This window comes from Dendropsophus ebraccatus, chromosome 10 (assembly GCF_027789765.1).
Source record: "Dendropsophus ebraccatus isolate aDenEbr1 chromosome 10, aDenEbr1.pat, whole genome shotgun sequence".
In the NCBI taxonomy this organism is placed as follows: Eukaryota; Metazoa; Chordata; class Amphibia; order Anura; family Hylidae; genus Dendropsophus; species Dendropsophus ebraccatus.
The window spans coordinates 93,806,185-93,932,299 of NC_091463.1; the positions used below are offsets into that span (position 1 = coordinate 93,806,185).

The 126,115-nt window shown below is 44.0% G+C and overlaps 2 protein-coding genes across 5 annotated transcripts in view; both read right to left on the reverse strand.

Moving 5' to 3' along the window:
- Positions 1-5,564: 5,564 nt before the first annotated feature.
- Positions 5,565-95,359, reverse strand: COL11A2 (collagen type XI alpha 2 chain). 3 transcript variants are annotated; one of them, XM_069944310.1, is made up of 67 exons: positions 95,161-95,340; positions 69,047-69,214; positions 68,758-68,968; positions 68,476-68,638; positions 59,189-59,320; positions 58,193-58,306; positions 55,678-55,920; positions 54,773-54,919; positions 54,357-54,545; positions 53,511-53,570; positions 52,825-52,866; positions 51,591-51,653; positions 51,430-51,504; positions 51,113-51,199; positions 50,973-51,029; positions 50,030-50,083; positions 46,251-46,304; positions 46,059-46,112; positions 45,917-45,970; positions 44,668-44,721; positions 44,535-44,579; positions 44,086-44,139; positions 43,959-44,003; positions 43,763-43,861; positions 43,623-43,676; positions 41,152-41,196; positions 40,586-40,639; positions 38,678-38,722; positions 38,519-38,572; positions 35,702-35,809; positions 35,553-35,606; positions 35,408-35,461; positions 33,481-33,525; positions 33,107-33,160; positions 32,437-32,481; positions 32,141-32,194; positions 30,531-30,584; positions 30,365-30,418; positions 30,152-30,259; positions 29,956-30,045; positions 29,384-29,437; positions 28,957-29,064; positions 28,392-28,499; positions 27,865-27,918; positions 25,849-25,902; positions 23,872-23,979; positions 21,458-21,511; positions 21,311-21,364; positions 20,947-21,000; positions 20,784-20,837; positions 20,557-20,664; positions 18,436-18,489; positions 17,093-17,146; positions 15,529-15,582; positions 15,260-15,313; positions 15,059-15,166; positions 9,228-9,281; positions 9,097-9,150; positions 8,823-8,930; positions 8,687-8,740; positions 8,062-8,097; positions 7,891-7,944; positions 7,552-7,801; positions 7,240-7,352; positions 7,095-7,163; positions 6,698-6,931; positions 5,565-6,494 (listed from the first exon to the last, which is right to left on the reverse strand). In XM_069944310.1, the coding sequence occupies exons 1-67, from the start codon at positions 95,261-95,263 to the stop codon at positions 6,348-6,350; spliced, it is 5,646 nt and encodes a 1,881-aa protein (XP_069800411.1). In that variant the 5' UTR covers positions 95,264-95,340; the 3' UTR covers positions 5,565-6,347. The 3 variants fall into 3 exon arrangements, with proteins under 3 accessions (XP_069800411.1, XP_069800409.1, XP_069800410.1); XM_069944308.1 differs by lacking the exon at positions 55,678-55,920 and having other exon boundaries at positions 95,161-95,359; XM_069944309.1 differs by lacking the exons at positions 54,773-54,919; positions 55,678-55,920; positions 58,193-58,306 and having other exon boundaries at positions 95,161-95,359.
- A 21,325-nt stretch (positions 95,360-116,684) lies between these two features.
- The window catches only part of RXRB (retinoid X receptor beta), a 14,636-nt gene continuing 5,205 nt past the window's right edge, over positions 116,685-126,115 (reverse strand). For both annotated transcript variants that reach the window (XM_069944311.1, XM_069944312.1), the window contains exons 3-10: positions 123,826-123,967; positions 122,158-122,337; positions 121,716-121,867; positions 120,815-120,944; positions 119,690-119,822; positions 119,508-119,599; positions 119,255-119,360; positions 116,685-118,470 (exon numbers count right to left, since the gene is read on the reverse strand). In XM_069944311.1, coding sequence (XP_069800412.1) covers positions 118,323-118,470; positions 119,255-119,360; positions 119,508-119,599; positions 119,690-119,822; positions 120,815-120,944; positions 121,716-121,867; positions 122,158-122,337; positions 123,826-123,967 — 1,083 coding nt within the window. In that variant the 3' untranslated portion in view covers positions 116,685-118,322. The remainder of the gene's footprint in view (positions 118,471-119,254; positions 119,361-119,507; positions 119,600-119,689; positions 119,823-120,814; positions 120,945-121,715; positions 121,868-122,157; positions 122,338-123,825; positions 123,968-126,115) is intronic.

Consider the following 126,115-nt stretch of genomic DNA (forward strand, 5'->3'; position numbering starts at 1 on the left):
TTTGTAAACACATTGTACTGTGGCTTTAAGAGACGGGTAAATAAAACTCACTGTTCTACAGTTATCCCAGATTCTGTGGTCATACCTTGCACCTTCATATTTCAGAAGGTACATTAGGAACATCTATGTTGAATGTGTGTTGGGTCCCAGGGAGAGCTACTACTACTCCGAGCCCTGTGTAAAGTGTGCTATCAGGTGTGTGTAATAGAGCCCTTAGCCTGGGTACAGTTTTAGAGCAGTTGTTGTAGATATTACTGTAGACCTTTTTTTTATTGGATCCAGTGTCCAAATCCAAGTGAATCTGTGCTGGACGCAAAGGAATATAGGGGATTGTCCGCAGAAAGAGACGTCCTGGTCCATCTTGTCCGTTGGAGATAGCCGAATACAGCAGCTGCCATAAAGATTGAATAGAACGGAAAAGCACATTTGCACCCCACCATTCTATTCTTCCAGCAGTCGGACCCCCCACAATCAGATTGTTATCCGCAATCCAGAGGATAACTTGTGTTTTTTAAAGGGCCGCATCAAACACTACTAGGCTCCCATATTACAATAAAGATGCAGAATTTTAGAGGACTCATAGTTATAACACTGGTCGGACACTGGTCATTGAGGCGGTGCCAGCAGCCTAAATCCGCCCCACTGTCCTTGATTGATAGATCCCCTCCTATACACAGTTAGGGAGAGATCTATCAGCTGTGGCCTGTGGGGTGGAGAAGAGCCATTGAGTGACTTATTCCCAGACAGTGTTATAACTATGATTCCTATATCATTGTAATAAGGGAACCTGATGTTCATATGGTTCGGGGCAGCATGATGATGGGCTCACTTTATTACAACACCTCGGATCGGGATCCTCCTTATATATGGCGCTTTATGAATATCTAAACTATGAGGGTTAATTTGTAAGGGCCCATTCAAGCTCAGAAGAGGCTATATACAATCCTGATAGATTTCTTTGTTCAAGTTACCTGTAAACTTTTTGTTTATATGAAATTGTATCTTACTCATAAATCACCCTGACAGGACGCCTGCGCGGTTCTCGGCTTGTAAACATGCTTCCATATTATCCTAGTGCTTTCCAAGCTTGTTCTTAACCCCTTAAGAACCACACCAATTTTCATTTTTGCATTTTGGTTTTTTTCCCTCCTTATTTCTCCATCAACAGGGCCAGGTGAGGGCTTGTTTTTTTCAGGAGCAACTGTACTTTGTAATGACAATCTACTATGAAATGAATGACAGAACCCCCAAAATACCATTTATGGGGTAAAATTTGGATGCAAAAAATGCAATGCCGTGAAATTGGGGGGGGTTGTTCTGTGTTTACGTAATGCACTTTACGGTAAAACTGACATGTTATCTTTGTTCTATAGGTCGATCTGAATACAGCGATATGCAGTTTACATAGCTTTTCTAATGTTTTACTATTTTTATTAACAGTAAAAAAATTTTGCAAATAGGTATGATTACAATGGCCGTATTGTGTCGTCTTATAGCGCTTTTATTTTTTCACCTACGGAGCTGTATGGGATGTAATTTTTTGCGCCATGATCCGTAGATTTTATTAGTATCACATTTGTGTAGATTGGACATATTGATCACTTTTTTATAAATTTTTTATACATAAATTGTACTAAAAATTTTTTGTTTATGCCGTTCACCGTGCGGGAATAATTTTGTTTTATTTTAATAGACTGGACAATTATGCACGCTACAGTATATAATATGTTAATTAACATTATTATTTTTAGTTTTATTTATAAAATCAGAAGGGGCGATTTAGACTTTTATTGGAGGAGGGGCTTTGGGTCATTTTTAAAGGAGAAGTCCAGCGAAAATTTTTGTTAAAATATTGTATTGCCCCCAACAGTTATACAAATCACCAATATACACTTATTATGGGAAATACTTATAAAGTGCTTTTTTCCCTGCACTTACTACTGCATCAAGGCTTCACTTCCTGGATAACATGGTGATGTCACTTCCTGGATAACATGGTGCTGTCACTTTCTGGATAACATGATGCTCTCACTTCTGGATAACATGTTGATGTCACTTCCTGGATAACATTGTGATGTCACTTCCTGGATAACATGGGGATGTCACTTCCTGGATAAAATGGTGATGTCACGACCCGACTCCCAGAGCTGTGCGGGCTGTGGCTGCTGGAGAGGATGATGGCAGAGGGATGCTCAGTGTCCCTCCAATGCCCTGTGTCCATCAGTGTCCCCCTGCCATCATCCTCTCCAGCAGCCACAGCCCGCACAGCTCTGGGAGTCGGGTCGTGACATCACCATTTTATCCAGGAAGTGACATCACCATGTTATCCAGGAAGTGAAGCCTTGATGCAGTATTAAGTGCAGAGAAAAAAGCACTTTATATGCATTTCCTGTAATGAGTGTATATTGGTAATTTGTATAACTTTTGGTGGGCAATATAATACGTTAATAAATATTTTCTCCTTTAAAAGCATTTATTTATTTACTTTTACATTTTGCAATCAATATATTGCATTAACTGATCAATGCTATGCCATAGCATCCCAGTGATCAGTGTTATCTGTGATCTTCTGATACAGTCTGCCTGTGGCCTGTGGCAGACTCTACGAGAAGACTGATGACCTGACTGCACGGAGGAAGGTAAGAGTCTTCTGTCAGTCAGGCAATGCGATACGCCTGCAGACACGCTGTGTGTGTCCCGATCCGTAAGTGACAGGAGCTGTTCCTGTCACACTTGAAGGATCAACGGGGGAACGGGTTGTAAGGTGAGTTTTTTTTTTTAAATCTGCCTGCACGGAGGGGGGGGGGGGGAAGAGGGGGGACCCTCTATAAGGGGGGGGGGGGAAGAGGGGGACCATCTATAAGGGGGGAAAGAGGGGGACCATCTATAAGGGGGGGAAAGAGGGGGACCATCTATAAGAGGGGGGGGGAAGAGGGGGACCATCTATAAGAGAGGGGGGGGGAGAGGGGGACCATCTATAAGAGGGGGGGAGAGGGGGCCATCTATAAGAGGGGGGGAGAGGGGATCCATCTATAAGAGGGGGGGAGAGGGGGACCATCTATAAGGGTATAAGGGGGGGGAGAGGGGGACCATCTATAAGGGGGGGGAGAGGGGGACCATCAATAAGGGTATAAGGGGGGGGAAGAGGGGTACCATCTATAAGGGGGGTAAGAGGGGTACCATCTATAAGGGGGGAAGAGGGGGACCATCTATAAGCACCCTCCTCTCCTGACATCCTCTGCTGCTGTGACCTCCCCTATAAGATCAGCGCCCTCCTTTCCTGACATCCTCTGTGCTGCTGGGACACTGCAACCTCCCCTATAAGATCAGCCCCCTCCTCTCCTGACATCCTCTGTGCTGCTGTGACCCTCCCCTATTAGATCAGCGCCCTCCTCTCCTGACATCCTTTGTGCTGCTCGGACCTCTCCTATAGATTAGCACCCTCCTCTCCTGACATCCTCTGTGCTGCTGGGACCTCTCCTATAGGATTAGCACCCTCCTCTCCTGACACCCTCTGTGCTGCTGTGACCTCCCCTATAAGATCAGCACCCTCCACTCCTGACATCCTCTGTGCTGCTGTGACCCTGCGACCTCCCCTATAAGATCAGCTTCCTCTTCTCCTGAAACCAGGTGGCAGTATGTTTATTGGGGACAGTGGAGGTGGGGTGGACAATGCTTACTGGGAGCAGCAAGGGACCAAACATTGTTCATTGAGGCCAGCAGGGAGGGGAGGCAGGCAGTGTTTATTGGGGACAGCGTGGGGGGGGGGCAGTAGCGGAGTATAATGTGGGCGGATTGACCGGGGGGGGGCCCAGGTTGGGTGGACAGCCCGGGGCCCAGGGTACATTTAATCCGCCACTGGATCATTGTCTTTATTACACGAAGCGATTATCTGCCGAATTTGCCTCATTGGGCAGATTATCACTCCGTATAATAGGGCCTCACCATTTCCTTCTTAAAGAAGAAGGGGGAGATTATTTAAGACTGACGTATTAAGTACAGGGTCTTATTTAAAGCCCCCATTTTTACGGATGGATTTAGTATGAGGTGCACCCTCTTGATAAATATCCTGGGACCTCCGGAGTGGGTGTACATTTATGCCATGATTTATGCCTAAATAATAACTCGTGGGAGGTGGAAGGAGGTCGCGTCCCCACCCACTCATCAGGCAAGCGAACGTATGGCTGATGTACACCACAGAAAAGGGTAAACTCTGCCATTTTCTATGGCGTTCCCCAGGGACACACCTTGATAAATCTGCCCTAATCTTTGTATTGGTTGGCTGCAGGATCTCCCATAGTGCTTTCCTGCACAGCAGTACCCCGAGGCTCCTAGCTCTGCTACAACCTGGAAATGGTGCTGCACTATGCAAAGAAAAAACAGTGAAGGGAATGCACCACTACCAAACATAGCCATTTATCGTGAAGTCATAGCCAGATGGATCAAGCTTGGTAATGCCATTGTGTCTAATGAAAGTAGTATCATCCCTCAGGAATCCCGGGGCACAGAATTTCTATGGTAGCCATATATAAGGTTTTGAACATATTAAAGGGATTTTCTAGGCTAAAATTATTGATGACCTATTCTTGGCACCTCTCTGATTAGATCTGAGCTGCAGTTACCCAGCATGGCCACTACACAATGTGTGGAGCTGTCTGCTTCTGGCTGTGTTCTCTGTGTATGTGGATAATATGGCGATCAGTTGATCAATGTGGAGATCAGGTTTCTGCACCAGAAAACTAAATAGATACTAAAACAAAAAAGAATGTAGGAGAGGGCACTCACCATAAATTGTGATTTTCTTTATTTCGGTGTGTAGTAAAAAACACAGGACATACTGGGCTAGATTAGAAGGACACCAGCACTAAAACGTGATCAGGTAACAGCTGGTTCACGCGCATGCATGTTTCTTCAGGGTCTGAAGAAGCGCGCATGTGCGCGAACCAGCTGTTACCTGATCACGTTCTAGTGCTGGCGTCCTTCTAATTTAGCCCAGTATGTCCTGTGTTTTTTACTACACACCGAAATAAAGAAGATCACGATTTATGGTGAGTGCCCTCTCCTACATTCTTTTTTGTTTCAGTACTTTACACACACTTGCCTTTCTTGGGAAAGTGAGCACCAACCAGTGATTTTTACTAAATACCGTGCACCCATACCTGCAGCAAAAGGACTTTAACCCTACAGTGTCCACGCCTCTCGAAGGTAGTGCTGTCTTTGCTATGGTGATGTGATGCATATGGAAGTTTTCCTATAAGATACCTAAGTTTGCCCCATGACGTATAATCGCGATCTTTAGAGATATATTATCTTTCCAGAACCCGACTCAAGAAAAAGAACCCAACCTGCCACTTTATTCCTCTGTGGATTTCACCTTTTGCACATTATTTATTTAAATAAAAGAGGAAACTATAGACACAGAGCAGATCGGAGAACAGGAACTGGATGGAACAGCTCTCGGGGGGACACAGTGGAGAGAGGTGGCAGGAAGTGGATAGTGGCCGGCAGGAAGTCATGTATGGACATGCGCAAGAACAAAAAAACAAATAAAAATAAAAAGCAGCAAAATTATAGATTATATATTACAATACAAAAAATACTTACAAACATTACACAGTAATACTCTGAGCACCTGTGAGATTTTTTTTTCTTTTATAATCTTGTTGGACAAAACATAAGCTTTACTCCGAGCACCATAGTAAGAACCGGTTCACAGATTATCGATCGTCTTCTCATCTGTTTCTATTACTATTTTCCCATGTTGTGTGCAAGGTAGAAGGGAAATTTATATCAAATTTTATTATTTTTTTAAATAATATTTAAAACTTTCATTTATCCACAGAAGAAAAAATAAGAGTCCTAGTTTTTTTTATGTGTTCGTTTTAAGACTGGAGACGTAAGAGCTCGAAATAAAACATTTAAGAAAGAGAAAAGGCTCTTTATGGGCAGACAAGTGGCTCTTTATGTCCACCATGGGAATTTCACAGGACATGGGAAGCCCACGCCCGTTCCTTTACTTTCTGTGTGGGACTGTTGTCATCTTTACCTCTTATTAAAAAAAAAAAAAAAAGCCACAAATAATTCTAGCTAAAAGTCTATGATAAAAAAAAAATCTTTCTTTGGTCATCAGAATATCCACCCAGCTTTAGGTCTTCTTTGTCACGGGTTGACCGGGGCCTTTTGGTCTCTTGTACCACCTCATTGGAAGGGCTTGCTTTCCGCTCCTCATCAGCTGAGCTTCTTGAATACTGGTGTACAGGAATGAAGGGCAGGGGGGGTAGGGCATCTCCTTTTTTTTAAGAAGGGGGTAAGACAGGTGGGGGATTGTCTCTATTTTGTGAATTGCCTCAGCCCATAAAACATACAGGTCCTACTTCAAATCCAAATTTCTGGTTGGGTTCTCCAAAGTCCATAAACATAGCGTCCGTCAAAGGAAGCTGCTCTACGCGTGGGGTGTGGATCTCTAGCACGGTCTTGTCGGTGCCCTTCCTCATCTGTAGATGGAAATGTAGAATGCAGTTAGAAAACATTTTCAATCATAGTTGGGCAGATAAATTATTACTATACCAAGTAACTAGCGTACATGGCGTCCAAATCGGCAAGTCTTGGCTTAACCGCAGGTCTAATGACCCACAGTCATGTCCCATGACCAAAATGAGGACAATTGACAATCCTATAAAGAATGACCTCTACTTACCGAACAGCCATCTCGGAGAGCCTTGATGTAAGGACTTGTGTGGAAGGAAAGGTCCTCATCATTGGCGGCCATGAAGTGTAGTGCTTTTTGGTAGCTGTCATCAGAGGCCATGTGCCAGGCGGCGGAGCGGTGGCAGTGATATGTGAAGTTCTGGCGGGCAGTGATACTCAGCAGGCGGAGGAAGGTCAACTGGACCACTCCAATAGGGTTCTTGTCCGAGTCAACATAAGAGAACTGAAAGGAAATAAATCCATGAATGAGAGATCATACTGAAATGTAAATATGTAGATGCGATAATACGATAAATACAATAATAATAGGTTGCTAATAGGGTGGCACCCAACACTATATTTCCATCTTTATTCATATTTTTCAGTCATCTATTACATGCACTAACCTTACGACCACTCCTGAACTTGCTGTACCAGGTCTCTCTCTTCTCGGTGTTCCAGGAAGACATCTTAACCTAAAAAACAAAAAACTTTTGAGCAACAATGTCGAATCTTATCCAACCTAACATAACCATGGAGCCCACTGCTCACCTTCTCAATGTCCTTGCTGGGGTAGATGCAGGACTCTCCACCTGCTGTGAAGTTACAGAAGACCTTGAAGGAGTCTCGGGTACAGCCCTGGTTTGGATCGATCCAATATTCACCTAAAGGAGACGGACAATTTTAGTGACAAAATTTAAGAGAATGACCATCTCTGCTGAGAATTCTTTCTATATGTGAAGGTCTTAAAGATGTGATATGTTTATGTTCTATAATTATCTACAATTAGGAAATCCTTTAAGCTTCGATAGTTATCTATTAATCCCACTTCTAGTGATCTGTACTATAGTTTCTCTTATTTACCATCTGGCAGCTCTGGATGGCAGAGTCGCAGGTCCAGGCATGTGCGGGCTGGATGTTCCTTTGTGCCCAATGGTGTCTTCATCAGCTCAATATCTTTCTTTATAGCATTGAGAGAGCCATAGATTTCTTGCATGCCATCTCCGTAATCTGAAATGGGTTCATCGGCCATGATCTGACTGGCATCGATGGAGCGCTTATTTTTCTTGGGCATCTGGAAGGGCAGTGGCTGGATGACTTCTCCTGGAGGTCCCTGGACAATACATGGACAATGGGAAATTAGCCATATACAATACAGTATACACTTAGAAGTTCTAGTCATGTAGCTAAAGTACCACATACCGGGGCTCCAGGTGGGCCTTGTACACCCTTCTGTCCTTTGGGTCCAGCTTGTCCCTGTTTATTACAAGCGATGGGTAAGAATCAAATGGGCATGACATAGAGCACATAATATAAGAGAGGCAATATGTTAATCATATATATAGGAACAATGAACTAGTACAGATTACTCACCGAGGCTCCCTTAGCTCCCTTAGGACCTGGAGAACCCTAAATAATAAGGAAGAGAAAAGTTAGAACGCAGATATAATTTATTAAATGTTTTACTTTTATAGTTCTGACATATTCTAGGGATGTTTAATTGTGCCCCGGTGGGCTGATAATCTAAGATTTCAACTGTACTAGTGTAGTTTAGAGTTAAAGGGGTACTCCACTTTTGGCAATTGCTAATAGCTAGAAGGGTCTCATGGCTATAACTTATCACAAAGTGACCCCGTACTGGGACCCTCAGCATTACGCTTTATATTGTCAAGAAACCCAACAGGAAGTGTTCAATGTCCCTTCAGCGCCACCACAGGTGAAACGAGGCATTACACAACGTCCATTCAAAGGAAGGGTTTGTCTGTGTAGTGCAGGACGAGGACGTGTCCTCCAGAGAGAAATAGAGAGATGCTCTTTCTAACCACTCTCCACTCTAGATAAGTGATAACAATCCCGATCAGGAGACCGCCATTATGAGCACAGATATTCATGAATTGTATGTAATAATTTTCCTAAACTTTAAATAAATGGACATAATGTGATATTGGGGGGATATATATATATATAATATATGCTAAAAAGATATGATAGAACTTACAGGTTGACCGGCAGAACCTCCTGGACCAATAGGACCTGTGACACCAGGAATACCCTATAGTAGGTAGAAAAGCAGAGTAAGACTCAGGATAATGCACAGACATACATACAATGTATATAACAATGACTATACTCACAGGTTCGCCCTTCTGTCCGGCTGTGCCCTGTGGACCTGGCAGACCTCTGTCACCTTTCTCGCCCTGCTCTCCTGTTGGTCCAATGAGGCCAATAAGACCAGGATGACCCTAAACAATGAGGAAAGTCAGTTACTCTATTGTTACTGGTGCAGAAGTGGCAATTACATTAGTATACCATTGTGGTATATATATATATTTATCAGTTGTGTAACAATAGAATACTCTGTGGTATATTTGTATCAGGTGTGTAACAATAGTAATTCATGTTTCTCACCTTCTCTCCTTTAGCGCCAGTGTCTCCCTTGAGCCCAGGTAATCCGGGAGGACCCTATAGGACAGACAGCTTAGTACACACTCTCTTATTATAGACTTTATATAGAGTAGAGGCGCTGTGGTCTCACTTACTACAGGTCCAGGGGGTCCGGCTTGACCTGTTGCTCCTGGACGACCTTGTTCACCCTAAAGACAATAAAAACAAATCAGATCCCAGCACATTTTATAACCACATGAATAATGTAACCATACATCCATCAGACAGACGTGACAGAGTCAGGATTGTTCATAGTAACCAACCCGTAAGGATCTGACAGCAGTGATCTCATCGATTGCTTGTGGCTACACTAGAGGTTTTGCTGGAAGGTTATAAGCCTATTTTCTCACCTATCACTATTCAAAATACTGTGCCCTATAAAAAAAATATTTGGCATGGGTGACCCCAATTCACCATAGAGTCAGGACAACCTCTACTATGAGTGACCCAATAATACTGCCACAGAGTGACCCAATAATACTGTCAGAGTGACCCAATAATACCGCAACAAAGTGACCAAGTAAAACTGCCGCAGAGTGACCAAATAATACGGCCACAGAGTGACCAAATAATACGGACACAGAGTGACTAAATAATACCGTAACAAAGTGACTAAATAATACTGCTGCAGAGTGACCAAATAATACTGCCACAGAGTGACCCAATAATACTGCCAGAGTGACCAAATAATACCGCCACAGAGTGACCAAATAATACTGCTACAGAGTGACCAAATAATACTGCCACAGAGTGACCCAATAATACTGCAATTAAGTGACCCAATAATACTGACACAGCGTGACCCAATAATACTGCCACAGAGTGACCAAATAATACTGCCACAGAGTGACCCAATAATACTGCCACAGAGTGACCAAATAATGCTGCCACAGAGTGACCCAATAATACTGCAATTAAGTGACCCAATAATACTGCCACAGAGTGACCCAATAATACTGCCACAGAGTGACCCAATAATACTGCCACAGAGTGACCCAATAGTACTGCCACAGAGTAACTAAATAATACTGCCAGAGAGTGACCCAATAATACTGCCACAGAGTGACCAAATAATACTGCCACAGAGTGACCAAATAATACTGCTACAGAGTGACCAAATAATACTGCCACAGAGTGACTAAATAATACTGCCACAGAGTGACCAAATAATACTGCCACAGAGTGACCAAATAATACTGCCACAGAGTGACCCAGTAATACTGCCACAGAGTGACCCAGTAATACTGCCACAGAGTGACCAAATAATACTGCCACAGTGTGACCCAATAATACTGCCACAGAGTAACTAAATAATACTGCCAGAGAGTGACCCAATAATACTGCCACAGAGTAACTAAATAATACTGCCAGAGAGTGACCCAATAATACTGCCACAGAGTGACCAAATAATACTGCCACAGAGTGACCAAATAATACTGCCACAGAGTGACCAAATAATACTGCCACAGAGTGACTAAATAATACTGCCACAGAGTGACCCAATAGTACTGCCAGAGTGACCAAATAATACTGCCACAGAGTGACCCAATAATACTGCCACAGAGTGACCAAATAATACTGCCACAGAGTGACCAAATAATACTGCCACAGAGTGACCAAATAATACTGCCACAGAGTGACCCAGTAATACTGCCACAGAGTGACCAAATAATACTGCCACAGAGTGACTAAATAATACTGCCACAGAGTGACCACATAATACTGCCACAGAGTGACCACATAATACTGCCACAGAGTGACCCAATAATACTGCCACAGAGTGACCAAATAATACTGCCACAGAGTTACCCAATAATACTGCCACAGAGTGACCAAATAATACTGCCATAGAGTGACCCAATAATACTGCCACAGAGTGACCCAATAGTACTGCCACAGAGTAACTAAATAATACTGCCACAGAGTGACCCAATAGTACTGCCACAGAGTAACTAAATAATACTGCCAGAGAGTGACCCAATAATACTGCCACAGAGTGACCAATTAATACTGCCACAGAGTGACCCAATAATACTGCCACAGAGTGACCAAATAATACTGCCACAGAGTGACCAAATAATACTGCCACAGAGTGACCCAATAATACTGCCACAGAGTGACCCAATAATACTGACACAGAGTGACCAAATAATACTGCCACAGGGACGAAATAATACTGCCACAGAGTGACTAAATAATACTGCCACAGAGTGACTAAATAATACTGCCACAGAGTGACTTAATAATACTGCCACAGAGTGACCCAATAGTACTGCCACAGAGTGACCCAATAATACTGCCACAGAGTGACCAAATAATACTGCCACAGAGTGACCCAATAATACTGCCACAGGGTAACCAAATAATACTGCCACAGAGTGACACAATAATACTGCCACAGAGTGACACAATAATCCTACCACAGAGTGACTACATAATACTGCCACAGAGTGACCAAATAATACTACCACAGAGTGACTACATAATACTGCCACAGAGTGACTAAATAATACTGCCACAGAGTGACCCAATAGTACTGCCAGAGTGACTAAATAATACTGCCACAGAGTGACCCAATGATACTGCCACAGAGTGACCAAATAATACTGCCACAGAGTGACCAAATAATACTGCCACAGTGTGACCCAATAATACTCCCACAGAGTGACCAAATAATACTGCTACAGAGTGACTAAATAATACTGACACAGAGTGACCAAATAATACTGCCACAGAGTGACCCAATAATACTGCCACAGAGTGACCCAATAGTACTGCCACAGAGTGACCCAATAATACTGCCAGAGAGTGACCCAATAATACTGCCACAGAGTAACTAAATAATACTGCCAGAGAGTGACCCAATAATACTGCCACAGAGTGACCAAATAATACTGCCACAGAGTGACCAAATAATACTGCCACAGAGTGACCAAATAATACTGCCACAGAGTGACTAAATAATACTGCCACAGAGTGACCCAATAGTACTGCCAGAGTGACCAAATAATACTGCCACAGAGTGACCCAATAATACTGCCACAGAGTGACCAAATAATACTGCCACAGAGTGACTAAATAATACTGCCACAGAGTGACCAAATAATACTGCCACAGAAAGACCCAGTAATACTGCCACAGAGTGACCAAATAATACTGCCACAGAGTGACTAAATAATACTGCCACAGAGTGACTAAATAATACTGCCACAGAGTGACAACATAATACTGCCACAGAGTGACCACATAATACTGCCACAGAGTGACCCAATAATACTGCCACAGAGTGACCAAATAATACTGCCACAGAGTGACCCAATAATACTGCCACAGAGTGACCAAATAATACTGCCATAGAGTGACCCAATAATACTGCCACAGAGTGACCCAATAGTACTGCCACAGAGTAACTAAATAATACTGCCACAGAGTGACCCAATAGTACTGCCACAGAGTAACTAAATAATACTGCCAGAGAGTGACCCAATAATACTGCCACAGAGTGACCAATTAATACTGCCACAGAGTGACCCAATAATACTGCCACAGAGTGACCACATAATACTGCCACAGAGTGACCACATAATACTGCCACAGAGTGACCCAATAATACTGCCACAGAGTGACCCAATAGTACTGCCACAGAGTAACTAAATAATACTGCCACAGAGTGACCCAATAGTACTGCCACAGAGTAACTAAATAATACTGCCAGAGAGTGACCCAATAATACTGCCACAGAGTGACCAATTAATACTGCCACAGAGTGACCCAATAATACTGCCACAGAGTGACCACATAATACTGCCACAGAGTGACCACATAATACTGCCACAGAGTGACCAAATAATACTGCCACAGAGTGACCAAATAATACTGCCACAGAGTGACCAAATAATACTGCCACAGAGTGACCCAATAATACTGCCACAGAGTGACCCAATAGTACTGCCACAGAGTGACCCAATAATACTGCCACAGAGTGACCAAATAATACTGCCACAGGGACCAAATAATACTGCCACAGAGTGACTAAATAATACTGCCACAGAGTGACTAAATAATACTGCCACAGAGTGACTAAATAATACTGCCACAGAGTGACCCAATAATACTGACACAGAGTGACCAAATAATACTGCCACAGAGTGACCCAATAATACTGACACAGAGTGACCAAATAATACTGCCACAGAGTGACCCAATAATACTGCCACAGAGTAACCAAATAATACTGCCACAGAGTGACACAATAATACTGCCACAGAGTGACACAATAATCCTACCACAGAGTGACTACATAATACTGCCACAGAGTGACCAAATAATACTGCCACAGAGTGACTACATAATACTGCCACAGAGTGACTAAATAATACTGCCACAGAGTGACCCAATAGTACTGCCAGAGTGACTAAATAATACTGCCACAGAGTGACCCAATGATACTGCCACAGAGTGACCAAATAATACTGCCACAGAGTGACCAAATAATACTGCCACAGTGTGACCCAATAATACTGCCACAGAGTGACCAAATAATACTGCTACAGAGTGACTAAATAATACTGACACAGAGTGACCAAATAATACTGCCACAGAGTGACCCAATAATACTGCCACAGAGTGACCCAACAGTACTGCCACAGAGTGACCCAATAATACTGACACAGAGTGACCAAATAATACTGACACAGGGACCAAATAATACTTACATACAGCACGCACACATATCTAATTATTAAATGCATACTCAGTACATGTATGCACACACAGGCACATGCTCACTGTACACAGATGTGGTGTGCAACAGTTAAGTGCTTTAGGCACTGGTCAGAAAGTTATCCCTTCGGTGGTAATGAAGGTGCATTCTCTAGTTTTACCACAAGGTGCCAGTATTGTTTTTCTGCATTGTTTTATGTTGCACAGCTGAAGTCATTCAAGGGTTACTGTATTGCAAAGCAGCCAAGGGCCTACGTACTCTATCTCACAGCGCAGGTAACAACGGATAATTTCGGACACTTAGTTCAACTCAGGTAACCAAAACTGGGGCTTGTGTCACCTTTGTAGGACGGGTAACTCGACACTACGGGGAAGAAGGTGGTTTATAGTGACAAAGGTCTTCTTCTTCTTCTTTCAAGTATTCACTTCTCAAGTATTCTTCTTCTACTAAAGTTCCAGCAGAGCACAGTCCTACATTGGGTTGGGACCTCACAACCTACTCCTCTCCACTCCTCTGAACTCTCTACTCTTCTCAGCACGTAAGTCAGCACTGCTATCTTACTTTCTACCTCAGCATCTGTCAGTACAGATCCAGTGAGAGTAAGTCTGTATCAGTCACATACAGTTGTATTCACCTGTATCACCAGAGACTTGCTAATAAAGAAAGTTTATTTATTCTACTGGGACTCAGTGATCATTGTACCAGCACCTACACACAAGCTACACCGTCATTTCCCCTTTCTGTGGGTGGCGGTACCGACAGTCCGGGTGGGTCATAACTCCACCGACCATCCACCATAGAAGTGGCGTTAAATGTTGGTAAGAATGAATTTTCACTATCCACCTTGTATCGAGTAAGTGACTATAGAACGGCCATGACGTCCTGTCCACTACACAGCCAGGTGTACTGAGATCAGCCCCATGTGTGGGGTTAAAGCGGATTAGAAAATGCATAGCTACTTTCTTGCAAAACAGCGCCACCCCTGTCCTCAGGATGTATGTGGTGTTACAATGCAGCTCCATTTACTTCAATAGAACTGAGCTGCAATACCACACCCAAACAGAGGATAGGAGAGGCGCTGTTTCTGGTAGAAAGTAACTGTGTTTTTAATAGCTATGTGTTGTGTTATCCCTGTGTATATGACCAGATGGCCTTAGCTATCACATACATTGTTTTATTACAGATGTACCGTATATCACTCACCACAGCTCCAGGGATGCCTCTAAGTCCATCCGGTCCTTGTTTTCCTTGAGTTCCCTGAGGTCCAACAGCGCCTGTCTTACCAGGAGGACCCAAAGCACCAGGCTCTCCCTGATGGCAGAAGAGAAGTGTTATAAGAGACACTAGTGCCATGTCATACATCACAGCTACATACGGTATATATATATATTCCAGAATATTTACCTTAGCTCCCTTTTCTCCCTGACGACCCTCCGGACCAGCTGGACCAGCAGGACCCTATGTGAGAGAGAGAAGAAATAGGTTGTCTCTACACCGTCATATAATGCCGTATTCCCAGACCTGAGGTTCTTCATCAGCCACAGTATGGTGACCACTGATATACTAGATACACGTCACATAGTCACAAAGATGGTGCCAAGAGTGAAGGAAATCCGAGAAGTTTTTAAGACAAACTAAACTTAAAGTTATCTTACAACTAAACTTTTACTTACTCTTTTCCCTAATGGTCCCGGGGGTCCATTCTCTCCAGTAGGACCAGGAGATCCCTGAGGAAGAACAGCAGGATATTTGAAATTAGAAACATGTTGATGTAAATGCTGGATAGCACTATGTATGATGCATATTACTCCCCAGAGCAGGCAGCGAAGTGACTGGGCAGAACTCAGCTCCTATCTTAAAACAAAGGATTGATCATGTTTAACCTAACATGCCTGATCCTTCTTTCCACTAACATCTGGCATCAGTGGAGAGTCAGGACACTGACATGGGGGGGTCAGCCAACGTTTATCTAATCAATATGGGCACTATTTATTACCAGGCATCTCTTGACCATCAGGGATATCTATTTAGCTACCCTATAACACCAGGGTTATAACGTATCTATTCAACTACCCTATACCACCAGGGTTATACCATATTTATTCAACTACCCTATACCACCAGGATTATACCAAATCTATTCAACTACCCAATACCACTAGGATTATACCATATCTATTTAACTACTCTATACCACCAGGGTTATACCGTATTTATTCAACTACTCTATACCACCAGGGTTATACCGTATTTATTCAACTACCCTATACTACCAGGGTTTTATCTTATTTATTCAACTACCCTATACCACCAGGGTTATACCCTATCCATTTAACTACCCTATACCACCAGGGTTATACCGTATACATTTAACTACCCTATACCACCTGGGTTATACCGTATACATTTAACTACCATATACCACCAGGGTTATACCGTATACATTTAACTACCCTATACCACCAGGGTTTTACCGTATACATTTAACTACCCTATACCACCAGGGTTATACCGTATACATTTAACTACCCTATACCACCAGGGTTATACCGAATCTATTTAACTACCTTAGATTAATGGGGTTATACCAATATCCCTTTACCTATTTAAGACCACCTGGATTATACCGCTATCCCTTTAACAACCCTAGACCACCAGGGATATTTCTATTAAGTTTTTGGATACCTTCAACCTACCAAGGATAAAAAAGCATTCATCCACAAACCACCTAGACAACAAGGGACGTTATTATACCCCATAAACAGCCCTCAGGACAAAAGCATTAGATATTACATCGCCCTCAGCTGCCGGAAACATATTGGGGGAGATTTATCAGACATGGTGTAAAGTGAAACTGGCCCAGTCGCCCCTAGCAACCAATCAGATTCCACCTTTCATTTTCCAAAGAGTCTGTGAGGAATGGAAGGTGGAATCTGATTGGTTGCTAGGGGCAACTGGGCCAGTTTCACTTTACACCATGTCTGATAAATCTCCCCCAAAGTGTTCAATCTAACAGAGTTTTTCAAAGTTGTTGTCGAGCGGGTTGTGAACAATGTTGTTTTCCTACTTGGCCACAGGTTATAGTCCTGGGAGCTTCATGAGGCCGGGTCCCTTCTAGTATATGAGGTCAGGCCTTCAGACCCGCGGTCAGGCCGAGACTTGTGGCCATGATACGGATGTAATAATGAATCTATATAGTGTGAACCCAGCCCAGGGAAGTCTCTACTATTCACTTACCGCCTCTCCTTGTTCGCCATCTTCTCCTCGTTCACCCTTTGCTCCATCTTGCCCCTATGAAATAATCATTGATAGAAATGAATGGGTAAGACTGGCACAGATCACATAATGTAGATAATGGTATGCGGTAAAGAAAACCCCAGAGGACCTAAAAACTGCATACTTTCCACATGGAATGGTGTGAATTGGCGTTTAGGAGGGCGGCTAGAAATAGCACACATTTTCTGCTGCAGGTTCAGAAATGTTTATACTGTGAGGAATAATGTGGAACCCGACACTTTTGGGTCCCAATGCAAAAGCTGTAATTAATTTAGCCATTTATAATACTTTTTTATGGTAATAGGTCTCTGGGCCCTTGGGTGGGACCACCACTTCCGTAACTCCTATAGCTACATCCCTGAATATAGACATCTGGGCCCTTGGGTGTGATCGTCACCTCCATAACATTTATAGCTACACCCCTGAATATAGACATTTTGGCCCCTCGTGTGTGACTGCCACCTCCATAACTCCTATAGCTACACCCCTGAATATAGACGTCTGGGCCCTTGGGTGTGACCGTCACCTCCATACCATTTATAGCTACACCTCTGAATATAGACGCCTGGGCCCTTGGGTGTGACTGTCACCTCCATACCATTTATAGCTACACCTCTGAATATAGACGCCTGGGCCCTTGGGTGTGACTGTCACCTCCATACCATTTATAGCTACACCTCTGAATATAGATGTCTGGGCCTGGGTGTGACTGCCACCTTCATAACTCCTATAGCTACACCCCTGAATATAGACGTCTGGGCCCCTCAGGTGTCACCACCACTCAGTAACTCCTATAGCTACACCCCTGAATATAGACGTCTGGGCCCCTCGTGTGTGACCACCACCTCTGTAAATTTGTAGCTACCCCCCTGATTATAGATGTCTGGGCCCTTGGGTGGAACTGCCACCTCCATAACTCCTATAGCTTCACCCCAGAATATAGACGTATGGGCCCCTTGGGTGTGACCGCCACCTCCATAACTCCTATAGCTACACCTCTGAATATAGACGTCCAGGCCCTTGGGTGTGACCGCCACATCCACAACTTCTATAGCTACACCCCTGAATATAGATGTCTGGGCCTGGGTGTGACTGCCACCTCCGTAACTCCTATAGCTACACCCCAATATATAGACATCTGGATTGCTTCCATGTTATGTCCCAGGACTACAGAGGTATTGACTAGTAATTTTCCCTCCTTATCAGTTCCTCAAGGACATGAATACCCTTAAAGTAACACACACTGATTAATACTTCTTGAAAGTGACTCATTTGTCATCCTGTCCGTCATAGTGAGTACTTACTCTTGGTCCCATCTCTCCAGGGGGTCCAGGATCTCCAGGGAATCCAACAGGACCCTAAAACAGACAAGGGATCAATGATTATTCCATAGACCACAATGCAAAGCATTACTACTAATACATACGACTGAACTTCATTACAAATATTTCCCACACACCCTATTATATATTATATAGTCCTGGGGGCAGGACAAGTGTCACGACTTTGTTAATATTAGTATTTAGGGTCAAAAATACAACCCGGAGAACAAAAAATATTTGACAGATAGTTGCAACCAATTCATGGCTGATGGTCAGAGTCCTTGCTGTAATAGAAATGCATTGACTTCCTGGTGAACCTATAAGAGACTTGTGTTTATACTCAGCAGCCAATCTGAAGAGGTTTAACTGCAGTGGGTGGGAGAGAGAAGCAGCCTGGACCAATGAGGAAACAGAGGTGTGACTACCACACACTCCCCATAGGCAGTGTAGCTAGGCTGTACTCACAGGTCACTGCTCTGCCATCATGGAGCTCAGCTAACAGCAAGTCAAGCAGCAAGAACCTACTACTAGGTACTACTAACCCTTTAATCCAAGGATGAGGAACCTTCGGCCCTCCAGCTGTTGCAAAACTGCAATTCCCATCATGCCTGTCCAGGCATGATGGGAATTGTAGTTTTACAACAGCTGGAGGGCCAGAGGTTCCCCATGCCTGTTTTAAATCAACAAGGTGATCCGCACTAATTTACAAAGTCTTTACGTCGGTTGATTAATCATTTATGTCTGGGCTGCACAAACAATAACTGGATTGTTCATATGTCCCTTTAAATTCATCATTGTCAGCTGCACATGAAGTTTGTGCGGCCAATATTGATGATTCTTTGGGTCATACAAAATATCCATTCAGCCAATGAACAAGCATTTTCTGATCACTGAACCTTTACCCAGGCTGAGAATTAGCTGATAACACTGGTCAACAAATTTTCAAAAGCTGTTTGGTTCAGAAATAAAATTATCCATTTCTTAACGATTTTTATGTGCTGAATTCAAATATCACAAGGAAAAAATGTGAATTGTCTCTAGTTTCTATGATATGGAAGAGTTCTCATGTTACTGTTTTGTGAATTGTATAGAATACAGTATAATAGCATAGGGAAGCAAGGTTACTGTTCATAAACTTTTGAAATATATAAATAGGAAACTTAGTTCTATCTGAAATTAACTACAATTTACAGGCATATCCAAGAATTTTTACAAATTAATTATGTTTATTGAACCTCTTATTCAATGGCTTCTCGGTGCATTTACACGTCTTTTGTATTCATACATGGGATTGTCTCTGATAACTGTCCAACAGTAATCTGCAAGCATTCACACTGCGTTTTTGCAATCAGTTTTTTTCATCCGTTTTTTTGCAAAAAACGGATGGACGGATGCATTTGTGTGCATCCGTTTTTCCATTGACTTCCATAATAAATTTAAAAAAAAAAAACACGTATCGAAATATACGATTTTTCTTAGCGGACACAAAAGTAAAGTTGACACTACTTTTGTGTCCGTTAAAAAAAAAAGGATCAGCTTTTTTTTTATAATGGAAGTCAATGGAAAAGCAGATCAAAACGGATGCACACAAATGCATGCTTTTTTAATCCGTTTTTCGCAAAAAAACAGATGAAAAACACTGTGTGAAAAACGCAGTGTGAACCTAGCCTTATACTATAACTATTGGTCATTCTAAGATGATGCAATATACCAGTTGATGATGCAACTTTTCTTAGTATTGTATCACAGGCTGTGAGTATAGAAAGTATGTCTATATCTTGAAAATTAAAGCTAATTTTAAAATTTGAACATCATTTTCGATCTCAGCACCCCAAAATTAGTTAGGATCAACTGTTTTCATGCCGGAACCTTTTTGGCTGTTGACCAGTGTAATCAGCTTCCCCATAAACTTGCATGCTTGGAATATACTGTACATGTTTTCAATAGAGTAAGGGAGTAAGCCACTGCCAATACTCTGTCAAGCCGCTTTATTTCTTGGGAACAAGAGGATCAGGCATATGCAATCTAACAGCCCGATCCTTCTCTTCCATCAGGCAAGTAAGCCGCCATATACAATAATTATCTACAAGGCTATATTCTCACCGGGTTTCCTTTGGGTCCATCATCACCGGTAGGTCCCTTTCCTCCTGGGGGTCCAGGGTCACCTGGTTGCCCAGATTCTCCCTTTTCACCTCTGTCTCCACGTGGTCCCTGACAAGTAAGGACACAAGTTATAATGATGAATATTCCATTACATAATCTAACCACAGCTAATATCTGAGGACTCAACATCAAAGACTGACAGAAGACTGAAGTCCTGACCCTCTCACCTTAGGTCCGGGTTCTCCTTGGACGCCAGGAACGCCGGACTCACCGGGTTCTCCCTATAAGATAAGAAATTTCTTTCATCAATCGGCTCATAACATCTACTTGGCTGATTTCCAATTTTACTTCGAAGAAGAAGGATAAAACTAAAGAATAAAGGACGCGTACCTTCTCTCCCGGGGGTCCCAAGTTTCCTATTCCACCAGGAGGACCTTGAGGTCCCTGCAAAGAACAACATGAGGATTAGGATATGTCAGATAGGTGAAGACAGAGGCACTGAATGGTGACGGGTAAAGCTGGTATACATAGAGGGTTGGCAGCCGCCATATACATAGGGGAAGTCAATGGGAGGCTAATGAGTGTGGCCAACCTACATGCCCTACTGTGAGGTTTACGACTATCTAGGCTCCAGTTTCTTAGGTGGGTTCTTCTGAATGGAAGTCTTAAGCCTTGTAATGTGATGGATATATATATAATATCTCACACTAAACCATAACATTATGTAGTATCATAGTAGCTAGAAATAACTCACATCAGCTCCATTAGGTCCAGCAGGTCCGCGAGGCCCGGGTGGTCCTGGTGGGCCCTGGGTAATAATAAAGGAGAATATAAATGTGAATACAATAAGCATCAGTAAGACATTAGTATATATAACATTGTACATCATGATGATACTTACCAAAGGACCAACGTCGCCCGTTTCTCCCTTCTCACCAGATGGACCGGGAAGCCCCTGTAATACAGAAGGGTAATGGGTGAATTTATGTAATACAAGCTAATGTGGAGATAATACTCTGAGAGGGAACAGCACCAAACCGCTAGGCCCATGACATCAGATCAATGTAATATACCCCTTAAAGTAGCGGGCCAATTTCGATTTTTGCGTTTTCGTTTTTTCCTCCTTGTGCTTAAAAGGCCATAGAACTTGCATTTTTCCACCTAGAAACCCACATGAGCCCTTATTTTTTGCGTCACTAATTGTACTTTGCAATGACAGGCTGATTTTTTGCATAAAGTACACTGCAAAACCAGAAAAAAATTCAAAGTGTGGTGAAATTGAAAAAAAAAAACGCATTTTGTTTATTTGGGGGAAATGTGTTTTTACGCCATTCGCCCTGGGGTAAAACTGACTTATTATGCATGTTCCTCAAGTCGTTACGATTAAAACGATATGTAACATGTATAACTTTCATTGTATCTGATGGCCTGTAAAAAATTTAAACCATTGTCAACAAATATATGTCACTTAAAACCGCTCCATTCCCAGGCTTATAACGCTTTTATCCTTTGGTCTATGGGGTTGTATGAGGTGCCATTTTTTGCGCCATGATGTGTTCTTTCTATCGGTACCTTGATTGCGCATATACGACTTTTTGATCGCTTTTTATTACAATTTTTCTGGATTTGATGCGACCAAAAATGCGCAATTTAGCACTTTGGGATTTTTTGGCGCTGACGCCGTTTACCGTACGAGATCAGGAATGTGATTAATAGTTCGGGCGATTACGTGCGCGGCGATAGCAAACATGTTCATTTATTTATTTATTTATTTACTTTTATTTATAACCTGGGAAAAAGGGGGTGATTCTGACTTTTATTAGGGGAGGGGGCTTTTTACTAATGACAACACTTTTTTTTTTTTTTACACATATACTAGAAGCCCCCCTGGGGTTAGGGTTATTCCCCCCTGGGATTAGGGTTATTCCCCCCTGGGGTTAGGGTTATTCCCCCTGGGGTTAGGGTTATTCCCCCTAGGGGACTTCTAGTATATACACTTTGATCTCTCATTGAGATCTTTGCTGTAAAGATATACTGCAAAGATCAATGAGATCGGCACTCGTTTGCTTTCGGCTGCTGCAGCCGATAACAAACGAGTGCCGAGCCTGGACGGCGCCATCTTGGAGTGGTCCCCGGCTGGCTTCAGTTACGGAGATCGCTCCTCCGGGATCTCCTCCACTAGACACCAGGGAACAGCTGAATCCGGTAATTGGATGCAGCTGTCATGTTTGACAGCTGCATCTGATTACTGTATTAGCGGGCACGGCGATCGGACCATGCCCGCTAATACCTGTGGTCCCGGGCTACACGCGGCATCCGGGACCGCCGCGGTTCAGAGCGGGGTCGCCGCGCGGCCCCGCTCTGAACGTCCTTAACGGCAACAGGGCGTAAATATACGCCCTTTGTCGTTAAGGGGTTAAAAGGACACATGGGAAAAACTTTTCACTTTCAATTTAAAGAGACTCAGTAGGTTCAGAGATATCCACCTGAATAATAGGGACAAAAAGTAGTCCTATCCATTATGTGTGTGAGCTCAGTAGTCCTTGATATTTATGAACAAAAGAAAACTACCCACCAGCTGCTGATTGGCAGTATTTAATCCATGCTGTGTATAGGCAGTCAACTGTCAATCAGCAGCTGGAGGGTGGGGCGAGGGGTGTGGCAAGAATCTCACTCTCCTCCATATTAGGTGAACAGCTGAACAGAATAATGTAAGTAATATACCAGTCTGTTCAGCATTTCTATCAGTAGTTTATTCTGCCCTTGTTTAAGGCAGCATAAACCTAGTGACAGATTCCCTTTATCTCCCAGAATCTGATGGTCACTTTGCTATTTATTGGACAGGCTGACAAAGATTTGCCATTAGTGTCCAAGAACACAGGAATTAAAATGGCTGAACTTCCTGTTTTTAGGTTTTCAAAAATGCCAACCTTTAATTTTTTTATACATTTAACTGGAAATCCTCTTTGAATATTTTTTTCCATAATTTTAGGATAATTATTTACTTGGTAGAAAAAGCAAAAAGATTCACTAAAAACATACTTACCCATTGCCATCACCCCTACAGTGCCCCCTACTGGGCCAGCTGTGATGATATCAATCACATTGTGCCCATGATTCTGCAGCCAATCACTGGCCTCAGTGTCTCCTCCATGTATAACATGCGACCATTAAAGCCAGTAATTGTATGCAGCATCACTGCAGCAGCACCACCAGGGGACGCTGAATCGGGGGTAAATTTTACAAATGAATTTTAAAAAATAATTTTTTATGCCAGTTTCACAGTTTTCTGAAAATTGTGCCCATACATCTCACCTGAAGTCCGATGGGTCCTGGAGAACCTGGGAAACCTCGGGTGCCTTCATCTCCTTTTGCTCCAAATATTCCCTGCTGTCCACGGGGGCCGGGTTCTCCATCAGCACCCTGAAAAAAAGCAAAAAGTTAGTCAGAGCAAGATGGGAATGAGGTCTGTGGAGGCCAATAGGGCCATGTGCTTTTGGAAGCAACGTATCTGAGCGAACCAGGTTGGGGTTCGAGTCCATCCGAACCCGAACGTTCGGCATTTGATTAGCTGGGGCTGCTGAACTTGAATAAAGCTCTAAGGTTGTCTGGAAAACATGGATACAGCCAATGACTATATCCATGATTTCCACATAGCCTTAGGGCTTTATCCAACTTCAGCAGCCACCGCTAATCAAATGCCGAATGCTCGGGTTCGGATGGACTCGAACATGCTCGAGGTCTGTTCATCTCTAGTATCTAACAATAGCAAAAACCATAAGTTTATTGTGACTTTTGAGAATGTTTATGAATTTCAAAAATTCGAATGAGTTGATGTAGGGTATCAGTGGGGTCATGTCCTGAATGCCATTTTACACACAATGAGGCTTAAAGGGATACTCCACTTAAGATAGACTTAACCCTGTTCAATCCCCACCCATAATCTGAGCTTGTGGGTAATAGGTTTCTATTACATGAATTGGGCCATTTGTCTGCAGCATATGCTGACTCACAACCTGAAGTTGCAAAAACCTCACTTCCTGGTCCACTCTGCCTCCACTCTGCTGTGCTCCCCCTCCCTTCTGAGAAAGTCACATAATTTTTGTCTCTTCTGTTGCCAGGCAAACTGTAACACCTCATCTGTAACCCCACCCAATGCTGACATCACACCAATCAGTGAGCAACTGGCCAAGGGGCAGGAAAACAACAGAACAGTGACAGCCTCCAGAGCAGTATAGGGGAAGGGAAACACAATTGTTTCATCTCTCTCTCTCTCTCTCTCTCTCTCTCTCTCTTTCTAATCTATCTATGTAGATGGATGGATGGATAGATAAATATTTTGTTTACAGTGTAAAGCAGATTGAGCCAGCGTTGGGCAGATACTACAAGATGAGGCGGATACTTGGCAGTTGGTTCTGACATGCAATGGATGCTGGGAAATACAGCTTCCAGTCCGGCGACATCTTGGATATAGACTACCTTTTAGAAAAAACTTGTAACTCAGGAAAGTCAGCAGCTAGAAACAAGGGAGATGGCTCAAAATACTCAGGGGGGGGGGGGGGGGGGGGGGGATGGTGAGTAACACAAGCTTGGTTTAAGAGCATTTAACTGTTCAGCTCTTGGGTGGAATACCCCTTTAAGTTATTTTAAACTGAGGAGACAAGGATTACTCTTTAATTTTAAAGCAAGTGTTAATTTTATTCTTCCTTAATGTATATTAATTAGTTTAGTTGATTCCTGCTATGTCCTTCTTGAAACACAGGAAATGCCCACTCACCCACAGTTGTGACCCGCAGTGATTGACTGGCAGTAATTCCCTGTGTCAAACCCAAGACCAGGAACTGCTGAGCAGACACCATCAGAGTGGCAGCAGTGAGGGATCTGGGCAGGTGAGTACACATTTCTTTTTTTTTTACCATGTCTGAGCACATTTACATATAGAAAAGAGTCCCCAGAGAATCACATTACGCATAATGTAGGGCACAAAGAAGGATTTTATGGCTAAATTCTTCCAGATGTTTAATTCATAGTACAAGATGTATTGACAGACTCCCCAGGTGGATACTGACCTCTTGGTCATATTTCCGCGCCCACTGTCTACAACCATTATAAAGCCTGTGTTCAGACTTCTGCTTTTAATCAAATTACTATAACATCTGGGTCAAAATTGTCATTCAAGAAATATTAATGACAATGAAATGACCTTCTGAAAAATTTTGGGGAACAAAACACAGCATTTTCTCTACTTTTAGACAGTGTGTAATAACTGTTTGTAATTTATCCGATACTTACCGGAGTACCTGGCTGCCCAACAGGACCGATAGGACCAGGGGGACCGGGAGGACCCTAAAAAAAAAAAAAACATTGTTAATAGAGCAAAGGAAATACAAGACACATCTTCATTATCATTTATAATGTAGATGTAGATAACTAAATAATAGATATAAAACAGCTCAGTTTCTTGCTATGACAATATACCTCTATAAGGCAATGTGTTATTACATGGAGGATAGAAAAATATGTGATAAGTCAGATCTCAGCGCCTACCAAATGCAATATAAAGTCACACAATACAGTCTTTTATTGACGATTTATTTAGCAAAACTTACACATACAATCCAGCGTTTCTTACTGAACCTAAGAAGACGCACGCACACAAAGTAGCTGCCACCTGTGCTTGTGCCGGCGTATTTTCGTGTTTAGTAAGGCACGCATGATTGAATGTCTAACTTTTTGCTAAATAAATTGTCACTTAGTAAAGGTGGTGAGTGCCCTTCATTTTTCTACATTCTGAAGTGTGAATATATAATCTCCTATTTATATACAGTATAAGTGGCTTTAGCTTTATAATTGCGGCTAACAACAAATGTAAAATCTCAGGAAATAAATACGTGGGTGTTTATTTATATTGCAGCCCAGTGAGGGATAATGTACACATCGGATTTACTGTAAAAAGCATCAATACAGGGACAGGAAAAATGTTTGCCTTGATTCTGGGCAACACAAAGGGCACAAAATATAATTAGAAAGCAAACTTTTTATAGTGAATTAGCTAAGGGTGTGTTCACACTGCATTTTTGCAATCTGTTTTTTTCTTTTGATAAACGGATGAAAAATTAGCATTTGTGTGCATCTGTTTCTATTGTTTTCCATTATAAAAAAAAGGATCAAAAAATGGATCAAAATGTAGTCAACCACATTTTTGTGTAAGCCAAAAAAAAAACAGATGTGCTTTGATCCATTTTTTTTATAATGGAAGTCAATAGAAAAACAGATCAGAACACAAATGCATCCGTTTTTTCATCTTTTATTTATTTTTATTTTTTTGCAAAACTCAGCGTGAACCCAGTCTAACAACAAGGTATAAATCTCAGGATGATGAGCAGGTTGATGTATTGTTTTATCGAAAATCCAGTACAGCTTGGATTTCAATCATGTAAATCTCTGCATATTTTTGTTTAGGAGTCCAGTGGGTGGTCCTAATCGGTAAGTGACAGCCTACTGGACTCCTCAGCCTGAAATAAGCACAGATTAGACAACCCAAGTTTAAGGTATTGGTTCCTCATGGATGTGGTTTGGCTGTCTATGGCCTTGGTCAGTGATGGCCAAACTACAGACCTATGTGGCCCGTATGACTTGATTTAGCGCTCTGGGGGAAGACACATTTATATCATGCACCTTCATGGATATTGTATATACTTTACATTTACATGGTGCAGTTGCCTTCCTCTATATATGATAGACATAAGTGTTCCTATACCCTTGGTCCTTGTGGTATATTCCCTATCTGTAAAGCTTTTGTTATGTGTATGTTTACCTACATATACTACTTATATACCTGTAGTCTGTGTATCCCCCACATGTATTTTGCCAAAAATACCAAAAAAGTAGCGTTTAAAGCGTAAAGGTGGACATATATGTTCAATAACTGTCAACTAAACAATCGCTTGGCCGGCAGTTCTCTCTCCTGTCCTCCCCGTACACAGGAGCTGTGCTGAACGGGAGGGGTAAGCTGCAGCCAAACTACCTTCTCCGAGAACAACAGGATCGAGTAGTGATATTCCATCAGTCCTGACCCATATCTCTACTGACAGTGGAGTGTTGGGAGAGCCCCGTACAATTTAGAGTGTACACCAATCCTTTGACTAGTCTGTTTCTCACAATATCCTGGATTACCAACTACCAATGTAGATTCTCAACCTTTAGGTGTCTATACATCATCTTGGAATCTTGGTGATAAATTCTGGTAACTCTGGTGAAGGAAAAGTCAGGTTATCTACTTTGTGAGCCCGATATATAGACACTTACATGTTCTCCCTTGTTGCCCTTGCCTCCTTTCTGCCCATGTTCACCAACTTCACCCTGCGGAATGATAAAGTGTAAATAATGTGATACACGGGAATACACAAAAATCTCAACATCAACAACAACAATGTAATGGACGGAACAGATTTAGGCTGCAGTGTAACAACAAGCAGGGACGTATAATAAGTCACTGCATATCCTGAGGGACCTTATAATGGGTAAGAGTTCTCTTACATGGCCATATAGCTGCCTGATACAAGCCCAGGTCTACTATGTACAGGTCGATGGACGTTCATTGTAAAGACCCCAGTAGGCCCAATTATTGGCAGTCCACGACCACCAGAACAATGGCTGGATCACTTTGATCATTGTCGCTTAGAAGGCCAATAAACAATGAATTGTAAGACCACGCGATCCCAGCGATCACCTGATGGACAAGTGTTTTCTACAAAGGGCAATAATCGGCCCATTCGGCTAACAATAGATGTCTTTGAACACCAGGAAAAGAATCAGCACAAAGTCCCCATTACCTTATCTCCATCTTCTCCAGAGATTCCAGGAGGTCCAGCTGGTCCAGGGAGACCCACAGGCCCCTGCACCCCATCTCTACCTGCAGGGCCAATGGGACCTTTTTCCCCCTAGAATAAGATATAGACATTAATAAATGGAACATAACATAATACAAGCAGCCAAAATATTGTGTACTATATAATAGTCAGTATTCCTTTTAGTAGAGACAATGTGAACTATATTACGGGACCAGATGTCCAACGCTGTAAAGATAAAGGCCAATATTTAGCTCTATATTCTTGGAATTAAATCCATCATACGTCTAGATTTTTCAGATCTGCAATATATACCAGGCTTACAGAATAGGGATCTCACTTGTACACTAGATACAAAAGTGCAACTTAAGTCCAGATGGGGTCAATTGACCTAAAGTTTTGTTCTTAACAGGTGACTTGGGAGAATAAAGCTATATGGCTTCTCTTGTATGATTCTTATTACTCAAAATACAAATAATAAAAGAATATTCTATGTACTAAGTGTGTAAACAGGTATATGGACGTCATGCCCACCCAGGTTTATACATACGGGAACACCCTTTTCTCCGGCAGCACCGGCGGGTCCTTGAGGGCCTGGTCTTCCAGGAGGCCCGATTGGTCCACCTTGGCCTGGTCCGCCTCTTTCTCCAGGAGATCCCTAAGGATAATATCAGGACACAGTGACTTACAAGAACTGGACAAAACCGTGACAAAACAACAATAACCTAAAAACCTAAAGAGTATGGTGCAAACAATATAATAATATATGCCTATCTCATTATATAATATGTTTATCTATTAGAAACTAAAATATTTGTAGCTCCAGGATACATGTATATAAACCAAGTTCAGATAATCAGTAACAAGCTTCTCTCTATCAAGTAAAAATATAAGAACTTATAGGATATAAAGATGAGCTACAACATCTGGAGGAATGTATTTATCAGTAGGTAAGTATAAGGAAGAGAAGAACTTACTGCGGGGCCAGGGGGGCCAGCGGGACCTTCATTACCCTTCAGACCTGGACCACCCTAAGAGGTAAAGAAAAAGAAAGATTTACTGAACTGACATAACAAATCAGCATATCCAAATATAAAAGACAATAACAAAGTATACAACGTCTTCTTCTGGGGATTCTCCATAGTGATGGGCGGTTTGCCAGTCCACCACCATCATCTGTGTTCAACACTTTTTGTCTATTGTATATTCTGCTTTTTTTTTGTTATATTTCTGTTTGTTATATATATATATATATATATATATATATATCTATGAAATTCTCTAGACATGGACAGGGCTGAGAGTTCTCTAGTGAATTTATAATGTACTGAAAATGGCGGCCAAATATACTTGGATTATAGATCACATCATGGGGTCTTCTCATGTATATGTGTGCTGGCCATCTGTCATTTACTAATCATATGTGTATCTAACCTCATTTAGGTCCTCAAGTAGGAAATCTATTAGGGATACACTACCACTATGACTTATACTACCACTATGACTATTGGTGCCGTCATCTAACTGGTTAGTGCAGTGGGTTACTCACAGGTGTACCGGGCAGGCCTCTCTCTCCTGGAAATCCTCTCAAACCAGCTGGGCCGTCCTTTCCAGGTACACCGACTGTTCCGGGATCTCCCTGTGAAAGAAAGAATGATTGGGAAGTATCAGGATGGTACGTAACTTAGACTCAGTTTTTCTATATAAGAACCGGTAATATACCATCATAGTCCTAGCTTACTCACCTTAGTACCATCTTTACCAGATGGACCAGCCAAGCCCTGCTCTCCTGGAGGTCCTGGGGGGCCGGGGTGTCCTCTCTCTCCCATTGGACCTGATTCACCTGATGCACCCTACGTAGAAACAGGCACAATAGACAGAAGGTTTTACTGACAAGGCAATGGCAGATGTTAAGAACTGTCAAGAGAGAGACCTGAATAGTGGCATATGTATCATACCTGAGGTCCTACAACGCCAGGAGGTCCTGTAGTTCCCACTTTACCTTGGAAACCCTACAAGGAAACATAACACAAGCTATTATATGATATGAGAGTCTTGTAATAGCGTTATATGGTAATGTTGGTAGTTCATACACAGCACTCCACCCAAGAACCTCATACTCACCACTTCTCCTCTCTGTCCGGGATGTCCTGGGATCCCATCTTTTCCTGGTGGGCCCTATAGAAGAAGGAGAAATAATGATATTGTCCTTTATAGAGACCATGCCAAGCAGTGATCACTATTTCCAAAGTGTCAGAGGTCTATGAGTATTAGTGTCACGATGATCAATTAAACTCAGTCATCGTCGTTTCCAGTTTTTGTTGAATTTATGATATTTTAAGACATTTTGGATCCTTTGAATCTTATTGACGTGATAACTAGATGTTTTCTACAATTCTGTCCAGTCAAAAATCTTGAAAGGCAACAAAAATCTATAGAAGACAAAGGACAAAGAAGCCTTTCCTGTTTGGGTATGCTTTATAATATTGCATTGTTTATTTTTGCCTCTGTAAGGAACATTATAGAACGTTTTTTACTTTACGGAGGAGAATTTTGCACCAGATTTTTTATTCACTTTTCACCTGCACAATTTTTAAATAGATTAAAAAAGAAAATGCAATTTGTACTATCCTGAATAGAAGGGGTGGACAGAAAATTTGTATGGCTTAGGTCAAGGGGTGTGGCTTACTGGCACAAAAAATGTGCCTTTTTGGGGGTGTACATTTTTGGCTTCAGGGCGGTCTAAAACGAAAGACTAGACAGTTTTAAAGATCTGCCAGATTTTAGAAAAGGCTAAAAGAAAAAAAAACAAAAAAAAAAACAACCTGGTGCACTTTAAGCCTTTCTAGTTTAAATTAGACAGGTGGGAGAAGATATAGACAGCAAAGCCAGACTACTGTAATTCTGGCAGAAACTCTCCTAGTTTGATTGCTGCCCAGTAGTCTGGTTATGTAGTCTGGACCGCCCCCTCACAGAAGAAAGCAAGCAAGTGGGGGGGTCAGACTATTGTGTTGCATTAACAGCTCAGTTTACTCAGTTTTGATAAACCTATTAGAGTGTAGACTGTCTATTGGTCTTACTGTTATCTGTCAATCACAAAATTTTTTATATGTTACTCTTGTTTAGGGAAATGGCTGCTTGCTAAAATGAGGAAAGAAAGGATTCATTTCTTTAGAATTCAGTTCTAATCTAACAAAATGTATGTAAACAGCTGCTCTTGACATCTAATCAGATGATAGTATAACTTTGAAAACTTTGTTTAGAAACCTCCTAGATAACACCTGCCTACTCGACTGACAACTAAACATATTGACAGAGGTCATCAAACTTTGTCTCTTGCGCAGTGGCAAGACGTTGCAGACGTTTGCGCAAACCTCATGTGGGTGGGACTAAGGGCAGAGTGGTGTGTTTATTTGCAAGGAGGTGTGGCCTCTTAGCATGCTGGATGTAATACAATTTACACCTGCTTGATGACATATGCTGCAAACAAAAGCAGAGAGTTTAATTTGTTTCCTACACATATGTGACTTATAAGGTGTCTGTTTTTGGTGTTGACTATGCTTTTGTTTTTTCACCAGACAATCACTAGTATAGGTCATAACTGGTAGTTTCAGGCGCGTTTTATCCAAAATGTATGTTTACGTATAGTACATGCTAGCATTAACAACATAGAATAATTACAAGTCATTGAACATGGTGGAAATCTGGTGGCAAGAACTTCAAAATATACTCACAGGAGGTCCTTTAGGCCCAGGGAACCCATTGGAGCCTTGTGGTCCAGGGAGACCCTGTAAGAAAAGAAGGCGACTTAGAAGAAACCCTGAAAAAACTAGTAAAAGTGGAGGAGGAATAAATTATAATTTTTGGTAAAATCTCGATGTGTCCAGAAAGAAAGGTCAGGATAATAAATGCAAAAGTGTGCACGAACATAAATGGTGTCATGAAGAGTTACGTGGTGTATGAAACGAGATGGTTAGAAAGCTTAGAACATGGGTTATGAAGGGTACAGTGTTTAAAGATCTGTACTTACTCTTTCTCCTGGTGGACCAGAAGGACCATCTCCTCCAGATGTACCCTAGATGAGGGAACAGAATAAGTGAGCATGTATCCAATACATATACTATCTTATGGATGAAGAGGTTACAGGCAAAGAGATGACTACATAGACATCTATCATTACAGAGCATTGCTAAGATCACCAATATATGGTAACTCAAGGTTGGGAAGAACTGTAAGGAGTTACTATCGTCATAAAGACATGTCAAAAATTTTGATTAGTTGAAATCTAAGGGTTCAGACTCCCACCGACTTGCTGCTCTCCTTAGACTTACTATAGAACTCAACTTGATATGGAAAGAACTGCATGCTAGGTGAGAAACGCTCAACAGCGTGCTTCCCATGGCTCTTTCTATTGATCAGAAGAAGGAAGGACATCGGCTAATCTTCCCAATTACAAAAGGGTTGGTCAGTTGAAATGCAGCATGTCTGATTCTATTCTTCTCAGGGAGGATCGGGAGGACCCATAGACATTAGATAATCCCACCAAAGACGTTGGGATTGGCCAACTCCCTACTTATAGTATGAGGGCCTGTAGCCTTATAGGTTACTGTATCTGAACTACTAATCCAATCATCTCACAGCCATAAATATTCACTAAAGGAAACAGACAAGAAAGAAGGAAGATTATTTTATTCTACAACCTTTGGCCCTGATTTGCCGGTGGCTCCGCGGGGTCCTCTTTGTCCTCTTGGACCCTGAATAAGAAAAAAAAAAAATAAATAAATAAATATATATGTATAGAACATATACAATGCCCTGTATTCCTAGATTACAATATATCCATCAAGTCCACAGATTATAGTAACATAGCTGCAGGGGTCCATAAAATGTCTGTGAATGGTTATCGAGACATAACAGTATAATCAGGATCAGACATTGTTTATAATCTCCCAGGAATGGAATGGGATGGGGAGAGATCAGGAAGATAATAGTACGGTGTCTGATACAGCCGGCGGACTGAACTAATCTGCAGACATCATACGTGTTTGAAAGAATAATTGAGTGAAGCACTTACCGAGGGTCCTCTCTCTCCCCTTGGGCCAGATTTTCCAGAAAGACCCTAAGAAAGAAAAGAAGAATGTACACAATGATTAATAACAAAGACTTTATCATACATCAACATTACCAATGCAATAAATCATATGACCATACTGTACTATACTAACTCTCCACTTTTGAAAAGAAAAAATTACGTCCGTGATTTTTAGCTTACAATTTCATCCACCATTTTTTAAATCCACGCAGATAACGTCCCTCATTTTATACACTGTGTGCATTGAACGTCCGTCATCCCATTGACTTCAATGCAATGCACTGAGGTTAATTAAATCACTGCAATAGCCAACATATTTTTAACTAGAAAAAACTGATTCCTTTTCTCTTTTTTTTTTTTACCTTGTGTGAACACAGCTAGACGGCCATCTACAGAAGCAAACAAGTGCCAATCAGCGAGATCGGGGCTCGTTTGCAACACACGGAACCCATCAAACGGCCGGTCTCTAAACTGTTTGTGCGGTCGATAGCAATGAATTTAAATGGACAAATAAACGTTCATTCAATCGATTGCTTGTGGGGGAACGGCTGCTCAGCTGGTTGTCCATGTAAAGGCACTGCTAACAAGCTCCAATATCATTTGCTTCCTTAGATGGCCCCTGGCAGCTTTACGGGGGATGAATTTTTAGGGATGCTCATTGCCAATAATCGTCCCATGTAAAAGAGCTCTAATCCAGAGGCCTGTCTACACTGGCCAGTTCTTATGTTATAATCAATCAAACAATATAATAACAACATAATTAAAAATATTCTAAATAATTCAGTCATTTCCAATAAATTTTTATTTGTCTTTTGTTTGAAAACACTGCACCGTATCAACTAAAGTGCGGATTCCCATCAAACATTATAGGATGTTGTCTGGGGGGGGGAATTAATGCAAATCTTGTACTGGAATACACACAGAGTCCGTGCTGAAGATCAAGTATGGACAATTCTCATAAATGGCTGCCTAATCGGCAGGGAAGGCAAACGAAGCTCACACATTTATCATGTGACCTTTCATCATTAACCTCTAGGGGGCGCTGTTCCAGAGGATTTTATTGGGTCATACAGATCTGCCTTATGTGTTTTCATGACTAGGGTGCTACCTCCAAGAGGTGACACTAGATAGCAAGCTCTTAAAGGGGAACTATCAGCAGGTTGAACAAATTTAACCGCTGGGAGCCTCCTAATGTGCACAGGGTGCCAGGAAGGAAGGTATGTCTCTTACCTTCCTCCTCAGTGCCGTTCCTGTGCAGTTAATATTTAGAGGCACTGCCCTGCCCCCGAGCCGGCCCGCTCCTTCTAATAATCAAAGGAGCAGACGGATCCGCGCGATGGGGGCGGGGTAGTGCTCCTAACGGTGCTTCAGGCCATGAATTCAAATACTAACTGCACGGGAATGTCACCGAGGATGAAGGTAAGAGACATATCTTCCTCCTCAGCACCCCATGCGCATTAGAGGGCTATAGATTAGTCTTACCTGCTGATAGTTTCCCTTTAACTTTCTAGGATTGTGCTATTTTACATATTCCCTTTTCCCAGAATTCAGAGTGGAGTATGCATGGTCTATAAGTCTCTGCATGCTTTTAGTATTCTCCTCATATTATAACAATACACCTTCAGGCCTAAGATTGATATTCATTCACACATGGTAACAACTGTAAATTTTCTTTTCTTTTTTTTTTTTTAACAGTAAGATTTTTTTTCTAAAAGGGTCCCATGCATTAAAATGACTAAAGCATGATCAGGACAACGATGGATAGAAGTTCAAACATGTCTAAAGTGAAAACGTTCCCTAAACATAAAAGACATTTAATGAGAACCCTGATACATAAACAGCTTAGACGTCAGCCCTTCAGAATGAATAGAGGGGGTGTAATTGTATTAGTAGATAACATGTCCCATACCCGTGCTCCCTTCTCTCCGTTGGCCCCTGGGAATCCTGGGAAGCCGAGAGATCCCTGTAACGATAGAAGGTAAAACAGATCATGAGTGATTGCAGTGCTTCGGGGGTCTGCATACCCGTTATGTTCCGCTGTCGCCCTCCTTCACCTTCGTCCCCTGTCGTCCGGGATAGCCCGGCAGGCCTGGAACTCCGAGTTTACCCTAAAAGAAATAAAAATAAAAAAATCCATGTTTAATGGCCGTCTTGTGTATTAATATTTGATTGTGAACACACACCAGACACAACCACATCTCACCTTCTCACCAATCAATCCAAGGGGTCCTGGGTCACCAGGAGGGCCCGATCTTCCCTTTGGACCCTCAGGCCCATCTTCTCCTCTTGACCCTGGAACTCCACCTTCACCCTAAACAGATATATACAGATACTTCATTAGTGATCAGAATGTACAAAGCCTAAATTGAAAAGAAATAAACTGAATCAGTTGTAAAACAATTCCGCGAACGCCCCCCTGGTCTAAGCGACAAAGCGATTTCTAACTATTAAGGATAAACAATTGCAGATGAGAATGTTTATTGTTAACTTGAAATCGTTCACCATATTACACAGAATGATAATCATTAGTTATGATTGTTACTATGATCATTTACTCCATCTGATCCCAGCAAATGAAGTAATGATATGGAATAACACAGAATGATCAGTGAACGAATGCGGAATTAGGCTATGTTCATACAATGTAAGAGACTGGCCGTTCTGTGACCCCGGCCGGCTCGCGGGAACGGCCGCTCTCAGAGAAGATCATCACAACAATTATCGTTTAAATTCAAACATTATAACGATAATTCGCACAATATTCGTCCCGTGTAATAAGGCCCTAAGCCAGGACACCAACCCTATTGCCTTTCATTATCCATTTGGTGGATGAACTGTATGTCTCCCCTTGCAGGACTGTATCCTTTTTTTATATATTGTCACATTTAATGGACTTTAATAAACTTTTGTATCTTCTGAGATTTTTACATTTGGATGTTGCTCTATTGCTCTGTATATGTGTTTGTTTCTGTTTTACATGTACCCAGTGGCGTAGCTACAATGAAGGCAGGGAAGGCGACTGCTATGGGGCCCCTGCAGGAAGGGGGCCCGAGGAAGCCTGGCCTGCCTTCATGGTAGGTACCCCGCTCCCCCAGGGGTCCAGAGAGGAAGAGGGACCCCCACTGCACTGTTCAGCCCCCTCACTGTAGTGCTGGGTGAGCGGGCTGAACAGAGGAGCAGGACCTGCCAGACGGCACAGGAGAGGGATGAAGGACCTTTGGGTCACATGACCCAAAGGTCCTCAATACTTCTATGTGAAGATCAGCCCGGACTACAGGAGGAGGACGGCGAAGCCTGGGAGCTGTAAGTGCTGTGTATGTGTGTCAGTGAGTGTATATATGTATCTGTGGGTATATGTATATGTCAGTGTGTGTATATATGTATCTGTGGGTATATGTATATGTCAGTGTGTGTATATATGTATCTGTGTATATATTTATATGTCAGTATGTGTATGTATCTGTGGCTATATGTGTGTGTGTATGTCAGCAATGTCTGTAGCACTGGTGTATATGTGTGTTTATGTATGTCAGTTGTGTCTCAAGTGATTGACAGGTTTGCTCCCAAAGATGTTCTGCAGCAGCTTCTATTAATGCTGGGCTCTATTCATGGTGTATACATCAGCACTAGTGTAATCACATTACAGCGTATATATGTGTATGTCAGTGGCGTATGTGTATATACGTTAATGGTGCCTCTGTGTGTCTATATGTGCGTCATTGTCTGTGTTTGGCGGGGGGTGTACAGGATTCATGGGGCCCCATACAGTTTTTTGCTATGGGGCCCCTTGAATCCTAGCTACGCCCCTGCATGTACCGCACATTGCTGGGCCTTGAAGCCTAGCAGCTCCACCATACTGAATTGCAGCAATTGGCAACAGTATTGTAGGTCTTGTGGGCTTATGACTATAAGGGAGGTGCGGGTATTGGCATAGACCCTGCAGAGGCCTAGTACTGGCGGATGGATACACAATGCCATACTGAGATACTGATGCCCTAGGAAAGAGCCTATGAGAAGTGTTGAAAGACAGGTACCTATGGGAGATGACGCAGATAGCCTTGTAAGGTGCAGTTGGCCTAAGTATCTAGAGACATAAGCCCAAGCTTGGACATCAGAGCACTGGTTTGCCCTTCTTCAGGAAAAGCAGGGTGATTTAAGGCTAAAAATATTCTGGTGGAGGCCACAATACATGTCACACACTTATGTGAACTTGATATGATGGGGCACCTCTGCCGTAAAGGGGCAGGAAAATCCTGGAGAACACAGAGCAGATTGGGAACTAGAGAAGTAACAGGCCGTTTAGGCCGTTGCTAATGAAGTGTAGGCCGAGGCCACTGTCAGCCTGTAAAAAAATCAGAACAGTGATCTGTGAAGGGGTGAGTGGTGGAAGGTCTAACCCAGGGGAGACTATAGTAAGGTCCAAGTTAGGGGCTGAAGGGGAATCTCTAGTCCTGATCAGCCAGGATATATTTATTACTTCGCAGGCCAATAGAGTGGACTGTAGTGTGCTCTGTATTGTAGTAGGTAGTAGGCCCAAGGTAGTAGGCCCAAGAAACAAGGCTGTGTGGGGAGGAGAATTAGAGGGAAGCAGTCAACTGGACAAAAATTTGTTTAGAATGTACGTCTAGGTCAAAGCCCTTGGGAGTGGGGTCTGACAAAGGAATGGTTGCCAAATAGAACACAGGAAATGGCAAGTCTCTGTGGTCCTGTGTGAAGTAATGGTACTATTACACAGCCCGATATGAGGGAGCAAGTGAGCACCGACCTGTCAGGTCAGCACTCGCTTGCTTCTCATTCCCCGCTGTCTGTGCTATTACACAGAAGCCTGGCGGGAGTCCCGAAGCAGTAATGCGGCGCTGCGGAGGCATGAAGATAGGTAAGTAGCAGTTCCTTTTTATGTTCCTCCCTGCCTGCTGAGAAATGCACTAGAGTTCTCCTTTAATAACCCAGCTATTAATGTAGAAAGCATCATCACAAACACTAAGTTAATGGGGCACAGATCTAATAATTTGGGTCTTACCTTGTCACCCTTCACACCAAAATCACCCTTGAATCCAGGGAAACCATCTTCACCCTGTAAAAATAAATAATAAACATTGCTCCTAGCTGTAGAATGGCATCAAGAGAGTTATATACTGGCGAGAGAGGGGACAGCAGGTAACTCAGTATCATTCTTTACCTTTTCACCCTTGTGTCCTTTAAGACCTCTGATTCCATCAATTCCCTGTAAATAAAGAGAGATAAAGAGAGATAAGCAAGGACAAGAATAAGAAGAACATAAGTGCTGATACTAAGGTTCATAAAACACTTGATTTGTAACCACAACTGAAATTGTCAGGGAGTCAGAGGGAAGACTCTTAATAGAAGGAAATAGTGGTCAGGGAGAAGACTGGAAATGACCGGTGTGGACCTGTGTGATGGAACAGAGTGGTCCTTCAAGTTACAATGCTCTCTGCCTGTACTACATGTACTGTTCTGCCTTCCACTTGAGCTTCATGTACTGTACTGGCTTCCACTTGGGCTTCATGTACTGTGCTGCCCTCCACTTGAGCTTCATGTACTGTACTGTCCTACACTTGAGCTACAGGTACTGTACTGTCCTTCACTTGAGCTACATGTATTGTACTGTCCTCCACTTGAGCTTCATGTACTGTGCTGTCCTTCACTTGACCTTCATGTACTGTACTGTCCTTCACTTGAGCTCCATGTACTGTACTGCCCTCCACTTGAGCTCCATGTACTGTACTGCCCTCCACTTGAGTTTCATGTACTGTACTGTCCTACACTTGAGCTTCATGTACTGTACTCCCTTCCACTTGAGATTCATGTACTGTACTGCCTTCCACTTGAGCTTCATGTACTGTGCTGTCCTTCACTTGACCTTCATGTACTGTACTGCCTTCCACTTGAGATTCATGTACTGTACTGCCTTCCACTTGAGATTCATGTACTGTACTGCCTTCCACTTCAGCTACATGTACTGTACTGTCCTACACTTGAGCTTTATATAGTGTACTGCCTTCCACTTGAGCCACATGTACTGTACTGTCCTTCACTTGAGCTTCATGTACTGTGCTGTTCTCCGCCTGCAGAAGGAGCTGTCTTCTTTTATACATCAGTTGAGGATGGTTTTATTGTAGTTTTTTGTACAAGGCCCAAATAAGCTCCTGTTCACAATGTAAAAAGTAATACCAAGCTCCAGCTCCTCCTTCCAGCTATCTATGTATATAGCCTCCTGCTTTATCGCTATTAGTTATCTGCTGCTTTTTTCTTTTCTGGTGTTGACATTTTGGAATAAGTTTTCTATTATGGGTGTTATTGGAGTTATGGTCTCAGGTTACTATATTTCAGTTAGAATGGTTGTGGAATAAACTGATATTGTAACCTGATGGAACAGATTATTAAATGGGTTGTTCACCCCAAATTATTTAATTTTCAAGTCAACAGGTGCCAGAAAGTGGTGGCGTCCCAGAGACTGGTAACCAAATCAGTGTGGGGTTTAAGATGTTTAATTTTTCCTGCTTTGTTTCTGGGATCATGCATTACTTTGTCATCTTCTCCGGGATCGCCACTATTCTATTTTAATGTTTGGTTTTCCCCTTCCTTATTTAATGATGTTTTTATGGAATTAGTAAAGATTTTTTGCTACGTAAATTCAGTTTCTTTTCGTTAGTGGTAAATGATTGATGCTGTAGTAGCGTAACAACCTCATGCACATAAAAAGACATTGATCATCATATAGGCATATTTTGGTGCATATAGACAAATTTCAGTTAAATCATTGAGGTTTAGTAGATCTATATACCATAAAAATATATATATACAAATAATTTTCAGTCTGTTGACATGTCGAATTAGAAAAATAAATCAGCTTACTCCTAAAAAACAGCGCCCCTTTTGTACTCAGTCTATGTGCAGTATTGCAGCTCAGATCCAGTGACGTGAATAGAGATGATCTGTAGTACCAAACATAAGCTGAGGACAGATGTGACACCTACATTTATCTAATCCTGTATAAACCCTGCTAAATGGAGGGACAAAGATATCATTTAAAAAAATAATAATAAAGAGCTTTTATATTCATTACCTTCACACCTCGAGGCCCAGGATAACCGATGGGACCTTGTGGACCAGATGGACCCTAAAGAGATAAGAGGAACAGAGCTATTATGTTATGGCAATAAGGCTGTATACAGAGTATATACAGCAGTATATACATGGAGGCTGCTCAGTGACACAAACTAGATTAAAAACAACCCCATAGAGGTAATATACCTATACAGAGACATCACAGATAAAGAGCGGTCAGTAATAATTATTGTTATGTTCACATGTGGGATGTTAAGTATATCTATACTACATACCGGTATTACCAATTTTACAACAGCGATGGGGAACCACCGTCCCTCCAGCTGCTACCAAACTACAATTCCCATCAATCCTGGACAGATAAAGCTTTAGCTTTGGCTGTCCAGACCTGATGGTAATTGTAGATTGGTAACAGCTGGAGGGCCGCAGATTCCCAATCCCTGATCTATAATCATGGTAATCGGTAAGCAACTTATACACTACTGAGTTTGCAAGTAGGCTGATCACAATATGGTCGACAAGTCCACAATAGAACAAGAGATATAATACAATAGGTAGACTCACATGGTTGCCTTTGAAGCCTCCAGGACCTTCTTTACCAGGATGACCCTAGAGGAAAAGTCAGAAGTATTAATATACAGTACTGTAGGTCCTTTCTGATGCTTTAACAAAAATGAAAATGTAAAATATATGACGTGGCGCTGTAACAGGCAAAAAGGAACAAATGATTGACCAAAAGATCAGGGTGTAAAATGTAACATGCCTGATCCTTCTCTCCCCTGATATCTGCCACAATACACGAGTAGATCGGCCGGTCCTAACGAAATCTGTGGGTTCAGCTAACGCTTAACAAATGTGCATGGCCAACTTAAAGGGGTATTCCAGTTAAAATAAACTCTTCCCCTATCCACAGGATAGAGGAAAAGTAGGAGACTGTGGGGCTCCGACCTCCGTACCCCCTGCTGATTTCTGTATTGGGCCCCAATTTCTGTATTGTGGATAGAGCCATGGGTACAGCATGTGACCCGCGCCTCTATTCATTCCTATGGAGCTCTGGAACGAGCCGAGTACAGTGCTCTACCAGTGTACTTGGCTCTTTCTGTCGCTCCATAGGGATGAATAGAGCCGTGTCGTACCCAGGGCTCTATCCATAATACGGAAATCGGTGGAGGGTACAGAGGTCGAACCCCCGCAATCTCCTACTTTTCCCGTTTCTTTTGGGTATTCACCCAATTTATCATTTGGGACTTTTTAAAAAGTGTGGTCAGGATCAGGTGAGTTTGTTTGTGACAATGGTTTCCACAAGTTTATGGCTATTTTGTTAAATTGGTCCTATTCAAATGGGAAAAAAACAATGAATACTCTATAGAAAAGTCACACATTTTAGACTCAGTAGTAAATGTCCCCCTAAGTCATTGTGGCTCTGTTCCCAGCAAATTGACAAGGTACTTAGGCTATGTTCACACTACGTAAAACTATGGCCGTAGTTCTCGCCGCAGAACTACGGCCGTAGTTTTGCGGGGTGGAACATAGCCATAGCCTGTCATTAAAAATACTTTTGATATATCAGAAAGACCTATAAAAAGTTTTTATCGATCAGGGTCTGAGTGTTCGGACTGTGACTGATCAGTGGAAAAAGCAGGGAGCTTCTCTTATTCTCTTAAAGCACAGAGCTTCTCTTATTCATTCCGCTCTGTGTCTGTGACCTAGACCAACCCCATAGACCTGCATGGAAAGGCCGTCTAGGTCACGAGACATGGAGCCAGGAGAGAATGTGATGTGTGCAGACTTCTCCCAGCTTGTTGTCTTGAAAACTTAAACCCCGACCAATCAAAACTTTTGATATTGTTTTTTTTAATGACCATTTGAGAGTTTTGGTTAAAGCGAATGTACCATGACACGGTGATCCCAGTGTCATGGTCCCATTTTCAAAACGCAGCCCTGTTCCCATACTCGCCACCATTTTCTTCTTCAGCAGCGGCCCTCTCTATGCACTGGAGGTAGGCCTGGGGTTAACAGTGTAAGGATATCCCCTCCCTTCTGTGACATGTCCCCATTAGAGTCAAGCAGGGCAGCGTCAGAGAGGGAAGGGGATATCTTTACAATTGGGGGGGGTTTGCTGGGCCTGCCTCCACTGCATACAGCAGGCCTGTGCACAAGAAAGAAACATTTGAAAAGAAGCGCTTTGAAAAAGGACCATGCCACCCCACATCAGTGCCATCAGGGTTATGTAAAAGAAAAAATTCACTCCGCCTGATGGTACATTCAAAAGACAAAAAACACTTTTTGAAAAGTTAAAAAAGTCAAGGGCACTCACCGAAGGCGTGCAAAATTCTTTATTCCTGATATAACTTAAAAAACAGCAGAACATCTCATCTCAGGCGGGGACACCAAACATTTGTCTTCGCCCGAGATGAGATGTTCTGCTGCTTTTAAGTTATTCCAGGAATAAAGAATCTAACGTAGTGGGAACATACCCTTGTGTATCATTTACCTACAAACCTATAATACTGTGCAGCTTACCAATGGTAGTAATATCTAGGGATGACTCTGGCCAGTTCAGGGCTGTTATTTTTGCTTTGGCGACTGCGTGTTCTCGGACCATACACCATGTGACTTTGGTCTCAGCATAACCCTGCATTATAAAGCCTATAGCTGCCCATACACCCTATGTAGCTGTTGACCATCTCCCCCGATCCCCCATAAACCCGCACTCTAAGCTGATGATGATGATGCATGTATTCTGAATGCGAGGAGGACATCCAGCCATTACAGGCACATCTAGCAGCAACTTGTCTCTTTGGAGAACAGAAAGATCAGACATGTTTTTATCCTACTGTCTGATCCTTCTCTCGCCCATCATCATCTGTCGGGGCAGAGTTGGGAGCCCACCATACACATTTTATGGTTGGCTGGTCCTGCCTGAAATTGGTGCGGCCAACAATAATTGAAAACATTCAACCAGATTAAGCGTGGCTTTTGGGTTTGGACGGAAACTGGCCATGAAATAAGCCACAGAGCTAACCTATACTTACAGGAGGTCCATCAGAGCCAGGGATGCCGGGAAGGCCAGGTTTCCCATTTGGTCCCTGTAAGTAATACATAAAAGTTAGATACCGTTTTACAACCAGTCTCATATTTTCTCTATAACATTCCTAACAAAGTCATAACTTACAGTCTCTCCTGGAGGTCCCTGAGGTCCTTGCGGCCCTGATAGCCCCTGTGTCCCTGGAGTTCCCTGCTGTCCTGGAGGACCAGGCTCACCTTGTGGGCCCTAAAAATAAGAGAGGAATATGGAAATCTTGTACTGTATATGTCCTGTCAGCCTCCCCTTCCTCTATGATAAATGTTATATGGATAATTTAACTTACCAGGTTTCCTTTTGGTCCCACCTGTCCATCCATACCTCTCACACCCTGCAGAGAGAAGAATGGTGTTACAGTACAAAGCATGGATTATACTGGTATACAAAGCATGAAACAATGGGAAGGGACTCACAGGTGGGCCGGGAATACCAGGTGGGCCTTTGGGTCCGAGCAAACCTCTGACACCCTAAGGAAACATAAAGATGACAACTAATGACGGTATAAACTAATGTTTATTCCATGTATCATGACACAAGATAAAATTAAGTGTTTACTGTGCGCAAAACGAGAGATCGGGCAATGAACCACTTTGACTATTAACCTAATAACTCCTTTGCCAAACAATGAGAATTATATTATGTATGGAATACAGAATTATCCTTATGGTGCAGTATATTGTGTATATCCGTATTCCATTTAGGTTTAACATATCCTGAAATTTAATTTAACAATAGAATACAATGCAACGGAACACGACATTGATTTTATTACTCCCAGATTACGTAAGAGAAGCGATTCTACCATGGTCATTGAATATTTCTGCTTCCGAATATAGATAAATAGTATAATAATTGTTCTTACTGGTTCACCAGGCAGTCCACGGGGTCCGACATCTCCATCACCTCCCTAAAAGATATATATATATTTATATGACAAGATCAGACGCCGATCAAACAGTTAAGTCACACAGTGGACTAACAAAGTGAGTACTCACCCTCTCCCCATCTTCTCCAGGTGGTCCCAAGGGTCCCTGAGTTCCGGTATCACCCTACAAAAACAAGACATCACTTATCAGTGGAGCTGTACACTTTCTGAGCCTCTTCTATAATAGTATCGTACTGGGCTGTGTATTAGTCTATGAGCTTCTTTATTGCAAACTTCCCAGTGATCCATAAAACATGGCGTCCGCCTAATCGCTGGAACCGGCAGAGAAAAGTGCTTACAAGTTATAAACCTCAAAATCTAAAATTATTCCATTACTGATTGAGCTTGACTGAAAATTAAAGAAAAAAATAAATAAAATAAATTCCTTTCCAAAAAAGCTGAAAAATTTTATGAGATGTCTAAAATAGCCAATTAGCCGTAATGAAGGAAAACGTGGCCTATACTTTCCATCCTTTATAAACATTTTTGTGGAAAATCCATCATTTACACAATGAAATCTTTTCGCTATAAGACGATATCTCACAAATCACTCCCATTCTCCTTTTCCAGGCCGAGTTGTTGAGCGGGTCAAAAAAAAAGTTCTATTCTTATCCAGGATATTTATCACTTTTTTTTGTCTTTCAAATCAACTGGTGCCAGAAAGTGCCAGAGATTTCTAATTTACTTTTATTAAAAATCTCAAGTATTCCAGTACTTATCAGCTGCTATATGTCCTGCAGGAAATGTATTCTTTCCAGTCTGGAGAGCAGGAGAGGTTTTCTATGGGGATTTGCTGCTGCTCTGGACAGTTCCTGACACGGACAGAGGTGGCAGCAGAGATCACTGTGTCAGACTGGTGAGAATACACCACTTCCTGCAAAACATACAGCAGCTGATAAGTACTGGAAGTCTGGAGATTTTTTAATAGAAGTCTCTGGAACTTTCTGACACCAGTTGATCTGAAAGAAAACACATTTAGCATCTGCCATTGAGTCTAATAAACAAAATTGTAATTATACAATAAAGTCGTTTTTTCTTAATGCAATTTTATATAAATAAGTGAAGTTTATTGGCACATCTGGATTATTCCAGGTCACCATAGGTGAGGTGTGCGGAGCCTAAACCGTACAAAACTATTCTCCATGTGTGAGTCATTAAAGACTATAAGAGACAGCGAAACTCCAGGAGGAACTCTTAGAGACCATGTGTGGATCCTCCTGGGGTCTGTTATGTGGAGGTGACCTCCCGTTACGAGGGCGTCTGTCTCATAAATGTATTTTACACAATTATCAGTGGAAACCAACGATTTTTGCACTTACCCGATGACCTTTTTCTCCTGGCAGACCGGGCAGCCCATCGAAGCCACGCTCACCCTGTCATAGGAATACGGATGGTTATTAGGCCGAACAGTGGGAGAAGGAGCAGAGATGGCGCAACTAGAGCGAAGAACGAAATACTTACCTTAGTGCCAAATTCACCGGGCAGACCGCGAGCTCCGTCAGCACCAGAGCGACCCTAAGAGAGATACAATGAATCAGAGAATGAGAACAAGGATACTAAGACCTGTCCGAGGCTCCAGAGAGTCAGGCCTCTCCCGGCCCAGGTCCCCGTACAGCGGGCTGGATACAGTATATCAAAGAAATGGGTCCTCACCCTTCTGCCTGCTTTTCCAGGAGGTCCAGACAGTCCCTGTGGTCCTCTTTGGCCCTACAAAAGTTGATAATTTAAAGTAAATGTAAAAGTAGTTACTCAACTCATAGAGACAATATAGAAACGGTTGTTATGTCGGGCGTCACGTGTTCTGCAGACACCAAACTCAAATATCAAAAAACATATTTAAAAAGACAAAGGGGGAGATTTATCAAGCATGGTGTAAAGTGAAACTGGCTCAGTTGCCCCTAGCAACCAATCAGATTCCACCTTTCATTACTCACAGACTCTTTGGAAAATGAAAGGTGAAATCTGATTGGTTGCTAGGGGCAACTGAGCCAGTTTTACTTTACACCATGTTTGATAAATCTCCCGTAAAGTTTTATTGTAAAGGTCTTGACAAATCTGTAAAAAAGTGTCTCTAATCTTTTAGACAATTTCCAAAAGCTGGAATGTAGGGTCAGAAGAGCGTATATGCATCTCTATGAGACTGTCATGGTAGCCATACTCCACACGCTTGGTATTCTGAGGGATTCTCTCTATTCCTTCTAGTGACTGGTGACGGTGAGGGCCTCAGCCGCAGGACCACCATCAATCATCGACATGTCAGAAGTTGTTTAAATGTTTTGGTACACATTGACAGTTCTGAGCCGTTGAATTTGTCCCATCTGTTCTCCATTATTCCTCTCATATAAAAAGTTAGAGGTTAAAGGGGTTATCCAGGGCTACAAAAACATGGCCACTTTCTTCCAGAGACAGCACCGCTTTTGTCTCCAGTTTGGGTGCAGGTTTTGTAATGCTGCGTTTACACTAAACGATTATCGTGCGAATTTGCACGATAGCGATTGAGTTTGAACGATAATCGTACGTGTAAACGCTGCAAACAATCAAACGACGAAAGAGAAATCGTTCATTTTGATCTTACAACATGGTCTAAAATCGTCGTTCGCAAAAAATTTGCAGATTGTTCCGTGTAAACAGTCGTTCGCCGATTTAACCAATGTGTGAGATAGGCTTAAGCGATTGCAAAATTCGCAAAACGAATTTCTGTACGATATATCGAACCGTCTAAATGCTGACCGTTATGAAAAAAAAATTGTTACTCTGACATTGTTAATCGTACGATCGGGCCAGTTATCATTTCGTGTAAACTCAGCATAACTCCCATTGAAGTGAATGGAGCTTAATTACAAGCCAGACCTGAACTGGAGACAAGAGTAGTGCTGTCTCTGAGAGAAAGTGGCCATGTGTTTGTAGCACTGGATAATAAATAAATAAGTTAATAAATGTCCAACCCCAACCTCGATTCATGAATGGAAAGATGTCTACAATAATATTGAGTCTTGAGCCTTCCATGAAAGAAATTCATACACTATTTCCCTTAAAGAAGCAGTTCACAAAAATGTTTTATTTACACCCCCGCCAGGCGCTGGCGCGTATACTTACAGCAGGTGATCGGTGTCCAGCAGCGCCATTCAAATCCAGCATGTGCTCCCGTCATCGGCTGCTGTGACCCCTTTTCTGTCTCCTGTGATTGAACCGGAAGTCACGCTTTCCCATATGGAATGCATTCCGGCGTTCAATCACAGAGGAGGTGTCGCAGCAGCCGGTGACATCTGATTTGAATGGCACCGCAGGACACCAATTACCTGCCTTGAGTATATGCGCCAGCCCCTAGTGGGGGGAGGGGGGGCAAAGACTATTTTGTTGTGAACTGCTACTTTAAGGTGAGACTAGGGGTCCTATTCCACAGGCCGCCCTTGTTTAAACACCATACATTACCTAACCATGTTGCAGGTCTTTTCCTGCGCTCCTTCTTCCTCCCGGTCCATCGCGCAGCAGCAGCTTTGGTGCGGCCTGTCTGAGCTGACAGACCGCTCAGCCAATCACTGGCCTCAGCGGTCCTGGCCAGTGATTGGCTGAGCGGTCTGTCAGCTAAGACAGGCCGCACCGGAGCTGCTTCGTGTGGGACGGGAGGAAGAAGGAGCGCAGGAGAAGACCTGCAACATACTTAAGTAAAGCATGGTGCTTGTGGAATCGTCGGTCGCCCGCCGTGCATCGCTATTCCATGCAGCGATGCGCGGTCGGTGCCCAATGATTTTTGGTTTGAACCTAAATAAACGATCAGCCGATGACACGATCATCGGCTGATCGTTGTCTCTATTCCACGGACCAATTCAGGCGATTATTGCTTCATGGAATAGGCCCCTAAAGGTGCCCAGCTGAAACCTTGTGTGGCCCCCCCACCCATCCCCCATAGACACGTAACCTTGGTTTAGCCAAGTATACTTGAAAGTGTCTCCATGCGTCTCCAGTGCCTCCACCCCCAGCAGCCATCCAGCGGCCATAGATTTATAACCTAACATGTAATAAACTAACAGGCTCCATCCACCAGAGCAGAAGTTCCTACCAAGAAGTTCTCCATTTTGGCTTATAGAGATGGGTTCTAAGTCTTAAATAGGATCAAATAACAAGAACAATCGTAAAACGATTGGACCAGACTCACAGTATAAAGCTGTCCATACACATTGGATATTTGTTGGCAGAAGGTTCGGCTATCTCTCCTCATCCCCCCCATATACATGTATGCTGGATTTGGCCAAGTGTCCATATGTTTTTAATAAAGGGAGGTGGGTGACGCCTTTGGCAGCTTATCTCCCCGAGAACAAAAGTATCGGGTGTTGAAATCCAACATACCCGATAATTCCCATCAGAGCGACATTAGATAGTCTTCCAGGATCACTGGTTTGGGCCAAGAGTTGTGTAATGTGTATGGCCAGCTTAACGCTGTCGCCAAACCAAAAGCAATAGGGGCAACTTCCAAACAATTTGTCAGACACACTACTCTCTTTCCTCTTAAAGGAAATGTGTCAGCAATATATCATACTCAGAGCTGCAGACATGAGCCGGCAGGATGATAAAACAATTGATACCCGTCTTTTAGCTGATGGCCATTTACAAAGTTATAAAATCATGTTTTCATTCCAAGCTCAAAAGACAAAGTGGCCGGGCTAAGCTGCAGTATGCACACCTACCCCCACCCCTCCCTGCCCTGCATTATTGATGTATGAAGCTCAGTGCTAGAAGCAAAGCAGGGGAAGGGTGGGGGAGGGAGGAGGCATGCATGCAGGAGCTCAGCCCAGCCTCTACGTCTTTTAAGCCTGGAAGCAAAACCGATGATCATTTTAAATTTGCAAACAGTCATCAGCAAAACAGGTTGTATTTGTTATATCTGATATAGTTATATATGAGCTTTCTGCCCATGTCTGAGCACGATATACACGATAGACAGATTGCCCTTGGAAGTGTTGTCTAGTTTATGTTAGAATAGTCTCACACAAAAAAAGCTGATCACAGGGTGTCCCTCTACTAGGCCCCTCATTCATTAGCTGAAGACTACAAGGGAAGGAGCCAGAAAGTCTTCAAATTAGCTGAAGCGCCACCACAGGAGTAATAAAGTATTACATGCTTCCTATTAAAAGGAATGGGCTGTGCATATAATGAATGAACATAATGGGGCTGATTCACTAACGTGTTCCTGTCAGAAAATCTGTGGGTTTTTGTCCATTTCCCCGTCAGTTTGGTGTTCCGACATGTTTTCCAAAAATTATACAAACCCATCATTTTCATCCAAAAAACCGCCAAGTGGGTGTGTCATGGGTGTGTCATGGGTGTGTCCTTTAAAACCCGCCACAATCAACAGATTTACTAAGCAAACCATCATCCCCATGTGTCTGATGTAAGGATATTACAAAGCAACGTGCTGGTGCTTACTTAATTACCTGAGGACCTAAATCTCCTTGTTCGCCCTTTGATCCCGGACTTCCAGGGGGTCCCTGAAAAAAAAAAACACAAAAACAAATTAAACTCATAAAACATACACAAAACATTAATATTCTACGTCTAGATTCAGCTACGTTTCTATATGAGCAAAATATATAGACAGTGATATATGGTCATGGTTGGGATCTGAATAAGGTTTGTCCAGACCTAGAAATTCACACTAGTAACAAAGTCTGATTTCCTATGTTTTACTGAGATATCGAATGAGAATAAAAGATTTGGACAGCTTTTAAAGGGGATTTTTTTTTTAATTTAACTGATGTCAGAAAGTGCCAGAGATTTGTAATTTACTTCTATTTAAAAATATAATTTCTTCCAGTAGTTATTAGCTACTGTATGTCCTGCAGGAAGTGGTGTATCCTTTCCAGTCTAGAGAGCAGGAGAGGCTTTCTATGAGGATTTGCTCCTGCTCTGGACAGTTCCTGACATGGACAGAGGTGGCAGCAGAGAGCACTGTGTCAGACTGGAAAGAATACACCACTTCCTGCAGGACATACAGCAGCTGGTAAATAGTGGTAGACTGAAGATTTCTTAATAGAAGTAAATGAATTTCTGATAAGAGTTGATTAGTTGATTTGAAAGAAAAATGATTTCACTGGAGTTCCCCTTTAACTACCTACACATGGGGAGAATAGACTGGAGGTGTCCCTATTGAATTAAACGGGAGATAATTCATGTAGAGGTCAGTGTGTAGGGAGGGGCAGGAGGTGAGCTGTGACCATCACCTATCGTGAATGGTTTATCCTGTGTTATCTATATACTGGCATCACCTTTCGCTGTAATCCTCCCTATGATTATAGGGGTGGAGATTGCTGAAAAATGTTCTGTACAGATGTGTCAGCTTATTATTAGACTTAGCGTAACCTTCATGTCACTACTTACCAAGGGTCCAGAGCGTCCAGTATAACCCATTGGTCCAGGAGGCCCCCGCAGAGCCAACTGCAGAAACATTCAATGAGACAATGACATCAGACAACATGGAGGAAAATCACAAAAAGAGTCTTGAGATGGAGACGTCTTACCCGGGCCTGCTGTAGAATAGCTGCAGCTTGGGCTTCTTGTGCAGAAACTACTGGCCCCTTGTCTCCACCACTGGCCCCAAAGCGGAACTACAGGGATTGAAGGAAAGAACAGGTTAGAACCTGAAAGGATTTTCGAGCTCTGGTAAAAAGTCTTCTTTAAAAAATGGTTCATAAAAAAAACTTAATGGTGTTAATATAAAATTTTACAAGAACCTATAACAAGTTCTTTGGACACCAGTGAAATTGACTCCATGATATCTAGAGTCATAGCGTCAAAATAACAGACATGTCCGACCTTTATATCCATTAAGACTTACAGGAAGCATGACGGAGCTACCGGGCTGCCCTGGCAATCCATTGGCTCCTGGTAGACCGCCTCTGCCTGGAGGACCCTAAAATATATACAAAAAAAACATACAGTAAGGTACCAGAATTGCAATACATTTGCTTAGAACCTCTTGCTAAGTAATCCTCATACCCTCTCTCCAGGTTCACCAACAGGTCCGGGGTGGCCTTGTATTCCAGGAGGACCAGACTCTCCCTAATAGAGGAAGACAAAGAATAATTATGAAGATTTAGGACACTGTAACTATGTTTATGTGTGTCATTTAAGTGGTTTTTACACTCCATGGTTCAGATGCAGAGTGCCCGGCCCACAGAGTGTAAAGAGTTAAGTAGTGATGCAATAGCATGACCACTTACCCCCTCTGCACATACAGTAAACAGCAGTGCATTGCACACTGCTCCTTACTGTAGTAGTGGGGAATCCCAGCTACAAACAGGGTTTCCCAGTGTAGAGCAGAAAACTTCCACCCAGGAGGGGGCCCCATCTGTGGTGCTGAGCCTGCTCAGTTTGCCAGCTAGGCAGGGGTTAAGGTGTGATGCTGTGCACAGAATCAACTCTTAACGCCCTAGGAGAATCATAACATAGAAATGATAGGTGATGTGCTCCTCTTTGGTAATTATACACTTACTCTTCCTGGGTCCTGTCTGTGTATTCATGTGCACAGCAGCCTCTAGTGACGGCGGTGATCATGTCACCATCACTAGAGGCGGCGATCATGTGACCATCACTAGAGGCGGCGATCATGTGACCATCACTAGAGGCAGCGATCATGTGACCATCACTAAAGGCGGCGATCATGTGACCATCCCTAGAGGCTGCTGTGCACATGAATATACAGACAGGAGCCAGAAAGAGCAAGTCAATCTTTTCCAAAGAGGAGTACAACACCTATCATTTTGGTGTTCTGCTCCTCCTAAGGGGTTTGGAGGTGATTCTGAGCACAGCATCACAACTTAACCCCTACCTGGCTGGCAAACTGAGCCTAGCTAAGCAACAGCAGTACAGACAAGACTCCCTCCAGAGCAGAAGTTTTCTGCTTCTGGCTGAGAAACCCTATATAGAGCAGCAGGGAATCTTATCATAATGAAAGGATTCACTGCTGTGAACAGTGGTAGCCGAACACCTCTGATAACAATAGTTCAGCCGACAGTTATCGCCCCCAGGTTTGTTCAGATACCGAGCAAAGTTCAAGTACCAAACAAAACTTTGGGAGAAATTGTGGTTCCGAATTGTTTAAACACTGAGGTGTTCAAGTATTTGTGTTTGTATAACAAATCTTTATATCACTGCATAAACTGCATACATAACGCCATTAAAATCTCCTACTTATGGCATATGGCTTTATTAATAGGAATATTACACATACCGCAGGTCCCTCAGGTCCTGGTGGACCTTCCACCAACATACCCTGGAAAAAAAATAAAGGTATGTCAGGGTCCCATCATTACCAGTAAGTTAACGATATCACTATTACACAAAAACAGCCATATATAAGTAAAGGCGACGTTGGAGCAGCTGTATTGGAGCAGGCATGTGCAGCCATATTGGCAGATTATTATACATTGGATTAACAAACAACAAATCATAGCATTTTGAGAGTCTATACTATCATAATCGTACATGGGGGGCTGACAGGTGCCAAACTGGGTAGAGCAAAAAGACTTGACCATATAATTTAGACACAAGGCTATGGCAAAAATTGTAGTGTTTGTCCAAAGTTAAAGTCTTCTTGTGTTTCTGTATAATACTAATAACTAATAATAATAACAACTAATAATGAATGGAGTGGAAGTGTGCGTGGCTGACCATTGCTGCATTTGTAAGGGAGCCGCTGGATCCCCTATACTGTGGATAGACAGTACTTCCCTCCATTCAATAGCCTATTTGATTTCCAATATGTACACCACTTCATTTACAACAACAACTCACTCCCCCAAAAATGAAAAAAACTGCATGGCAATTACATGTCCCCCTGTCCCACACTCTGCTGTCCACTGTCTGTTGTTAGGGCAAATCTGTCTCTAGTAACAGACACAGCACGACAAAACTTACCGACTCCAAGTGAGCTGCTTCACCTTTTTCTCCTTTAATCCCACGGGGACCACTGATAGCCTGTGGGTAGCACACATATAACCACAAAGACACAGTTATTTAGTATCCTTCAGACTTCACAGACCACTACTACAATGGTTTATATACTTGACGATACCACGGCAAATTAAACAACCTTGTAATATTATTTATATAATAAATATTACACCATGATGTGCAGGTAACAAAGCTCATATGTGAAGGTTTTACATATGATATCATTGACCCCCAGCGATGCAAGGCCACAGGCGTGATAGCTGACTACATAACGGCCAAGCTGCCATGTTCAGATATTGTACACGCGTCTGTCACATCATATAATTCCAGGGCATGTTGGGAATTCTATGATGCCGTAAGCGAGAGTCAGAAAGAATCCTGTAGATGTCTTCAGCCACCATTGGATTACTCCCGTTCTGACTTCACACAATAGAGCATGATGTTTCCGCGACATCATAATCTATCAGAGCAATAAAGAGTAGAGACAAAGCAAATGAGGACAACAGACAGGAGGAGAGACTGGAGGAAACCCTAACGTATATCCAGAGGATGAAGAAAACAAATATGACTCCGTACAGGGAGTCAATGTCGTAGACTGAGGAAAAAAACTTCACAAGAGTAAGGATCAGAAGAGTAAGAATCGTGACCGGACAATGGGGTAACAAAAACGTACAAGACAAAGGAATTGAGGTAGAACACGACAAAAAGACCAGAGGGGGGGGGGGGGGAAGAATTGTGACTTTTCTCGTAAAAACATTGTAGGGGGTTGTTGTTTTCATGCGACATTGACTTGGTTTATATGAGACTTACACCTCCACTCTCAGGAGTCTCTGCAGAGAGGACTGGACCCAGGTGTGTACTCTCCGAACCCTCATGATAGTCCTTGTACACATACTCATAGTCCAGCCCGACTGTCGGATTTTCCTCCTCTCCGGTCACATATTCCTCTATGAAGGAATCACTACCCTTGACATCTGTAGAAGGAGCCTGTTCCTTTTCCTTTTGCAGGGGGGCAAATAAGGTGAGAATACAGATAAGGAAAGGAATGATAGAAGGAATAAAAAAGAACCAAAGCAATGCATGAGGATCGAATATGTCTATGGATCACGTATGGTGGGGATGTGGGGAATCCCATCTCCTGGGTATGACCGGTCGCAGCCTCAATGGCCGTGTCTGTACTATAATGGACCAGGACTATCCTGCCTGATAGAGAATCCAGTGGTTACCTGTGGATTGGCTGGAACTTCTTGAGTGGGTTCTTCCTCCCAAACCTCATAAACATCCTCCTCATTTGGTGGTACAGTATAATCTGGGCTCTGTTCTACAATGGTGGGCTCGGGGGTCAAGACAGGTTCAGTGGGCTGAGCAGGGTCCTTTGTAACCATAGCAAGAAGGGAATTTATAGATGGAAAAGTAGATAGCAAAGCATGGAGAAAAAGAGGAAGTGGAGCATGGAGGAAACAAGTCGAAAAAAGTGAAGGTCGAGGGATTGGAGATCGAGGGATAAAAGGAGAAAAAATAAAATTGCAAGCATTAGTTTGTTATCAACTTACTCCTCAACCTTGAGGAGAACAAAGTCTCTTCCCCATCATACTAGAGATTCACTCAGATGGGATATTATCGGCAGATAGATAATAAATCCCATCGGAAATCACGTCAGATGATGCGGGGAACGGGACTTACTTCATTCATTTATTCAATGTAACGAAACAGTTACACAAACAGCAAAAGGCGAGAGCCCTGACGGAACGGAACAACCCAACAGTAACTAGTAAGGTCAATGTGCCATGGTGGATACCAATTCATTATACCTCTGCTGTGTTTATGCCAATTTGTAGACTACGGTGAGTTCGAGGGAGGGTATACGGTTGTTCGGTTCATCATCAGAGGTCTCTTGTTTTGCACAGACAACAATGAATGAATCGGAAGCTTGGAGCCATAAGCACAGAATGGAATAACACAAGTCAAACACGATGCAAAAACGAGGACAAACAAATATTATCAACATCTCCATGTAGAATGCCCATATCCCCTGAAACAAAGGATCATGGGATAACTGTGGTGGGGGGGAGCTGGTGTCATGTATGTCAGATCACGCCCCTGGGATCTGCATACTTTGTTTTTGCTCTACCTGCTGGTAACTATTCCCCACGTTCCTCCTCTTGGCGGCGGCAAACTTTTTCTTGGGCTGTGCTTTGCCCACAGAATTTTTCACTGGGGTGTTTCGCTTGGTGGGGGCCTTGCCTACAACACCATTTTTCACTTTGCCAGTACTCTTTGCAGGAGGAGGCACCTTTGACTTTGGCTTTGGCTTTGGCTTCGGCTTCGACTTGGCCGGTGGCTTGTGATTTGTTTTTGCTTTGGCTTTGTTTTTCTGCCAATGACCATGGCAGGTAATATGGGGAGGAGGACATGGGGTTTTCAGGGCAGGTAGTGACAATGAAGAACACGTGGGGCACAGACAAAAAATAATGGATCGGAGAAAAAGAGAGAGAAAGATACATGAATAAAAAAAAACATGTGATGATGAACAGACGACGGTCAATGGATGCAGGAACTAGGTGTCGCCCAGCGAGGAAGAGTAATAGGAGTACTCTGTTCCATCACCACTAAGAGTTGTCCTAATGTTCTGCATGGTCTCCACTACTGCCCCTACATACTCAGTCATGAGTTCTGCCTCCTCGAGAGGGAAAAAATCTTTACAAAAAGATCTTACAGGAGGGAACATCCGGGCTCAATTTACTTACAAAACTGGTCCAAAAAGATTGTCCCAAACTTCGAGACAATGGGACACTGTGTGGAATAACAATATATCGAATCCCGAGGGAGACAATTTATGAAAAAATGTTTAATTTTAATAAGTAAATTGAGCTCCAAAAAATTTCAAGGGAAAAAAATAAAGAAAATTGGATGCATGCCACAAAACAACAATACAGAGAAAAGAAAACACAAAAAGAAAACACAAAAACACAAAAAGAATACACAAAAAGAATTGAACTGCCAAATACACAGATAAAACACGAGACGAATGTAAAAGCAAACAAGTACATGATAAACTGCACATACAATGAGAACATAACATGAATAGTGCATATACATCCAAGACAAAAGCAACTAAAAAGATATATAAAGCCTTGTTCACATCTACATTGAAGGTTTCCCTTAGGGCACCTTGATGGAAAATGGACTGAGCCCAATAGGGTGCCACTGATGTCCGGCATGCAAGGGATCTGACACTGCCATTTGAAGGGGCAAAATGGAGGGATAATGGTGGGGTGAAACCAATAGTAATGGGTTAAAAGTAAATACCACTAGGCACACTTGGATAGACAGATAGCCACCGGCACTGCTATATTAAGGCTCTACAATCATGGATCCCACAGATGAGCCAGGGTTCTGACAACGATCACTGGTTGGTGCTCACTACGAAAGTACTAGTATGCAAACTTCACAGTTCATAGAAAAAAGATGAGGGCACTCACCACTTGTGTGATCTTGTGATGTTCTTTATTGTTTTAAGTCTTCACGTGCATTAAACAGTGTGGACGCCAGACACCCACCGGATCGGGTAACAGCTGTTTCATGTGCATGAGCGCTTCTACAGAAGGTCTGTCGAAGTGCGCATACGCATGAAACAGCTGTCACCCGATCCGGTGGGTGTCTGGCGTCCTCGCTGTAGCCCAGAATGTTCAGTTACTTTTAATGCACGTGAAGACTTAAAACAATAAAGAAGATCACATGAAGTGGTGAGTGCCCTCATCTTTTTTCTATGAACTGCAAAGTTTAAATACCACTAGGGAAACTTTCAGAAACAATGGAGTCTTCCGTTATAATAATAAACTTAGTTACTCAGACTCCATAATAAAAAGTTATAGAATAAGACTTATTAGGCCCCGAGGTTCTGGCAGCGGACATGGTAAATAATGGCCACCATTGTTTTTACTTAAAAATTTAAAGGGAATCTGTCACCATGAAAGTGCTATCTAAGCTAATGGCAACACGTATTGAACAGAAGGAACTGAGCGGATTGATATATATCTTTATGGGGAAAAAATCTGTATAACTCATAATTTATTGATTGAAATCCCTGATCTCTGAGTCAAGTGGGTGGGTCTATCATTCAATGACACCGCCCACTGGACTCAACACAGAATGATCGGGGATTTCAATTAAGAAATTACAAGTTATACTGAATCTTTTCCCACAAAGTTATATATCAATCCGCTCAGCTCTTCCTGCTCTATAACATGATGGCGATAGATTAGATAGCATTGTCTTGGTGACAGGTTCCCTTTGAGTTACATTTTTTTCCATGACTTATAAGACAATACAGATGTTAACGACGGAACAATGACGGAAATACAGACAACACAACACAATGGAGATTACACATATAATGTTCCATGCTCGGAAGAATAAGTGACACAGACACATCTGCGGCTACACGAACAGAGAGAGGATAGAAGATACAACTTTCACCCGGTACCCCTATTGTGTTGATCATCTTTTACTATCGGATGGAACACGTCCGTAATCCTGACCCCCGTTCCTGGCTGGGCAGCCTCCAGTTATACAGTTATACATGCCAGATGGAATGACGCGACACACGACATCAGGATGTACAGACTGACACACCCACAGGTTACCTGCTCAACGGCACCCCCTTCAGGGGCACTTGCAGTAGGTGGGGCAGACGTGCCTTCCTCCTTATTGTCATAATAGTAGGGATATTCATAATACTCCACCTCTTCCTCTGCATACTACATGTGGCGGGAGAGGGGGGAGAGGGTAGTAAGCATAGGAAATAAGATGAGAAAGAGTCCATTGTGGAACTGTTAATAGAGATTGAGGAGTGCCGGAATGGTGGGTGGAGACCAAGTCCATTCATGAGTATGACTTTACGCTGTATCTATAGGTGTGAATAACATGATCGCTATATGTTGAAATCCATATGGATGCTTAGAAACATCACAACTAAATTTGATTTGGCTTTACAGCTCCTTCCTGATGTTGTGCTCCATTGTAGAAGACCAGGTCTCCACCTCATTCCACCACTGATGTTAGTAAGATCAGCAAGGATCTCATCTTACTCAATCTCTCAGGACAGATCATTTACCATGAGTAATATTGAAGGGAAAAGACCAGATTGAGGATTGAGATGAAAGGCGGGAGCAGTAGGATAGTAACGTCTATGTGATGTCCAATGTAGGGTCCATATAGCAACCAAAGACTATAAAGGGTGTTAAAGATCTTTCATTGACTGATTCTCACCTTCTCTACAGGTTCTGCTTCCATTTTGTAGGTTGTAAAGAAAATATTCATGAATTTCAATGGTCAGAACATACAGTAAGCTGACGTGAACCATTGGCCGTAGTGGACTGTAATATGGGACACAATCCACAGAAAGTGGACGACTTGCTCTGGGAACTTCCACCAATGTGAACAAATACTGGAACATCACGAATATACAAACTACTATTATTAATTCTGCCCGATGGTCAGTGACCAATGAGGAGGACAAATTATGACCACAAGATACAACCCCCCCGGGAAAGGACTCAAGAGATATGAAGAACATAGAACTTGATCTGGGTCCATCAATGTGGGATGAACCTCGCTGCCTCCCTAAGCTCCGTACTTACATCTTGCCTTGTGTTGGGGTCCTGGGCCTGAGGACTGTTGAGCAGAGCGGAGTCGCAGTCCGGACTGTAGTGTTCACAGTAGTCATAAGCTGCCTGAGGGTTTTTTGCTATGAGTAGTTGTTGGATTTCGCCCTGAGGAGGAACAAGAAAATGGAGATAGTTTTATATGATTTTCTATTTACTGTATACTTTATACTTGGCAAAACCTATAGAGAATGAGTTGAGAAGTTAAAATGGACTGAAGTTCCTTGAGTTGGTTCTGAGGTCGCATCCTCCATCTCTACAGAAGGTCATGGTCATCTTGGCAATGTATTATCTATAGGATATAATAGGTTATCTGTGACTCAAAATGGACTTATTGACTCCATAGTCACCTCCATCCTGTGGACCTTAGGGACCCATTGGAATCGGAGTCAATGAAGGATCCTTTGGTCCAACCCCATTTATCTGGTCCCACTTTCCCTATAAAAAATATTTTTGTAAACCTCTTCTCAAGCCCATTCTTTTTGTCCTTTTCCATGCTCACCGGACCCCATTCACGGCTAAATTTTCCTTTGGAACAAGTTAGGCTGATGCACTCATGGCCAATCCCTTGAGTTTAAAGGGGCACTCTGAAGACTAAAACTATTTTTTTTTTTTGCTAATACATTGCTTTAATAAAGTGATATTAACCTGATAATAATAAACTGATATATAAACTTCATCAAAATAAATGTATTGTTCTTTGTTCAGGTATTGATACTTCAGTTGAGTGGCAGAATACATTGGAATCCTATTTGGCCATTTTCATACATATACCACAAATGGAGTCTACGTCTAGATGTGAACATTCCCTAATATTGTACGTACTGGTATTACAAGGAATCTTTAACTCCTTTAAGACAACCCCCTTAACCCCCTCCCGCCGTCGCACTGTTAAATAACATCGCTGCAGCCTATGCCCGATGCTGCAGTGATGTTAATTAACACTCTAGGATGACACAGGCGCAGGAGCTGCACCTGCATCATCCGTGGTGAGCCAGGGACCCGCCGCAACTCTCAGCAGAAAGTTAACCCTATAGAAACTGCGGTCAGCAAGACCGCAGCATCTATAGGGCTCCAGATAGAGAATTCTCCCTCTACAGAGGGAGAATTCTCTCTCCGGTATCCATCGGCGCTATGCGAAGTGATCGTAAAGCCCCGATGGTAGCCATGGAAACTGGAAGCCTCAGGCTTCTGGCTTCCTGGCTACGGAAGCCGGCGGGGGGTTGGGAGGGAAGGCTGGGCGTGCGGGGCGCGCGCGCGTGAGCTTTGCCACCACCCCTCTCTCCCCTGCAACTGTCACAAGATAGTAACAGCGGCAGGGGACAGAGCAGAGGGGGCAGAGATACAGACATCAGCTTATGAGATCATTATGATCCCATAAGCTGATGTCAAAACACGACCTGGGCACTGAGGCATCAATGACCCCAGGTCGTGAAAGGGTTAAAGGAGTTATCCAGGTAAAATACAAACTGATTCATCCCCCTTCCTGGAGACTAACAATTCCTTCCATACTTGTAATTATCTTTTCAGTCTTCTTCCCCCAGCTCTGAGCTGCTGCTTTCTGCTGAAGACACAAAAAATCTGTGTGTGAGCTTTTCTCTCTGTCTCCCCCTTCCCCCTCCCTTTAGAGACGGCTGATGTAAACAAATGTAAACAGTGTCCTTGGCCAGCTATTTCTGCACTCTGTGATAATGGGACGGTTAATCTGAGATTAATCCTGCATTACAGAGTGCAGAAACAGCCATGCAGGGACACTGTTTACATTTGTTTATATGAGCCTTCTCGGAAGGGAATGGGGAGACAGAGAGAACAGCTCACACACAGTCTTCTGTGTCTTTAGCAGAAAGCAGCAGCTCAGAACTGGGGGGAGAAGACTGAAAAGATAATAACAAGTATAGAAGGAATTGTTAGTCTCCAGGCGGGGGGGATGATTCCACCTTTAATATCTGACTTATTGGCTCACTTTCCCACAAGAGGAAGCCCCTTCTCTAATGTTCAGCACTAGAGGCAGCTCCATCTAGACAAGTCCTTAAGGGGTATTCCAGCATAATACATTTTATTTATATTTTGCTGGATATGTTGTTAAATTAAAAAACAATGGATACTTACATACCCAGGTCTCCTGCCGCTTCCATTGTAGCTCCATCCAGTGCCTGCTGCTCCTCTCTTCTCTCTGCTTCTGAGATGAAGAGTTGGAGCAGGACTTTCCCACTCAGCCAATCACTGGCCAAGACAGGACACCAGTGCAGCCAGTGATTGGCTGAGTGGGAAGGTCCTGCTCCTACTCCTTGTCTGGGAAACATGGAGAAACGGAGCTGGAATACCCCTTTAAGGACCTTTATAGATGGAGTTCCTTCTATTGGTGGAGTTTTTATGTTGTACTAAAGCTGCTCTAAAAACTTGACTTGTTAAATGGGTTATCCAAGATTAGAAAAACATAGCAGCTTTCTCTCAGAAACAGCACCAATCTTGTCCTCAGTTTGTGTGCGGTATTGCAGCTGGGTTCCATTGAAGTGGATGTAGGAGAGCCGTGATACCACACATAAGCTGAGGACAGAGGTGGTGCTGTTACTGGACAAAAACAGCTGTGTTTGTCTAATTCTGGATGATCCCTTTAATAACTTCTGGTTTCTAAAAGCAGGAAAAGAAAGAGAGCTGTGACCCCCCACCCATAATCCCCACACCCACCACCCCACCATTCCGCACCAACTGCAGCAACACCAAAACACAGCAGGTGGTCATTATGGGGTTAATATGTGAAATCCACCCCCAAAGCACAGGCCTCTAATGTTAGATGCATTCTGGAAATCCACAAAAGATGCTTCAGTATTTCCCACAAGATGGCGCTTTTCCTATTTTTTTTTTTACCATTCATTTCTATCAAGTGAGTGTATGATTGAAACCCACCACCAGAGGGCACTCTTTTTCTTTACTTCATTTTTAACATGACCATATAAAATCCACCCCAAGAGGCAGTGTCTTCTCATTGATTTATATACTGTGAATAAATTAAAGGGGTACTCCCACCTTATAAAGTGAGAACATGGGACACATCACATTACAATAAGTGAGTTTTGGCGCTCTGGGGCCCCCACTGATCCTGAAAATAGAGACTCTGCAGCGCTGGTGCATGTTATGCCTGCAGAGCAGCGCTCCTGGCCATCAACTGTAAAGGGAACTGCAAACCAGCTGCATTTCATTTAATGTGCAGGCAGTAAAAATTATAGGGATATAATGATAGGTATATAACATCACAGGGGAGCTGAAGGTAAGACCCCCCCACTAACCATAAAGTCATGGTATGTCCTAGCTGCAGCCTTGAGGATGGGGGTGGGGAAGAGGGGTCTCCTTGGTTGGACTCCTAACTATCCAGCAGGAATCATCTATCCAGTATGTAAGAGATAGTTGCGTCTACCCAGAATGTCACTGTGACTAACTATACCACTAGAGGGTGCTGTTTCTTATAATTTTCAATTGAATATATTGTTGTGTGGAACCACAAGGTGGCGCCCCTTTGATTTTGCCCTAATATTTAAATTCTCACTGATTTCTGTAAGTATAGCAATCCATAAGATTTCCCCCACTTCTGAACCATTTTATCTATTTTATCAAAATTCACTGCAAGAAGTAGCTGTCATCTTATGAACTGACTGTATTCCCAAACGCCGCCACATGAGGGCGCTCCTTCTAGCTATCTTATCTAAACCGAATGTGTTATTCAAATCCACCACAAGAGGAAGCTTCTTTATGATTTCTATGCCATCTTATGAACTGACTGTATTACTAAACGCCGCCACATGAGGGCGCTCCTTCTAGCTATCTTATCTAAACCGAATGTGTTATTCAAATCCACCAAGAGGAAGCTGCTTTAGGGTATAAACCCACACACCGTATACACAGCGTATTTACTGCTGCGATACGCAGCAAATTCGCAGCAAATACGCAGCAGATTAGATCTAAATAACTCAACACAGCATCAAATCTTCACCATCAAACTGCTGCGTATTTGCTGCGTATACGGTGTGTGGGTATGTACCCTTACAATGATTTCTATTCCATCTTATGAACTGACTGTATTACCAAACGCCACCACATGAGGGCGCGCCTTCTAGCTATTTTATCTAAACTTTATGTGTTATTCAAATCCACCACAAGAGGGCACCTCTTCTCATTCTGTGGAAATTAACGACACGAACGCTAGAGCGGGCTCCTTATTACACAGTTTATGACCTATGTAAATTATCTAAATCCACCACAAGAGGGAGCTCATCTTTGCTTCCTGTTATAACGTGACTATGTTCCACCTGTAACTGCTGGTCTGAGATCTGGGTTCTGGGGTCTCAGTTCTGTAGAGATGGCAGTCCTAGTTAAGGGTCTCTGTAAATCTTGAGGCAGTAAAAAGATGCCGCTTCTTCTCATTGATTTCTAGCATGTCAGTAAAATACAATAGTCCGCCACAAGAGGGCGCTCTTCCGTGTGTGTACTTATTATCAAGTTCAACCACAAGAGGTCGCTCCTCCTCATGGATGTACTTATCACTTTCAAGCACAAGAGGGCGCTCCTCCTCATGGATGTACTTATCACTTTCAACCACAAGAGGGCGCTCCTCCTCATGGATGTACTTATTATAATTTTCAACCACAAGAGGTTGCGCCACCTCATGGATGTACTCATCATTTTCAATCACAAGAGGGCGCACCTCCTCGTGTGTACTTATTATCAAGTTTAACCACAAGAGGTCGCCCTTCCTCATGGATGTACTTATCATTTTCAACCACAAGAGGGCGCTCCTGCTGGTGTACTATTAACTAGTTATACTAAAATGCAACACCAGAGGGCGCTCCTCCCCGTGTATTTTTAACTAATTATACTAAACTCTTCCTCCTTAGTTCTGTTCTATGAATATAATTTTAATCCAACCCAGAGTGTAAGTGATGAAATTACACCATTAGAGGGCGCTCCTCCTCAGGCTTCTTATGCATCTATATAAAGCAGAGTCGGTCTGGACCCTGGAGGACTGGAGGCCCAGGCACGGACCGGACCGCAGGCACCACAGGGCCCAGTGGAAGAAAGAGGGACCCACCTGGAGACAGTCACCAATAGAACATACACTTCCCTTCTATCCCACTCAGTGTCTCCTCTATGATACAGAGGGCGGCCATTATCACTGCCTGCATCACTCTGCACTGGTCAGGCCTGACTAGAAGAGAGCAGAGCAGCAGGGGCGCCCAGACTGGTGAGTATGCTGAGGGCAACATTGTGCAGTTGTCTCCTAATTCTCCAAATACTGTGAAACAACAACCCCCATGATGTCCTGCTGACCAGACATGATAGGAGTTGTATTTTGGCAATAGGTAAAGGGAACCATTGTGCTGATATGGTTCCCAGCAGCACGGTATAGCTCTGCTGTGCAGCTCCTGGAGGCTACCAGCTCGACCAACTCGCAGCGGAATGCACACCCCGCTGTATGTCAGCAGCTCGCCCCGTTAGCCCCCCCCCCCCCCCAAAATATATATACACTCTAGCAATGCTATCACAGAGGTACTCCACTGCTATACTGATAGCGCTGACATACACCGCATCGCTGTACAGGGATTATCAGACTGGTTCCTGCCCCACTGGGGCTCATAATCTAGGATCAGTAAATAGGAGGAAACACAGGAAAATATACAGACTCTACTGAGCCACCTACTTCTCTCATATTATCACATTTCACCACAAGATGGCGCCTTTATTCTCTGATTCCTATAATGTGAGTAAACAGACTCCACCACTAGAGGGCGCTCCTTCTCATTATCATATTCTGAATTTTTTTTTCTTGATTCCTGTGTCAATAAAACATCATCATTGTGGCAGTAGTATTAGTAATGTACAGAGGTTACCAGTAGAGGGCGCCACTGGTGTTACCAATTTCACTCTTCTGAACTTCCTATGATTTCTGCCTGTGATGGATTTCTAGTATAGATATTGATCATTAATTATTGATGGGTTAAATTCTAATATTTTATTAACATAGCAGCCCCCTCTAGTGGGGAGGAGATGAGTTTCATCACAATTTACGCCATTAATTATTTCTGTAATTTATATGTTTAAACATGAGATATTGCCCCAGTACAGGGAGATGTTGCCCAGGTATAGGGAGATATTGCCCCAGTATAGGGAGATGTTGCCCCAGTATAGGGAGATGTTGCCCCAGTATAGGGAGATGTTGCCCCAGTATAGGGAGATGTTGCCCCAGTATAGGGAGGTGTTGCCCCAGTATAGGGAGGTGTTGCCCCAGTATAGGGAGGTATTGCCACAGTATAGGTAGGTGTTGCCCCAGTATAGGAAGGTGTTGCCCCAGTATAGGGAGATGTTGCCCCAGTATAGGGAGATGTTGCCCCATTATAGGGTATTATTTCCTGTGACTCTGGGATGAGCGCTGAAGACCTGTAGTATATACATGGTGCCTCCTTACTGTCGGGGTCTCTGCTTGCTGTCAGTGAACGGAAACTTTCCCAATCAGGGGCCAAAAACCATACGGACAGTAGTGACAATCCTAATGTATATGGACTCCAGACCAAACCCCTATTTATACAGACCACAGACCAGACCCCTACGTGTACAGACCTGAGGCGCCGACCCCCCCCCCCCCCCCCCCTCTCCATTTATAAAGCCCAATTTCAAGTATATACAGGTCTCAGACTAAACGCTCATCTATACAGACCCCACACCAGACTCCATCTATACAGACCCCACACCAGACTCCATCTATACAGACCAGACCCCCATCTATACAGACCCCAGACTACATCTCTACAAACCCCAGACCCCATCTATACAGACCAGACCCCATCTATACAGACCAGACCCCCATCTATACAGACCCCAGACTACATCTCTACAAACCCCAGACCCCATCTATACAGACCAGACCCTCATCTATACAGACCCCAGACTACATCTATACAGACCAGACCCCCATCTATACAGACCCCAGACTACATCTCTACAAACCCCAGACCACATCTATACAGACCAGACCCCCATCTATACAGACCCCAGACTACATCTCTACAGACCCCAGACTACATCTATACAGACCAGACCCCCATCTATACAGACCCCACACCAGACCCCATCTATACAGACCAGACCCCCATCTATACAGACCCCAGACTACATCTATACAGACCCCAGACTACATCTATACAGACCAGACCCCCATCTATACAGACCCCAGACTACATCTCTACAAACCCCAGACCACATCTATACAGACCAGACCCCCATCTATACAGACCCCAGACCCTCATCTATACAGACCCCAGACCCCATCTATACAGACCCCAGACCCCATCTATACAGACCCCAGACCCCATCTATACAGACCCCAGACTACATCTCTACAAACCCCAGACCACATCTATACAGACCAGATCCCCATCTATACAGACCCCAGACCCCATCTATACAGACCCCAGACCACATCTATACAGACCAGACCCCATCTATACAGACCCCAGACCCTCATCTATACAGACCCCAGACCCTCATCTATACAGACCCCAGACCCCATCTATACAGACCACAGACCCCATCTATACAGACCCCAGACCACATCTATACAGACCAGACCCCATCTATACAGACCTCAGACCCCATCTATACAGACCCCAGACCACATCTATACAGACCAGACCCCCATCTATACAGACCAGACCCCCATCTATACAGACCCCAGACCACATCTATACAGACCAGACCCTCATCTATACAGACCCCAGACCACATCTATACAGACCCCAGACCACATCTATACAGACCCCAGACCACATCTATACAGACCAGACCCCATCTATACAGACCTCAGACCCCATCTATACAGACCCCAGACCACATCTATACAGACCAGACCCCCATCTATACAGACCAGACCCCCATCTATACAGACCCCAGACCACATCTATACAGACCAGACCCCATCTATACAGACCCCAGACCCTCATCTATACAGACCCCAGACCCTCATCTATACAGACCCCAGACCCTCATCTATACAGACCCCAGACCCCATCTATACAGACCACAGACCCCATCTATACAGACCCCAGACCACATCTATACAGACCAGACCCCATCTATACAGACCTCAGACCCCATCTATACAGACCCCAGACCACATCTATACAGACCAGACCCCCATCTATACAGACCAGACCCCCATCTATACAGACCCCAGACCACATCTATACAGACCAGACCCTCATCTATACAGACCCCAGACCACATCTATACAGACCCCAGACCACATCTATACAGACCCCAGACCACATCTATACAGACCAGACCCCCATTTATACAGACCACATCTATACAGACCAGACCCCCATTTATACAGACCCCAGACCACATCTATACAGACCAGACCCCCATCTATATACATCTAGACTAGACTGCATCTATACAGACCCCTAACCAGTCCTTGTTCGATGCAGACCCCAGACCAGCCCCTATACAGAACCTAGATCTTTACAGACCCCAGAGATGAGTGGATCTGAGCGCGCTCAAGTACGTCCAGACCCGGAAGTCTCAGCATTTGATTATCGGTGGCTGAAGAAGTTGAGTGCCGCCCTAGGGAGTCCTGGAAAACATAGATACAGCCTATAGCCGATTGCTACAGCCAACTTCTTCAGTAACTGGTAATGAAATGCTGAGACTTCTGGGTTTGGTCCCACTTGAGCGCCATGGCCGGGGTGTGACTCCTCCGCCCTCCGCATGCCTCCTGGTACGCCGGGTGCTTTTCTCGCCCTCTACATCTCAGGTCTCGGTGTCTGGAAGTGCTTACTTTCCATTTAGACCCGTCTGGTGCCAGTTGGAGAAGACATTGGCCGTCCCCAAGACATTTCCAGAGGAGTCAGCGGAAGGCGCCAGGTCTGGACACCGCACCATACAGTACAGAGACTTTAAGGGTCATCTGGCCGAGCTTCTGAGGAAACGGGCCTCTCGCAGCCAGCTGGGATGTGGCGTTTGTTTGTGATAGGATACTGTAGGCGCGTGCAGAAATTGTGAATAAAATGTCAACTACAAGTTCAAAGCCCAGCATGGGAGGGTAGACTTCTAGAAAAGTCCGCAGGGAGGTTTTACTTTCGCCCCAGTACCATGAAAATGACAAGGAGACTACACTTACACTTCTGTACCCTAAACACAGTGCAAACTTTTTCAGTCAACCCCTTGAAGAAGTTCAAGCAGAAAATAAGGATCCCTCTAAACACTTCTCTTACCACAAATGATTGTTCATCCAGAATTCGGGTCCCAAATACTGTGATTCCTTTGGTGTCCACAACGGGTTTGTTTCCGCGAGGCAGTGGCACGGTAATCTTCTTCTTACAGTCCAGTATTAAGGTGACGGATTTCTTCTGTACACTCAGAGCTATACGGTGCCATCTGGAGGGTGGAAGAAGAAGAAGAAGAGAAGAGTGAACAAGAGAAAGGATGAAGGATGCGGAGAGCGAGGCTGAAGATACGGAGTCAGGAGGGAAGGTACCAAAGTTATATTTACTGACTTTCCATCGGCCAGGTTGATTCCTTTGAATGCTGGGTATTCTTCAGGTACTGGTTTTCCATACTGGTCCTCATAGAGGAAGACAGGAGACTGTCCTAACTCCACCCCGAACTGTTGGACTCCTTGCTCACTATAGATGGACAGGAGGAACACCTGAAAGCCACTCGTAGCCCGTACCAGCGCCATGACTGAAAAGTCCTCTGGGAATTTACCTGTACGGGGACAAGGTGTTAGCTCAGCAGACAAGACCCATCACCCTCCCTCTTATTGGTCCTGGACTCTTCACCCACCTGGGAAGAGCTGCCGCGTAGGGGCGCTGATCTGAGCTTGCTTGGATATCTTGTAGGCCACATCTCCACCAGTAGTTGAACGTCGGGGTGGGCAATGGGCAGGAATTCTCTTTACGCCTTCAGGTTGTGTATGGAGTTGTAAGCCCTTCAATACATCCACGGGGTCGGCTGTGAGAAGAGGTTACAGAAGAGGTTAATATATTAAGGGACTTGGTTGGGTCAAGGATTTACTAATTCCACAATAAATGGAACAGGAGACCATCAATAAGTAAATATAATAGACCAGGGAATCGGTATATTTTAGACCAGGGAATGCCCATGGATGATTACATAGATAATAGCACTCACTAGGAATCCATGAGGAGACGCTGACACTCTCATCTCCAGGTAATATATATATATATATATATATATATATATATATATTAGATATCATGAACAATGGAACTACCTCTCTATTACATAACCTTTCTTTACATTTTACATTTTACATGGGCTTGTAGGATTGAAGGCTTGACGTTTCCCCTTGGGGAGAACTATAGAAGGTGTGTGGAGTCATACAGGCCATGCAGTGTTCACTGGGAAAAATATGCAAATTAGTTCTACTATACAAGGAAGGCAGCTTGCTCTCTGGTGCCACCTACTGGAGATAAATTACAGGCAAGTCATTGCTTAGTTCCTTTAGGGTAGCTTCACACCTACCGTATCGCAGCAGAAAATCCGCCGCGGATCCGCAGCAGATTTAACTAAATGAATGAACACAGCATCGGATCCGCGGCGGATTTTCTGCTGCGATACGGTAGGTGTGAAGGCACCCTTAAAAGGATTTTCTGGGCAAAACATACTGATAAGCTATCCAGAGGATATCAGGATAGGTCATCAGCACCCAGCACCCCCAGTTTCAGGGCCGGGTCCCGGTTTGTGCCGCCCCGTTCTCCCGTCCCATGGCCACTTCCTGGTCTGAGCTGCGGCTTGAGACGTGACATCTCAAGGCAGCTCAGCCATTCAGCTGCTGAGGCGGGACCCGTCATGTCTCAAGCCGCAGCTCAGACCAGGAAGCGGCAGCGAGACGGGAGAACGGGGGGGCACGATCCGAGGTAAGTGAATGGCGGCGTCTTTACCCAACCCCACCCCGGCCATACAGTAAAAATACCCCTAGCCCAGAGTACCCCTCTAAAGCGAATGACCATTTTTATTTTAATTTTTTTACATAATTCTGTCGGCGCCAGCGTGGTGATCCTAGTGGCGCGTCCCCTTTTGGTTTCCGCACACGGTACGGTTTTCTTTTTGTGCACTGGCCTGCTCTATGCACAGGAGGTGGGCTCGGCACTCCCCAGAGTAATAGTATCTCCTCCTCTCTTAGCTCATTGTAATTTCTGCAGACTATTGCACTTGTACCCACAGCTTTATAGCAGTACATAGCAGCTTAAGCTCCACAGGGGATATCATTGTTATACTATAGGACACATAGATTTGCATTGACTACTATAGAAATACACAGTTGCGGAGGGCAGGGAGCAGCTCAGGAATAACCCCCGGTATATGGAGCCTCAGGATCTCAGAGGTTCAGCCTCGCAGGTGTCTGGAAGCCGATGCGGCTGAGAGAATGGAAATTGGCAGATGTAAATATTTCACAGTAAAAATGCCAGCAGCGTCTGTTATATCCATCCAGCTCGGAATACAACCATCCCTGTGCCCTATTCTATAAATCCTCATACACAGAGAAGCAATGTATAGTCCCCTCAATGTATAGTCCCCTCCCCGCTCGCCTTTTGTTTACTGTGACTTGTGTGGTGTCCTACTGCGAGCTCGGTGGCACTGACACATTGGTAATCAGACAGTGCTCCCTGATATTTTTATGTGTATTCCTGATATTCTGATGAATTTGCACTAATTGATATTTCGTAGTCTTATGGAGCACCATGTTGGTGATGAGGAGGGTCTTATACTGGGACAGGATGGGCAGAGGATGGAGCACCATATGGGTGGTGAGAGATTTATCAAACGTGGTGTAAAGTGAAACTGGCTCAGTTGCCCCTAGCAACCAATCAGATTCCACCTTTCATTTTCCAAAGAGTCTGTGAGGAATGAAAAGTGGAATCTGATTGGTTGCTAGCGGCAACTGAGACAGCTCTATTTTACACCAGATTGATAAATCTCCCTCACTGACTTTTGCGTTGGTCGAGAGTGAAGGGAGTCCATTCATAAAGGATAGAGAGAGATTGTGCTGAGAAGGTGTACAGGAGACTGTTATAGCATACTAGGACTATTGGGGCTTTAGGCCAGGCCTAGACTTTGTACCGCACAGTCAGCAAGGGAGTACAGTTCAGTGAGTACAGCTCATAACTACTACTTGTAATGAGATGTTGGACATAGGGGCGTAACTACTACTGTAGCAGCCATAGCGGCCCCTAGCCCATTCCTACAATACACGGGGTCCCCTGAGCCATCATTATTTGCAGCACCTTGTGGCCGAGCGGGCCTTCAGGGTGCTGCAAATGTCCCATTAACTGCAAGTGCTCCAGTTAAACCTTAAAGGGCATGACTAGACTTGGGTAGGGGGGTGGGGGGTGATGTCTAATATATCTAGTTACGCCCCTGGTTGGACATCTGAAGATATTATGAGTCAGGGGACAGTACAGCTTTATGATGAGCCCATCACCCTGCCCCCACCTGCGTGGAAAGTTACCACAACTGGGAGCCCCTTACTGGGTGACTGTGCCGACACTGACTGTGTGCATGGGGCTTACACTATACAGGAGTATATATATATACACACACACAAAGGAACTGGGTCAGAACCAGGGAAAAGTCAGTAAGCAAGCCAGAAGCCATAACCAGAACACCGGAGTCAGAACAAGCAGGGTCCAAGTCCAGAAGAAGAGTCGGATACAACAAAACAAGTGAGACCAGAAAACCAATTGAAGGGAACTGTGGCCAGCGCCCTTCTGTTTAGACTGGGGAAAGCATGGGATGGAGCTGCCAATCCTGAGTGGTCCGACATCCCTGCTACTAATTGGTTGAGCTGCCCACCTCCTGACGGCAATGCTGTGTTATGTTGTTCATGCATAATAACCCATGTTTGCACTAGTGTTGTATAATGCTATAATGCTTCCTCCTAATTTATGTACACTTTATTATGCTAGCAGGGCCACCCTCTCTTTCCAGTCAATGGCAGGAGCCTCTCTGGGCAGTGGGAGGAGCTTCCCCAGCACAGCCCCTTGCTCCCCAGATGGTGGAAGGAGCCTCCTCAGACAGTGGGAGGAGCTTCCCCAGCACAGCCCCTTGCTCCCCAGATGGTGAAAGGAGCCTCCTCAGACAGTGGGAGGAGCTTCCCCAGCACAGCCCCTTGCTCCCCAGATGGTGGGAGGTGCCTCCTTAGACAGTGGGAGGGGCCTCCCCAGCACAGCCCCTCTCTCCCCAGTGAGACTGTTTAGTTGCCGCTCAGCTCCTCATCCTGAGCAGAGAAGAAGCATTTCCAGTCTTCTCCATAAAAAAGCCTCTTTGAGGAGAATGCATCATTCCCTGCCGCAGCACAAAGTGACACAGCTTCACCACTTTGTTTGCACTTTTTTCACAAAAACGTGAGGTGTTAGCAGAGAGAAGATACAGAGGTTTACACAAATACTTTGAGGACCTTCAGGCCACTCAGGCCAGGCCTAGAAACACTGTGGTTCCCATGTCATAGACTTACCTAATGACCTGCACCCTGCAGCGGGCATTACAGCTCAGCTACAGCAAGTATATTTATTAGAGCCAACCAGTGAGCACACCTCAGTAAGGAGTCCAGGGAAAGGCTAGAGGAGAGCATAACCCCCACATTCAGTGCACTACCTCAATCCAGCCATTGTTTTTGTCTGTAACTACTGTATATAAGACACTCGGCCTCTATTTGCTATGGAAGAGTTTAGCCAAGTTTTAACAGTAAAGGACTGTGTTACCTTTCCTTATCCTTGTGTCCGGTTGACTGACTGCACATTTACCACCAAGTGCACCTCACTTTCCTGCCCCTGGATACTACACAGGGTGTGCCTTGGGCCACTGAGCACACTACGGGGGCCTGCTGACTCCCCTCACCACTTGCTGTTGCTCTACTGTTCTCCCAAATTGGCTAAGAAAATGACAAACAATTCGGGTGAACTGCAGTGAACAGCGCTCTCCCTCTATAGAATTGTATCAGCACATCGCTGCCCATCCCTGATACAAGTAAATAGCCAAGTATCAGGAGGAGGAGTGCTCCCTGTCCCTGCAGGAGGAGGGGTGCCCCCTGTCCTGACACTTAGGGCCCTATTCCACGGGACAGTTATCGTTCGCATAATCGTTAACGATAAATGATCCAAACGACCGATATTGCGAAAGACCTGAAATCGTGCACCCATTTATATTGAACGATAATCATTACTTATGATCGTTTTTGCGGTCGTCTTGTCGTCGCTATTGCGTTTGTCACGATATCTTATTCAATGCGAACGATTTGCGAACGAGCAACGATAAAAATAGGTCCAGGTCTTATTAAACGATCACCGATTTCTCGTTAGGTCGTTAATCGTTAACTGCTATTCAAACGAACGCTTATCGTTAAGATTTGAACGATTTAACGATAATCTAAACGATAATCGTCCTGTGGAATAGGGCCCTTACTGTGTAAGGAGGAGTAGTGTGATTAGCTCTGCCCCCATTACACAGCATTCAGACCTGACCAAAAGAGGTCAGAGCACTGGAGCACAGCAAAGGCCAAGAGAGGTGAGGATTACACCCCCCCCATAAGAACTACCACCACCATCATGTCCTGCTCACAGTTCAAGGTGGGCATTGTAGTTTTGCAGTCAGTGACCCTCCAGGCTGCAGAACTACAACCCCCATCATCCCCCGATGACAGTTCCTGGTGGGGGTTGTAGTTTTGCAGTCAGTGGTTCTCCAGATTGGAGAACTACACCCCACATAATGTCCTATCAGCATGATAGAAGTTAAATTTTTTCAACCACTGAGGAGCCACAGATTGGGAAACAATGATTAGAGGATGGCACAGTACATGAGGGGGAGACAGTGGCACAATAGGTTAGAGGGGACAGTGCTACAGTACACAGTGAGGCTACAAAGGTGAGGATACCATAGGTTATTATAAATTTATTTATTTATTATTTAGATAATTCTAAAAACATTGTACTTTTTTAACATAATTTTGGACAATCCCTTTAAGGGGTCATGATGGCATAATTATTCAGATTAGGGATCACATGTGCGGAATTGTATGACAATAGTACAATGTAGTAAAGATCTAAAGACATCTGGGTAGCAAACTCAGTCTTCATGGCAACCTGGGCCGAATGGAGAAGAAAGGGAAAGTTAGCAACTCTGATCAGAGAAGACGTCACCTGTCAGTCAGTGGAAAGAACTGGTTATTTTGCCTCTGACTGTGTCTTGGGGGGATTTTGCACCTTTAGCTACACCCCAGGACATAGCACCCGGCATGCTGACTGCGTACCTCCTGTCACTGTGCCAGTTCCCAGGGTACGGAAGAGTATGGTGTAGTTACTAAAGAGTTAGAGGGCATTCACATGATCTGTGCAACCTGTCTGTAGCGTGGACGGTGTCCTGCAGGGTGGACCACGGAGCTCCCTGCATCATGATTAAAGGAGAAGTCCAGCGAAAATTTTTATTAAAGTATTGTATTGCCCCCAAAAGTTATACAAATCACCAATATACACCTTTTACTGGGAATTTACATGAAGTGCTTTTTTTCCCTGCACTTACTACAGCATCAAGGCTTCACTTCCTGGATAACATGGTGATGTCACTTCCTGGATAACATGGTGATGTCACTTCCTGGATAACACGGTGATGTCACTTCCTGGACAACATGGTGATGTCCCTTCCTGGATAACATGGTGATGTTATGACCCCACTTCTCCCAGAGCTGTGCTGGGGTTGTGGCTGCTGGAGAGGATGATGGCAGAGGGACACTGAGGGATACAAGGCACTGGAGTGACACTGAGCATCCCTCTGCCATCATCCTCTCCAGCAGCCACAGCCCGCACAGCTTTGGGAGTGGGGTCATGACATCACCATGTTATCCAGGAAGTGACATCACCATGTTATCCAGGAAGTGACATCACCATGTTATCCAGGAAGTGACATCACCACGTTATCTAGGAAGTGACATCACCATGTTATCCAGGAAGTGACATCACCATGTTATCTAGGAAGTGACATCACCATGTTATCCAGGAAGTGACATCACCATGTTATCCAGGAAGTGACATCACCATGTTATCCAGGAAGTGACATCACCATGTTATCCAGGAAGTGACATCACCATGTTATCCAGGAAGTGACATCACCATGTTATCCAGGAAGTGAAGCCTTGATGCAGTAGTAAGTGCAGGGAAAAAAACACTTTATGTGCATTTACCATAATAAGTGTATATTGGTGATTTGTGTAACTTTTGGGGGGCAATACAATACTTTAATAAAAATTTACACTGGGCTTCTCCTTTAAGTATGATGTTGGGAGCTCCGATACTGTTTAAATGTTCACGCTAGCATCCTGACACAGCCGCGTGGCCGGAGTCAGAACACTAGCACAAACTTTGAAATAGTATCGGAGCTCCCGACGTCATAATCATGATGCAGGGAGATCCGTGGTCCACTCCGCAGGACACCATCCATGCTACGGACAGATTGCGGAGATGGTCTGAATGCCTCATTACTAGACCCCAGATTCCTACCTCACGTTCCTCAGGAGCGATCACCTTCCTCCAGCCTTTGTTTTTAATATTGTTATAAGACTGTCCCGCCATTACCCTGGAAAGATTCTCTAGCAAAGGTGCCAAGTAAAGAATGTATTGGCTCGTCTCATGCACATCAATAGCATCTGATAGGATGTGGAGCTGGGGATTATTATTATTACCATCTAGCACCACTCTGTGCCAGTCTGTGGGGTAGAAAATTACCCTGTGAAGCCTCAATATGTGACAGAGACCTCACAGGCTGTGGCACTACTACTACCAGCAGGCATTCCCTCTGTATACCTCTGTGTAGCTTCATTATTACAGAATGGGCTAATGTGCAATAATATCTCCAAAATTAATATCAACACTAAATGAGATAGAAAGGCTTCTACACAGCACAGTTATATATCAGGTGCCCACACAATATACTATATACTAAGCAAGATGGAAAAGACTGAGAAAACAAGAGAAAATACTGATACTGTACACTCATTCAGAGAGAAGAGACTGATCACCTGTATACTGTACAGAGAGAAGAGACTGATCACCTGTATACTGTACAGAGAGGAGACTGATCACCTGTATACTGTACAGAGAGAAGAGACAGATCACCTGTATACTGTACAGAGAGAAGAGACTGATCACCTGTATACTGTACAGAGAGAGAAGAGACTGATCACCTGTATACCATACAGAGAGAGGAGACTGATCACCTGTATACTGTACAAAGAGAGGAGAGAGACAGATCACCTGTATACTGTACAGAGAGAGGAGAGACTGATAACCTGTATACTGTACAGAGAGAAGAGACTGATCACCTGTATACTGTGCAGAGAGAAGAGACTGATCACCTGTATACTGTACAGAGAGAAGAGACTGATCACCTGTATACTGTGCAGAGAAAAGACTGATCACCTGTATACTGTACAGAGAGAAGAGACTGATCACCTGTATACTGTGCAGAGAAAAGACTGATCACCTGTATACTGTACAGAGAGAAGAGACTGATCACCTGTATACTGTGCAGAGAAAAGACTGATCACCTGTATACTGTACAGAGAGAAGAGACTGATCACCTGTATACTGTACAGAGAGAAGAGACTGATTACCTGTATACTGTAAAGAGAGAAGAGACTGGTTACCTGTATACTGTACAGAGAGAAGAGACTGATCACCTGTATACCATACAGAGAGGAGACTGATCACCTGTATACCATACAGAGAGGGAAGAGACTGACCACCTGTATCCCGTACAGAGAGGAGACTTATCACCGGTATACTGTACAGAGAGAAGAGACTGATCACCTGTATACTGTACTAAGAGAGAAGAGACTGATCCCCTGTATACTGTAGAGAGAGAAGAGACTGATCACCTGTATACTGTAGAGAGAGAAGAGACTGATCCCCTGTATTCTGTACAGAGAGAAGAGACTGATCCCCTGTATACTGTACAGAGAGAAGAGACTGATCACCTGTATACTGTACAGAGAGAATAGACTGATCACCTGTATACTGTACAGAGAGAAGAGACTGATCACCTGTATACTGTACTAAGAGAGAAGAGACTGATCACCTGTATACTGTACTAAGAGAGAAGAGACTGATCACCTGTATACTGTACTAAGAGAGAAGAGACTGATCCCCTGTATACTGTACAGAGAGAGAAGAGACTGATCACCTGTATACTGTACAGAGAGAGAAGAGACTTATCACCTGTATACTGTACAGAGAGAGAAGAGACTGATCACCTGTATACTGTACAGAGAGAAGAGACTGCATTAGGCTGATGTCTGTGTCTTGTATAAATAAAGTCGTGAGAGTCGGGAAGGTTTGGAGGGAAAGGTCGGGGGGGGGGGGGGGATAGAAGGAGATGAAGACACAGACAGAAGTGTAGAGAAGAGAGGGGGGGGGGGAATAATGAAAGGAGCTGATGGGAATGGCAGACTCCCAGTAACACGACTCTCTCAGTCTGCAGGACTTCCAACCAGAAGCCAGGGAGGAAAAACTCATTACCCTCCACATATCTCAATCCAAGAGGGACCGAGAGACGGAGGGAGAGGAGGAGAGGAAGAGAGGGATGAAGGAAGCTGGAGGAGGAGAGCAGATCCATACCCCCACCCACATACTGTGCATAGTGGAGACCATCGTACCCCGGCCCTTGTTTAGTATCTGGGATGGGTTGTAGGGTAACCTTACACCATGTCATATTACTATGAAGAAAACATAAGGTATAATAAAAAAAATTAAAAAAATTAACACTTTTTATATATCGCTTCTTCCTTTGCCCTATTTTAGGTATTCACAAGCTTTTGTGCTATCATACCTCATTATTGTTTGCTATTAGTTTTATTGACATTTGCAATGAACTTATAAAGATCCTAGAGAGCCGCAATAAGATTAAAATATGGTTTAAAGGGGTTATCCAGAATAAGCACATATACCTTCTCGCAAAAACAGCGCCACCCCTGCCCTCAGGCTGTGTGTGGTATTATGTTTCAGCTCCAATAACGTCAATGAAACTGAGCTACAGTACCACATCCAAACTGAGGAGAATATTGTCTGGAAGAAAGTAGCCATGTTTTTCTAAGCCTCGACAACCCGCAATAAAAAAAAATCAACATCGGGGAAGGAATTACAAAAATTTGAAATCCTTTTGACAAATGGCCGTGTGTGACCTAATCCATTCCAGCAGGAGTCTGTTCACACATAAGGCCCATAAAACTGTCCTGTCCTGTGTGTCATCCCTGTGCTCCCAGATGGACAGACACAATGGACACAGGCTGGTATCACCACACAGATGTATTCTTACCATGTCCATAAAACCCTAAAATCAGAACAAATGACAAAAAGATCCATTGAGGGCAGCGAGAAGCCTTCAGGTGTCCACCAAAGATATGCCGGGGGCCGACACCTACACCGCTCCTCTTTACGCTTCCTCCAGGCCCCCCAAGCAGTCTCCGGCAAATAGACACTGGAGACTGACCGGCTGCCGGAGGTCAAAGGGCATTTCCCGTCCCCATTCATAAGGCTGAGAGGCCACACACAGGCTCCATATTGACTGCTGCAGGTGAATGCTTCACTTCTCATCCCTATAGAGCGTATATGGAGTGTAGAGCGGAGTATGGTGCACGGCACAGATATATGATAGCAGTATAGGCAGATGAATAGGTATTATATGCTTTAAAACGCGTTTGTAAAGGTCAAAATAGGTAATTATCTGGTATAACCCATTAGGAAATTCTGGTGTTATGAGGTAAGGGGTTGAGGAGCTATAAGATTTGTCATGTGGACAGGCCATTAATATCAATGGGTTTTGTGTAATGCTTAGTTTCTCCTGTGGGGGCGCTGTAGGGAAGCTGAGCACTTGCACTGATCACTTTCCCATCAGGACCATAGTGGAGGGTGCTGACAGCAGAATGATCTGATATTGAGGATGTACACTAATAGAGGGAGATTTATCAAACATGGTGTAAAGTGAAACTGGCTCAGTTGCCCCTAGCAACCAATCAGATTCCACCTTTCATTTTCCAAAGAATCTGTGAGGAATGAAAGGTGGAATCTGATTGGTTGCTAGGGGCAACTGAGCCAATGCCACTTTACACCATGTTTGATAAATCTCACCCTAAGGGTCCATTTACACAGAAAGATTATCTGACAGATTATCTGCCAAAAATTTGAAGCCAAAGCCAGAAACAGGCTATAAACAGGGAACAGGTCATAAAGGAAAGCCTGAGATTTCTCCTCTTTTCAAATCCATTCCTGGCTTTGGCTTCAAATCTTTGGCAGATAATCTGTCACATAATCTTTCAGTGTAAATGAACCCTTAGGATTGGCCTCCTGAATTGTGAGATTGGGAAATCCCTAACTACCAAAATCTAATATGTCGGCTGAAAGCTACAGGGCTTACATTGGGTAGAGTTCTGGGATCTTAAATTGTAAATGTAACAAGCACTTAGGGCCTTTCCTTAAAGCAAATGTACCATCGGCGTCAGCGCAGAGATCCCAGTGGTGCAGTCCGTTTTTTTTAAATGCCACCTGGTTCCCCTTCCCTCTGTGAATCAATGGAGCCACGTCAAGGAGGGGAGGGGGGGTATTATCACACTGGGGGGCATAGTGCATAGAGCCGGACCGGTGCACAGCCAAAGAGCAACGCAGATCACAGGAACCAATCAATCAATATGCTACTGTAGAGGGGGGGGGGGGAAGCAATGTACCTAATAGTACATTCACTTTAAGGAAACCAATGGCAGGGAAAATACCAAACATGTATCTGATTCCCACATAACCCACATATAACTTTGTAAATATCCTGCCCCGTATGCAAATTGCCTCCATCTAAACATGTGGGCGGTCCTCAGCGCCATACTAGTCACTGGTGGCGCACAGCAGGTCTCCTGCACTGAGAATCACACCCAGAGAGACCTGCTGCGCGTCATAGCGGGGCCGTCCCTGAGCGACAGCGGTCCCAGAGAGGCGTGATAACAAGATTTGTGGCGCCACTGGTGACTAGTATGGTGCTGAGGACCGCCCACATGCCAAGCTGGAGGTAATTTGCATACGGCATGGAACATTTACAAAGTAAATTTTTGGGGGTTATGTGAAAATCAGATAGGCATCAGTTGCATGCTTGGTATGTGTCCTTTATATGTATACCTTCAGGGGCATTTTTCTGATGATTGGTTCCCTTTAAAGTTCTTAAAGGGTTCTCCCGGAAAAGTTATTACCTGTCTTTGTGCCCTGATGCCAACTTCCAGGGTCTGTGCCAATAAAGCCCAATAGATTTCCCATGGTATAAAGGGGACAAGCCATGTCACCAAGGCATGCAACTATCCCAACAACTCAAAACCCACAGGGGTCTGTCACAGCTTAGTACGTGCCCTGGTGATATGGTTCACCCCCTTCAAGCTAAGAGAAAGCTGTGTCGGGACGGACCAGGAAACAAGGAAAGGGACTTATTAGGGACAGTTCACACTGAGAAATCAGCGCTGATTCCTCACTGAAAATTCTGCCTGAAAATATAGTACAGAGCTAAATTCCATTGAGTTCAATGGAATTTGCGCTCTGCAGTTCACACAGCGGAATTTCCTGCGGTGGATCTGCTATCTGACAGAAGAATTGACATTTCTTCTGGAGGATTCTGCTGGCGGAATCCCATTGAAATTAATTGAGCAGTGAGTTTCTGCTCTGAAATTTTTCAGCATGGAATGCTCGCGGGATTTTCCAGGTTTAGAACAACATGTGCACTTTCTTCCAGAAACAGCACCATACTTGTCCTTAGTTTTGGTGTGAGTATTGTTGGTCCATTTCATTGAAGTGACTAGAGCTGAGTTTACATTACCACTTACAACCTGAGGACAGGGGTGGCACTGTTTTGCAAGAAAGTAGCCATTTTTTTATCCTGGATATTCCCTTTAATTTCCCTTAAGATTCCTTTATCATCCATATTCAGCTTTATATCAGATTATTGTTACTAGACTCTCTAGATAGGCGCCTTTAGTTCTGGTCTCCTCTGCCTGGTAATACCTGCTGTGTATACAGGGGATATAGCAGGGGGACCCAGTGGGCTCAGTGGAGGGCCGGAGCCTGTCTGGGTTCATGTGCGAGACGGGAAACTTGTGGAATGAATCTCTGCTGGCATATAGTTCTCATTTGGAAAGAAGAGAGGAGCAATATTATTCTAGGATGTGGCGGCACAGCAAGACAGGAGAGAAGAGGCAGCGGGGGAGTGCAACCCAGACAGGAGCGTACAGAGAGCGAGAGAAGACAGACACCACTGTGAGGGTTTACTACTGTGTCCTGCTATAATACAGCTGTCACCTGATATACAGGCCGATCCATGGGAGGGGAAATGACAGAGCAACAAGGAGTAGTATTATAGTAGTTATATTCTTGTATATAGGAGCAGTATTATAGTAGTTATATTCTTGTATATAGGAGCAGTATTATAGTAGTTATATTCCTGTATATAGGAGCAGTATTATAGTAGTTATATTCTTGAAGATAGGAGCAGTATTATAGTAGTTATATTCCTGTATATAGGAGCAGTATTATAGTAGTTATATTCTTGTAGATAGGAGCAGTATTATAGTAGTTATATTCCTGTATATAGGAGCAGTATTATAGTAGTTATATTCCTGTATATAGGAGCAGTATTATAGTAGTTATATTCTTGTATATAGGAGCAGTATTATAGTAGTTATATTCCTGTATATAGGAGCAGTATTATAGTAGCTATATTCTTGTATATAGGGGGCAGTATTATAGTAGTTATATTCTTGTATATAGGAGCAGTATTATAGTAGTTATATTCCTGTATATAGGAGCAGTATTATAGTAGCTATATTCTTGTATATAGGGGGCAGTATTATAGTAGTTATATTCTTGTATATAGGAGCAGTATTATAGTAGTTATATTCTTGTATATAGGAGCAGTATTATAGTAGTTATATTCTTGTATATAGGAGCAGTATGATAGTAGTTATATTCTTGTATATAGGGGCAGTATTATAGTAGTTATATTCTTGTATATAGGAGTAGTATTATATGATTTATGAATGTGTTCCTGGGAAGTTGTGATTTCTTTTCCTTCAGTCCTCTTAAAATATAAAGTTGAAGCATAACACATACACATTATATAAACTGATATTTTTACAGTAGACCACCATGGCATATATCATATAATGAACACCACATGTCGGTGCTGTAGAAACCTGTACAGATTATCAATGCGCAGGGCACCACCAGTAAATAATATAATAATCGCAGTAAATAACACAGGAAGAATCGGAGAAGACAAGAGCGGACAATGAGCGAGTGCAAAGACTATACCCAGACACCAATCCCCGCTGTGACTTCTGCAAATCACATACACAGGATGAGATAAATGGAGAGACTGAAGAGGTGGCAGCTTAGATGAGCGCAGTAATACATATACAGTGCACATAATATATACACCCGTCCGTCACAGCCCTCCACTGGCTGCACAAATAACCACTTCTGGAAAATCACTTTATACACTCGGAGAAAACTTTAAACAGATGGAAAGGTCCCAAGAGTGAGAAGCAGTAACACTTTCTAAGCCGAGACATTCTGCACTAAGAAAATAGAATGATTTAAAGCAACAGGATGACTCAACCCCAACTAGTAAACTAGTATTATTAAAGTGTCACTGTCGTTTAAATTTTTTTTTTGCAGAAATCAATAGTACAGGCGATTTTAAGAAACTTTGTAAAGCCGAAAAATACATTTTTATCATGAAAAATCAGTTTGAAGCTCTCCCCCTGTCTTCATTGTTCTCTATGGAGAGGGGAGGGGTGGAGGGAGATGAGGCACCAAAACAGGGCAACAAAGCGTTAATTTACAGCTACATCACCGGGTTATCTCCTCTGACTCAGCACTGACCTCTCTGACCTCTGAATAGCGGCTTTCATGCAACTCCCGCTGTGTAATTCTTTGTTCTCTGCTCTCCGCTGCCGACTAATCTCCCTCCTCCCCTCTCCATAGGTTACACAGGGCCTGACTGATGTAAAAGAGTCAAGATTTCCTGATCATGAGCAGTGGATGAGAGAGAGGAGGGAGGGGGGGACCTGGAAAAAGTCTTTTTGAATGCAGATAATGGCATATTTGCCTAATAAACCCAAATACAAAGTTTCTTAAAATCGCCTGGACTATTGATTTCTGAAAAAAAAAACACGACAGTGACACTTTAAGGATCCCAGGTTATTGGGGGGGGTTGTCCCATCCACCATATTGCTGTAAAACAACAGTGCCCAAAGATGATTGGCTATGGACCATGTGAGAAGGCAATGTCCATTGACCAATGACCAATGTCCAATGCCTATTGACATGTGTTCTACGTATACATTCCACTGTTTATTGACGAACAGAGTAAGACTATAATCAAGGAATAAGCAAAAGTGTCATATATTGAGATCCTCGAAATTAACCCGCAAAGCTGTAGATGGTCTTGCTACTCTACCCAAGGTCCAACTACTACTATGGTTCTAGGTGCGGACACCTTAACACTGATACCATTCTACTGATGCTAAGAGGTGGACGACCTGACTACCACTGCTCTGGGTCTCATTAGTCTCAACCATCTAAGTCTCCCAATATAAAATACCAGTGCCAACCTATGAGAAAAGTGCTGTAGCAACAGTACAAAGGAGGTATAAAGTTTCCTGACTTCTGTCTATAGTTCTGCTCACTCTGCCAGGCACGGATGGTTCTTTTGAGGTTTGCCTGCCAAATTCTTAGGGTTGGGGTGGATTATGTCCTCGTCTTTTTGGCTCGCTACCGTTTCCACAATTCCACCAGAAAATTTCAAAACAAAACACAGAGATTTCTGCTTTTTTAAGGAGGATGAAAAAAATAAAGAAGCTGCAATTTTTGGATATAGAATATAACAGACTTGATTCAAAGGATAAGCCCTGGTGTAAGGGGAGAGTGTAGGACAAGGTTAGGAAGGAGCTTATGGTGGGGTTAGGGAAGAGACGTTTATGGCAGGAGATAAGCCAGAGAAGAAAACATACTTAGGATAGAGGATAGGATGGGCTTAGGGAAAAGAGGGTCATATGAGGTCCAGAGTAGAAGCAAGAGGTCAGGACAAATTTAGGTTACAGAGTAGAGCAAGTTTACTCTACAATTTAAAGTGAGTTCTAAAGTAAACAAGAGCAGGGTTGCTTAGGGAAAAGATAAGCTAGGCTCAGGAAAACAATAAGCTAGGCTCAGGGAAAGGATAAGCTAGGCTCAGGGAAATGATAAGCTAGGCTCAGGGAAATGATAAGCTAGGCTCAGGAAAATGATAAGCTAGGCCCAGGGAAATGATAAGCTAGGCCCAGGGAAATGATAAGCTAGGCTCAGGGAAATGATAAGCTAGGCCCAGGGAAATGATAAGCTAGGCTCAGGAAAATGATAAGCTAGGCTCAGGAAAATGATAAACTAGGCTCAGGGAAATGATAAGCTAGGCTCAGGGAGATGATAAGCTAAGCTCAGGAAGATGATAAGCTAGGCTCAGGAAAATGATAAACTAGGCTCAGGGAAATTATAAGCTACGCTCAAAGAAATGATAAGCTACGCTCAGGGAAATGATAAGCTAGGCTCAGGGAAATGATAAGCTAGGCTCAGGGAAAAGATAAGCTAGGCCAAGGGAAAAGATAAGCTAGGCTCAGTGAGATGATAAGCTAGGCTCAGGGAGATGATAAGCTAAGCTCAGGAAGATGATAAGCTAAGCTCAGGAAGATGATAAGCTAGGCACAGGGAAATGATAAGCTAGGCTCAGGGAGATGATAAGCTAGGCTCAGGGAAATGATAAGCTAGGCTCAGGGAAAAGATAAGCTAGGTTCAGGAAAAATAGAGGAGGCATCTGCAATTGAGTTCCATGGTAGAAGATAAGACAAGTATGAAGTTCTGGTTGGCTTTAGGACAGTGGTTTAAACCAGTGTTGTGTCTGAGATAAACCTGGTTCTAAGATATATAATAAGAAAAGGTTTGGACGCAGGACAAGATAGCCTCAAAAAAGAAAGGAATCAGTAGATTATCAGGATAGAAGTTAAAGGAAAAGTCTAGGAAAAAGCACAGGACAAGTTTAGGTTACATAACAGAGGTTCTTTGCAGATCTACTGAGATCTAGAGTAGGTTATGAGGCAAGTTTAGGACGATAGATAGGATGGGTTTAGGATAGAGACTATGCTGCAGGTAATCAACTAGAATAAGCCAGGCTTAGGAGAAAAAAGAGAAGGTGCCATCTGCGGAGGACTTGTTGAGTTCCACAGTAGAAGCTAAGACAAAGAAGAGGATGGTTTTATGACCGGGGATTGGAGAGATAGGCATAAGGGATGAATCGGCTTCTAGAAGGTAGAATAAGACAATGATTCGACAGGAAATGATAGACTTAAGGTTGTCATACATTTTCAAGAACACTTTGCCAAACCTTTGTGTGCACATACATATGTTTTGTCTAGCACCAGCTTATCCATCCAAATACAAAATGGTAGAGCTGTAAAAACTCTACATACCGGACCCTTTTTCTCCACCTATATCATTTATTAAAAAAAAAAAACTTTCTTTATTGTCTTTGTGACGACTTTAAAATGCAAAGACACTGACACAGCAAAGCCATAGCCAGATGTGGCCAAAAGGATGGGAAGGGCGGGGGTCTCCGCAGTTGAGCACAGGGTAATCCACATGTTGGATTGTATTATGGTTATTATCTTTATGATTCACCACTGACCCTCAGCAGGGGCAGGAGCAGGGGTGGCAGAGGTTGCAGTTGCACCTGGGCCTCGGGGCCTGAGGGGGCTCAGAAGGTCCTTCTACCCCATATCTGGAGACTTGTATTATGAATAACATATGATAATAGGGGTAGGGGGTCTTTGTTAAAGATTTTGCACCAGTTCCCAGGAGCTTCAAGTTATACCTTTGACCTTCAGTAAAATTAGGACTGAATTAAGAAGGTCACATTACATGGTGGTTCGAGGGGTCGTCCAGATAAGATAAAGCTGTTCCTGGAATATACTCATTATTAGCTGCTACAAATGACTGATTAAGAGAATTACCTTCACATATATACCATGAATGTTATTGAGTCCTACAACAATGTGGGACGAATCTGACAAGACTCTTATATTGGAGGTCCTGCAACCACAGATGTCATGGAGAGGAAGGATTGAGCATGTTGGATTTCAATATCCATGTTCCATTGTTGCCATGAGAGAACAGTGCATCATAGCGTGCTATTGTGTATTGACACCATATGTGGCTGCGGGCCCGGATGTAACGCCCCAATGGGTATGGACCCACTGGTCTGACTTTGGGCCAATCTTAGAGGTGGAGTCTGAGTATCCTCTAGGTTTTCACCATTTATCCCAGTTCAGGATGTGGAAGCTGCTAGAGGGTACCAGGTCACATCCCATGAGTGGTCCTGGTGTGGGTAGAGGCCATACTGCCCTTGAGCCAGGCACTTGGGAAACAGGCAGAATGGGCCTTTGTGCTGATGTCAGTGGTAGGGTAGTAGAGTCAGGTCTAGACAGAGAGTCATGGTAGGTGGCACAGGTTCAGGGTAAGGTCAGGGCTGGGGGTGAAAATTTTCTCCCAAGCAGGGGGTGGTGTAAAATAAACATGCTGTACTCACCTCCTCTGGTTCCATGCATCCACTGGTCTCCTCTTCTTCCAAGTTCAGAGTTGTCCTAACTCAAAACATTTCTGCTCAGCCAATCACGGACTAAGGTGGGACACTGCTGCTGCCACTGATTGGCTGAGCAGGAAGGTCTTGTGGGGTAGAGAAGTCAGAGAACCTGGAAGGCATGGAGAAAACTTTTGTTTTCCCCATACAATCCCTTTTAAGCAGCAAAGAGAGAGTGTGTGTGTGTGTATGTGTGTGTGTGCGTGTGTGTGTGTGTGCCCTATAAGCCAGACTAGCGAATGCAGAAACAGATTTGAAATCAGGAACAGGATGGGAGAAGGGCACCCAGGCTGGATGGTGGTAAGAGGTGGAACAGAGACAGGGATCCTGGGAGAGATACTACAGCATTGGTCTTCAACTACGATATATACCTAAAGGCCCCATACACATTAGAAAAAAGTTGGCCAAACTTGCCAACTTCAGTGAAACTGTCTAATGTGTATGAGGGCCTCCCATCACAGTTAATATCAGAAGACAGAAGTATCCTGAATTTCTATGCCTGTTCCTTTTGTCACCCTAAGACACTAAGAGGAGTTTGGCTTTGGCTTTCACTTATCTCCCCTTTGAAAACTCATGCCTGCTGAGGTGTCTGTGTATTTGAGGAATCTGGAGGAATAGCCCCCAGCCAAACAAGCATTCAGCCGACAGCTATTGAAGGTATATGGCGCACCTATATCTGTGCGAATCGCTATAATATAGCTATAATATATATTGGTGATCTATAGACTGCGCTGCGGAACCTGTTGGCAATATACAAATAAATATCGTTCTATTTTTAAGCGATGGAAATTATTTTTGAAGTGTGACCTCAAAAATGTAAATGATTTTTCTTCGTTTTTTGGCTCTGTATATTGCTATATGTCCCGGGAGCTTCTTTAGTGAATGTATCCCAGTGTTCAGCACAGACGGGCAGAGGAGCGACCCAGAGAACTATCTTTTTGTGACACATACTTTCTAAAACCAAACCAAATATTTACCTCCCCTCCCTCGCCCCGTTCAGCCCCCCGGCTTCACCCAAAGTGAAGCTGTTCTATAAACAGGAGCTCTGTGCATCCGTCCACACAATGGGCTCTCTGTGAGCAGCCTTCCCCGGGCTCAGACAGAGGATGCCCTCACCACTCGCAGCCACTCTCCCTAAGAAAGTCCAAGAGATTTCCATTTCAGAGGGGCCATTTCAGGGGGACCCTGGGTGGGGACACCGAGGGACCCCCAAACACTCCGAATGATTGGCTTGTAATACTTTTGCATTGTTTAGGGGCCACATTCCTGTCACTAATTTAGAAATCCTTCCTTTGGGGGCCAGACACAGCCGAATACCAGCGTGTGGAAAATGCTAAGGAAAACAGTAGCCGTGTGTGTGTATGGAATGAGATCCATATGGCTGTACCGTGTGCGGTTATGGGGCACCCGGCTCATGTGAATCGCTATTTGACGTATTCTCTCCCTGACCAGTGAATACCTTTCCACTGACGGATCGCCAACTATTTTATCTGGGATCTCAGGTATTATTACAGGGTAGACATGACTGCCTGGTAAACCGGCCAGGAACGAGGATGAGGCGGATCTCCCATCTTTATAGTGTTTGAGTGACAGGTCATTAAAGGTTTGGCCCATAGTCACGTGAACACATAAGATCCTCTTCTTCTATTATGGGCACAATGGAGCCTCAGTGCAGAATAATGGAGAATCCACAGGTGACGTGAAAAATGCTAAAAAAAAATGGTAAAATAATCCACTGGAATTTTTTAAATAATAACGGAACAATCTTTAAATTTTCACCCTGAATTTTTGGAATTCTCTCCCTTAATAAGGGGCAAGGGTCATATTAGAAACACAGAAATTTGAGAGCTTAATGGAAACTTCATTCGGTGCCCCCTTTGGATGCTTCTGTATACGTCCGTGGGACTAAGGTTCTAACCCTATCACATAACCGTCTAATGTACTCCCAACGGGAGAGGACTGAGTATTCATGGATTGGGTAGTGTCTGAGGGCCATGGTCGGGGAAGCTATGACTTGTTAGATACTTTACTCTTTGTGGTCCTGTTTCTCCTTGAGGAGATCCAACTGAGATCTGGCGTCTATTACAGGCAATGCTCCATGGGAGATAAATATGCAAATTAGCTCTGATATAGAAAAAATGTCTCTCTAGTGCCACCTATAGGTGATAGCTGCCCTGTAAGTCAGTGTCCAGCCCTGCTGTGCACAACCACCCTGTCTACAGATGCCTTTACTAATATCCCCAGTCATATTGCAAAGCTTGTTTAAGGGCTTATCCAGGATTAGAAAAACATAGCTGCTTTCTTTCAGGAACAGTGCCACTCTTGTCCGCAGTTTGTGTCGTAGTGCAGCTCAGCTCAGTTGAAGTGAATGGTGTTGTAATACCACATACAACCTGAGGACAGAGGTGGCGCTCTTTCTGGAAAAGGGCAGCTGTGTTTTTCTAATCTTTCTAACCCCTTTAAAGTGTTGGTTATTGACTTACAAAGTAGGAACCTCCAATAGGTGGCACTAGAGAGTGAGTTTTCTTCTGGAGGAATGCAAATGGCGCATTATTAGGGTTGATGGTGAGGGTCATGAACTCCAGGGCCAGGGCTAGGACATCCCAGCATCCTACCAGGTAAAAGGTAACTTTATAAGGTTAAAGGGGCATTGCCATCATAGATATTCAAGGCTCATCTATGCGTTATGGTATAAATGTCTGATATATGTAGGTCGCACCTCCTGGGCCCTCACCAGAATGTTTCCAGAGATATGAATGGGGAGCCACACAAGTGCGGTTACATGTCCATTCAATATGGCCACTTTAACTGGTGGGTTGGGAGACCCCCAAACTGGATATAGGTGTGGGCCTCCAAGGTGGGACACACATCCATCATTTACCATATACCTTGTGGATATACCATCAATCTCTATGATGGGATTGACAAGATGGACACCAGATAGGCTAACTAGTTCAATGGAAATGTACCGAGTCATTACAAAATAGGAACCTCTAGGCAGCACAGAGGGACGGTAAGAAAGAGAAGGACACCAGTTACACCAGTTACATCATTGTGTTTAGTTTGTATTATTTCTATTACTGGGTGCTCTGATCCTCTATATAGCGATCACCTGAGCCTGCCACCTTAGGCCCAGGCCTAGTAACCAGACGCATTGGGTGTCTTCCAGTCAATGGTTTCCCATTAGTGGTGAGCGCAACTCGAGCATTATGGAGTCCGATCATTCGGGATTTAAATACCGATGGTTGAAGAAGTTGAATGCAGCTCTAGGGAGTCCAGTAAAACATGGAAACAACCTATGGCCTATGGCTGTATCCATGATTTCCCAGACTCCCTAGGGCTGCATCCAATGTCTTCAGCCACCGGTATTTAAATCCCGAATGATAGGACTCCAGAATGCTCAAGTTGTGCTCACCTCTAGTCCCCATATCTATCTATCTATCTATCTATCTATCTATCTATCTATCTATCTATCTCCTATCTATCTATCTATCTATCTATCTATCTATCTATCTATCTATCTATCTCCTATCTATCTATCTATCTATCTATCTATCTATCTATCTATCATCAATGTGTTATTTATCTTCTATCTATCTATATGTAGAAAGGAGAGCAGCACTGCTATGATGGTAGTAGCTTGGTGCCAGCGGACCCAGGTCCCAACTCAGACCGAATGTATGTAGCGATTAGATAATCTACGGCACTCCAAAGGTTAAGTAGTGCAAAAAAAGGTGGGTTTATTCAAAATAACATGGTTCAGCACATCTTAAGGCACCTATCATCTATCTCCTATCTATATATTATCTATCTATCTATCTCAGGGTGGGGGTCTAGCAGTGATCCCTATGGTTGTGTATTATGGATTAGCAGGGTGTATTAGTATAGCAGGGTGGGGGTCTAGCAGTGATCCCTATGGTTGTGTATTACGGATTAGCAGGGTGTATTAGTATAGCAGGGTGGGGGTCTAGCAGTGATCCCTATGGTTGTGTATTACGGATTAGCAGGGTGTATTAGTATAGCAGGTTGGGGGTCCGTCCTCTTGCACTCATCCCCGGTCTCTATATGTGGTGTGGCCGGGAGCATAGTCTCCACATTATGCTTTGTGAGCAGGGAAGGCTCGGCGCCCGGATCACACCCACAGCCATTTCCTCAGTGACGTCTCACATTGCAGATCCCTCTCGTCATTAATTCAAAGAGCAGAGAAATCTATCGAGTTACCAACAATCTGTCATAAAGTGCAAGGAAAACCCAGACATCATGTGCCGCCACCTCCAGCCATTACTACTGGATAAACACCCGGCAGACTCCGTACTACAGGGGGCTCATTCCTCTGGATTAGGTTACTAGGCCTCATTTTCTATAACGTCCCCTATAAACCCATTGGTCACACAGGAATGTATATGGCTTATATCATGTCTGTATATAATTATGTATTCCTGATTTGACGTTTCCTTCTTATGTGTATAACTCCACCAAATTACACCTAGTGATGATGAACAGACCCTCTCTATGCAGCCATTACATCATCCCCATAATCTATCCCCAAATCTTTCCTCCATACTACTATATAATATGTTCCATTAATTCATATTATTCTTACCTACAGGTGGCGCCCCTCCCTACCCCCCTCCCATATAATACTCTGCCCCTAGCACCTTCTATTAATACAGATGACGTCTCTGTATAAGGATTCAAATAAGGGACAGAACAGTAATAGCAGATGCCATAGGGGTTTGGCTGGTAATAGGCCTAAGAGGTTTCCATAGAGACCAGGCCTGGTGTGGACACCACAACCGGAAGTTGTCAGCCCAATGAACCACTTGTCATTCCACTATCAAAAAGCCATTGATCTGACCGCAGGCTTCCTGATCTATGGTCCATCCCATAGCAATGGCCTCATTGGGCCTACACCAGGGCCACCAACATGGACCCATTCCTTGGTTCATTGTTGTCTGTATCTGTGTACATCCACATAGATATCTACGTATGTCCATGTGCTTTATGTATATGAACATTGATTTGTATACAGATCAGAGTATCATTCAGTCATTGGACACCCTAATAACTTCTTCAAAGTCTTGGTCACCAAATCTTGGGCCTTTCTACTTGACAATATGGTGGCAATTTTTACCAAGCACCAAACTATTCCGTACAGTAAAGATGATGCTGTGTAATAATTGTAGGTGTGTATTTGGTGACAATGGATATGGATCCAGTCAGTAGGTGATAGGTGTATATACAAATAATGATAACTCATATCATTGTAGTTATTGTATAGTACTATATCTAACTTCTATGCTAAACCGGTATCATCCGGTATAACACCCGCCTAGAGAACAGGAGCGGGTTTGATGCGGTTTCTCTCGCTTGCTCTCAGGGACCCCGGTGATTGACACATTGCTCTCTACTGTAATAAGAACGTCCAGATTCCCTGCTCGCTCCTAACAGGCTCTGCTTTCATCCCTCGCTCTCCTGCTGTCCTGCGCTGAAGTTACTGACACCTCTTCCAAACCATTCAGGAGACCTCAGCCCTCCCCGGCACTTGGTGAGCAGGTAGAGGACAGAGGGCGGCATTCACTACAGTCACACAGGAGGGGCGGCATAAAGAGTGCATAAAGGTGCGCTAATCTGGTCATGTCAAATACTCTGAACATCTCCACATTATTTTAGAGTGGGGATTTGCATCCCTAACCCAGGCGCTAATGGTAGAAAATTCCACAAAGTCCTTGACGTGAAGGTGGAAAACCAATCCTATATGTCCAAAACCAAGTCTTATATGTGCCTACACATCAATGTCCCGGCCTGACCTCTAGATAGTGCCCCCGGATTATCATCTACTCATGTCAATCCCCGGCCTAAAAAGTTTCGTCATCTTGGATCCGGCCCAAGACTCGTTATTTCTAAAGTGTTAAAGCAGTGGTTGACAAGTCCATTTGCTGTTGCCCTCAATGCGTCCCCAGTCCCGTATTTTCGCTCACAATATTATAAAGATCTAAGCTGTCAAGTCTATTTCCGCTCCAGTCTCCAGTGTCCCCCGGTCAATAGCCGCTTTGTCCCCATCCCTCCTCACTGACTGTCATCATTCTCCAGGGAATCTACTAGAATTTATGAAGTGATTGAGTTTTCACTTTGGGTTCTGCTCTTAGATTTTTTATTTTTTTTTTCAATTCCTGCAAATCTCGGAGCCAGAAGCGAAGTCTCCTTTCCCAGAGATCACCGCCAGCACCTTTTTTATGGATTCGTGCAACTCAAATCTCATTTCTGCCTTCATGGAAAATTCTGTTACTCGCTATAAAAAGTCTTCTTGTTCCATCAGCCAGTGCTGAGCTCATTAAAAGCAAAAACCCGACAGAAAAGAAAAAAAAAATAATCTGGCCGCTCGAACAATAAAATATCTTCATTGTTCTCTGGGCGGTGGAGAAACGTCAGGGAAAAAGTTCAGGGGGGTAATTATTATTTATTTTTCTCAGTACCCGCGATATGACAGAATAAATCAATCATGTGGCCTTTGGAGATTGTAGATGAGAATTCCTGAAGATTCCAGAGATTCCGTCAAAGTTTCAAAAGTTTCTAAACAGTTATCAAACATTCTGATTGGTTAAGATGGTGGGGTTGTTAACCTTTTGGGAGTTTGTTTCAGGCCTCACCCAGGTGGGTTTACCTGTTCCCATGCCCACGCCCCCAACCGACCTCCGAGCTATCACCCGGTTTTATTGCAATGGTCACCCCCCCCCCCCCCTTCTTCTTCTCCGTTTTCAGGACCATATGCTGCAAATACCAGTACAATGATAAATCTAGCAGAGCTGCCTCTTGCATGCACCACTTGCTTTGAGATATGAGTGTCACTGAGGGTGGTATGAAGGCTGCGCTCCAAGACATACCTCACATCCCAAGCTGTAACCTCTACCTGGGCTCCCTGTGTGCCTGCATCCCCTGCACACCACACACACCGCTCTGGACAAACACCGCTATTCACATATCTATACATTCACTGTAGGCATCCTTACACAAACACATAGAGCACAATGCACTGCTATGTAAGGGGGCGAGGGGCAGGGTTGTCAGGGATCCTCATATTATACTGCAACCAGAAGACAAAGTCACTACACATTTAGCACACAGACGTCAGTACGGGCGACACAAGCTCTGTTGTCGGGGCACAATATGGACATTTTGTATATACATATATATCCTAGATATTATAAATTGACTGAAATCATTGAAAATTTTTTTGTGAATATTTAACCCCCCCCCCCTTCCCTAGACATTATCACCAAAAATCTGCACAAATCCCAATATCACTCCAACAATAGAAGTCAACAGTATTGCGGCAGATAAATACACACTGTGCAAGAACTGGCAGAAGAACACTTTTTTTTTTTCCCCCAAAACCAAAAACCAGAAGGAATTCGTCCATGGAGCCGCAGCAGGTGGTTCATGCTCGTCCTATAATTCAGCTAACACCCCTAAATATACCCGGCGGACCTCCGCTGACCTGCACACCATTAGGGGCAGTGGAGGTCCAGGATTTATCCATCATTTATATCTAGTATAATTCATGCAGGAAGGGGGGAGGGGGGATACAGGTTACGCTAAGTCGAAAAGTTTCAACTTTTTCGGCTTCTTCCAAGAGAACGAGAGAGATGACAGCTGTGAGAGTGGATCAGTCACAGTAACTACACAGGGGGGGCTCCTTACAGGTAGACATAGACAAGTCCAGACTAACAACATCTCGGAGAATTGGCTGCACCTGATATTCTGTATTTTCCACCTGCGCAGCCTCCATTCATTTCTATCACATTTTTTCGGCTGACATATTTGCCCAATTACATTGGACACCTCCCTGTCTGTCTGTCTGGGAATCGGTGCCAGTTAGGAGCTGTGACTCATTATTGATGACTTTGACAGCCCGGCTCCCACATCCAAAATATCTCACAGCCCCTTCTGGTCCCGGTTATATTGGGCACCTGGTGGCACCTATGTCATCGATTCCATGGACCCAGTTGGGGTCATAGTTGTCTCCGACTCTATAAACCAGTAATATTTTTCAATGCAATATGGGAACTTCTACTAATTCGAACTTTTGCAACTCCTGTCACTTGCATGACCCTAATTCCTTCTATTTAACACAATGAATGGTGATATTGTTCCCCGGTACAGTTTGCCCCCCAAAATGGCACGATGAATGCCAGTCTTACCTGCTGCCTGGGTCCTCAACAGCTGCCAGAAGAGAAGCAGCGCCAGGCTGCAGAGAGGGGGCACCCCGGGGACCCTGCATCTCCTGGGCTGAGGCTGGGGCATGGTGCCCAGGTACGGGGAAGGGAGGGGAGGAGGGCCGCAGGATCAGCAGGAGCGAGGTACTAGGGAGCAGGACAGGACAGGACAGGAGAGCAGAGGACAGGCTGCAGCTACTGCTGAAAACTCTCTACTTACACCATGTGCAGGCAGCCCGGGGAGGGGAGAGGAGGGCTGCCCAGCGCTGGGAGGGAGGAGGAGGGGGGTGTCTGAGGTGAGACCCTATGTGAGCTCCCTTTCATTAAACACACCCACTCTCACCCACTTTCTCCCGTATTTACCTCCGCTCTCACCGTCTCACTTTGCCCTTGTCCTTCATTTATTACATCCCTCCCTAATTTCTAGCAATCCTGCATCCACCTTTCCCTTCTGGGCAGCAGCATCAGCTCCCTCCTCCCGTCTGCCATCTTCCTATGTATCCCACAGGGTGACCCGTCCCCTCCTGTATCCCCCCAGCCTCCATCTGTCACCCACCTTCGCCCTCGCCGGTGGCACAGGACTGTGTGAAATTCCTCACCGTTCCTCCTGTGGACACAGCGGCGACTTTACATTCTACACAAAACAGATAATCGCATTTATCGGGCGACTCACAAACTAATATTTGTCATTAATTAGGAGTTTTGATTTGGTCGGTCGCCCTCGGGCTCAGAATTCACCATTTCGCACCCGGACGCGAGAGCCTCGGACGTAGGAGTGAACGGCACATGTCATCGGGGGATCGCTGTTGTGGTTTTCTTATAGTTTTAGTGGGGACGACCATTGGAGGAGGACGGGAAGATTAGATAGGGATAAAGCGTCTGGGAAATGGGTAAATTTCATTAGAATTTTTTTTATTTTCCTAGTTCTCCTTCTATTGTTCACCTCATCGTGTGTAGACGGGCGAGTTTTTCACCTACTTATTCAAGTGACCCCAAGATCATAAGTTACCACCCCTTCACAGGACAGGGGGTAACTAGCTGATTGTGGGGGGTCGGATTATTTGGACACTCACATGAATGGAGGTTGACTATCCCCTAAGAGAATGGAGCGGACGTCCGAACATAGCGGTATACCACTCAGTTATGTTATAGAGAGTGAATAGAGTGATGGCCGAGCATAGACACGGTCACCCCAACCACTTTGGGATGGGGGAGGTCATTGACTTCCATTGTTGGGGTTAGTGGGGTGCCAAGTGGTGGATCAGCTAGTTATCCCCTGTTCTGTAGATAACATTCAATTTTGGGATAACCCCTTTAATTGTATAAAAAAAAAAAACATACACCCTAAATATGGTTAAACCCACCGATTGTGGCGAGGCCAGTTGACTGTCTATTACATAGGGGTTCCCCGACTCTTCCCTGACAGATGGCGTTGCAGGAGAGAAGGATCCGCCATGTTGGATCTCAGCCGCTGAATCCGTCTTTCTCATTGACATATCCTCCTATTTCCATTCAAGATACATGGATGCTCGGCTGAGCTGAATGTTCATGTGTAGGGGTTCGGGAGAGATAGCCGTCCTCAGAACTAACAGTCAGCCAACAGCTATCGTGTATGGGGGCTAAACAATAGAACTGGATTGTCATTTCAAGCTGCAATACCCGGCCTAGCCTGTGGTGGAGGGGGCGCTGTTTCTGATAATAGAATCTTTTATCTCTGTCAACTCTTTAAGGGTATGTTCACACCTAGAAAATTCCATCTGTCGAGCATATACAAGTCAATAAAGTTATTGAAACATACTGCAGTGTACCCATAGTTCACAATGTAAGTGTGAACTCTGATACCTGGTACTTGCCTTGTATACGTCTATATCCAATACATTCAAGCCTATTCTGGTACATATGCCGGGAGTAGTAGTGGATATAGGGAACATACACTGGGGCAATGAGTTAAAATCTCAGCAAACAGCTCAGGGACAATAACTTTTTTACAATTCTAAATTCCTTCCGTCGTTCGCGGAATATTTCAAGGTGCTCGTCTGCTGCGTGATATTTAGAAACAAAACAATCATTCTGCTGGATGTGGGAGAGATGGCGGAGCGGGGGGAGAGGGGATCACGTCACATGTAGTACAACCCCCAGCGTTCACAGACACTCTTAGTTATTCTTCCCAAATGCTGCCACATGGTGCCGGATCTGTGTCCCCGCTGTGCTGTCCTGTGCGAGGGAAGGAGATTGTATGTATAGACAAAACAACACACTATATGTATGTGCCTTCTGGCTACTAGAAGGGCAAATACTTTGGGAGTTTATTAGCTTTTCCTTGGTGTAGGAAACCCATTTCTATTGACCCTATTAGTATATTTGATGTTAAAGGGGAACTCCAGTAAAAAAAAAGTCTTTAAAATAAGCTGATATAAGAAAGTTATATAGATTTGTAATTTTCTTATATTTGAAAATCTCCGGTCTTCCAGTACTTATCAGCTGCTGTATGTCCAAAAAGAAGTGGTGGATTTTTCCCAGTCTGACACAGTGCTCTCTGCTGCCACCTCTGTCCATATCAGGAACTGTCCAGAGCAGGAGCCAATCCCCATAGAAAACCTCTCCTGCTCTGGACAGTTCCTGACATGGACAGAGGTGGCAGCACTGTGTCAGACTGGAAAAAATACACCACTTCCTGCAGGACATACAGCAGCTAAAAAGTACTGGAAGACTGGAGATTTTTAAGTAGAAGTAATTTACAAATCTATATAATTTTCTGATATCAGCTGTTTTGGAAAACAAAAATTACCGGAGTACCCCTTTAATGAATGACGTCCTACCGATCAGGACCCTCAGTTATTAGGCAGACTATAAGCTGCCTTCAAAATGCTGTGGAACACCCAGGACAGCAGTGTACTTGAATGACAAGTAGACTTTAATGGGGGCACTAATGGGCATCACTGCTAAGTGCGGAGGCCCTAAGGGGGCAGCATAACTTATTTGGATGCTAATAGAGTACCATTACTGAGTGGGGGCATTAAGGGGCACCCTTACCAGTGATGGCACTGAAAGATTACCATTAATAAATAGTGGGCACCATCACAGAGTAGGGACCTAAAAGAATTGCCAGTGGGCAGGATAGTCCCATAATAGGGGGCAGGTTTTTTGCACCAATGGAATATTAGTAAATTTTGCTCAATAAAAATAATTTTTTAGCCACATTTCAGCCTCATTCAGAGGGGAAGATGGAGCGACAAATCGGTAAAATGCTCTGCAAAGGTGTGAACTATGCCTAAAAGGTCTGATTTCAGAAATGAAGCATTACATCATGGGGCCGTCGTACAGTCCGTGTGACATCACCGCTCTCTGAAGAGAAGATGATCTGATCAGCTGATCCTCCCCTCCATAGCCGCCCCCTGGGCTCCCAGTATGGTGCCTATATCCTTGTAGATGGGAGCAATGATCCGACGCTCAGATATAGAAGATGGGCAGCATGTGTCAGGAGAAGAAGAGGCAGCAGAAGGCAGCGATTCCTCTCCTGGTAATTATGGGGTGGACTCCGGCCCCGGGAAGCCTGGGGTTTAGTCTATTCTGAGGAGAGGAAATTACAGGAGTCCAGGGGACAGGGCGTCCTCGGTTACAATATGGCACAGTTGTTTCGGACCGGTGGCACCTGCCGCCTGTGATCTCAGTATATCGGCCGTTCTTTGCCGTAATCCCTGTCATTGTCCCTCAGGTCCCCGTGATAAGAACGCTACAATGGAGATGTCGAGTCCCGGAGAGCGGGCACATGTGGTTCTCCACTCACCACAATAACATCATATAATACAGTGTAAGTATTCCGACATATGGCGGCTAGATTACAGAGTCTGCTAGAAGAGTCAGAATACAAACCACACAAATTAGTAGTGTCTGACCCCCGTCCTATACATAGGTTATGGGATTCAGAGACCACTGCACATAGGCGGACACCTGGGGGGGGGGAGTCCACTTCAAAGGGGCCCGAAAGCTAAAATAAAAGACAAGTAAAGTATATAGTATAAACCTGTCCCTGGAAAGAGATGAGATAAAGTCGTAGTCATGGAGGAAATGTATCTACACATGGCAAACTCTCCTTTAAAGGGGTTGTTCTGCTATTTTTTTTTTCAAATCAACTGGTACCAGAAAGTGCCAGAGATTTGTAATTTACTTCTATAAAAAAATCTCAAGTCATCCAGTACTTATCAGCTTCTGTATGTCCTGCAGGAAGTGGTGTATTAGAATTATTGGTATACTTAATAGAAGTTGAACATTATTAATGTAGTGGGGGTACACACTGTAAATATATGACATTGCAGGCAAATGAGGACCTGTACAAGAGAGCTTACAATCTAAGAGAAAGCGGGTGTCCATCAATGGTGGGGTACAGGTGGGCTGGAGGGTATAAGGTTTGGCTAATTGTAATAAAGTATTAGGGAAGAGATGAAAACATTGAGTGTAAATTTAGTATCGTGAAGAAAATGTGCAAAAAAGTGAGAAGACCCAACAGTAACCATCACAAGGGGCTCCTGCCGTGTGCCACCATGGAGTTACAGGTGATATGCTGAAGGTCAGCTGGGATCTGTAGTTCTGCACATTAGTGTTGTAGAGGTAACCCATGCAGAGTCCGTGATCAGTCTGAGGTAATTCCTGAGAAATAAAAGTCCCTGAGGTGACAGAAATCACACAAGGTGTCTCCTGATGATCCGAGCCTGACCGGAGATCCACTACCATTGTGTCTGAGCCTGATCAGAGATCTACTACAGGAATTTACGAGCCTGACTGGAGATCCACTACAGGAATGTCTGAGCCTGACCAGAGATCCACTACAGGAATGTCCAAGCCTGACCAGAGATCCACTACAGGAATGTCCGAGCCTGACCAGAGATCCACTACAGGAATGTCCGAGACTGACCAGAGATCCACTACAGGAATGTCCGAGCCTGACCACAGATCTACTACAGGAATGTCCGAGCCTGACCAGAGATTTACTACAGGAATGTCTAAGCCTAACCAGAGATCTACTACAGAAATGTCTGAGCCTGACCAGAGATCCACTACAGGAATGTCCGAGCCTCACCAGAGATCCACTACAGGAATGTCCGAGCCTGACCACAGATCTACTACAGGAATGTACGAGCCTGACTAGAGATCTACTACAGGAATGTCCGAGCCTGACCAGAGATCCACTACAGGAATGTCTGAGCGTGACCAGAGATCTACTAGATGAATGTCCGAGCCTGACCAGAGATCCACTACAGGATTGTCCGAGCGTGACCAGAGATCTACTACAGGAATGTCGAGCCTGACCCGAGATCCACTACAGGAATGTCTGAGCCTGACCAGAGATCTACTACAGGAATGTTCGAGCCTGACCAGAGATCTACTACAGGAATGTTCGAGCCTGACCAGAGGTCCACCACAGTATTGTCCGAGCGAGACCAGAGATCTACTACACGAATGTTCGAGCCTGACCCGAGAACCACTACAGGAATGTTCGAGCCTGACTAGAGGTCCACCACAGTATTGTCCGAGCGAGACCAGAGATCTACTACACGAATGTTCGAGCCTGACCCGAGAACCACTACAGGAATGTCTGAGCCTCACCAGAGATCCACTACAGGAATGTCCGAGCCTGACTAGAGATCTACTACAGGAATGTCTGAGCCTGACCAGAGATCTACTACAGGAATGTTCAAGCCTGACCACAGATCTAATAAAGGAATGTCCGAGCATGACCAGAAATCCAATACAGGAATGTCCAAGCCTGACCAGAGATCTACTACAGGAATGTCCAAGCCTGACCAGAGATCTACTACAGGAATGTCCAAGACTGACGAGAGATCTACTACAGGAATGTCCAAGACTGACCAGAGATCTACTACAGGAATGAGCTGCTGCTAAGAGGTCCTTGACAATTGTTACCCTCCCAGACTAGTAGGAGTTTGCCTCTAGTCTTCCTTGTGAAGGCATTGGCAAGGCTGTCACCCAGGGCGTCTCTGGAAGCTCCTGCAGGAACCAGATTTGATCCCAGGTGACCCTGGGTAGGCCTTGGTGCCTTGGTAACTAACTCCTCACAGGCTCCTTAAAGTGACACTGTTACCCCCTTTATGTATTATGACTTCTATATTCAGATGTAAAGGGTAAATTTTCCAGTTTTCACACCTTATTTTATATCATACGTCATGGTGCTTGTTCCAGTAAAAAGTCATCTTTTATCATCTGCGGATTGTACTACCTGGTCGGGGCTTCGCGGGCGCATCACCACGTAGCCCCGCCCCTCTGTAATGTCATCGAGGCCATTGGTGTGGGTCGACCTACTGGGGGTGGGGCCTAGAACTTTAGGCCAGTCCTTCCAATGGCCGCTAAAGGAGTGGGAGCTACGTGCCAATGGCATGTTGGAGGAGCGGCACTACAGTGGTGATGTTGGTGGGGCTAAGTGGCACTGTGGCAGCGAAGCCCCGCCCAGGTAGCACAATCCGCATGATAAAAGATCACTTTTTATTCGAACAAGCACCATGACGTATGATATAGAATAAGGTATGAAAAATTTAAATTTAATCTTCACACCTGTGTAAAGAAGTCAGAATGCAACAAGGGGGGTGGGGGGACAGTGTCACTTTAAGCTTCTTTTCTATCTAACACTTTCACTATGCTACCTTATTCCTCATATTACACCACACTCACCTCCTCTTCCCCTTAGAGGAATAATTTGAGTTACAACACTTATAGTAGAAAGGAAACCTGTCTTATTGTCGGGGAACCATCCACTGGGACCCCCCACAATCTCAAGAATGGGATCCTTTGTTTCGAATGAAGCGGCAAGTCACGTATCTCTCTGAACGTTCCATAGACAATGAATAGAGCAGCAATGCACATGTGTGACGTGCTGCTTCATTTAAAACAAAGACTCAGATCCTTGTTCTCAGGATCACAGGGGGTCCTAATGGTCGGACCACCGCAGTCTGACACTTATCCCCCAACCCTTTAACAAGGCAGAAATAATGTCTGACTGGGGCGGCACATACCCGAAGGTTCTGAACATTAAATAAGCTAGAAAGCAGTTATGTATAAACTCCGGTGTGTGTGATCTGTAGGTGTATACTTTGTAGGTTTGTGCTCTGTAGGGTGGGTTCATACTGAGGAATTCCCGCGGATAATATCCACGGAATTCCGCTGTCAGTCCGCGCGCCTTTCCGCCGGCTCCATAGACACCATTCTATGGGCCGGCGTATTCCGCTATCCGCCGAAAGAAGTGACATGTCACTTCTTTCGGCGGATAGCGGAATATGGCGGCCCATAGAATGGTGTCTATGAAGCCGGCGGAAAGGTGCGCGGCCGTACGTGCAGAAAGCGGAATTCCGCGAAACATTATCCGCGAGAATTCCTCAGTATGAACCCACTCTAGGTGTGTACTCTGTAGGTGTGTACTCTGTAGGTGTGTGATCTGTAGATGTATACTCTGTAGGTGTGGGCTCTGTAGGTGTAGTAGGTTTGTGATATAAAGATGTATACTCTGTAGGTGTGTGCTCTGTAGTTGTATACTCTGTAGATGTGGGCTCTGTAGGTCTGATCTCTGTAGGAGTATACTCTATAGGTGTGGGCTCTGTAGGTGTGTGCTCTGTACTTTGTAGGTGTGTGATATGAAGATGTATACTCTGTAGGTGTGTGATATGAAGATGTATACTCTGTAGGTGTGTGATATGAAGATGTATAGTCTGTAGGTGTGTGATATGAAGATGTATACTCTGTAGGTGTGTGCTCTGTAGGTTTGTGCTATGTAGATGTATACTCTGTAGGTGTGTGATATGAAGATGTATACTCTGTAGGTGTGTGCTCTGTACTTTGTAGGTGTGTGATATGAAGATGTATACTCTGTAGGTGTGTGATATGTAGATGTATACTCTGTAGGTGTGTGATATGAAGATGTATACTCTGTAGGTGTGTGATATGAAGATGTATAGTCTGTAGGTGTGTGATATGAAGATGTATACTCTGTAGGTGTGTGCTCTGTAGATGTATACTCTGTAGGTGTGTGATATGTAGATGTATACTCTGTAGGTGTGTGATATGTAGATGTATACTCTGTAGGTGTGTGATATGAAGATGTATACTCTGTAGGTGTGTGCTCTGTAGGTGTGTGCTCTCAAGGTGTGTTCTCTGTAGATGGGTACAGTATTAAACACTGACATGTGTTATACTGATCATTATAGAAAGAGTTAAACATATTTTAAGTAAAGTAGCTATTCACACTTGACCAACATGTAATTTCCTACAGCATGGCCTTCAGTCAACCAACCACAAGAAAGCAGACTGCATGGGGACACACAGCGGGGGGATACATATATGACAGGGGCCCCTCTGCTGCCCCGCACTCACCTTACTATCCTTCCTGGAGAGAAAACTGATGGTCTTCCTAGATACCTAATTATAATGATTATTATAGCTCCAATATATTGAGCAGCACCTTACAGAGGAAACACATACGGATGGAGTCAGACATTACATGTAAATTATACAGAAGGTAAATGTGCTGGCCCTGTATAATGGTCCAGCCATCTTTAAAGGGTTAATTCACAAAATAAAATTGTTCAAATCAACTGGTGCCAAAAAGTGCCAGAGATTTGTAATTTACTTCTATTAAAAAATCTCCAGTCTTCCAGTACTTAGCAGCTGCTGTATGTCCTGCAGGAAGTGGTGTATTTTCTCCAGCCTGACACGGTGCTTTCTGCTGCCACCTCTGTCCATGTCAGGAACTGTCCAGGTTTTCTATGGGGATTTGATGCTGCTCTGGACAGTTCCTGACATGGACAGAGGTGGCAGCAGAGAGCACTGTGTCAGACTGGAAAGAATACACCACTTCCTGCAGGACATACAGCAGCTGATAAGTACTGGAAGACTGTAGATTTTTAATAGAAGTAAATTACAACCCGGTCAGACAGCGCTGTTTATTATTCCTGCTGTCGGCCATGACGCGGCCTCATTGGACACAACTGCAGTAACAAAGCTACTGTGTCTTATCCCAGGACGCCAATAATAAACATCTCCCCAGATGACTCAAAGGCTTAAGAGGATGAGGAGACAATACAGCCATGTATATAGTGTGTGTATATAGTCACAGCTAGACAGTCACTCCTCCTAGAGGAATCTCCATCCTGATCCTATTTTTCCTGGTGGATTCTTCATCACTGACATAAGATAAGACGCTATGAGGAGTCCTGGACCCCACGTGAGCCTGACTGAATCTCTCTTATACTTAGTGTAAACTTGGACTAGACAGTCTACAGTGCTTGTCAGGAGAGACACAAATATATCTAAAACACTTAGTAAATGTGATGGTAGGCATCAAGTAAATCTGCCCCACAGTCTTACGGACGGGTTCTCGTCTTTAGGAAGAGCGAACAGGAGGTTCTTCAGTTCAATGTTTACCCTTTAGTGGATGAAGCGCCATGTTTCTTAAAGGGGTATTCCAGCAAATAAAAAAATATATATATTTTTTTACATTTTATATATAAAGTTATATAACATTATACATTTATTAAAGGGGTACTCCGGTGAAAGACAATTGATTTTAAATCAACTGGTGTAAGAAAGTTATATGAATTTGTAATTTACTTCTATTAAAAAAAATCTCGTCTTCCAGTACTTATCAGCTGCTGCATGTCCTGCAGGAAGTGGTGTATTCTATCCAGTGTGACACAGTGCTCTCTGCTGCCACCTCTGTCCGTGTCAGGAACTGTCCAGAGCAGGAGAGGTTTTCGATGGGGATTTACTACTGGCCTGGACAGTTCCTGACATGGACAGAGGTGGCAGCAGAGAGTACTGTGGCAGCAGGAGAGAATACATCACTTCCTGCAGGACATACAGAAGCTGTTAGGTACTGGAAGACTGAAGGTTTTTTAAATAAATGTAAATTACAATATATAACATTGATATACGTTTCTGACTTATCTCTAGTGATACTGAGCCCCCTTGATGTCTGTATATTACATATTAGTATTAGACTGGACATCACCATTGGTAAGCTGGCTGTGTCTCTAGGGAGGGAGGCAGTGGGCATTCTAAATGATAGAAATGATTATAGTGTATTTTTCTAAAGATACTTAGGGGGAGATTTATCAAACATGGTGTAAAGTGAAACAGGCTCAGTCGCCCCTAGCAACCAATCAGATTCCACCTTTCATTCCTCACAGACTCTTTGGAAAATGAAAGGTGGAATCTGATTGGTTGCTAGGGGCAGCTGAGCCAATTTCACTTTACACCATGTTTGATAAATCTCCCCCACTGTGTACACCTTTTAGGGTAGCTTCACACGTACCGTATCGCTGCGTTTTTGCTGCGTTTTTTACATGCGTTTTTAACGCTGCGTTTTTTACATGCGCGTTTTGATCTTCACATGAAAATCATGTGAAAATCAAAACGCGCATGTAAAAAACGCAGCGTTAAAAACGCATGTAAAAAAAACCGCGGCAAAAACGCACCGTTAAAAACGCAGAGATATGGTACGTGTGAAGCTACCCTTAAGGAGGTTTTATATGCAAATTTTGTACAAATTACATGTATATAGCCAAGAGAACACCTCTTTCCCATGATGCCTTAAGAAAGAGACGGAGGCTGGGCGGGAATGAACATTTCTTGCGGCCGTGAAAGAAATAAAGTATAGTTTTTTTTATGGTGAGTGCCGCTTTAATTTTTCCTGGATCCGAGCACCACCGGACATATTTGTGACAGACATTTGCTGCTGTTAAGGCAGGTAATGCCGGTATGTGATGTACTCTATAGACTATACTAGGAAGCCGCGGAGGTGATAACAGCTTCCCTGCTACACTGTGCTGCATCTACAGCGCTAGAGACATAGGTGCCGCCATCCTCGGCTGTCCATGGGTTGAACTAAAATATATATCAACCAGAAGCTGGAGTAAGATTGAGCTATATTTCATGCCTGTTTCTTGTCTAACTTAATGTTTGTGTCTTGAATCTGTATATTCAGATGACTGGATTCATCCACTGAATCTTCTGCTCCATGTGAATAGACTCTTAGGGCCCTATTCCACCGGACGATTATCGTTCGCATAATCATTAACAATTAACGATCTCAAACGACCGCTATTGCGAAAGACCTGAAAACGTTCACTCATTTCCATGGAACGATAATCGTTACTTATGATCGTATTTGCGATCGTTTTTTCTTCGCTATTTCTTCGCTATTGCGTTCGTGTCTACTGCGAACGACCGAACGACGTCTTATTCAATGCGAACGATTTGCGAACGAGCAACGATAAAAATAGGTCCAGGTCTTATAAAGCGATCAACGATTTCTCGTTCGGTCGTTAATCGTTAACTGCATTTCAACTGAACGATTATCGTTTAGATTCGAACGATTTAACGATAATCTGAACAATAATCGTCCAGTGGAATAGGGCCCTTAGTCCAGGAGTGGTGGAGCCTTCAGTTAGTTCATTTAATAAGCCATCTGTGCTCCATTAGAGAAAGCTTCTCCTGGTCTGAGTGGCGCCCCTAGTGGTAGGATTGTCATCAGTAGATGTGGGGGTGGGTTATAGGGTCAGGGGTCTGTATAATGAAGAAATAGTAACATAACACCCTAATAAGATGGCAGCCATCATCCAGATCAGTGACCCCTCAGTCTGGGGCCCTCCAGCTGATGCAGAACTACAACTCCCAGCATGCTAGGAGTAGTAGTAGTGTACCAGCTGGAGAGCTGCTTAGGCCTGACTGCTGCAGATTGTTACAGGATTTACACGTTTCCTGCTGCTTTATTGCTCCCTGCAGTTGCTGTCAGGATTTATGTTGCTGCTTCTTCTTATGAGGATCATTCTGGCCCCTTCCTCTTCCCCCGTCATGTTGTACAGTCCTGTTCTATAAGGAATCATGGCGCTGAAGCATGTAATGATGGTGGGGTCTGTTTCTCATCATTTTAATACATCTGCTAGCTGTCAGTGAATGGAAACCTTCATGTACATAATAAGCAGCTGAGGGTTTGTTACAATTGCATCCACTTTGTTAGCCCAATACAGTGATGTAAAGGTATGAGGCCTTATACTCAGCGCCTCAGAATGTGTGAGAAGTCCCAAAGATAAGCTGTGTGGAGGTGTAATAAAGCAGGTGCTGGGCGCACAGCTGACCAAACCCCATAAAATACCAGTCTGTGCTCTATTACCCCGGGCCGAACATGAGACATATCACCTTACAGGTTTAATGAGGGTGCCTGGCACATATGTACATATAGGGTGTGTACAGGGGCATGGATACAAGAAGCGGGTATTAATATACAAAATGTAGATGATTACGGGAATGGTTTTATGGATTATATGGTGCAGATAATTTCACTGTGAGTATCGCCTTATTGTAATACAGCAATGAGATCGGCCTTATATCGGGTACAGGGGCAGTCGTAATGAATATCAGGCTCATTGATGTGTATGAGAGATTGTTGTGGGCATGCTCTGTGTAATGTGGTGTGATTCAGAGTTATCAGCTTCGGACTCCTAACAGTGTACTCATAGCTGTATAGTTCACAGTTGTGAATAAAGTGGCAAAGGAAGCTTAAATATACCTGTCAGCTCAAATATATAAAAAAAAGTTATCCAGGCTTAAAAAAAACATGGCTGCCTTCTTCCAGAAACAGCATCACTTCTGCCCTTAGTTTGGTTGTGGGTTTGGCCATCAGTTCCATTGAAGTGAATGGAGTTGAGTTGTAATGCCGCAAACACCCTGAGGACAGGAGTGGCGCTTTTTTCATGAAAGTAGCTGTGTTTTTTTTTTCGAATCCTAATGCTGCTAGGATTAGAGGGAAGCCTTGATTGACCTTTCAGGCATAAGGTAGATCATCTGCAGGAGGAAGGAGGATGTGCACACTGCAGATACACAGCCCAGTCTCTCTCTACTGCACATAGCAGTAACTAAGCCCCTCTCTCACTTCCTGTGTTCAGTCTTGGTCTCTCTGTTACTACATATGATCTGACCCAACAACAGGCAGTGAACAGCAGATTGCAGAAAGTAAGACACCTAGTGGCCAGGAACTTAGATATTATGTTTTTGAGTTAAGGAGTAATTTTTAGTACATGAGGTGATTTACAAATATGTTAAAGGTCACATAGGTGATCACATGGAGGGAAGGTGCTACAGATGACAGTGACGGTATAATGGTGGCAGCAGACATTGAACAGTCCTAAAAGAGACTCCTTTTCCTGTGGTTTCTCCTCTGCTTCTACTTCCAGTATTAAAGGGGTACTCCGGGCAGGAGCCATTCTTTATATATGGGTTAAAAAATAATAAAGGACACTTACCTCCCTGGACACCGCTGCAGCTACTGATTGGATGGGTGGGCCGGCAACATCACGACAACAGGTCCAGGAAATGGCAAAACTACGAGACAGATCAGTAAGATACCAGTGGTGCTGCGGGAGCCAGGTAGGTAAGTGTCCTTTATTATTTTTAAACACCCCAACCCCTAAAAATGTCTTTGCCCAGAGTACCCAGAGTACCTAGTGCTCAGTCACAGTCAACAACAGGCTTTAGCCTCAGGTTAGGCCCAATGATGTACAGGCCACAATTTACAATATGCAGCTTTTCCAGAACTAGAAACCACTTCAAGAAGAGTCCAAGACAGTCTGGTTCCTACCCAGCAAATGGCGACTGTTCCCTGTGATTTCTGCAGCCTTATGTTTTTGGGTTTGGAAAATCTCTGGGGGTATCACGCTTCTTATAGGTGATCTCTCGAGTTTCCTAACCAGCTTATATGAGGGTTGCCACCATATGACGCCTGTCCATATAGAGCAGGGATGGGGAATGTTTGGCCCTCCAGTTGTTCCAAAATTACAATTCCCATCATGTCTGGACGAAGCGAATTGTAGACTAAACATTCCCCATCCCTGGTATAGAGGAAGCCTGAAATAAAGGTTGTGGTTTTAATGGTTAAACAATGGATATCAGGGGGTTCTCACCATCATCAATGCTGCTAGGACTGACAGCCTGGCCGGCGATCAAGTCAGCATGAGAGCTATACCCAGACGGCCAGGCTGTACAATTGGTGTGTGAGGCCTAATGACTGCCTGTACAGTTGCCAGCTCCGCCAGTAAGTCTACTGTGTCCGGGCCGCCTAAGACGTTACGTACAGTGAAACCAGATGTCACTGACATGCCATCCAAGAAGGGGAAATGGGGACAGAAACACAACAATCCCAAAAATGAGACATATCAATACCGAAAAAAAAACAGTTATTTATCCGGATAGAAGTTAAGCGAGGCCGTAACGGTAGAGGTGGCGGTGGTGGTGGAAAACGAGCTGAGACTTCCATTTATAGGGTCTAGGGAAGGTTTTACCTCTCGATGGAATGTGAAGTTTAAAAAAGTAAAGTAAGGAAACCTTCAATGAAATTTCTAAACAGCGATCGAAATCTCTAGCGGAGTGGTCTTATCATGGAGGAACGTTCATGGGGCGGAAAAAATCAAACATGGGCCCCAGTGCTGGGAATTCACAAGGTAAAGAGGACCTGGGCCTCTCATAATCTTTCTGTTTCAGTAAATCCTCGTATTCCCCATGAAACAAGGATTCTGAAGCATCTTTTCTTAACGTTCCTCTGTTACTCCTCCTAGAAATATATGACTAAAATTCTCCTTACTTCCCCGTAACCATGAATGTTTGGCACAGCTGAGCATCCACGTGTTGCCTAAGAAAGTCCGGCCTGCACAGGGGGCATCACTTCTAGAGATGAACAAATAGCGGAAAATCTTAGGTTCTATAAAACTTGAACCTTGTCAAACCTTCCACATTTGATTCCCAATGCCTTCCTGGTCCGTGCCTGACCCTCCTCTTCATCGACATCATCTGTCAGTGGAGAGTCTTAAGGCCACCATACACCTTAGAGACTTTAGTATAAGGTGTATAGACAACGAATGTAGCCAACTGGGTGTTACTAGTTGAGGGTATGTCCCCAAAATGTCTGACACTAGCCAATCAGAGCTCACATTCTCAAAATGGTAACACCCAGCTGACTATTTAGTCAAATATTTATTTGAGGAATTAAAGAGGAATGGCACATTGTAGATCTAAATAGAGTTATGAATGAGACCCATAATGGATATTTTCAAGTCAGGAGAGACTTTCCAACAAATTTACCATCAGGTACATCGCTTTGGGTTTTTACAGTGTTACAATCTCACCTCCCCTCTGTGACTCGGCTCCATTAGAATCAATGGAGCTGTGTCCCAAAGGGGAGGGGGTTTCGTCATGCCTGCCACCCAGTGCTCTGTGCCAGGCCGGTGCTCGGGAATAGACCGGCGCCATGCTCGGGAACTGGGCGGCAGTTCAAAAAAACTGGCCGCGCTGGCGCCAATTAATGTGAAAAACCCCTGGTGGTACATTCGCTTTAAGGCCTGGATAAATGGACACGTCAACCAATGTAAATACAGTGGTGAATGTGGTGCCAGTGCCATATTGTGTATAAAATGATAGTGGGTTTAGAGGGGTTGTCCAGGAAGCTAAAAAGGTGGCGACATGACCCATTAGCTTTCCCCTGGACGCACATATAACAGCCACATGTGGTAAAGCAATAGATAGTGGGAACATAGTCATTCCAGACTAATAGAGTCTCGTCTATCGATCATATCGACCTTCTTCCCATACACTTGGTAGGCCATTTCCAACTCAACATTCCCAATACAATAATTTTTTTTTTTTACTCGTTGGATCATATGGAAATCCTCCATTAGTGCTGCACTATGCCTGGTGCTCATCATTCGGCTTTCCATGCCTTCGGTTGTCGGAATAAAAGAATTTTATTGACCGTACCAGAGCACATGGCGTCTCACAGAAAAAAAAACAAAATTTTTTCCATTTTCTTTTCGTTTTTTTTTTTTTAAATAAGAACACATGTACGACCATGACAACAATCCGGGAAGTGGTCGGTCATACAGAAGTCATTGTTCTCCTAATTTCAATTCGAAAGGATCAGAGGAATAAATAATGGAGCTTCATTATGGAAAGTATAAGAGCGCCCTGTAGTCTAACATTACAGTCAGCTCACCGCCTGTTTATTTTTGTGACTGTTCCGGAAATATACGTCTCTAAAAGGCTCTTGTTCCTCCCTTCAAATCATGAAAGGAGAAGTGTTAAATATCCGAGACAAAACTCTGCGCACCCCTCCCGGACAATCGGAGCTGTAGGCAAAGAACGAGAGACTTTACGAGACCTTGACACGTGAAGATCTCTATCCTGATTTTTTTTTTTTTATTGAAGATTAAGTTTTAAAATTTAAATTATATTGGGACGTTGAATTTATATTTTAAGGTAATAAATGGAGGAGGCGAGGAGCTGTGATTTATCGAGAGAACTTTTAGCAGCAGCGATTGATGACGGAGAGAAGAGGAGGAGGAGAAAACTTCATCTCAGACACAAGCGGTTACAGAAGCAGCGAGAGGGGGGGGAGCGACCCAAGAGACTGCAGAATACTTGGGATTCTTAATCACGTTGAGCACACACAGGACTCTTTTTCAATATTGACCTGCCCCATCTCCCCCGATCCTGCCTCCTACCACCAAGAAACCAGTCGCAAAATTCAAGACAGATCTGACAAGTCTCCAAAGCTCCCAGCTCCTCGTCTACTAATATATTCCAGTTCAATACCAGAAAAAAAGCACAAAAACACTAAGATGAACCCATTCTAAAAAAATATTAATATATGATTGTAGTTTTTTTTAAGCATGTGTTCTGCCTCCCCTTTCTCGCGGAGGCAGAACACATTGTTTCTATATCAATTCTTAGGGGGGAAATAAAGGAAAAAGTATATTGGTGGTGATTTTCCAAAGCCCTGCTTTAAAATACCAAGAGAAGCTAAATCCTCCACAGTGGAATTATCAGATTGTTGCCAGGGAGGGAACAGTGGGGGGGGAACGTTTATGATTTTTAGCGCTACACGTCATAGTCTTAAGTGGAGATTAATCGTATAGATCCCCGCCCATTCACATGGAAACTATTGGAATTTTTTTTTACACACTAGTAATTTTTTGTTTGCCTTCTTTTCCGACATGGCAGCTGATAGAAAAGAGGGCGACGTTACAGTGAGGATGGCGAGAGGACAGTATCCGGGATATTCTGCTCAGGGTCTTGAAGGGGTAGTGGGAGCAGAAGGTGAGAGCCATGTTCCCTCGCTCTCTCTTTCCTTCCTTCGCTCTTGCACAAAGAACAAGGAGCTATTGACAGAACCAGAAAAAAAAATTAAAATCCAGGTTTTTTTTTTTTTTTTCCCTGGGACTGGTGTGATATAAAAAGCACGAGGACAGAGAGGGAATTCAGAACGCGCCCTGTGCCCTGCCTGGCTGTTTAGGTAAAACTTCAGAGCTGGAATAACAGCGAGGCCGCATGAACGCATTTCTTTCATATTTAGCTTGTTATTGAAAGTTTTTTTTTTTCTTAAGTAACCTTATTAGTAAAAAGGGAGGGAGAGCGAGAAGTAAGAAGGCATCCTCAGGAACGGACACGAGACTCTGGGGAGGAGAAAACAGGAAAAGCAGGAACAAGAACGGCCAAGAGGAGAGGGGGGATTTAGTGTAACGTGAGGGAATGAGGGGGGGCAATACTAAAGACACGGAGCTGGGGGGACTAGATAGACGCAGAGGGAACTGTGTGAGGAAAGGGGGGGTCCTGTGCCAATGGGGACAATGGGAGACACTGATGTGGAAAAAGGGGATGGGAAGGGGCGGAGCAAATGGAAGTGGGAGGGGTGTGACACAAAATACAATAACAATATCACTGTACCAAGGAAATCAACATATAAGGGGAGATTTATCAAACATGGTGTAAAGTGAAACTGGTGCAGTTGCCCCTAGCAACCAATCAGATTCCACCTTTCATTTTCCAGTCTGTGAGGAATGAAAGGTGGAATCTGATTGGTTGCTAGGGGCAACTGCACCAGTTTCACTTTACACCATGTTTGATAAATCTCCCGCATAGTCTTAACCCCTTATAGTGTGGCACATATTGCTGGAGGCCGGTGGCCATCTGGGTACACATTAGGGACGTCAGGGGGGGTCTGTTCTGACTCTTTATACATAGGGCCATACAGAATGATATGAGATGTGTGTATATGGCCCGTACAATGCTACAGATCACAAGTATTTCCTATGTGGACGTCACCAATAATATAAATCCTATATTGCACACTTATAATGGTTCATAGAGTCTGAGTGCAGATTTCAGTGAGGTTACTGCAGCCATATTACCGCCATCGTAGAAGGCGACTCCATTCCCTGCATCAAAATATCCATAAACCCCTTTACTCGTGAAGGTTGCTAAAAGTGTCCCTCTAGTCTGATCAGACTGTTATATATTAGTATACGGGGCAGCACCGGGCCGCAGGGTACCTGTGCCCCATAAGACGACACCAGGGTTATACACAGCACATGGCACCTTTATTAGTATAGCTTCTGTATGGACGTAAAGAACCTATATTGATCAGTATACTTTCTCTTCATGGCTGGTAGATATCACTGTATATGCGTATAGCAGCATCTACCATAGGTATACAGTAATAAATCCTCCCCATGTATATACACGGCCTAAAAAGACAAGACAGATCAATGGCCGCAATCTCTATGGGACCAGGAGGATGTCGGACAATCTATTACTATCTATCACTATTATCTTACACAAAGCATATTGGTACTAATTCTAGTAGCGGTTATACACATTCTGTATAGATAATAGAGGGTCTTGCATATTGCCGCCTATTTGTGACTATTCATGACCTAGGAAGGCACAACCCTTTATTATACAGTGAACCCCCTTTAGCATAAAGCCCCTATATAAAAACATGGCTTCTTTATATTGTACGGAGGTCGGGGGCAGTTCACACATGACATACAGCAGCTTATCTGTATAGCTGATGCTGCCATATGGCCTGGCTGGGATGATGCTGCCATCTATTGGTCACACTGGTATATTGTTATGCTCTGGCTTTGTAGGAGACATCTGGCACTGTGTAGTATCACACATCACTGAATACATGGAGTTATATTCATAATCTAGTCTGGGAAACCTTACTTCTATAGCAGACATCTGTATCGTCTACCCCAATGCTGTCGCAGAGAGGAGAAGCATTATCTGAGCTCAGGAGCTGACACTACTGGGGCCCTGAGTGTGACTCCACCAACATATGGCCATCCTCAGCTTGTTCTCACACGTGTTCCTCTCACAGCTCAGACACATCCATGTGTGAGGCCTCACACCTGAACCCCATCAGCTGAAGTGCAGTGAAACCGCTTTTAGATGACCACCCAGAATGACACAGAAGAATGGCCGCCTTATGTGCTCCACCGATGTCCTGCCACCCTGTCCCGGCTACGGGAACCACCTGTGGGAGCATGGTGCCAGAACCATAAGCTTCTAGTGTAGAGAACAATGATGTATTCTCCTGACCAGTCCCCTCCTTCCTGCCTCCAATTACCAACAATGATAAAACTCTGCCTGCCCAATTCTGCTTTTTTTTTTTTTTTTTTTTTTTTGGGGGGGGGGGGGGGGGGGGGGGGGGGACACCTTGGGGAGTCCCTGTACAAAAAATAAAAAGTCCACAGCTTCTTTGAGGGGGTACGGGTGAACATTTGCTAAATCACAGGGGTTGCAGACGGTCTGATTGTATCTATGGAGACCTAAAGCTTCCAGATTGGCAGATTTATCAAAGGGTGTAAAATATAGACTTGCGTTAACTGCCCACAGCAACCAATCACAGCTCAGCTTCCAGCTCTGGTAAAGTGATAGAGGAGCTGTGATTGGCTGCTATGGGCAGGTTACACCAGTCTATATGTTGCACCTTTTCATAAATCTGGGCCAAACTTTCTTTTGGAATCAGAACAGCCAAGGCTATACAGTAAATGTTGGGCTGACCACACGTCCTCCATGGATGATTATTGATTTCACTTCAAACATCTTCCCCTCCATGTGATTCCTAACATAGTTGTAAAACACTTGACCAAAAATTACCCCTTACCCCAGAAAAGCAGCTCTAAGTTGTTGGCCACCAGGTGTCTCCCTTCTCTGTAATCTAATCTACACTGCTTGTAAGGGGAAATCTGTCTCTAGATCAGGACAAAACACAGTAAGGTACTATAACACAGAATGATAATAGCCCCGATTTGGCCGATTATCGTTCCGTGTAATAAAGACAACGATCAGCCAATGATCGTTGTCATTGGCTGATTGTTGATATAGGTTAGAATCTATAATTGTCGGGCGCCCACCACGCATCGCTACGTGCAATAGCTTGTGCACAGCCGGCGACTGACGACCTACATTACCTCTCCAATGACTGTCCGGGACTGCCACGGCCTGTCAGCTGACAGGTCGCTCTGAAGCTAGAGCGTGCGGGACCCAAGGAGAAGCGGACCGCAGCAGCAGCCCTGGAGCGTGGATAGGTAAAGTATACAGGGCTGCAAGGACATCAGTAACGATGTCCCTGCAGCCCTTGTTAAACGATTATCGAGCCGTGTAATAGGTCCAGTAAACGAGCGTCGATCTAGCAGATTGGCGCTCGTTTACAGTTGTTATCGGGCCCCTATGGGCCTGTCTAATCGTACCCCAAGTAGGGTCGGGTTTTAGTAAGTGCAGAAGAGAGAGGGGGGAATCTAGAGCTGTGTACCTGCAAACTAATCCAGCCACCCTGCTGCAAAGGATCCACACTGTTGCTGAAAGGTAAATCAAGGCTTCCATCCCCTCTCTCACCACCTATAAAGCTCAGGACAACTTCCTGGTGTAAATAGCAATGTACATACTGTTGTATATCTACAGTGATACATTATAATCTGCACTTCTCAGCCGTGCAGAGCTTAGTGTAACCCCTTCCATGTTGGGATCCTGCTGCTTTGTTCACACTGCATTTTTTTTCCAACTGTCTTGATCGTTTTTTCCATTGCTTTTCATTATAAAAAAAAAAATCAAAACGCATTTAATTTAGTGTACACAAACACGTGGTCAACCACATTTGTGTTCACTGAAAAAACTGATGCTTTTTGTTCCTTTTTTAATTTATTTAAGTCAGTAGAAAAACGAAATGAAAATTACAAAACCACAGTGTGAACTCAGCATTAATGCAAATGTCAGATCAGATACTTCACTTTGGGTTTTTTACATGAATGGATCAGCACCAACATGGGGGTGACTGTGGCACAGTCCTCTTTTAGAACTGCCACCCAGTTCCCACGCACAGCGTCTGTCTATGCACCAACCGTGGCACTGGCATCCCCGCACCAGCGCCAATCCATTTATGTAAGAAACCCAATGCGATCTACCTGATGGTACATTTGCTTTAAAATAACAAAATCAGGCAGGTTTAGATAAATCTTTTACAATGACAGGGCCCCTTTAAGAGCATCTGTATGGTTCCTTGCGGTTCGGCACTTTTATACATGCATTAGTTTCTCCACAGTCTTTGCAGTTCTGAGTAACTTATAAACCCAATGTAGCAAAAAATCTACCAAGATGAAGAAGCGGGACCCAGGAGACAGAGCTAAATTCTCTTTAATATTCATTCCAAGCAACAGGAATAATAAACGAGCGCAGAATAGGGGGTGGGGCTACCGATGGGAGGAGTCTTACCTACCTTACAATCCCTCCCACGAGGAGCTGCCTCCTAGAAAGTGTATAGAACAAAGTGTGGGCCGGTGTTCTGTGCGTGTAACATTTCTCTCTACATCTGCATTGCAAACCCAACTTTGTTACCAAAAACGTTAGAACGAGTGAGATAGACGGACACGAGAGGCAAATTTCAGGAGAATTAAAATTGATGAGTAAAGAAAAAAAAAAAAAAAAATGAAGAAAAAAAAGAATTATGGGGGAAGAGGAGAGAAACATTGATGGGCATGATCTAGCAGCAAAAAAGTTCATGAAAGTAGACAGGGGAGGGCGCCACACACCACACCGGAAAACCAGGCACCGGCTACAGGACTGGTTTAGGCCGCGCAGCGCCAACTGGACCATCACCCCCCCCTATCATCCAGTCCAGATTATTAGAGAGAAGGGATGGGAATAAAATACCCCAAATCCCCGCTGTGTAATAATTGTAACCAACAAACTGGATACATAAAAAAAAGAAAAGAAATCTGGGTCTTTAGCTCAACCCCCTTCCTTAAAGAAAGTCTTAATCATGTGCAATATAATAATCTTCCTTCCAAATAAAATCATTGATCGTACAAGAACTGGTAAAAAACCAAGCAGGGCAGCCGAAAATCCACCCATCACTGTATCGAGACCCTCGTGTTCTCCTCCAGGCACCCCAAGAAATAAAAGCAGAGCAGTCATGAATCCCCCCCCCCACCCCAAAAGAGTTAATGAGTGATACCGAGAAACAACGATACAGCGGTCCCCTTCACCCGCGGAGGCCCCCTCTACCCTAACAAGTGCAGTAATCAGATAGGGCACCTAAAAAAACAGCAAGATGGGAGGAGGGAGGAGGTCACGCTGACGTCCTCAGATGGAACAGGACATAGAGAACCCCGACACCCCCCACAACTCCCATCATCCAATAGTCTGTTCCTCACTTACAAGTCCGTTTCTGGCTCAATGGGCAAGGAACGTAAATGGCTGCTACTTGGCATTGGTCTCCGTCATAGAGTTCGTATCTCTCAGAAGAGCTCAGCATCACGCTGTCATCAGGGAAGGAGGGGGGTCCCACACTTCCGAGACATCCGTCCTTAGCATAGTTATCAAATCGGGCGCATAATCAAGGATATTGCATAGGAGTGTCTCAAAAATCCTGTACACAAGTTCATTTCTTCATGATTAGTGGAAGCCTCTCAGCAGCAGGCAATGGAGGGGAGGGGGGCGATCACTTTCTGGAGGTACCCGTACCTCGAAGGGTAGGCTGGAAGGCGAAGTCTACTTTGGGTCTTCCCTATGGATTAGTTGCATTCAGTTTAAACCCTTCTGATCTGGATGCCGTCTATGTGAGAGAAAAACCAAGGACTGTCACCGGAGGAGGGGGGAGGGGAAGGGAGCGGCGGTCTGTGACCAGTTCAGGCAGTCTCTCGGGATCGCTCTCGAGGCGCCTATAACATCTCCAGTTGGAAGCGATCTATTAGAGTATGTATACTAGCTGTCTCTTGGGATGGAGCAGCAGGTTGTAGCTACAAGTCAACAGTCTCTCACGACAGCTGGTGGGGGGCCTCAAGCATCTCCATCAAGAAGGTATCTATCGGGGTGTCTCCAATCAGCTTGAAAAAGAAGAGGTGTTCAAGACACTTGAGTCCGATGGAGCGAAGGGCGGGGAGGCGCAGGAGAAGTTTTGCAAACCTGGGGGGGAGAGCAAAGAGGAATTGGTTAGCCGTAAAATTTTTTTTTTTTTTTAAACTGTCCAGAGCAGGAGAGGTTTTTCTATGGGTATTTGCTGCTGCTCTGGACAGTTCCTGACATGGACAGAGGTGGCAGCAGAGAGCACTGTGTCAGACTGGAGATAATACACCACTTCCTGCAGGACATACAGCAGCTGATAAGTACTGGAAGACTTGGAACTTTTAAATAGAATTACAAATCCATATAACTTTCTGAAACCAGTTCATTTGAAAGAAAAAGATTTTTGCCAGAGTACCCCTTTAAAAGGAGTTATCCAGGATTAGATAAATTACAGCTACTATTCTTCAAAAACAGCGCCATCCCATCCCTCAGGATGTGTGCGGTATTACAATTCAGCTACATTCACTTCAGTGAGTTGCAAAAACCTACATCCACCCTTAGGAAAGGAGAGGGGATGTTTCTGGAAGACAGCAGCCATGTTTTTCTAACCCTGAGGGAGTAGCATGGCTCCATTCACTCTAAGGGACTGATGGAGTTGTACTCGTAATCTTTAGCAGTCCCACAGTGACTGGAGCAGTGGTGTAACATATCAGCTACCACTATGCTCCCTCTACTGGAATGGTACCAGTTGTAGTCATCAGTTTGCACCCCATCAATCAGAGGCAGCCCCAAAAGCTGCCCCCAAGGAGCAGGATACTAAGACCTGTATGTGTTATGCTGGAAGGTAACATATCTCTATCTCTATGGGTCACAGGTCCTCCTTATATACCATCCCCTTCCTCACCTTCCCTGCTGGTCTGGATACTTCTGCTTGCAGTAAGACTCCAGAGATGCATAGACCTTCTCTCGGAGAACCTCCACGTCTCCTGGGTTGGACAGTCCTTTGGCATCTAAATATAAGACAATAAGGATATTTACAACCTTAGCGCTATGTCACTATGTTCGCCCCATCACGGTACCCCGCTTCTTTTTCCAGGATGCCATACAGCAGTGCTACGAGTGATCCGCTGACAATAGAAAGTTATAGGAAACCTTACCTGGGTTAAACAATATGATTGCTCGCAGACAGCCGAGTTCAGTCTTGTCCATGCGCATGTCTCTCATCTTAGACACAAGTTCAGTGAGAACTCTGCAAAATACGGACACTATCAGCATCTCGCATAGGTTATTACAGATGATGCACTCGCCACAAAGCAAGGAGCTGCAAAGAGCCTCTTACCTGTCGAATATGGCCCCCACCCCGGCACTGTGCGCGCTGTTACGATGCACGTGAAGCCCGGTGGCCAGCAAGATGCCGTCCTTCACAGAAATGGAGCGGTGGGAGAAAGAAGCGATGAGAAGCTCGTTCCATCCTGAAGATAGGGACAGGAGAAAGTTAAAGGGGCACACTGGTGAAAATCACCTTCAAATCAACTGGTATCAGGATGTTATGTAGATTTGTAATTTGCTTCTAATTAAAGATCTCAAGCCTTCCTATACTTATCAGCTGATGTACGTCCTGCAGGAAGTGGTTTATTCTTTCCAGTCTGAGGGTGGGTTAACAGTATGGAATCCATGGAGAAGTTCCGGCGGATTCAGTCACTCGTAGACCATAGACACCATTCTATCGTCAGGCGGACTCTGCTGTCTGCCAAAAGAATTGACACGTCCATTCTTTCTGCGGACGGCGGGACTCGCCCCACAAAAGAATGGAGTTTATGGGACGAGAGGAAATGCGCGCCGCTGCGAGCGGGGATGAACGTCAGAATGCGCCGGAACTTCTCTGTGTGGATTTCTCAACGTTAACCCACCCCAACCCACCTAATTAATTTAGGGAGGGCCTCTCCTTAGGAGACTCCTCTCTTGCCTAGACACAGTCTCTCTCTGGAGGATAATCCATGGATAAGAATGGCTACAGTGTAATACCCATCTCTACCTGTGGTGGCGCTGCAACAAAGTGGAACACTTGATACAAGTTTCCAGCACAAATTGCAGCTGATCGCTGGCTAAGGGTTTCAGCAGGAGGACACTGATCTGTGTCCAAAGTAAAGACCTCATCGATACGAGGGTTATAAACCAGCGATCAGGTATTGGATAGAAGCCAGAGCGGATATTCTTCTCTTTTACTACTACTACACACACCTTGGTACAGACACCGGTGGGTATAAGCAAAGTATTAGAACCCCATGGAGGATTCTTCCATCTGGAGGTCTGACACAATAAGATGTATGTCAGCAGCCACAGGCCGGCAGCAGGCGGCTCACTAATGTTATTAGGCTGGCTGATCCTTTGGAGCAGATGTGTCTGGAAGCCGCTTACCTAACTCTACGACTGAAATAAGCGCTGCAGGTACAGCGGCTCTTACCGGCTCTAAGCAGGATGACCTGATCGTCCAATAGCAGCTCAGAGAAGTGCGGGATCCTCTTGGCCCATTCAACAAGAGTGAAAAGTTGTTTATCAGCAGCTTGACAGATGTTTGTCACCGGATCACTGGGCTATGGACGGAGAGAGAAGAGGTGAGGACCCGACCAGACCCCCGCACCCCTGACTGCACAGATCTCCATGGTTTCTTACTAGGCTGGGCTAGGTTCGCACTGTGTGCTTGCTCATGCTACAACGGATGCAGTTGTATGCTATACCGCAGCATCAGTTTTCCATTGACTTGCTTTATAAAGATAAACGGATCCATTTAGAAAAAAATGTTAACACAAATTCATCGTTGACCAAGTTTTTCTTTGCCTTAAAATTAAACATTTCAAAATAAATAGTCAAACAGATGCAAAAACGCAGCGTGAAGTGAACCCAGCTGTAAAGGTGAAGTCCGGCGGACTATAAAATCTGGCGGGGGGGGAAACTGATTACAAGTACTGACTTACACTTCCCCGTGCCCATGTCGAGAGGCGGGACCTCTTCCAGAAGACATTTCCCAATCTCTCCCCCTGAGTTGTGTTGACATCACGACTTGGGGAAAAGGCCGGGCCCGGCTGATGGACTGGCTGCTCAGCCAATGAGTGACTGGAGCAGCGTCCCAACCAAGTCAGTGACTGTCCTACCAGTCCACCAGCCGGGTCGTAACGTGTTCGCGCCAGTGATCCCAGAGCCCCGGGGGCGGGTCGATGGGGGGGCACAGGGAGAGGCAAGTTAGTACTTGTAATCAATTTCCCTCTCCCGGATTTTATAATCCACCGGACTTCATAAAAAATAAAAAAAATAAAAAAAAATTATAAACAATTATAATCAGATTTTTTTTCCTGTATAATACTCACAGATCCACCCCCTTCGAGGCTCTGGTCGCTCTTCTGTTCCACCGCTAGTTCCGCCTCTAGGATTTTCTCCACCGGCATATCCTCATTTATTGCTCCGCTCAGCTCCGCCTCTCCTTCACGTTCCCGACCTCGCTGACGCTCCTCCTGTACCGCTGGGGGTACAAGAAGGGTAATAGACTAAATAGCTGTATCCACTGCCCAGAAGAGGTTGTTGTAGGTTTTATTTTGGGCTATGTATAAATCAGCATTTCTGTGAATTTCTTAAAGAATCCAGCACACAGGTCCGGCGATCCGGAGCCATCTAGATGGGAACGCTGGATCTGTTCTATCGGATGTCCCATATGCTTGTATACCTGGTTTCCTTACACTGCTAAACTACTTGTGTCTTCTCCTCTGGCAACAGCCAATGGCTTCAGTATTAGAGCAGCGGGCGCTCACTTACCCTCCCTCTTCATGCCGGTGGCCAGACACTTCTGGTAGCGGCAGTACTGGCATCGGTTCCTCTGTCTCTTGTCCACTACGCAGTCCTTGTTGTCTCTGCAGGTGTAGGTCAGGTCCTTGCGGATGGTGCGTTTGAAGAAGCCCTTGCAGCCCTCACAGCTGTACACCCCATAGTGTTTCCCTGCAGGACATAGGTGGGTGAGCCTTACTGAAGCCATGAGTGTTACCACAGTAATAGCAGCAGACACTACAATGACGTCTTGACTACAATGCAAATTATTAACTGCTGGGGGACTACAAGTGCCAGCTGAAGGCAGATCCTGAGAACATTCATCATCCCCAGGTCTCAGAGTATTCCATGTCATCGCTCATTCCTCCTCCCCGCAGTTACTGAGCTGCGCCCAGCGTCTTTGGCAGCTGCTGAGGAGGAGGGATGGCGGAGATTGCTGGAAGCTACAGCCGGATTACAACAGCAGCAACAATTACAGAGGAGACACGTGCACCAGGACTGTACTTAGGGCTCCCACTCCACTAGGCAACCAGGAACGCCCTACATAAGACAGTATACACTATATACCAGGGAACTAAAAGCTGTGGATCACTGGCACCACTTCAGACACGACCCTGGGTTAGTGATACTGCTGTGTGCATGATGTCCTATACCGTGCAAATATATCTGCAAGATGTGACCTGCTGCATTTGATTTAAGGGGTTATCCAGCACTCTAAAAGCAAAGCCACTTTCTTCCAGAGACAGCACCACACTTGTCTCCAGTTTGGGTGCAGGTTTTGCTACTCAGTTCCATTGAAGTGAATGGAGCTTAATTGCAAACTACACCTGAACTGGAGACAAGAGTGGTGCTGTCTCTGGAACAAAACTCTGTTTCTGTAGGGTGGGATAACTCAGAAGATCCCCTGCACACAGTCTAACAATCTGAATCTAAAAATGTATAAAATAATCTTCACTTATAGCGATATAGCTGACTACGGTGCTGATGGTAAGTATATGTGATAATATGTAAATGCAAAGAAGCACTAAGCCAAGTGCTATATACGGATGCTGTCTATATTAATGCTATGCCACAATACAACACAGTGATGTGCCAGATAGCGAAAAAATATACAGGGAAATGTGCCGAGTTTAGTGAATATTATGTAAATGTGTGTGTATATGTATAATTAATATATATATATATATATATATATATATATATATATATATATATATATATATATATATATATATATATATATATATAATGGGATGTATATACATAATAGGCACTCAACAGGACGCAGTGCAGTGATACATAGTATCACTGAGACCAGTGAGTGGCTTCACAGCTACTTCTACATATACTTACCATCAGCAGTGTAGCCAGTCGTAGCGCTATAAGTGAAGATTTTGGTTTTTATAATTCTGTTATACACATAGGGAATACGGAACCCCGAGGATCACTTCAGCAGCATGTTATCTGCAGTACAGTGCCGTGCATAGGATTGTGCTGGCAATTTTATAACATTTTAAAAATCTGGATCTACAATCTGCTATAAATGGTCTATAGATCAGGGATGTATCGCCTCTGCAGTATGCCGCCGTGTCACATGACCATAACCTCGAGCAATGAGGGGAAGGACATATGAAAATGCGCCAGGTGCTCGGCACTCACCGGAGGAGCGGTCCCCACAGATGGCGCACAGCCTCTTCCCACTTGATGTTCCTCCATTGGGATGGCCACTCATGACTCTCATACCCAGGGGAGGTTTCACGTCTTCAGAATGCAGACCAGAGAGGTTCACGGTGGAATTTATCTATAAAAAATAAATAAAATTTAGTATAAAAGTTTTTATACACACTAGTTTAATAGATACAAATGTAAAGGGACTGTCCAGTTTAGAAAACCCATTGTTATATACTGAATCCAAGAATTTTAAAGGATCGGGGATCAGGTGGTAACAAAGAGCGTCTCTGTGGAGGACTATACATTACTGACACGGTGTAATGCTTCCATTTCTCCTATGGAGGCGCTGTAAGGAAACATTACCAGATTTCCTCACAGATTAGACCTGATACAACTGTAATGTACTTCACAGCTCCATTCGCAATTCTGCAGCTTCAGAGCTGAAACCTTAGAAGCATTCTCTGCTTGTTCAGGGTCTGCACAGCAACCTCTGGTAATTTGCTTACTGGGAAATGTAATCCTAAATGGCCGCTGTTCTTTCCTTATATTTTTCAATTGACTGGGCCTGGGATATGACGCATTTTCCTAAAATACTTGTTTTTTTTTGGGGGGGGGGGGGGGGGGAAATAAAAAAATTTACTATAGAAAAATTATAGGAAAGATATGGACACTAGAGGGAGCTCTTACAGGTAATCTGACATCCACTGCTTGTTGTTAGGCTAATTCTGTCTCTAGGAACCCAAGTTACAATGCAATAAGCACACTCGGCAATAGATTGGAGTAAAATACAGAAACAGGATCTTCATAAAAGACACAATTACAGAAGATATTAGAAGTGTTACGGACAAGAACCCTGTTTCCATTTAACAACTAACAGAATTGTGAATGCAGCTCTGGAGCATGTAATGCCAGCAATGCATTCATACAGCTGCACTCACATACGTGGCCCATCCATGCTGTTGCTTGCACATATTACACTGAGGTTTCCATTAAAGTGCACCGTCTGCCCAGGCCGCACGCCAGCACGAACTGATCTAATATTTACCACGAAGGAGCCCTGACATGGTCTAGAAGTCAGAGACATCCGAGACAAGAGATCACAGGACCGGAGTCACCTGCTATCAGCCAAACCTTCCAGGAAACTAATAATATACGGGAGGCAACACGTGACAGGGAACGCCGTATGACCACAAGTTATGGGGGAGATCCGCTAATAGAGGAGAAATCCAGCCAGAGCCCTGATCTATAACAGCACAAAGAGTCACTCTGGCATCTGCACTACAGTATATACTATATACCACTTAAACCTCGCTCCCTCTCACATGGGTAGTGAACGCTCATTGGGCCGTCCAGTCAGATTCTGCTGAGTCCCTGATGAATCACAAGTCTGAGTGACCCCGGGAGACCCCCGATCCGCTGCTAGGATTCCTCTAATGCTTAGCAGAGCAATCGGGTTGCAGCAAAGAGAAGAATTGGTGCATACAAAGCTGAGGGGGTGGGGTGGGGGGTTTGAAGGGACTCCACTTAGAATCTATGACTGACACAGAAAGCAGCAGCCATTGTCAGACCAGGGGGAGGGCACCCGTATTACTCAGAAATTAAAGATTTTTAGCACATGACTGTGGGGTCAATAGTAATGAAGATGCGCAAAAAACACAAGTCATCCATCAAAAACAAGCCCTCATACGGCTGTCAGTATGGAAACAACATGTAAAGATGATCTGTATTGGGGAATGCAGCAAAACTACTACTTTTTTTTCTTTAAGCAAAACGTAAAAAAAATTAGCACTGGGTGAACGGCACTAAGGAAACATATACAGATAGGTAAATTTAGATTGTAAGTGATCTGAGTGATGACAGGCTCTGTACAGGGCTATGGAATATGTTGGCGCTTTATAAATAAAGCATCACCAAGATCCTGAAGTGCAGCAAGCTGTAATGTCTCCTTGCTCCCCCTACCAGCCTTATCCCTGCCTTGATCATCAGTCAGGATACTGCTTCCAGTTGACTGTCAATCAAGCAGGGATAAGATGGGGAGTAAGGAGACGTTATAACCCTTAGTGCTTCAGGAGCTTGGGAAGCATGTTTCTATGTTCTGGAAGCACAGACAGATTTATGACTGGTACCCTGTGGTTCCTTGAGCTAACAGTATCTAACAATGTCAGCAGTTTGGAACCTGAATTACAGCCAACAGATTCCCTTTAAACCACAGGGAAAAAAAAAAAAAACTGACTGACTATCCCTGTGATTAGGGCTCAGAGGGTCACCCATTTTCCTG

Bases quoted from the DNA above. Each gene is read 5' to 3' on its own strand.
- COL11A2 (XM_069944310.1), bottom strand. From the start codon at position 95,263: ATGCCCCAGCCTCAGCCCAGGAGATGCAGGGTCCCCGGGGTGCCCCCT. The intron at 15,167-15,259 runs GTAAATATTCTG...TTCTGCCATCAG, and splicing joins AGGGAGAAAAGGGAGCTAAG to GGAGAGCCTGGTGCTTTGGG. The intron at 8,931-9,096 runs GTGAGAAACATG...CTCATTGTTTAG, and splicing joins CTGGCGCTAAAGGAGAGAAG to GGTCATCCTGGTCTTATTGG.